Raw genomic sequence first — 144,179 nt, 5'->3', positions numbered from 1 at the left:
CTCTCCTTTCCTGAAGTCCCGGAAAACCATCCCCAATCCTCCTGAGGTTTCAGCCTCTGGTAATAAGGTTTCTATGACAGGAATGGTGTGGATTTGAGACTGGGATTTTCCTGGCTATCCAAAGCAAAATGGCATTCAGGGGCTCACATAGGAAAGGCAAATGAATTTAACAATACCATTTTGTATCTTTGAGCATTTCCCATTCTTACAAACATACTTTTATTAAACTTTTGCTTTAACATACTCTCTCCCGCTCTCTTCTTCTTTCTCTCCCCTTTTCCACGATTTTACTTTTTTTCTGAATCATTCAGGAGTATGTGGCAAATATCATGTTCCTTCAGTGTATATTTTCTAAGACCAAGGATATTCTTTTATGTAACCACAAAATGGTAAATTTCAGAAATTTAATATTGATCTATTATTTTTATCTAACCTACAGTCTATATTTCAGTTTCACTTGTCCGAACAGTAATACTTTTCTCCCACCAACATAGGATTGAATCATGCCTCTTTCACTTCCTTTAATCTGGAATAATTCCTCAGCCTGTTTTTGTCTTTTATGGCAATGACATTTTTGAAGAATATAGGCCGATCATTTCATGTTCTTGAAGGGTTTATCTGCTGTGCATCCCCAGCTGGATTTTTTCATAGGTGATTTTGTGCCCTTCTCAGAATATCATTTCTGGAGACGTGTGATATCTGTCTCTATTGAGTGGTGTTAATTTTAATTATCTATTTGCTGCCTATTTTTTCCACTGTGTATTTACTACTTGTTCCTTTGCAATCAATAAACAATTTGTGGAAAGACAATGAGACCATGTAAATACTCTGCCCCGCATCAAACATTTCCCCCTAGATTTAGCATCCATTCTTGGTTCAAACCAATGTTTACCATGATGGTTGTAAAATGGTAAATTTCCAGTTATATCACCACTGCCTCTACATTGATCAAATGACATTCTGTTATAAGGAAGTCTTTACTGCCATTTGTTTACAGTTTTATTAATATATTTCACACACCATACAACTCCCCCTTTCAAAATGTGCAACTCAGTGGTTTTTAGTATAGTCAGAGTTGTATAGCCATCACCACAATCAACTTTAGGACATTTCAGCACCCCAGAAAGAAACACCATACCTGCTAGCAGTCATCCCCCATTTCCCCCAGCCCTAGGGAAACACTAATCTACTTTCTCTCTACAGATTTGCCTATTCTGAATATGTTATATCAGTGGAATCATACAATGTGTGATCTGGCTTCTTGTACTTGGCATGATGTTTTCGATTTCATCCATTTTGTGGCATGCATCTATACATTGCTCCCTTTTATTGCTAAATTATTCTCTGTATAGACTTATGAATTCCTATTTTTAGTCAGTGAGTTATAATCACTATTGTCCTTGTTTATTTTGATGCTCAACTTTACCGGATTTGGGTCTTTCAAGCTAGTTTTTGTTTCCTTTTGACATGTCCCTATCACTTTTTTGGAACATTTTCTTTTTGTCATTTGTTCCTATAAGACAGCCTGTCTGATGAACATTTTTGTCTCCCTCCTTCCTAGTGAAAACGTTAGTTCCCAACAACATCATTGCATTCATTTGCCCAGTCCTGCAGTACGTATTAAATAATTTCTGAATTGCTAAAGCCATGCCACTTTGGAAAGCTCATCTACTAACCGGAGTAAAAGATTTGTTTGTAGTTGTTTTCTCCATAGAGTGAGGCTAGTCAAGGTCCTGTGTTCACAAATTGGTTGGATTAGTTCTTTTTCCCCATTCATTGTGGTTTTATTACTCATTTGAGAGAACATTGCGTTCACTGGTTCATTTGTTTGTATTGTTATAGTTCTCACTCCATCTTGCCTTAGTTTTATTTTTTAATATGTAGAGCATTAATATCCTTCCAAAAGTGAAAACTAATAAGGTATGTATACTCACAGAAGTATAATTCCCTGACCTATCTCCCCTAACCCATTCCTTTTGCATGCCTTGAAGGTAACCAATTTCAAATTGAAATTGAAATTGAAAAACTGGAAGCGACCGAAATGTACATCAGAGAGTAGATAAATAAATTATGGTATATTAATACAATGGAATGCCACACAGAAACAAAAACTTCTACTATACATAACTGATCTTATAAATCATATATAATATAGAGTAAAAAGAATTGTATAACAATTACATTTTACTCAACTTATACAAAATTCAGAAACAGACAAAACTAATCTATGGTGATGGAAGTGAGAATAGTGGTTACTTGGGGGTGAGATGGTGGGGCTGGGGGTGTTGGTGCTATTGACATTAAAGATAAGAGATCCCTGTTCTGGTGCTGGGAATCTATGTATTGATCTGTGTGGTGATGATATGTGTATATACTTAAGAATTCACTGAACTGTATGCTTATTTATCTTTTGCAGTGTACGTGTTATACCTCATTTACAAATTAAATTGATATAATGCTGCAATATGTACTTTCATCCACAAAGTTTTTTTTTCTCTTCTTTCTGGGTAACTTCTTTTTATATTATTATACTTTAAGTTCTAGGGTACATGTGCACAATGTGCAGGTTTGTTACATAGGTCTACACGTGCCATGTTGGTTTGCCGCATCCATCAACTCGTCATTTACATTACATATTTCTCCTAAAGCTATCCCTCCCCCAGGCCCCCACTCCCCAACAAGCCCTGGTGTGTGATGTTCCCCTGCCTGTGTCCATGTGTTCTCATTGTTCAACTCCCACTTATGAGTGAGAACATGCGGTGTTTGGTTTTCTGTCCTTGTGATAGTTTGCTGAGAATGATGGTTTCCAGCTTCATCCATGTCCATGCAGAGGACATGAACTCATCTTTTTTTATGGCTGCATAGTATTCCATGGTGTATATGTGCCATATTTTCTTTATCCAGTCTATTATTGATGGACATTTGGGTTGGTTCCAAGTCTTTGCTATTGTGAATAGTGCCACAATAAACATATGTGTTCATGTGTCTTTAAAGTAGCATGACTTATAATCCTTTGGGTATATACCTAGTAATGGGATTGCTGGGTCAAATGGTATTTCTAGTTCTAGATCCTTGAGGAATTGCCACACTGTCTTCCACAATGGTTGAATTAATTTACACTCCCACCAACAGTGTAAAAGTGTTCCTATTTCTCTACATCCTCTCCAGGGTCTTGTTTCCTGACTTTTTAATGATTGCCATTCTAACTGGCGTGAGATGGCATCTCACTGTGGTTTTGATTTGCATTTCTCTGAGGACCAGTGATGATCATTTTTTCATATGTTTGTTGGCTGCATAAATGTCTTCTTTTGAGAAGTGTCTGTTCATATCTTTTGCCCACTTTTTGATGGGGTTGTTTGTTTTTTTCTTGTAAATTTGTTTAAGTTCTTTGTAGATTCTGGATATTAGCCCTTTGTCAGATGGATAGATTGCCAAAATTTTCTCTCATTCTGTAGGTTGCCTGTTTACTCTGATGATAGTTTCTTTTGCTGTGCAGAAGCTCTTTAGTTTAATTAGATCCCATTTGTCTATTTTGGCTTTTGTTGCCATTGCTTTTGGTGTTTTAGTCGTTAAGTCTTTGCCCATGCCTATGTCCTGAATGGTATTGCCTAGGTTTTCCTCTAGGGTTTTTATGGTTTTAGGTCTTACATTTAAGTCTTTAATCCATCTTGAGTTAATTTTTGTATAAGGTGTAAGGAAGTGATCCAGTTTCAGCTTTCTACATATGGCTAGCTAGTTTTCCCAGTGCCATTTATTAAATAAGGAATCCTTTCCCCATTGCTTGTTTTTGTCAGGTTTGTCAAAGATCAGACAGTTGTAGATGTGTGGTATTATTTCTGAGGCCTCTTTTCTGTTCCATTGGTCTGTATCTCTGTTTTGGTACCAGTACCATGCTGTTTTGGTTAAAGGTAACCAATTTCTTTATTTTCTGATATGTCCTTCCTATTTTTCTTTTTGTGCAAAATAATGAATCTACGTATGTTTTCTTTCTTCCTTATTTCCTATAAAAAGGTGGTATATACTATAGATATTCTTTTGCTTTTTGCCTTTTTTCTCTTAATAATATATCCTGGAAGTCACACTAAATTAGTTCAGAGACATTCCCACCCCCAATTTTTACACAGCAATATAGTACTCTATTGTGTGTATGTACCACATTTAATTTTTTTCTTTCTTTTTTTTTTTTAAATTATACTTTAAGTTCTAGGGTACATGTACACAACGTGCAGGTTTGTTACATAGGTATCCATGTGCCATGTTGGTTTGCTGCACCCATCAACTTGTCATTTACATTAGGTATTTCTCCTAATGCTATCCCTCCCCTAGCCCCCCACCCCCCAACAGGCCCCAGTGTGTGTAGCACATTTTATTAAACTAATCTCCTATACTGCAATGAATAACCTTGTGCATATGTATTTTCAGATGTTTGGAGGTATATCTTTACTAGATTTCTAGGAGTAAAATTGCTGGTTGATGGTTAAGCAGCCATCAGGTAGTTTTGCTAGGTACAGCAAATTCCCTTCATATGGGTTGGGTTTCTCCACAGCCTTGCTAACAGAATGCACCATTTTGTCAAACTGATGGGCAAGAAATAGTATCTTAGGGTAGTTTAATTTGTAATTTGCTTATTATGAATGAAATTGGTCTTTTAAAGACCATTTTTGTGAGCTTTATTGAAGTATAGTTGAAATCCTATAAACTGTATAAAATTTAATCAGTATACAATCAGTATAAAACATTTCTATCACTCTAAAATTTTTCCTGTGTCTCTTTTAAATAAATTCCTCCCTCCACCCCTGTGCCCAAGGAAACACTGATTTGCTTTTTGTTATTTTGGATTAGTTTGCAGTTTCTAAATTTGTATATAAAAATCGAACCATGTGTACTCTTTTATCTGGTTTCTTTCAGCATAGTGATTCTGAGATTCACCCACATTGTTATGTGTATCAGACCCTGTTTGTTTTTATCACTGAATAGTTTTCTATTGTGTGGATATACTACATTATGTTTACCTCTTTACCTGATAATTGACATTTAGGCTGTTTCTAGTTTGGAACTATTGCGAATAAAGTTACCATGAAAATTTGTGTACAAGTCGTTGTGTGGACATATGTTTTTGTTTCCCTTGGGTAAGTATCTGACAGAATGGCTTATTATGGGTGAAACTGAGCATTTTAAATGCTCATTAAATGTCATTTTTAATGTCATTTTAAATGTCATTTTTCTATCTGTTGTGATTATCCATTCATGTGTTTTGCCCGTTTTCCTTTTTTTTTTTGGAAACACTTTTTTTTCAACTTTTAGATTCAGGGGATACATGCACAGATTTGTTACCTGGGTATACTGCATGATACTGAGGTGTGGGGTATAGTTGATCCTGTCATCCAGGTACTGAGCATAGTATACAAATAGTTACTTTTTCAACTCTTGTCCTCCTCCCTCCCTGCCCCCAGTAGTTCCCAGTTTCTACTGCTGTCATCTCTATGTCCATGAGTACCCAATCTTTGGCTCCCACTTATAAGTGAGAACATGCTGTATTTGGTTTTCTGTTCCTGCATTTATTTACTTAGGATAATGGCCTCCAGCTGCATCCATGTTGCTGCAAAGGACATGATTTTGTTTTCTTTTTATGGCTGTGTGGTATTCCATGGTGTATACGTACCACATTTTCTTTATCCAGCTCACTTGTTGGGCACCTAGGTTAAGTCTGTATCTTTGCTATTGTGAATAGTGCCATGATGAACATGTGAGTGCATGTGTCTTTTTGGTAGGAAGATTTTTCATTTGGATATATATACCTGATAAGGGGATTTCTGGGTTGAATGGTAGTTCTGAGTTCTTTGATAAATCTCCAAAGTGCTTTCCACAGTGGCTGAACTAATTTGCATTCCCACCAACAGTGTATAAGGGTTCCCTTTTCTCTGCAGCCTTGCCAGCATCTGTTGTTCTTTGACTTTTTTATAGCCATTCGGACTGGTATGAAATGGTATCCCATACAAAATCTTGTGATTTTGACTTGCATTTCTCTGATTAGTGATGTGGAGCATTTTTTCATGTGTTTGTTATTTGCCCATTTTTCTGTAAGATTTTTTGTCTTCTCTTTTTTAAAATTTATTTTTTTAGTTGAGATGGGGTCTTGCTATGTTGCCCAGACTACTCTTAAACTCCTGGCCTCAAGTGATCCTCCCACCTTGGCCCTGGTGTTCTCTATTTTTAAAGCTCTTTCTATATTAGGAACATTCGATCTTTATCTTAAAATGTTACAGATATTTTCCCCCAATTTCTCATTTGTATGTTAATTTTACTTAAAGTGTTTTTATGCACAATTTTAAATTCTTATGATGGCAAATGTATTGTTCTTAATAGTATCTGAATTCTGAATCATAGGAATCCTTCTGCCCGCATTATGGAGAAATTTGCCTGTTTTCTTCTATTAGTATAATTTTACTTTTTACATTTAGATTTCTGATCATTTGAAGTTTACTTTGTGTGTTGTGAAGAAAGGATCTAATTTATCCTTTCTAACTGGCTAACCAGTTGTACTGAGATCTCAAACGTTTATTTTTGTCCTAGTGATTGAAGAAATCACCTCTATGATTTACATATATATATATATATATATATATATATACCGGAGACAGAGTCTCATTCTGTTGCCCATGTTGGAGTACAGTGGCACCATTATGGCTCATTGCAACCTCGAACTCCTGGGCTCAAGTGATTCTCCAGCCTCAGCTTCCCAAGTAGCTGGGATTACAGGCTCAGGCCACCATGACTGGTTAATGTTATACTTTGTAGAGACAGGGCTCAAGCTGTCCTCCCACCTTGGCCTCCTGAAGTGCTTGGATTACAGGTATGAGCCACCAGGCCTGGCCATATGCCATATTTCTATATGTTCTTTTTCTATTCTATTTCATTTGTTGGTCTACTTCATGTTTTAGTACAACCTTGTTTTAAGTATAGAGGCTTTGTTGTATATTTTAATTATGTGGTAGGAATAGTCTCTCTCCCCTTCCCCTCAACTAATCTTCCTTTTCACATTTTCTAGCTATTCTTGTATGTTTGTTTCTCTACATTAACTTTATCAACCTGTCTAGCTCCAGAAAAAACAGCTTGTTAGTATTTTTATTGAGATCATGTTAAATTTATAAGTTAACTTAGGGAGAACTGACATTTTGATGATTAGGTATTCTAACCAAGAACAAGGGATATCTTTCCATTTGTTAAAGTCTTCTTTTGTTAAATATAGTTCAGGTAAATATATTCAAAAACTGAACCAGAAATTACTTCCATGAGAGAGGTAAAAAACAAGGAGTTTATTTTGCTTGCTTTCCAATAAAGGAAAGCAACAACTTAAAAACAATAATAACATACTGCTTAATTATCTTTAATTGTGCTGAGGAATTACAGACATGTTGGTCTGCAGCATTCAAGTTTGCTAGATAGCACTTCCTTAAGTGTGCTCTAGATAAATATGAAGGGTAGTTGCTTCTAGGTATAAAAAGCCTAGTCACAATAAGGCTTTTTTTGAAGTGGTCTTGGATCCTGTTGAGAACCTGAAAGCTATGTTTTGAAGTGGTCTTGGATCCTGTTGAGAACCTGAAAGCTGTGGACTCTTTCCCTCAAAATACATAAGCTTACAACATTTTTCATAGGGGAGGAGAGGGGGGCAGAGACCCCCCTGAAACCAATACTTAGATACTAGTTTTGAACTCCTACACTGTGGGTTATATATTACAGTCTTACAAACTTAGAGAGGGGTAGGCAATATGTGGGTTTAGGAACTTTACACATGGACAATAATACATATTATTCATGCCTCCCTATTTCTTTTGAGGGGTTTATAATCTAAATTTGTTGACAAGCAAATTTTAATTTGGTATGTAAAGTCTCACCAAGAAGATCATAGAGTTGTTCCTGTAAAGAAAAAAAAAGTAGTAGAAAAGAGAATAAGCATCTACCTTCTTCCTCCACTGATGGTCAATCTTTTCAGTTAATTTCATGTTAACAATCTAAATTTTAGATTTGAAAAATGTATACATTGAAAATAAAGTAGTTGATGGCATACCCATACATATTCTGAGCATTAGGGAAAAAGAAGCTGTGTTTTAGGATGCCCCATGTCTAGTGATTAATCTTCAGGTTTGGAAATCTCACTTTAGAGCTGAAAATTCTAAGAGATAAAGGCAAGAAGGCAGAAGACTGAATTGCTGCTGATGCCACTAGTATCCTTCAGATTTCCTCAAACACTAAATCTGAATGCTACAGTAAGGCATGGTGATCCTCTGCAGGCTAACCTGGGCACACTCCCACTTGATATCACATTCTAAGTACTTGCACAGGATGCCTGCTGGGGAGATAAGGCTGGAGGGGGCAATACTGTGGACAGATTATAAAAGGCCCTGTTTACCACCACAGAGGAGTTTAGATTCTCTGAGACAAAAGGAACCACTCAAGTGGAATGGCATGATAAGATCTGGTTTTTTTGAATGAGTTACTCTGTTGGAGAGTGAAACGGGAGGGTGAAGAGGCCTTCTGAGGCAATAAGACTTACTCAGGAGGCTGTACAACAACAACAATAAAGGCCTTAAAAATCTCCAAATCCTTTTAATCCTATCTTGTGGACCAGGAGGAGGACCCATCAAGGATGACCATATATACTTAACAAGGATGTGGGAATGTTGGAATTTGGAGCCCTTTCTTTCTAGCCAAATATTCTCCCTCAAAGACATTTTTCCATCTCCTGCCTGACTGCAACAGGAATAAAATGTTCTGCAGTTCCAACTGCCACCACTGTGAAGGCACAGACAAGAAAGCGGAGAGGAAGTAGAAAGACAGTAAACAAAACAGGTACTGATGGTTAGGAGGCTAACCTTGTCATGGTGCTCAGTGATTTCTGGGCCATTAGTGGCTTAACCTAGGTTTTTACTGGTCCGATGCTGGGGCAAGCTTATGCTAGTACTGTACATTTATGCAGTGTTTTTATTTCCAGTATCTGTACTTCTATTTTCTTTCTCCATTTTATTTTCCAATAATAACTTTCTTTTTTTTCACTGAGTCAACTGGCAGTATGTTCTGGACTATACTAAAACCATTTTCCAAAGTTTTGCCATGGCTCGAGTTTCCAAAATCACCACCACTTCAGCAGATTTGGCCAAGTTTGTTTATTCGTTTAGTGAGTAACAACATACAAATACTAAAATGAAGACAGTACAGTAATCTTAAGTGTGTAGCTTGGATTTTTACTTATGTATACATCTGTATAACCACCCTCTAGATAAAATCATACAACATTTTCTGTACTGCATGCAATCTCTTGTGTACTTTTCAGTCTGTTCCTTGAAAGGTTAATCACTATTCTGACTTCTATAAACATCTTTTAGTTGTGCTTGTTCTTAAACTTTGTATAAATGAGTCACATACTAGAATTTGTTTGTGTCTGACTTCTTTCAGTCAACATAGTATCTCTATGTGATTTCTCCAACTTGTTGGAGCTGATTATTTATTTTTTAATGTGCAATGTTCCATTATGTAAATCTATTACAATTTATTTGAGCATTTGGATTGTTTCATCTTTTGGATATTATGAACAAAGCTGCTATGAATATAATGTACAAATGAGAGAACATAGCACTAATTTCTTTTGAGTATAAAGCACTAATTTCTTTTGAGTATAATTTCTTTTGAGTATAAAGAATGGAATTGCTGGATCATAAAGCAGATGCAGGTTACCTCTAGTAGAAACTCACTGGTTTTTCAAAACAATCGTATCATTGTGCATGTTCCCCCAGCCACAAATAAGAATTCTACATCCTTGGAACAGGCGCGGTGGCTCATGCCTGTAATTCCAGCACTTTGGGAGGCCGAGGTGGGCAGATCACGAGGTCAGGAGATCGAGACCATCCTGGCTCACACGGTGAAACCCCATTTCTACTAAAAATAGAAAAGAAAATTAGCCAGGCGTGGTGGCATGCGCCTATAGTCCCAGCTCCTCGGGAGGCTGAGGCAGGAGAATCACTTGAATCCGGGAGGCGGAGGTTGCAGTAAGCTGAGACCGTGCCACTGCACTCCAGCCTGGGTGACACAGTGAGACTCTGTCTCACAAAAAAAAAAAAAAAAAAAAAATCTACGTCCCTGAAAATACTTAGGATTGTCAGTCTTTTAAATTGGAGCCTTTCTGGGGTGGTAGTAGTGGTTTCTTGTGATTTTTAATTTGTGTTCCCCTGACAAGTCATATAAAGCCCCCGTGAGCTTTATTTCATAATTTTGACCACTTGGATATCTATTTTTCAAGTTTCTGTTCAAGTCTTTGCCCAATTTTTTATTGGGCTGGTTGTCTTTTTCTTAATAACTTGTAGAAATCTTTTTTTTTTTAATGGTAGTTCCAAATTGTTTGTTAGATATATGTATTGCAAGTATCTTCTAGTCTGGTTTGCAAACATTTATTTATGAGCAAATGTAACATTATGTTCTTAACCTAAAGGTTATAAGAAAACTGGGGAAAAAATTCTAAGGTGAATTTTGTCATATTTTTACGCATTAAAGAAGTGAGTCATGTTTCAGATAAATTATTTTTTAAAGTATTTAGTTCATTTCAACTAGCCATTTATGAAGCATCTGTTCACATCTTCTAAGGATTCCAAGATATGTAAGATAGGTTCTCCCATGAGGTGTTACTGTGGAGAAACAGAGGCAAGTGGGCAACCAAGACTGCTGTAAGATGTGAAAAGCGGTTTGTAACATGCTGCAGGAGCAAGGATGAGGGAGAAACTCATTTGGCCTGAGAAGGCAGTATTGGAAGAAGGGAAGTCTTTGAAGATGGAGCAAGAGTTTCCATGGTTGTGCAGGCTTTGCAGGAAAAGGGAACATGAGAAACAAATGCCCAGAGGAATGAAAGGGCCATGTGCTGAGGAGCAGCAGGGGTCTGTGGTGGTCAGAACACAGGATAGGAGAAAGAAGGAATGACCTGTAATAAAGCAGAAAAAGTTAGCCAAGTGAAGATGGGAGAACCTTGTTAGCATTGTTAGAACTTCACACTTTTATCCTGTATGCTAGCCAGACACCTCAGGATTTTCAAATTATGGAAGTAATAAGATCAGGTCTGAATAGATTAAATATGATTAGAACATGGGTTTTTAATCTTTTCTGGCCTTGAACCCCTTTGGCTATCTGATAAAGCCCATGAATCCCCCAGAATATAATTTATATTAGGTTAAATATTATACATTTAATCTTTATATAAATTAAAATACATAGGCATTAAAGGGAATCCAATAATGTTGAAATACAAAATAGTTCTTCATTGTGATATTTGCTCCATTATTAGCACATTTAAAAAAATCTAGTGGTCTAATATCATAATTTCAAAGTGGTAATGCATGTAAATGATACCTTGAGACGTGTCAACTTTAATTATGCTATGAAAATATCTAATTTCTGTTGGTGACAGTCACTAGTACTGCAGCTTGTTGCTTATGTTTATAAGCATAAAGGAAATGCTAAATTTCAGTTAGATGTAAATGAAAATCAAAGCAAACTTTTCCAGAATTCACTAGGTCACAGACCCAGTGAATTCTACGCATATATCCCAAGCTAGGACCCTCTGTAATGAGAAGGGTACCCCAGCTGATAGGATAGACTGGAAGAAGGGGTAAGTGAAAGGCAGGGAGGGCAGTTAGGAGGTTGTTTCAATGATCCAGATAAGCCTGAATGGAGGCTGTTGTGGTTGGGTAGAGGGCAGTGGCTGGTATTTGGAAATAGAATCCAGGTGTGTATATTGCAGGGTGTGTAGGGGAATGGGTGGGGAAGTGGGAGGGAGGAATGGCTAGAGGAGTTCACTGAGGTTTCTAGCTTGGGTAAGACAGAGGATGGCAGACCAAGCCACACTAGCTCTTACCTGGGTTGCAGGAATAGCCTACCTACGTTAGTTAGTTTCCATGTGTCTCCCCTTGCCCCACTATCATCTAATTTCAACAGAGCAGTCAGAGTGAACGTTTTAAACATAAATAAGACCACATAATGTCTCTGTTCAAAGCCCTGCAATGACCAGTCCTTATGATAGTCCCTAAAACCCCATGTAATCTAGGCCTCCATCCCCTCTCCAACCTCATTTTCTACTGTCTCCCGACCCACATTCATTGAGTTCCAGCTGCAACTGCTCTTCACAAGCGTATAAGGGAATTCTCCTGCCTTGAGCCTTTGTGCAGACTGTCCCTTGGCCTGGAACAGTCTTCCTCTAGATAGCCACATGCTAACTCCCTTAACTCCTTCATGTCTTTGCTCAAACCTCTTCAAGTCTTTTCTCCCTTAACCTCCTTCCAATGATGCCTACTCTGACAACCTTATCTGGAAATGCCTCTCCCCAAATCCCACTTACTCTGCTCAATTTTTTCCTGCCTCTTATATCTCATACCATTTATTCATTTATTGTCCCTGTCAGTCCACATGGCAAATATGAGTCCCTGCACACTCATAGGTGCATGAGGACAAGATTCTTTTTGTTCACTGTTCCAAACATCGACAACAGTGACTGGTGCAAAGTAGATGCTCGATCGATATTGTAAGAATGAATAGGGAAGATCTTAATCACAAAGGAAGAAAAGGCGGGAGAGAAGTAGAAGCTGTCAAGGAAGAAAGAGAATGTTGGTTGTTGATTTAATATTGATTTGGAAGGATCTGTGAGTCATCCTGTAGATGTAGACAGCTGGGTAGCCTGGAGGGCAGGAAAGGATGGTTTATGCTAGAAATGTAGATTTGGAAGCTGATTGGCACAAGGGAGACAGATAAAGCGCGGACTTGTTCAGAGAGTACTTTAGCCTGAGCAATTTGGTGGTAAAACTAATGCTTAAAAAGTAGTCAGGGCCAGGCATGGTGGCTCACATCTGTAATCCCAGCACTTTAGGAGACCAAGGTGAGCAGATTGCTTGAGACCAGGAGTTCAAGACCAGCCCGGCCAATGCTGTGAAACCCCATCTCTACTAAAAACACAAAAATTAGCCAGGCATGGTGATGCACGCCTGTAATCCCAGCTTCTTGGGAGGCCGAAGCATGATAATTGCCTGAACCCAGGAGGTGGAGGTTGCAGTGAGCCGGGATCACACCACTACACTCCAGCCTGGGCAACAGGGTAAGACCCTGTCTCAAAAAAACAAAACAAAAGAACAGAAAAATAATAATAATAATAATAATAATGGGGGAAAGTATGGCGATTGTCCCTGGGAAATCAGTGAGACAAAACATATTTTAAATTTAAATTTTAAAAGGTGTAATAGATTTTTTTTTTTTAGTACTCTGGCAGCAGTGCTGTTGTAAAACAGTGGGGTTCTATGTATATCACAAACATTGTATTTTGGCATTGTGTGTATTTTGTATTTTCTAGCTTATCTGATAATAGGGCGTGAGGTCAAATTTTCATGAGTTCTTTTTTTTTTTTTTAATTAAAAAAATAGAGGCGGGGTCTTGCTATATTTGGACTCCTGGGCTCAAGCAATTCTCTCACCTCAGCCTCCCAAAGTGCTGGGATTACATTCGTGAGCCACCACACCGAGCACATTTTCGGGAATTCTTGAGTCTCGAAGCAGAAATTATAATTATTTGCTTTAATTATGAGCAATCATATATTAAAATATACTCAGCAGGCCGGGTGCGGTGGCTCATGCCTGTAATCCCAGCACTTTGGGAGGCCGAGGAGGGCGGATCACCTGAGGTCGGGAGTTCGAGACCAGCCTGATCAACATGGAGAAACCCTGTCTCTACTAAAAATGCAGAATTAGCCAGATGTGGTGGTGCATGCCTGTAATCCCAGCTATTTGGGAGGCTGAGGCAGGAGAATCATTTGAACTCAGGAGGAAGAGGTTGCCATGAGCCGAGATCGTGCCATTGCACTCCAGTCTGGGCAACAAGAGCAAAACTTCATCTCAAAAAATATATATATGTATACATATATACACATATACATACATTATATATATATACACATATACATATATTATATATATACATATATACACATATACATATATTATATATACATATATACATACATACATATATTATATATACATATATACATACATACATATATTATATATATACATATATACATACATACATATATTATATATATACATATATACATACATACATATATTATATATACATATATACATACATACATATATTATATATATACATATATACATACATACATATATTATATATATACATACATACATATATTATATATATACATATATAATATATTATATATATACATATATAATATATTATATATATACATATAATATATTATATATAATATATATACATATATACATATATTATATATACATATATACGTATATTATATATATACATATACACATATATATACATATATACATATATACATATACACATATATACATATATACATATATACATATATTATATATATACATATATACATATATACATATATTATATATATACATATATACATATATACATATATTATATATATACATATATACATATATACATATATTATATATACATATATACATATATACATATATTATATATATACATATATACATATATTATATATACATATATACATATATACATATATTATATATATACATATATATACATATATTATATATATACATATATATACATATATTATATATACATATATACATATATACATATATACATATATTATATATACATATATACATATATTATATATAATATATACATATATACATATTATATATATACATATATACATATATTATACGTACATATATACATATATTATATATACATATATAATATATTATATATACATATATAATTATATACATATATAATATATTAATATACATATATACGTGTATATATATACACAACACGCACACACACACACACACTCAGCTGAGGGATTAAGTGGGTCATATAAAGAGATTCACATGAAACGTTACAAAATTCTATGTTGTATATTTGGAGGAAATGTATAAAAATGCAAAGCAGTCATACCATATGGTGCACTCAACCCCTTAATTTAGAGAACTTGAACAAAAGAGGGAGTGAGGTATGAGAGAGAACAATTTAAGTAGTGCAGACACGCATATCTGCCATTCCACTCAACTATTGTCTTCTACATAAGTATGAGAGGCAAGGCTAGAAGAGGTTTTTCTATTAAGTTGATATTCGTTTTTATGTGTCTCTCTTACAGTAAGCATTCCACTGTGCCAAGTGTAATTCTAGTATTCCACATAAACTTTTGGAATTAATTTGTTAAACTCCATTAGAAAATATTTCGGAAATCTTGACCGAGATTTCATTGACTTTACGGATTGAGGAAGGACCGACAATATCTGTCTTCCAATTTATTTAGATCTTCTTTTATGTCATTTTTCACAGGTCTTTAATGTTTTTTAGTTAGATTTATTTCTAAGTGATAGTATGGTTTTGTTTTTGTGAATGGACACCATCCCTTAACATTTTCTACCCAGTGTTGATATACTAGAAGCTATTAATTTTTAAAATGTTAATCATATATCCAACCACAGTACTAAATTCTATTAGTTCTGCTAATTTAACTATATTCTCCAAAATAGTTTTTTTGAGATGGAGTCTCGCTCTCTCACCCGGGCTGGAGTGAAGGAGCGCGATCTTGGCTCACTGCAATCTCTGCCTCCTGGGTTCAACCGATTCTCCTACCTCAGCCTCCCAAGTAGCTGAGATTATAGGTATGCACCACCACACCTAGCTAATTTTTGTACTTTTAGTAGAGACAGGGTTTATCCATGTTGGCCAGGCTGGTCTCAAACTCCTGACCTCAAGTGATCCACCTGCCTTGGCCTCCCAAAATGCTGAGATTACAGCATGAGCCACCACACCTGGCCCGAAATAGTTTTGTTTCAATCTTTCCATTTGTATGTCTCTTTTCCTGTTTTAGCATATTTACTAAAACTTAAAGTGGTGAAAGATATTCTTGTTCTTGACTTTCAAGGAATGCTTGCTTTGAAGGTTTCACTGTTAGGTGTGATGCTTACTATAAGGTTTGGTAAATGCTCTATAAGAAAGTTTTGTGCCAGGCATGGTGGCCCATGTTTGTAATCCCAAGGTTTTGGGAGGCCAAGGCATAAGGATCACTTGAGGCCAGGAGTTCGAGGACAGCCTGGTCAACAGAGTAAGACTCCATCTCAAAAAAAAAAAGGCCCTGTACTGTAGCTCACGCCTGTAGTCCCACCTACTCAGGAGGCAGAGACAGGAGGATTGCTTGAGTCCAGGGCTTCCAGACTGCACTGAGCCTGATTAAGCCACTGCACTCCAGCCTCGTCAACAGAGTGAGACCCCATCTCTAAGAAGAAAAAGAGGAAGTTTTCAGGCTGGGTGCAGTGGCTCATGCCTGTAATCCCAGCACTTTGGTAGGCCAAAGCAGGATGATGGCTTGAGCTCAGGAGTTTGAGATCAGCCTGGGCAATATGGTGAAACCCTGTCTCTACAAAAAATACAAAAATTAGCTGGGTGTGGTTTTGCATACCTAAAATCTCAGTTACTCAGGAGGCTGAGGTGGGAGGGTTGCCTGAGCCTAGGAAGCAGAGGTTGCAGTAAGCAGGGATCACGCTACTGCACTCCAGCCTGGGTGATGGAACAAAACCCTGTGTCAAAAGTTTTCCTTTTTTCTTAGCTCTCAAAGACATTTTAATAGGAATGAATATTAAATTTTGTCAAGTGTAGACTTTGGCATAAAACAATCATTTGCTTTCTATTTTCTTTATTCAGATAGTATGGCAATTTGTGTTAATACATTTTATAATGTTGAAGCAGTCCTATATTCCTAGGATAAAGTCTTGGTCATGATGTAATATTCCTTTAACACACTTCTGGATTCTGTGCTAATATTTGGAATTTTTGTTTCTCTGTTTGTAGTTGAGATTTATTTCTTATGTTTTTGGGGGGATGGAGGACTAATTTTCATTTCGGTTTATTAGGATTATGTTGCTCTAAAATGAAATGGGAAACTTTGTATCCTTTCCTTTGCTCTGGTCAGCTTATTTTAAAAAAAAAAGGCATGATCTGTTCTTTGATGGTTTAGTAGAACTTTCTCAAACTCTTCTGGGCCTGGTATCTCTTTTTGGAGTGGATCTTTGACTCACTTTTCAATTTTTTTCTTTTTCTTATTTATTTATTTATTTTTGACACAGGTCTTTCTCTATCTCCCAGGCTGGAGTACAGTGGTGTGATTAAGTCTCACTGCAGCCTTGACCACCCAGGCTCAAGTGATCCTCCCACCTCAGCCTCCTGAGTAGCTGGGACTACAGGTATGCACCACCGTGCCTGGCTAATTTTTTAACTTTTTGTAGAGACGGAGTCTCACTATGTTGTCCAGGCTGGTCTTGAAACCCTGGGCGCAAGCTACTCTCCCACCTCAGCCTCCCAAATCTTTTCGGTTTCTTAGATGATGATCAATCTATTTGGGTTCTCTACCTATTCTTGATTCCATTTAATAGTTTATAGTTTCCTTAAGGCCATCTATTCATTCTAGTTTTCAAATTTGAATGTATAAAATTACATATAAACCTGATAATTAAAAGTAACCTGCTGTAGCCACAGTTATATTATCTTTCCAATTTCTAATGTTGTTTGTGTTCCCAGAGAGTTGCAGATATTTAAACTGCAGCCTATTTAATTGAAGACAAGAAGAGAATTTCCACAGCAGTACTATAGCAACCAATGAGACTAAGTCTTGTAAAGCAATTAGAAGTTCAGCTGTTTAGGGTTTTGGGTATCTTGGAAAGAAAGCCTGTAAAAGTTTGAATGATAAAATATAAGAGCATTTTTAGTCTCTTAATGCTCCACTAAGATAATAACTAAAGAGTCCTAGATGGATAAGCAGAGATTGACTAGGAAAAAAAAAGCCCTAGAAACTCTGAAGCACTTAACAGCGTTCCCTCAACTCTCCACTCCCCCGGGCCATCTTATCTCTACTGGGAAAGACATTCATTCTTAATTTTAGTTGGTCTAAGAAGTATAACATTAAAATCCTTTGCTCGACTATTGAGTTACCAGCAGGATCATCATAGAATGCATCAATGTCAATTCCTTGACATTTCAATTTCACCAAGCATCAGATTCTATCTTCTCCATTTTTCTTCATCTAGTTTAATGAATCACCTGTATCTTTATTTTCAGTCTGTTATCTTGAGCAATCCATGCCATTAATTTTCAGTGTGTCTTTTACTTAAGATGAGGAAAAATGGCCAGCCTTTTTATTTCCAGGATTCACTTCATTTACAGGTGGCACATTATCACTGTTGCAAAATGCTAGCATATAAATGTCATCATTTTATTCTCTTCTTCTGTTGGATTCTGCAAGTGTCATCTTGTTACAGTACTATACTTCTGGCTCTACTTAGGGGCCACGTTCTACTTAACAGTTTATGGTTTTGTTAACCTTCTTTCTGTTGTTCACTTTGTTTCAGATGTGCTAAATTTTAGAAAGCTCTGAACTAAGCTGTACTTTGATATAAATATCCTTAGATTAAAATGTTAACACATGGGTTTTAATGTTACATCCTTATTCATGTAATATATTCGGAAACCATGAATATTTAAAACGAAAGCAAACAAATGTAGATCACATGCTTCTGACATACATTCAGGTTTCTCCGTATGTGTTAAGACCCAAGGAGTCTAAATATTCCAGGCTAGACCATAGCACAATCTAGGCAGGAGTCATGTCAATCTTGTTCACTACTAAATTCCTAATGCTAGTACATGTCTGGCACATAGTAGGTTATCAGTACATATTATTGATTGAATAAGTAACTGACATATGTATAGGGAATCTAATTCAATAACACATTAACTTCTTCACTCATGATTTGAAAGTGATGTAAAATTGTATTAGATATTTTCAAGTTTCAAGTATCAGAGATGTTCAGGTTGCCTTTGTTACAAACTTGTTTATTGGAAAGATTCATTCATGGAGCCTTTAAAAAGAACACAAAAAAATCTCAACAGGTATACAGTCAAGTTTCACAGAAAAGTGGACCATCATCACCATCATTTAGGACTGGCAGTACCTCCAGCAGCCTAACTATAGCTTTTGATTTAGGAGTCCTTGGTATTCTTTCAGAACTGTCTGTTGTTCCTTTCTCCATTGCCCATTGTTAGGGAGGCTTCTGTGTCTGCTCCAGCTGCTACTAACTCTGCATGTCTGATGCACATCACTACCCTCCCATCAGCACCATCACAAAGAATATGATTGGCCAATCACTAACCATTAGAGTGTACTTCTGTTGGGCTCAGTTCTCTAGCACTGAGCAACTTTGTAGGCCACTTGCCAGCCTATAGAGGGTTGCCTTCAGGTCAGGTATTGATTGCTGGTTCAGCCACTTGTGACCAGGGGAGTTAGGGTCACATGGCCAAAAGGGAGCCAGAAATGAGGCAGTTACACTGAGGCACCTTTCATGGCCTAGTGCTACCTTACTATTAAAGGCAATAACCAGGGACTGTCTTGTGTCAATAGCTAATCATCCAAATAGCTATACTGATTTTATTTCATATTCATGTTTCCATGTCTTCATAACATCTTTGCTATGTGGATTTCATTGGCTAGACAAGACATCAATACCCAGTCATGTTTCCAAGAATCATGGTACATCCTGATGAAGAGACAGAAATGAGCCATAATTTACTGAGAGGAAAATGTCATGTATATAGCACACTGCAAAGAAATTCAATACATGTATATTTATGAATAAAAGCTAGGAACATTTTTTAGTTTTTCATATGTGACTGACTATAAATCAAACATTTCTGAAGTATATTACTCTCAGAAAAACAATTTCTGCAAAATCTCTGCATGTTGGATTTTGCTGGCACACACTGAGATCATGGATAATGTTTTTTGGGGGGATATAGTACAAACGATGTTGAACTCCCAAAATATGTGCCTGGGATAAAGCTACTAACTATTCTCAGAATTATACCATACTGACCTTGTATGAAGTAAGGATTTGATTCAAAGCAATGGCACTGTGAATTTCCCAACTGTGGGTTATTTTCTGAATACACAGTGAGTTCAACTGGGCCCAGGCTACCTTCCTCCCATCTGTAAAAAGAGTTTCAAAATTGTTCCTTCTCTTTTGGGTGACATGATTGCCAGATCAAAAAGATATTTCTCAGTCCGTGTCTTATTCGACTTTTCCACAACAGCCAACATAGCTAAACACCCTTTCCTTCCTGATAGCCCATGACACCAATATCTTCATCTACTCCCATGGAGCAGCCACCATTTACAGGCTGATGGCTTCTGAGTACTATACCTTCAGATAAAACCTCATCCTGAAGTCCCAGAGCAGAATCTTTTTCTGTCTTCAGAATGTCTGTCTAGATGCTATGGTTTTTCAAATATAATACGTCTGAAACTAAGTATTTTTTCTCCTTTTCTCCCCCACCCCCATCCCTCAGTGGCCAATCTGATCTTTCTCTTGTATTTCCTATCTTAAAGTACACGGTGACCTGCCAACTATTCTGAGGAGGATGGATGATTGACCCCTTTCCCTACAGCCAGTCACCACCAGAGTTCTATCACTTCTACCTCCTAAAACTCTCTCCAGTCCATCTTCTCTGCTCCATCCTGATGCCATTGCTTTAGTTCACATTTGCATGATCTTGAGGTTGGATCATTGGAATAGCTTCTTTGCTACCACATCCCCCACCATTCTCTTCCCATCTCCATCTTCTGTTGTTGAAGCAATCTTTCTGACAATTTATTTATTATAACCTTTTGTCATTTTCTGTCATCTACAAGAAATTCCAAATTCACTACTATAGCTACTTTGGTTTGCCATTGCTAGAACAATGATGCATAACAAACTACTCCAGAAATTAGCAGCTTTAAACAATAACTTAATCTTACGAATCTATGGGTCAGCTGTGATGGTTCTGCTAATCAAAATTGGGTTGCTGTGTGAATCAGCTCCAGTCCCTTCCACATGTCTCTCATCCTCCTGGGAACAGCAGGTTAGCCCAGGCATCTGCTTTTCATGGTAATGGCAGAGACAACAACAGAGGAAATAGGCAAGATTTCTTAAGATTTAGCTCAGAGCTAGTATACTGTCCCTTCAGCCTCATTCTCTTCATTAGGGCAATTCATGTAGCTAAACCAAAAGCTGGCTGGTATACTCTGACCTATTAGTAGACCTATAATAGGTATACTCTGACCTATTAGTGGGAGGGACTGCAGTTACCTGCCAAAGGCATGGATGTGGGGAGGAATGAAGACTGGGGCTAATGGCAAAAAAAAAAAAAAAAACAAAAAACAACCTCTCTCTAATGCTGTACCTATTGCTTATATTTAACCTCCTTGAAACTGACCTTCCAAAATGGCATCTTGATATGTTCTAACATGCCTCACTGACATGCTGTTTCATCTGTGAAGAATAGCTTCCACCATCCTACCCCACTTTGCCTGTCTAACCTCACTCTTTATTCTCCAAAATATAGCTAATATGTTCTTTTCTTTCCTTAGCAGCCCCCTCTCCTAGAGAGAATTAACTTTTCCTTCTTTGTGCCACGTTTTCCTTATGCACGAATATTTTTGCTGTTATCAAACCAAATTGCAATTTATTTATTTATTTTATTTATTTATTTATTTATTTTATTTTTTTTTTTGAGACAGAGTCTCGCTCTGTCGCCCAGGCTGGAGTGCAGTGGCTGGATCTCGGCTCGCTGTATGCTCCGCCTCCCGGGCTCACGCCATTTTCCTGCCTCAGCCTCCGGAGTAGCTGGGGCTACACGCGCCCGCCAGCACGACGGGTGAATTTTTTGTATCTTTAGTGGAGATGGGGTTTCACCGTGTTAGCCAGGATGGTCTCGATCTCCTGACCTCGTGATCCACCCGCCTCAGCCTCCCAAAGTGCTGGGATTACAGGCGTGAGCCACTGCGCCCGGCCGCAATTATTTATTAATATGACTGTCTCCCTTCTAGATTGATAGAGCTTTTTGGGGTAAACATTTGCTTTTCTAGTCTCTGTATCTCTAGGGCCCAGCAAAGTATTTGGCATACAAAGTTCAATGAATGCAGAATTGAATTAAACTTATATTATACAGAAATGACATTTTGGAAATAAAGACCAATTATTTTGAGTTTCAGGTAAAGAATTTGCCTGTGTAATTTGAAATAAGAAGGCTAATGTTCTCTTTTCTCTGAAGCATGGCAGCATGAAATTATTCAGAGCCAGGCACAGTAGAGCATGCCTTTAACCATGGCTACTAGGGAGGCTGAGGTAGGAGGACCGCTTGAGCTCCCAGGAGTTAGAGACCAGTCTGGGAAACATTGCAAGACCCCATCTGAAAATGCAAAAGGAAAACTGAGATATATACAGTCAGCAAATAAAGGAATAGCTCCTAGAATTCTCTATGCCTAATTGAGCTTTGGGGTTCTGATAGAAGCAGCAGAAACTGGATTTATGAAAAAGGTACTACAAGTTGTTTTATCATGCTCTATCTACTACATGTGAAGAATTTAGTCTCAATTATGAGTTTTCCCATTTGTGAAAAGGGGTTAGGGAATTTCTGTAGTTTTTATGCATTCTTACAAACCTTTTTCTTTCTTAAATTGAGACAGTAACCTTAGAAAAGATTTCTCTTACAAATCTTTTTGAAGGGTAGAACTCTGTTCAAAAATGCTTTTCTGAAATACCTGATCAGTTTATATTGCACATTTTGAAATGGAGATCACTGCTGCTGTTTGTATCTACTTTTCAAGTCCAATGTATGAAATCTTTTTAACCATGAAAGTACTATTGTGGAATTCTCATTAGGATGCAATGAACTGATATATTCTGATGAAAAGATGTAAAGGATCAGTAACTTCATTTATAATAAACAATATCTCTACCAGCTCATGAAGAGTGAAGCTGCTTAGAGTGAAGTCTACCCATCATTGTTTCTAAAAATAGCTCACACTCTTTGGGTAGCCAGTTCTGTATGTGACCCTCTAATAAGTATGAAGAGAAAATTAATTTCTATGAAAACTCTACTGAACCTAAAGTGGGTGCTGTGGCTCATTTGTGTAATCCCAGGGGGAGGCTGAGGTGGGAAGATCACTTGAGTGAATCCAGGAGTTTGAGACCAGCCTGGACAACACAGCGAGAACTCCTCTGCCCTACCCTGGCAAATAAGTTAAAAAATTAGCGGGGCATAGTGGTGATGGTGGTGGGCGGCTGTAGGCCTACCTACTCCAGAGGCTGAGGCAGAAGGATAATTTGCCCACAGGAGTCCAAGGTTACAATGAGCTAAGATACTCCACTGCACTCCAGCCTGGGTGAGAGAGTGAGACCCTGTCTCTAAAAAATAAATGCCTGTAATCCCAGCACTTTGCGAGGCCGAGGCCAGGCAGATCACCTGAGCCCAGCAGTTCAAGACCAGCCTGGGCAACATGGCAAAACTCCTTCTCAACAAAATACATAAAAATTAGCTGGGTGTGGTGGCATGTACCTTTAGTCCCAGCTACTCAGGAGGCTGAAGCAGGAGGATCATTTAAGCCTGGAAGGCAGAGGTTGCAGCAAGCCAAGATGACACCACTGCACTCCAGCCTAGGCAACAGAGCAAGACCCTGTTTTAGAAAAACCAAAAAAAAAAAAAAAAAAAACAAAACCAAAAAACTCTACTGAATCTAGCCTGTTTTCAGAGGGGTTGTTCACCATTGTTCCTACTATATCTGGGCTGTGCCCTTAGCACTTTGTGATGCATTCAAGTCTCATTAGGGTGCACTGAACCCTTGATAAGATTAGAGCAATTAAATGCCACATGACACATTTTAAAACAAAAAAAGAAAAGATTAGGGCAAGCAGCAAGTTTCCTCAGCACAGAATTTGCACTGCTAAAAGGCATCACTTGGTTGAGGAACATGGCTGATTTTCAAATGTCTTCTGAGGTGCTGGGTAAGCCACTGAATCCTACAGCAAATAGAAATATTATGTAAGCTACATATATAACTTTAAATTTTCTATTAGCCACATTTTGAAAAATTAAAAATAAACCCAACATATCTAAAGTACTACCATTTCAACATGTGATCAATATTTTTAAAGTATCAATAGAGATATTGTACATTTTTTCCCACTGTCTTTGAAATCTGCTATATATTTTATACTTACATTTCAATTTGTAGGTTCAATTCTCATTAGAAATACCTGATGTGGAGCTAGGCATGGTGGCTCATGCCTGTAATCCCAACACTTTGGGGGGCCAAGGCAGGAGGGTTGCTTGAGTTAGGATCACACCACTGTACTCCAGCCTGAGAAACAGAGCAAGACTCTGTCTCTTTAAAGAACTTAAAAATTTTGAAAAAAAAAAAAAAAAAAGAAAGAAAGAAAACCTGATCTGTATTTAGATTTCCTAAAATCTGCAGTTAAAAAATTAGATTCACTTCTTGGCCTTTTGGCTAAGATCACGTGTAAAAAAAATTAGATTCATATACTCAGTTGTTCCAAACATACTTAGTTTTAAAAATGAGTTCAATTATCAAAAATTTATTTGTTTGTTTGTTTTTAGTAACAGGATCTTGCAATGTTGCCTAGATTGGAGTACAGTGGCACAATCATAGCTCACTGCATTCTTGAACTCCTGGGCTCAAGTGATCCTCCTGCTTCAGCCTCCTAAGTAACTAGGACTACAGGTTCATGCCATCGTGCCTGGCTAACTTTTTAACTTTTTTATAGAGACAGTGGTCTCCCTGTGTTGCCCGGGATGGTCTCGAATTCCTGACCTCAAGCAAGCCTCCCACCTGGGCCTCCTAAAGTGCCAGAATTACAGCCATGAGCTACCATGCCCAGCTGAAAAATTTATATTTAAATTGATTAAAATTAACAAGTCAGTTTCTCAGTTTCACTAGTCACATTTCAAGCACTCAATAACCACAGATGACTATAGCTACTGTATTGGCCAGAGCAGTTCTAGAGAATAGTGACAGCCTTGGATCTTCAATAATCACTTGAATCTTTGTGCCTAGGATAGTGCTATTCAACAAGGAAAGACAAAAGAATTGGAAGTCAGTCCATCTGCCCTTAAAAGATAAAAGGAATATGTGGTTTTAAGATCATAAATATGTGTTCAGAAAAAAGACAGATGGTGTGTATGAGTGTATGGGTTCTAAAAGACATTTTGAGGTGAAACTTTGGGCCCTGAAAGTCCAGAAGGGTTTCCATAGTAGCTGGGGAGGGATCTCATGTAGGGCAGAAGCCCAGTGTCAGGAAGGTACAGGGTTTGGGTGGAAAATGAAACTAAGAGACCAGTAACAGATAGTGGGTAAGAACGTATGCTCTCAAGTCATGCTCACTAGGTGTGAATCCTGACTCTGCTACTGCCTAACTGTTTAAACTTGGGCAAATTATTTAACTTCCCCTTTTCTGTTTATTTGGTAGGGATAACACTATTTCATAGGGATGTTGTATTAAATGGACTAATAAATATGTAAATCATTCAGAATAGTGCTTATGACTTAAGTGTTGAAGAAATTTCAGCTGCTATTATCTGAGCATGACCATTTGCTCTTTGGGGTAATGCATATAACAAACCAACCAGAGCTATTTGATTTAGAACTTATATCTTAAAGCACTAAGCCTAAGTGTATATCAACCAATTTAAATTCTAAATGCAGAACCACTTCTCAACTTTTCTGAGCCATAGTTTCCCCACTTGAAAATTTTGAAATTATTTAACTTATTTCAGAATATTGCAGTGGAAATTAAATGAGTCCATTCAGGAAGCAGCTGCCTTCTACTTATTAAGTATAGCTTTGGGAAAGTTACTTATTTCTCTGAGCCTCAATTTCCTAATCTGAGAAATAGTTATCACCCTCTTTGGATCAAATATATAATATATGTAAAATGCTGAGCACAGTTACTGTCACAAAAAATGGCCATTATTATTCTTTAAAAAGACATTAAGTCTTGGTGGGTTGGAGACCTCCAGCAGCTCAGCAAAATTGTCAGATTAATTAAAGGTTTATCCACCTTGAAGTTTAGAGGCCCTTGTATTTCTAAGCCCTAAGACACTTACGCAGGCTGGGACCAGAAAGAATACATTTTTACTTCCTTATACCTGTGGTTTTAGAGGGTAGACAAACAGGAACCTCAAAAAAGAATAAACCAGACAACCAACTTATGTGAAGGCAGAAGGTTGTTTACAGAAGCCAGTGCCTTAGCAATGACTCCATGATCTCTCTCTCTTAGAAATTAACTGTACTGAATTTAAGTGGATAATCAGAAACAATTTAGATATGGAAAAGATAGCTTGCATTTCATCTTGTTTCAACAAGTACTAAAAGTACACTTTTCTTTTTAACTTTGCAAGAACAGATTTATTTATACATTTTAAATCTACTCATCTTTATTTCTACAATATTTCATGGCGAATAAGATGTACTGATTACCATCTTTAAAATAATGTATCTTCATTTGACTCTCAACCACTTATTCATGATTATCCTCTAGCTATGGGTCATACAGTTGTTCTTTTAAGATACTAGAGAGATCTTAACATTTTTCACTCATTTACTGTAACTTTTACAAAATTGAAGATCTTCATGTTTGAGTAACCATTCAGAACCTCCATTCTCTTTCTTAGTCACATGGCCATCTTCCCTGTGTGTCTTCTACCTTCAAACCTCTCCTTATCAGGACACTAGTCACTGGATTTGGAATCTACCCTAATAATCCACCTCATCTTAACTTCATTACTGTACATATCTAAGTTCACATGCACAGATAGGGGATGGGAGTAGGACTGCAACACTTTTTTTTTTTTTGAGGGGAGAACACATTTCAACCCACAATGGGTTTCTACTATTATGAGACAACATATAATATATACATTGCCCCAAAGTATAATGAAAATGTGTCATTTACAAATGAAATTCGTGCTACCCACCAATTTCTCAACTCTAGCTTTATCCCACTAGGGAGAAAATGCCAGCCAGTATTAGACATGCAGACTACAGTCATGCACAAGAAAAGCGTATTAGAGAATACATAGGTTAACATTTATTGAGCTCCTACTTTATATCCAGTTCTTTGCTAAGTGCTAGGGATACAAGAAAGAAGAAGGTACCAATCCCTGCTCTGGTGGAGCTCATCCTGGTAGCCTGGACTGATTCCATGACTTTGGTCATAGTAACAGCCTTGTATTCATAAAGTGAGCAAACCAGTTATCCTCATCACCTTAATAAGTAAAAGAACTTAGAGACAGTCATTACAGATTGATCATACACCACCACCCATTTCAACAAAATCTGTAAAAGTTGAGGGGATGAAGATGAGTTGCTGAAGATGAGTTAACTTTCTTTGAAGTTAATTACTCATATATGGCTTTGAAACCCTAGGGGAAAGCAAAATGGAAAGCAAATCAGATGAAAAGAGGGTAAGGTTCCTGCCAGCTATCTTGATTCCCTTGCTTACCCTTACCCTTCACCAACTAGGAACTAGAAACATTTGTTCTGTTTACGTGCTCTGAGGTGTGAACAGAGCACCTTAGAGTGAATTGCCATTTCAAGTCATTATTTCCAAATGCTCTGAATATGTGTTATATAATCATAGGATAAAAGAAAGCGATAACTATTGTCAGAGTCTAAACACCTCACTTTTATAGGTGAAACAAAGGTGTTAGAATGTGACTTGATTAGGGCCATGTAACTGTAATAGTACTATAAGCTCCTTGAAAGTAGTGACCCTATCTGGTTTTGGTGACCTTTACATTCTCAGAGACTTGTATGCACCTAGCAGGTAGTATTCAGTAAATGCGTATTATGGAATGAAACAATTTGAATATTGAGTCAGAAATACACCTTTTAAATACTTTTTCTACTGCCATAATGATTTCAAATTTTTGAACAGGTTTAAGATTCTAAATTTAAAAAAACTTCAGGTTAGTCTAACAAATGTTGACATCATCATTTACCCATGTGCTGTTAAAAATTATTTAAAAGAGAATAGTTTGTGCTACACACTAATAGTCTTGGCTTCTGCTCTCAACATTTCCTGGCCTTTTTACCTCTTTTGCATTAGATAGAGGAAGAAAGAAGCTAAACCAGATTTTGCTGCGTGTTCACCCAGTAAGCCTTTTACAATAGCTGTTATTTGGTCCCAACTGTTGTGCTAAATTTAGGTTTTTGGCTTATCTGTAACTGTTCTGTCTCCCATTACCAAGGTTAATTGCAAAGTGATTGTAGAACAAGTAAAACTTCAGTTCGTTTTTTAAAAACTACGTAATACAGTATTCAGTAATATCAAAGACAAATCCACTGGGATTTAACATTTGTAGCATTTTATAGATTAAAGAACTGTTTACATTTCTCAGTTTCATCTTCATGATGCCAGAACATTTCAGAGAAAATGAAATGTTACCCTCCTGAATGTTCTCTCTGCTCTGATTAGATACGATCGTGGAGTTAAGGTTAACAATTTCAGTTGTACATGTTATTTTACTGTACATATCTAAGCACTAGAAAATGTTACTTTTTAAATATTTCATGCTTTTTTCATAAGAACTTTATCTGAGGCCAAAAAAATAGAACTGCCAATCTTGCAGTTTATAAAATTCTTCTGATGTGAAAATAATAGACTCATTGTAAAAAAATTTTAAAACAGGGCACAAAAAAAAAAAATCACCTTAGACTTGTCCTAGTACTTTCCTGTGATCCTTTTATGCAAAATTATATCCAAAAAAACCTTTTTCTAATGATACCAAAGAGCCTTGCAAATTTTTACTTGTCTCCATTTGGGCTCATGCCCCATATGTACTTTGTCTATAGACTGAGTAGCTAATAGCTGCAGCGCTTGTTAGGATTGGGTTTTGTTTTTTTTTTAAGTACAGCAGATTCTTGTCATCTGTTTGTGTTTAAATGACGACAACATCACAACATGAAATGCCATAATGTCACATTGCTATAGCACAATAACAAAATTACAGCTCCCCAACAATAACATGCTGTCAAAGTGTCCTCCTGCCCATGAGTCAGTATTTTAGAAGTTATGAAGATTATTTTTAGCACAGCGAGTGTCTTGGAAGCTTGGGTTCTGAATCCTACTAAAATCCTTAGTGATTTGGGGAAATCTAGGGTGGGGGTGGGCTTCCTGTTCTTAAATTCTCCTACTCCCTGACCCGCATAGCTGCCCACCCTCCTGTCCCGGTCACATTAAACCCGGGTTCCATTATGCGCTGCAATCCACTTGGGGCCCGATCACAACTCTGCGCCAGCATCCCGTGTGGAGGAGGAGGAGGAGGAGGAGGAGGAGGAGGAGGAGGAGACTATAATTATCCTCCATGTCTGGGGCAGGCCCTTGGATGACATCTCCCCAGTTACCCTGCGCTCTAATAGCGCAGCTCCGATTCCTGGTCTCAGAATCCAGGCGCGCCTCTGCCGGCTGGGAGCGCAACCGAAGTGCCTGGGACCTCTCGGGCTTCCGGGACTCTGCTGGTGTCTCCCAGCCGCCATCTCCAGCGCCCTCGCACCCGCCGGGCACCTGCACCGAAAACCCGGCCCCAAACTAGCGCCCCGGGGCGAGCGGCGGCATATTGCCATAGTAACCGGGCGCCAGGGCCGCGGAGGCCGCCGGGGAGGAAGTGACGAGCGGGGTGGGTTGGCTGTTGTTGGGACACGTGACCTAGGCAGTGTTTTGACAGGGCAAACAGCAGAGAAAGAACTGGCCGAGCGAGGGGGACGGGGAGCCGGGGCGCCAGAGCTAGAGACAGCGGGCGGGCAAGGAGCTGGCAGAGGCGCTGGGCAAGAGGGCCGGCCGGGGCTACGGGCGGGGGAAGCCCGGGGGCCGCGGGGCTCGGGTGCCAGTCAGGCAGGGCGAGGGGCTGAGCGCAGGGAGCGGAGCGAGGCGGTGGCTGAGGCGCGGGTGGATGGCCACAGGGGCGCCGGGGAGCCGCTTCGGGCTGGTCGTCTCGGGTCCCCACGGTCACCTGAGGCAGCCCCGGGGGCCGCTGCGCTCCACACTCCGCTGCCGCTGGCCCTGCGCCTCTCGGAGCCTGGGGTCTGAGGTGGGAGTGTGATGTGAGCTGCTGGGCGAGCGGTGGAGAGAAGTGCCAAGAGGAGGCGGGATTGGGACGGGAGAGGAGAGCGAGTTAGTCAGCAGAGGTCGGCCGAGGGAGCCGAGGAGCCGGCCAGCCCGAGAGCGCCATGAAAACAACTCTCCGGCGGGGAGAGGGGCAGACGCGGCGCTCGGTGCGGCGGGGCTGAAGGAAATCCGGGGCCGCGGCGGGACGGAAGGGGCTGTGCAGAGCAGGGGGCGAGCATCGGCTGTAAACACCTCCCCCAGAGCCGGCCGCGGAGGACTGGTTGGGAGTTGGTAGGGTCGCCCCGGGACAGCCCGGAAGAGTTCGTTTGGGGCTGGGGGCTGGGCGGGAGGAGGTGACTCGGGTTTCTGTGTAAACTTGACCGCGGTTGCCGCAGGAAGGCTAGCCAGAGGGTAATTACACAGGTGAGGCCCGGCGGGGCGGGCGGAGCGCTCGGGAGGCGCAGGGAACTGGAAGAGTTCGCTGCGCCCAGGCACCAGGTGGAAGAATTTCCATACCAGCCCTGCGGAGGTGCCTCTGTTCCCAGAGGCGTTTTTGTACGAAGGGGTTAGTTTGTGTTGCTCAAATCTTTTTCTTCTTCTTGCCTGTACCTCCAGGTTATAAATAGATCCTGCTTTGGTTCAGAGACTGTCAGAAGGACACGTTGGCCTGGAGAGCACAGAGGCAGGGAAGAGGGTGCTCGATCCGGAGGAGATGGGGGAGGCGGTGCAGAGAGTTTTGCTTTTTTCAGACCAGCCGAGGGTGCTGTCACCGCAGTTGGTGCCAGGAAGAGGCCTAACTTAACAGTAGTTTACTTGCAAGGTCCGGGTATTAGAATAGGGCCAGATTAATTTTATTTTTATCTCTTTCAGCATTTTGAAAGCGAAGCAGAAGCCGTAGAATCAGCGGCGAGCCTGTTGAAAGAACCCACAGGTGCATTTCACAGCACTCTGGGTGAAAATTGGATGTGAAAATGAAGCCAGACCGAGGTAAATGATTTGTTTAAGTAGGGCTTGTTCCCCCACCCCCTTCTTTTCTATGCCTCAATTTAGAAGTGTTAACCTAATTCTGCAGTAGGATCAACTATTTCTGTATCATATGTGATTATCTGTTTTTGTGACAGATTCCAGCTGGTGAGGTAGAGAAAGGCATATGGAAGAGAAGGTTAAGCGTTTTTACAAAAGTGCTTCTGAAGCAGTAGCTTCAAGAGAGATTCTAGTGTATCTCAAAATGAAAGTAAAGAATGGTATTTGTATCTGTTGCCACAATACAGGTCTCATTTTAGAGTTGTACTTGCTCGTTTTTAGGTCGTCAATCTAACTTCAACTTTCAAGAAGTTCATAAGCTTTTTGAACTTGAATGTGAACTTGATAAAATGAAGAGAAAACTTAAGATTGTGTTGACAACTATTATTTTATTACTACTTTGATTAGTTGATTTTTGTGCTTTAAGCAAACTCCAAAAGTTTGCAGAGTACTCCAGTATTCAGTATACCAGCATATGGACAGTTTGGGCCACTGAAATCCCTGGTGATAAGTAAATATCACTTTTCAAAATCTGTATTTTCAGGATTTATAAGAATAATATATACACTGCTTTTCAAGGACTTCAAGGTAATTGTTTATCAGTCTTCTGATTAATGGCAAGAACCAATTTTAGAAGATGTTAATATAGTAGTGCTTAGTAGTGAGAGCTTTTCAGTCAGATATGAGTTTGATTCCAAGGAACATTGTGAAGTGGGGATTGTTTTATTTGGTAGGGGGCTGGACTAGATGACAGATTTCCTTCCAAATCCAAGTCTTTAGGATTGGAAATATTAATTTATCCTAGGAATTAGATGCTTATTTTAAAATTTATATATATTAAACTGGTTGTTTTTCCATATATTTTTTCAAAGTGATTAAACAGATTTTCTGGGTAAAATAGGTCTATTGAAATGCACCAGAAGGAATTGGAGAAAACCATACTTAATTTAGTGATTTAAATTAGTTTTAGGTGTTGGCTATTACGTGCACTCAGGCAGCAGCTATGTATGTATCAAGTATTAGTAAGTGTATTGCTCCTGAGCAGGTTCCTTGTGTAGAATGCCAAGTTTAGATTTTTAGATTACACCAATCACTTTGGAAAAATGGCACCAAGGTTAGTAATTGATTCTCAGAATAAACAAGCAAATAAAATCAAAGTCACTTTATTTTGAATTGTTGTGAAGTTGCTTTACAGTCATAAGCAGTTTTAAAAATAGTATTTGCAGCCAAAACTAGTGTTAAACTCAATAAAATGTTTAGTTATGTACTGATATAGATTTTTAGGGGAAACAAATTTATTCATCAAGATTTCCAAAGAAGTTTTCACCTTAAAAATTGTAGCTTTCTTTGGCATTCTCAGGTAAAGATGATGGGATTGTGAGTTTAGTATTGTGATTATATTCCATAATAATAACTTAAACCTTTAGACCCATGGCTTTTTTTTTCTTTCACTAAAACCAGTGTAAGTAATCTTTTACTTAGCAAACTAGTACAGAAATACTGAAATAAGCTTTTCACAAACGTACTTACCCTTACTGTGCGCAATGTAGTGTTGTATTTTCTATTTCACATTTTGAAAAATTGCTGTCACCACCCATTGAATTGATTTCTTCACCAATTAATGGGTCATGATGACCTGCAATTTGAAAGGCAGAGTTATGGACAACTCTTAACAAGAAAACAGTTACACTTCTTTTTTTTTTTTTTTTTAACTACATTGGTGTCCAAAGAACTATCCTATATAAATGAATTTTCTGGATAATTGAAACTTTTTAAACGTCAAAATATTTTTAGTTGTAATCATGATATATGGAGACATTTAAAAAATGTTCATGCTTCTGGTTTGAGATTTTTTTGTCTCTAGTTTAAACCATCTCAGCCTATCTTTTTTTATTCTGATTTTTATGTTCCCTGGCTGCCAACAGTTTTTGTTGTTAATATATTTATCCTTGCCACCTTTTAATTTTCCTGCTTTTAGTCTCTGAGCTAGAGAATTAGATAACCGTACTTAACACTAAGTTTTCTTTTTTTTTCTTTTTTTTTGAGACGGAGTCTTGCTCTGTGGCCCAGGCTGGAGTGCGGTGGCGCAATCTCCGCTCACTGCAAGCTCCGCCTCCCGGGTTCACGCCATTCTCCTGCCTCAGCCTCCCGTAGCTGGGATTACAGGCGCCCGCTTACACGACTGGCTAATTTTTTGTATTTTTAGTAGAGACGGGGTTTCACCATGTTAGCCAGGATGGTCTCCATCTCCTGACCTCGTGATCCGCCCGCCTCGGCCTCCCAAAGTGCTGGGATTACAGGCGTGAGCCACCGCGCCCGGCCTAACACTAAATTTTCTATAAGATGAAAGTAAATAGGAGAACTTCTCAGATGCTCATTCAGAATGTGAGTAAAGTGTGGATTTTAATGTAGAGACTCAGATTATAGTTTTGTGAGAGACAGCTGTGCTTCAAAGAGTTAAAGTTTCTAAATAAATACAATAGCCTCTTACCCTACATGACTGGGTGTGGTAGTTGGTCGGCTAACTGTAAAAGTTGAAGGTGGGGGTCAGGAAAAATGCCTTAATTCTTTTTCTATTGGCTTTCTGTTTCTATGGAAGGTATGGGGAGCATTGGTCAATTCTGCTCCCTACAACCTCCATAAAAACAAACTGATAGCCAATGGAAAAAAATTATCTGAAGGTCAGGAGTTTCTACTATACTTTCAAGTAAGATGTTATGGTATAGCATGATAGATTTCACAATAGTCGATAGTATTTTACTGTACGTCAAGGTAAAAAAATAATAATTTTAAGCAATAATATAACATTACTTGGGTAACACTGCCAAAGAGGAGTCTTAGATGTTGTCATTAGCATGAGCTTTAGAAACAGACCTGTGTTTTTATACTTGTTCCTTTACTTGCTTGCTCTCTAATCTTCATCACATAATCTCTGAGAGTCTCAGTTTCCTTATCTGTGAAATATGATTAATTCCAACTTCTCACAGAATGAAATATGACGGTGCTTGGCACATAGCAGATATTAAATAAATGATATCATTTATTATGTTAAATAAACATTACAAATGCTTATATGTTGGTCAGTTACAAGATACACTCAACAAAGGTAAAGAAATAATCAAATGTTTAATAACCTAATGCTATTTTGTTTTGTTTTGCATTGATAGTGTTCAACCTATCTGCTAAGGCTCGAGCAGATTAATAATTTTTTAATATATAGTTATCTGAGAAAATATAAAAGCTACAGAAGGATACTTGCAGTATATGTATAATGTATTTCTTTATATTGTCATTTGCTATTACAATTATGGCTTCTATATGTAGAGGATGACATGGGTGGACTAAGCTTTCTGGAATAATTAGATTTTTAAGTGATGTTAACAGCTAACTAGAGCTGGGCAGCTGGAAAATTTAATGTTATTCCACCTTTGACTCAAGGATGTACAAGTTTGGACCTGGTTCTAGATCTGTGTGTATATTGAATACCTGGTGTTTCAAGAGAAGTCTAAAGTGTGGTCCACGGCCTGTTGTGGTGGCTCATGTCTGTAATTGCAGCACTTTGGGAGGCCGAGGCGGGTTGATTGCTTGAGCTTAGAAGTTCGAGACCACTCTGGGCAACATAACAAGACCCTATCTCTATTTAAAAATAAATAAAATGTGGTCTTAGTGTAGAGGTAATTAAAAACATATTAGGTTATGTTCTAAATGTATTTCTAATTTTGTATTTTTAATATCTGAGCTTATCAAAACTGCTATGAAAGATTAAGACCTATAAAATAAATCATTACTAAATTAGTAATTTAAATCTACTGTTTTAATTCATATTTAAAAACATTGTAGGCTATTGATCTTTAAAACTGGTAGTGCAAAATCTGTTCCACAAACAAAACACCACACTATTTTGGGGTTTTTGTTTTTGAGGTTAAAATAGAGAAGTGCTTAGTTTTTTCCTCCATTTTGGCTATGTTACAAATTTAGACATTAGCCTTAGAATTCCAGTGGCTTATGAACTTAACTATAGCATAATGCAACCCTGTTAACCTCAAACAATTCACTCCTGGGCAGGTGAAATAGGAGGAAAGAAGTGTTAAGGACTAGAAAAATGTAGCAAAGCAATTAGGTGCATTGCTTGCTAAGAATAGTTCATTGTTAGTTGATGTAAATCAAACAAAAGAAATGGCAGATGTTGGAGAAGAAATACTGACTAGATTAAATAAAGCGGTCTTTTGCTAAATTCCCAGGTAGAGGTGGTGGTGATAGTATGAATAGCAACAGCTAATACTTGTTCATACTATGTGCCAGGCACTGTCTTAAGTACTTCACATATGTAATTCATTTAATCCTCACAGATACTCAAGGAAATAGATGCTATTGTCATCTCTGTTTTATGGATAAATGAAACTGAGTCACAGAGAAGTTTGGTAACTTACCCAAGGTTACACAGCTAATAAAAGGGCAAGCTCAAATGTGAAGTGAACTTGAGCATATGCTCTTAAGCTCCCTGACTGGTAGCAGTAAGTAATGTTAAAATACCATAAGATTTTGGGACCAAAGTGGTTTAAAAATACTTGAGGAAAACTCCAAACAGGTATTTAGTAAGTATTGTGATCTTGGAAAGCTGCTTATCCTCTCTGCGTCAGCTTTATCTTTACAATAGGGAAAGTAATAGTACCTCAGCTCATGGTTATTTTGAGGATTAAATAAATTAAGTATGTAATATGCTTAAAACAGTGGCTGGCACTTAGCATTCAAATGTAAACTGCTATTATTTTTGGACATTTTCTAAAGAAGAAATCAATCAGTTAGTGAAAGCTGAGGAAAACAAAAGGGGGCTAATTCAGCTGCATGTTTTGTATATTCAGTGTGATCTCAAGTTAAAAGCTGGCTACTGTTGTTCTTTCATCCATTTATGTTGATGAGTCTTGACATTAGTAGCTGTCAAATAATCAATGGCTTGATACAACTTCTGAGATTCAGATACTAAAGGGGTTGACGTAGAGATACCCCGTCTATGTTTTTGTCTGTCATCCAGTAAGAAGGAAATGATTCAGTGGACTAAACCCTGTCATTTTTTTGAAGAATGAGAAAAAAAAGATAATTGGAAGGCAGAACTGAGAGGCAAATGTGTGTATAAGGAGAGTGACTTAAAGATTGATTTTCTCTTCAAGAACTGAAGAAACCCATGGGGTCTGAGCCTTCTGCATTGTGAACAAATATAGAAAAAAAATAGTTGTTAAAGAATATTTATATTCTTTTGCCTTTCTCACCTTTGGATCTAATTATGAAAATGTTTTCACCCTTTTTGAGGCTGGGGATTTTAAAAACTGGAAATATTAAACTCAGACTAACAATACTGGTTTTTTTTTTTTGGATAATGAAAAGGCAAAATTGTAGTACTTGGAAACAGTACTTCTTAGTAGGTAAACCAAAGTCAATTTGTTAATAGTTAATTCTATCTTTGCTCAAATAGGTGAAAAATCAGAAGAGTTCCTCATGCTAAGTCTTTTTCTTCTTCTTTTTCATGAGATGGGGTCTTACTGTGTCACTCAGACTGGAGTACAGTGGTGCAATCATAATTCACTGTAGCCTCCAACTCCTGGGATCAAGAGATCATCCTGCTTAAGCCTCCAGAGTAGCTGGGACTACAGGTGCACGCCACTATGCCTGGCTAATTGTCTTTTTTTTTTTTTTTTTGAGAAATGGGGTCTCACTATGTTGCCCAGGCTTTTCTCACTCTCCTGGGCTCAAGCAGTCCTCCTGCCTCGGCCTTTCAAAGTGCTGGGATTACAGGTGTGAGGAATTGCACCTGGCCCAGACTCTTATTAAAGTAAAACAGGATGGAACAGGTAAAAAATACCAGTAGATAATCAAAATATTAGACCAAGAGCCCATGTGTAATACCACAATTCCTAGCAATAATTTGAGTTGAGCTTTCTCATATTTTCCTTTCCATGTAAAAGATACTCATCTCTTTCCCTTGTTTACCATATCCAGCCCCACTAGCTGCCTTTTAAGTTTTTGATTACCACTCAGGATCTGGTATGCGAAATTCCTTCTGTCTAAAAAGCCTTTCTCCCCAGTCATCACATTGGTGTCTCCTTGTTCTTTTGTTATAGAACTTAACCGTCATTTTTTCAGAGAGGTTTTCTCTCACTACCCTATCCAAAGTGCTCAGTGAATGTTAATTGCTGTCATTTATTAAATGAGATGTCCCTTGTTATTCTGTGTCTGAGCAGCCTGTATTTCCTTCATAGCATTGACCACATTTTGTAATTTCTTTTGTTTATTGTCTGTCTCTACAGCTAGATTTTAAGTTTTGTGAGTCCAGAAACTTTGTCTCTCATTCACACCTGTATTCCCATCATTTAGTAGGCAGTCTTGTACATGGTAGGTGCATAGGTGTTTAATACATATTTGTTAAATGAAAGAATGACTTGTATGTCTCAGTATTTGTGGAGCAGATAGGAATGGGAGCAGCTGGGTAGCAATCTTTGATTGTTTTACTGATACCAGCTGAAATTCTGCCAATTTAGGGATTGGTTTGAATTAATGACTGTTAGGCTGTTATCACAATTTTATACTCAATTTTTTGGAAATACATTTAAGGATACTATCCATAACTGAAATAAAGGTTATATTTCTTAATTATATCTTATTGAATTAAAACACTATAAAATATCTTAAAAGTAGGCAAAAGCCATTTGGTGACAATGGTTTCCAGTTTATATACGTCTGACTAACAAATGATTCATACACAGACATTTGCTAGAAGCTCTCTGATGTCCACTCCCTGTGCTGAATTTGCTCCTATTGCTGTTTCTGAGAGAGAGGGAGAATGTCTGTATGTTCAAATTGGTAAACCTCAGGTTTATGAATATAAGAAAGTACAAGTCGGATAAAGTAATGGGAAAAAAACTCAAAGGATTTAGAGTTTAGATTTGGGACCCATTCTTGGATTAAGTCCCAAACCTGTTTACTTATCTGTAAGATGTAGCTGGCTAAGGGTGTTGCTTCTGAGCTTCAATTAAGATAATGTGTTAAAGAACATAGTAAGCCATGAGATGCTATATAAATGTGGACTAATTTACTCTGTGGGCAGGATTATTTGTATAGATGAGCAAAGGGCCAGGTCTTTCCAAATACAGCCAGCTGCATCTTAGTTGGTGCTATTCACACAGTATGAGGATTTTATTACTTTTAGTTTCCTCTTGCTATCCTGACAGAAATTATACCAACTAGAGATTCACTTGGATTAATAAATGTATACTTAGTTATACATTTTTCAAGGACTGTTGAAATGATGGTCATATTTTAGTTTAAATGGTTTCCTTTTAGCAGCATACTATAATGCAAGAAAAGTTAAGACACTAAGCTTTTAGGATCAAATTTAGATTGAAATTCTAACTTCGGCGCTTACCAGCCAAATGATTTTGAAAAAATTACATAGCCTTTCTGAACAACGGTTTTGTTTTTTGCTCTAATACCATCAACCTTAACCCTTGTGGGAAAGGTAAACTGAGAACATATGGTTTGGCACTTAACATATGCCTAGCACTGGGTAGGGATTGCTAAATGGTTTCCTCTGCTAACAAGAATACACAGCTTGGAACAGCTGCACTGAGGAAATGAGTGTTTCAGAACTCCATTTTGAAAACTGGTTGGAACAAGCATAAAAGATCAATGGACACTTATTATGTCACTGTCAACCTTGTCTTCTGAAATATACAACAACGTAGAAAAAAATCAAAACCAGCATTGAACTACCCAATCTTTAATGCAAATGCAATGGGAGAGGGAAAGTAGGTAATTTGGAACACAGCCCACTATTTCTGGGTGATAGTAGACCCTAATGAACAGTTTAGAGCAGCATCAGGGCAGAGAGTGAGGCAGAGGTGGGAACTAGAAAGAGGCTGATGGAAAATAGAGTGGTGAGATGTTGCCCAAAACTGCTTTTTTCTTTATTTCAGAGTATTGCCTAGGATTGATTCAATGCTTGGAGCATGGCCCTTCTGCTTCCGTGACCCAGAATTTAGATTTGTTCCATGATGCTGCAAGATGGCCATTATAGGTTAAGAAACCTTTGGTAGACTCTTCTGGGAATCTATCTAATCATAACTCATATTGCTTGTCAGTAATATTTAAGCCTAAATAATGGTCAGACTTAAACATATCCCCTTTGGGAACATGACCAATCTGTATTTGGGAATAAACAATATTTAAAGTTTTCATATTTTGGTTTCTCACTTAACCAAATGTAAATTCCTGAATGGAATTAATTTAGCATCAGTATCTGAAATTAGGCTATTTATAAAACTTTATCTTAACATCTAGAAAGTGCATTTACATTTTTCATCAAATTAGCAATTTTCTTTTGTGAAGAGAGATCATGGTTTGTGAGAAAGATCATTATCTAGTTGGCCATTTCTACTTAAATTTATAACAGTAAGAGAATGTATAATTTTAGCCCTTGATATTGGCAAACTTCTTTTTGTTTGTTTTGGTCTTAAAATAACTTTAAAGGTCTATATCATATTTGGTATGTTTGACAGAAGGATGCTGATATACAAAAAATTATTATTCATTTTATAAAAGAACTAACCATAGGATTTCTCTAAGTTACCCTACTTTGCTTGCTCTACAATTATTATAATTAAAAATTTCAGGCCAGGCGCAGTGGCTCACGCCTGTAATCCCAGCACTTTGGAAGGCTGAGGCAGGCGGATCACAAGGTCAGGAGATCGAGACCATCCTGGCTAACAACCGTGAAACCCCATCTCTACTAAAAAAATACAAAAAAATTAGCCAGGTGTGGTGGCGGGCGGGTGTGGTGGCGGGCGCCTGTAGTCCCAGCTATTCTGGGACTGAGGCAGGAGAATGAGGCAGGAGAACGGTGTGAACCCGGGAGGCAGAGCTTGCAGTGAGCTGAGATTGCGCCACTGCACTCCAGCCTGGGCGACAGAGCGAGTCTCTGTCTCAAAAAAAAAAAAAAAAAAAAATTTTCAAACCCACAGAAAAGTTGAAATACTACAATTAACATCCATTTACCTTTTCATAGATTAATTGTGACCATTTTACAACTTTTGTTTTATCTCCATATAAGTAGGTGGGATGGGTGGGTGGGATGGATAGACATGGAGTTTTGTTGTCTGTTTTTTCTATTTTTAATGCAAAGCCTTTTTGTTTATTTCAAACTGGTACTTTTTTCAGTCGACACATTGCAATTGTATATATTTATGAGGTCCAATATGATGTTCCAATACATATATATGTTGTGTAATAATTAAATCAGGGTATTTAGCATATCTTTCACCTCATGCATTTATCATTTCCTTGTGGTGGGAACATTCAAAAGCCTCTTCTAGCTATTTTATTATATATAATACTTTAGGGTTATCCTTAGTCATCCTACTGTGCAGTAGAACACCAGAATTTATTCCTCCTATCTAACTGTAATTTTGTATCTGTTGATCAACCTCTCCCTATTCTCTCCTTCCCCTTCCCCAGTGTCTGGAAGCCACTGTTCTACTCGCTACTTCTATGATAACAGCTTTTTTTAAAGATTCCACATAAGTGAGATCATGCAATATTTGTCTTTCTGTGTCTGGCTGATTTCACTGAACACGATGTCCTCCAGGTTCATTTATGTTGTTGCAAATGACAGTATTTTATTCCTTTTGTGGCTCTATAGTATTCCATTATGTGTGTGCGCATGTGTGTGTACCACATTTTCTTTATGGACACAGATTGATTCCATATCTTGGCTATTGTGAATAATACTGCAATAAATATGGGAGTACAGATATCTCTTCAACATGCTGATTTCATTTCCTTTGGATATATATGCCCAGTAGCGGAATTGCTGGATGATACGGTAGTTCTGTCTCTGATATTTTGAGGAATGTCTATACTGTTTTCTGTAATGGCTGTAATAACTTACAGTCTCAACCATGTGTAAGTGTTCCCTTTTCTCCACATCCTTGCCAACACTTGTTTTCTTTTGTCTTTCTTTTGTCTCCAGCCATTCTAACCAGAGTAAGGTTGTATCTCATTGTGGTTTTGATTTGCATTTCTCTGGTTATTAGTAATATTGAACATGTTTTCATATACCTGTTGGCCACTTGTGTAAGTTGCAGATATCTTGACACTTCAGCCCCAGGTACTACAACATGTATCCAGCAGTATGCTAGAGCTGGCAGGTACTGGCTTGCAAAAGCCAATTGTGTATATTTCATTTCAACTCTACACCTAGTTGGTTACTTGAAATCAGCCGTGGTAATGGTATTTATACCATGGAAATTGGCAGTGCTACAAACCAAGGCCTTTTTTCTCTCTGAGCCAGCTGTTAAAATTTACAGCCATACCACTGCATGTGTCTTCTAAAAATTAAAGTATTCTTCTGTATACCTGCAATAGTTACTACATTCAAGAAATCTAATACTTACATAGTACTAATATCTAATATACAGTTTATACTCATATTTTCCTAGTTGTTCCAATAACATCTTTAGTCACATTACCTTTTAAAGTTGTACATTGCTTCCTTTTACAGAAATTGAGTTAGACCCTGATGTTAGACAACATTTAAAAAAGTTTTGGAGTATGCCATAAGAATATGATAAAAAATTAGATCATGTAAATAGAACAGCTAATTAATATTTTAGTAGATTTTTCCTCTAGCTTTTAAATATTATTTGGACAAAATGGATTAAAGAGAAAAGTGAATATTGTTGAAATTCCAGATTTTATTCCATCTATAACACATTAAACAATTATATTTTTAAACCTAAAGTCTCAGGCTGACTGACCTCATTTCCTAGTGATTTCTAAGGTTCCCTGCAGTCTAGCCATATTGGTCCTGTTATTCTTTAGTCACTACAAGCACATTTGACACCTTGGGGCCTTTTTATATTTGATATCTTCTCTCAGAATGTAAGTCTCATGGCTCTTTTTTTTTTTTTTCTAACTTGGCTTTCTGCCATCAAAGAAGCCTTCTTGGACCATCCTTCAAAGAGTACAGCTAATTTATTCTCCCTTTACTCTGCGTTACTCTCCTCATAGTCCTTACATTGTTTAACCTGATGTTCTGTGTTTCTTTCTTTTCCCCTCTCCCCTACAGGAATATAAGCTTCATGAGGGCAGGGAAGGGATTTAGTGGCACTTGTTCACTGCTGCATTTCCCCATACACAGACAGGTACCTGGCATTTAGTGGCTCTTCAATAAATGTTTAGTGTTGAATGAACACTTGGCATGCATTTTAATATCTTTGTGGTGTAGCATAAAACTTATTACTTGACAACGTTATGCATTCTCTTTTCTGAGATTTGTTAGTTTAGTAACCCTAAGATCTAATTCTCCAGTGTCAGTTTTTTGCTTCTAAATAGAAATGTTTATGCCCACTTCACAAGGTTATTGGGGGATCAAATGAGATGTTATACATGAACTCCCTGTATACAAGATAGAGTGCTATGTAAATATAAGTAGCTGTTCATTCTCTAAGCATTTATGTTTACGTATCAGCTATTGTGCGAGGTTCTGGAAACATACAGATGAATAAGTCATCAGGGTACTGTGTGTGAGTCTGGGGGGCAACTAGAAAAATTCTTGACTCCTTTGGAAATGTCTCTTGCTAATGTAGTGTTTGTGGTTTGAGGAATCATGGCCTCAGATATATTGGTTCCCTAAACTAAGACATTAACATCCTTCAAAAGTCTTATGAAATAGTAGGGAATTTTTCTTCTATCCTCTTAAAAATTACACTAGTAATATGAGTCTGTCAAAGAAGTACAAAATTTAGATAAGCTAAAAGAAAAGGAGAAAATACTCAATAGTAATGCTCCTATTCTGTGATTAGACAGTTCACGTTTTGGCGGGGGGTGTGTGTTTCCTTCTAGTCTGTAAATGTACGTGCATATTAATATTATATTTTTTAATTAAACCATATATACTATTTAGCAAACTTTTTTTTACCTGATATAATTTGTGTATTTTCATGTCATTAAATATTCTTCCCTTATGGTATATTTAATGGTCGTATAGCTAACTTTTGTATGCCTGTGTCATTTGGCCAATTTATACTTCTTAATGTTTTAATTTTTAACTGTGGTAAAATGTGGATAACATAAAATTTATCTTCCTAACCATTTTAATGTGTACAAGCTTTTTGTTGGATACTTAAGCTTCAAGTTTTGGCTAGTATAAACAGCACTGTAATGAACATTCCTTTAACTTAAATCCTGGTGTATTTCCTTATCTTTTCCAGACGAAGTTCTAAAAGTAGAATTACTTGATCAAAGTATGTACAAACATTTTTTGATTATTGTAAAAATCACATTTTTTTATTATGGTAAAAAAAAAAAAGTGCCAATTTTTGGTCACCAACAGTATATGAGAATAAAAATAGTTTTTCCCCTACCTGACACTCTTGTTAGCTTTAATGTATGAGCAAAACTCACACAAATGATTCCAAATTTGATTTCGCATTCTTATAGATACTCTTGAAAGAAAATGACTAATTACTATCTGATTTGTATCTTGTTTTCCTTCACGTACAAATAGTAGACATCTTTTCATTCTCCAACATTATATGCCCAAGCTAAATTCTAACTAAAATCTTCAGTCTCCCCTCACCCCCATAATTTCAACTTTTATTTTAGATTCAGGGAGTACACATGCAGATTCATTACATCAGTGTATTTTATGATGCTTGGGTTTTGGCATACAGATGATCCCATCACCCAGGTGGTGAGCATAGTATCCACAGGTATTTTTTCAGTCTGCACCTGCCTCCCTCCATTCCCCTTGTAGTCCCCAGTGTCTATTGTTCCCACTTTTATGTCCATGTATACTCAGTGTTTACTCCCACTTATAAGTGAGAACATGCAGTATTTGGTTTTCTGTTACAATAGTTTTTTTCTTTTGGTCAATTTCTAGCTGGTATTCCTTCCCCTGCACCCCCCCTCCCCCACCCAGAGATAGGGTTTCCTCTGTTGCCCAAGCTGGAGTGCAGTGGCATGATCATAGGTCACTACACCCTTGAACTCCTGGGCTCAAGTAATCCTTCCACCTCAGCCTCCCAAGCAACTAAAACTATAGGTGCACACCACCCTGCCCAGGTAACTTAAATTTTTTGTAGAGACAGGTCTTGTTATGTTGCCGAGGTCTGGAACTCCTGTCCTTGAGCAGTCCTCCTGCCTCAGCTTTCCCAAGTGCTAAGATTACAGGCCTAAGCCACCATGCCCATACTCTAGATGGTATTCTTGATTTGACTTTCAGGAATTGTTGTGTGGCAGTTAGGGCGGTGGAAAGAACATGGGTTTGGAGCTGGACAACTCATTGTTCAGACATCAACATCATTACTAGCTGGGTGAGTTTAGGGAAGTTAAACTCTCTATGTCTTAATTGCCCAGAAATCTGTAAAAATGGGAATAGCAATTCTTTTCTCAAGGTTTCTGTGAGGATTGAAAGAAATAGTACATGTTAGCATCCAGCTCAATGCCTGGGCACAAAGTGGGCACCAGCTTTCTATGAAAACAAGTTGTCATGCTGAGGATACAGGGCCAGTATTCCCTAAATCTGCTTTTTCCAACTAGGATTCTAGAACTGTAACTATAATAAAGTTTACTAACAGTAGTACTTACATCTAGAAAATCTATGGGGTATAATGTCTAAAGTCTTTAGTGCTGTGTAATTATATGAGAATTTGCTGTCATGACAGTTGTGCTCAACTGCAGATGCTGTCAGTCCATGGTTTCCTACTTTAGTAAGGACCGAGCACAAGGCAGAGTGGCCTTCTGTGAAGTTAAACTCTGGCATCGATTTCCTTTGTTGATTGAACAGTGTTTCAGCTTACGCTAATTTTGGATAAAAAGAGAAACTTATGCCTGCTCTGGATGGATAGAATTCAAATTTGCTCTGCAATGAATTTGAATTTTTGTGGCATTCATTTTATGTAGATACGTATATCTATTTCAACTATAATATTTCCCAACTTTTTTGATATCTCACTAAGGAAAGTTTTGATTACCGAGGTGGGAAGATTGCTTGAGCCCAGGAGTTCAAGACGAGCCTGGATGACATAGGGAGACCCCATCTCTACAAAAAATCTTAAAAAAAAAAATTAGCTGGGCTTGTTGAGGCACGCCTATAGTCCCAGCTCTTGGGATGCTGAGATGGGAGGATCACTTGAGCTGAGGATTTAAGGCTGTAGTGAGCTATGATAAAGCCATTGCACTCTAGCCTGGGCAACAGAGTGTAACCTTGTCTCAAAAAAAAGTTTTGGTTAAATAGTTAAATTAATGTAATATGTGTCATCTTAATATGTACAACTCTTATTTTTAGTTTATCTTGCAACAATTAGGTAATCTGAAAAAAGTGGTGGTTTTGTGCACATGATCATTGGGCTACATTTTTTTCTTTTCATTCAGTAGTATTTATTGATGAACTATTCTGTGGTATGACCTCTGAGATATGTATTGTATTCTCTGCCCTATAGAAAATATAATCCAAGAAAGAAGATAAGTATAATGCAGGACATTTGAGAACTGAATGAATGGTAAAAGTAATGTTTACTATCAAAGGTCATAGGGAATGATTAATTCCAGCTGGAGAAGTTAATTCAGGGCTGGGACTGTCTTAGCAGAGACGGCAGCTGAGTTGATCCTTCAAAAACTGTTATGATTTGGATAGATAAAAATTTAGAGATTGGGGCAGGGAGGGAATGGAAGGAAGGACATTCTGATCAGAGGGAATGAGTTAAGGTGTGAAGATAGGATTCCATTGTTTAACGGATGGCAGATAGACTAATGTGAATGGGAAGAGTTGCTTTGGAATAGGGAGAGATTAGAGTTTTGAATGTTAAGCTATAAGGAGTTTGAGCCTCATTTATTTGCTAGTATCAGACAGTCTTAAAATCAGTTTTTAGCTCTCAAAATTACATTATCACCTGCTGTTATAAAAATAACCTAACATGCATCTACTGTTAGCTAATTCTTTTTCTTCTCCATTTATTTTTCCCTTTGCCACCATTCTTTGTTTATAATATATGAAAGATTTGTGTTTTATTTTACAAAAATTCTTGGGAGTATTAACATGGTACACAATACTAATAATACTATGTCTATTTTTTTTTTTTTTTTTTTGAGACGGAGTCTTGCTCTGTCGCCCAGGCTGGAGTGCAGTGGCTCGATCTCAGCTCACTGCAAGCTCCGCCTCCCAGGTTCACGCCATTCTCCTGCCTCAGCCTCCCGAGCAGCTGGGACTACAGGCGCCTGCCACCATGCCCGGCTAATTTTTTGTATTTTTAGTAGGGACGGGGTTTCACCGTGTTAGCCAGGATGGTCTCGATCTCCTGACCTCGTGATCTGCCCTCCTTGGCCTCCCAAAGTGCTGGGATTACAGGCTTGAGCCACCGCGCCTGGCCCTATGTCTGTTGTTTTATAATACTCTTTTTGTCAGAGTAGTAAGCTGCACTATTTATTTTGAAATAGCTGTGTGTTATAACAAATAGAAGAAAAATACAGAGTAAAACTGGAGATTCCGTTTCTCATTCCAGATAATTGCTGGCAGAAGTTTGAATTCTATGGGATTAGAGGCTTTCATACCCTTCAGCTTCATGGAGGGTCTGAGAATGAAGGGAGTCCCCATGATACTAATAAGCTTTCCTAGCTGTGTTAAGAGTAGCGATGTATCTTCTTCTCTCCCCAACCAGATAAACACTTTCACCCTAAAGCTTTAAAAAAAAATGGTGGTCGTAAGAATGAAGTTTGTTCAGTATATTATGGTAGAGCACTAAGAAGCAATCTCAGTTTCCTAGTCTTGGTTTGCCACTATCTGTGTGAATAATCACCAACCTCTTTGACCACCAGTTGCCTCGTCTGATAGGAGATTAGGTTCGATAATTTTGGAGGTTCCTTCTAGGTCTAAGATTTGATCATTCATTACTCTTTTGTTTTTTGTTTTTTTTTTTTTTTTGGCCTGGCTTGTAAGATTTCTGCTGGCATAACTCCTTTCTTAAATATTGTTTCTCTGAACATGTGTGTCCTTCTTAAGTTGGCATACTAACTATTCAGAAATTGAGGTAAAGAACATACCTATGCCTTTGAGTAATTATTGTGTTGATTGAAGGCTGGTTCTGCAGGCACACTTCTGTGGTCCAGGAGGTTGTAGTCTAACCCTGGCCTGTACCTTTTGTTGTAGCTTATGGTGCAGAATTTAGGTATTTACCACGGTACTCTAAGTTGCTAACAACAACAAAAACAACAACATTCAGGTTACATAGTGGTACATAATAAATGCACTTTAAAAAGCTCAGGATGTGAAAATAATTTTGTTATTCTGAAATTACAAAATCACTCTGTCACTAGAAACCACAGCTGGAAAGATCCTTAGAGTGTGTGAGTTTCTTTCATTTTTACAGTTGAGAAAACGTAAGACCCAGAGAAAAGCAGCCTGTCCAACTAAAAAAGTAAAACTCAAATTCCCTGCTAGTTGCTTGAATATTTTCTGTATTTTGTATTACTTCATGCCTCTAGCAGAGCACAATTGCCTCTAGGTTCTGGCACCAGAAATGAAATAATGATCATCTGGCTTTTATCAGGAAACTGGAAAGAAACAGGCTAGGTGATTATATTTTGACAGTGTTCTCAAAGTAATACATACATACCCTTAGAAGTAAGTCGAATGGTAATAAGTAGACTCAAAGTAAATAAGACATTTCATCCTTGAAACTAGGAAGCTGAGAAAGAGATGGATATAAAGAAATAAGAAATTAGAGATAATTGTCAAATTTAAAAATCAGGAAATGGTATAAACTAATTATTTAGAAATATAGAGGACAATATTTTTTCTTTAGTTTCAATGTGTAAAAAATGAGGCTAGTGATAATACCTACTTAAAGGGCTATTGTAATGAGGAAATGAGATAATCCATATAAGGTGCTTAGAAAATAGTATTTAGGCCAGGCACGGTGGCTTACGCCTGTAATCTCAGCACTTTGGGAGGCCAAGGTGGGCGGATCACCTGAGGTCGGGAGTTCGAGACCAGCCTTACCAACAAGGAGAAACCCCATCTCTACTAAAAATATAAAAAAATTAGCCGGGATTGGTGGCCCATGCTTGTAAGCCCAGCTACTCAGGAGGCTGAGGCAGGAGAATTGCTTGAACCTGGGAGGCGGATGTTGCAGTGAGCCGAGATCGAGCCATTGCACTCCAGCCTAGGCAACAAAAACGAAACTGTCTCAAAAAAAAAAAGAAAATAGTATTTGATTCTGAATAAATACTCAATAAATTTGCCTATTGTTATTGTTAATAAATTAGCATTTCTTCAATACGTAAGATAAACACATTCCAAGTGCGCTGAAGGAAATATGCAAAGGCTAAGAGAGTGACTAAGCGAGAGCAAGGAGAAGTCCTCTTTGGTTAGGTAAGGCCCCTGAGAAAATGAGCAGAGGTTGAGAAGGCACCAGCTGTGTAACGGGGAAGAACATCCCAGGCCAAAGGTATATATGCAAAGGTCCTGAATTTAGAAAGAGTCTGGCATGCTTTAGGAACTGAAAGAATGCCAGGTACTATAAGATAGTTTGTGCTTCCCTCATTTCTTCATTTTATACTGTCTCCTTCACTAGAATAATTGTTCTTCAAGGGTGGTGATGACATCTGACTTCTTCCCAGCTGTTTTCCTCACATCTGTCACAGGCTGGCACAGAATTAGTATTTATTAGATGCTTGATAAAAAATTAAGCACCTATTGCTTGCTTAGCAACTACTATATAAGTTCTAAGATATCATAATTTTATATTTGGGCTTATATCAGTGAGTTTCATGAAATACAAAATTCACGCTTAAAAAATTTAACATATTTAACCATTTTATATCTCTAACTGTACCATTAAGTTCAAACTACTTTGATGGGCTGGGTTAAATGCTACATAGGATGATCCTGGTTTATGCCTGTTGTCCCTGTGTCCAATCCTATTTCATAATGGTCTCCTTTCACTCTAAATGTGTTACCACTGTTTGGATCATGAATTTTACTTTTTTATTTTTTTAATATATATTTTTTTCTTTTTAGAGGCAAGGTCTTGCTATGTTGGCCAGGATGGTCTTGAACTCCTGGCCTCAAGCAAACCTCCCACCTCAGTGGACAATGAATTTTATGATAACCCTAATAGTCATTTTACTGTTCTGCTAGTGCACTCAAGTCTTGTGTTTCATTAACTGGTATTTCATTCTGTACTTAGATAGCTTAAATATAGATTAAAATAGCTCATTTGCCCCAGCTGTGTTTTGTAGGATATTGCATCTAATATTTTGTAATTTACATGGGTCCTTGTATGAAATCAAGGGATTGACAACATGGGATGCTTGTTTTGATTTAGTACAGAACACTTGGATTTTGTTTTAGAAATGTTCTATTTCTAAAATGTTTCTACCAAACACCTATATTTTGACAAAATGTTCTTTTTCAAAGTGATACGACTTCTTATGAATATTTCCTTCTGCAATAAATAGTTGTGATTATATAGTCATATTGGTTAAATATGACAACATTTTAGAATTTAACTGTTAGAAATAGTAAAACCTTAGACATTTGGACCATTCTCCCTCTCTTGTTCACTGAAACAAGTATTCACCAAGCACTTTCAATGTGCCTGGCACATATGTGCTAGAAGTACTGTGATGAGCAAGAACTAACATGGCCTCTGCCCTCAGAAACTTGTGGTTTGAAAAAAACAAGAAACAAAAAACAAAGTCCTTTCTTCTGGGGCAATAGGTGAATCAGAAGCTGAGGTTACCCTATGATGTTTTAGAAGAGCTGGGGATTGGGGGTAGGGGAGCTGGCCCAGAGGAATAAGAGAGTATCAGATGCCCCGTACAAACTTACAGAAATTGTACACTCTACTATCCCTTTCTTTTTTTGTTTTTTGAGACAGGTTCTTGCTCTGTTGCCCAGGCTGGAGTACAGTGGCTTAATCGTGGCTCGCTGCAACCTCCAGTTCCTGGGCTCAAGCAATCCTTCTGCCTCAGTCCCTGAGAAGCTGGTACTACAGGTGTGCATCACCATGCCCAGCTGATTTTTAACTTTCTTTTTTCTTGGAGAAACGAGGTCTCACTCTGTTGCCCAGCCGGGTCTTAAATGCCTATCCTCAAGCAATCTTCCTGTATCAGCCTCCTAAAGTCTGGAATTACAAGCATGAGCCACCATGCCTGGCCTCCACTGTCCCTTTCTATTTGTGGTGGTCTCCAATATTTTGAGTTTGAATGGGAGGGAGCATGTATGTTTGATGATCTGTTTTGTTTTTGTGAATGAAGAATGAAAATTTATTCCCATTAAGTGCAAGTTTCAATTGAGGCGCTCAGTTTATGAGGTCTTACTGATGTTTCCTCTCTTAGGTCCTGCAGTTAAAATCTTCGTGGTCTAAAATGGTAAAAACTATTGAGGTATTCAAATGATAAGTAATTTATAAGCTGAAATTGCATTGAAAATGGAGAGCTCTGACAGAAAGGTTGACTCTAGCATTTATATAAGGAAAAAGACAACTATTGTCTCCCTCTACACAGAAAGCTATATTCAGTAGTTATAGGATTTGTACATTGTGAATCCTTAGGGATCTCTAAACATCCATGTCTTTAGAAGTAGTGTCACCTCTAGTAAAAGAGGACCAGTAGAATTGAGTGGTGGCAGCCTGTGATGTATGTGAATTTTGGCTGTAAGTCTATAGCGACTATTTTCTCCAACTCTAGTAAAATTCTACCTAATTTCAGCTATTGTGCTTCCAAAGTCCATGTTTGTTGAATATGATGTGGTAAAAACCAATATCTATTTGGAGACAGTAGAGGGGATGGTAGTAATTGAGAGACAGTGTCAGATGGAGCAGTGACTTTAAAATTTTTTTGACTGCAATCCACAATTAGACATTTCACATTGCTCCCCCATGACAACATCCCTATTGACCCCTGCCCCAAAACAAGTTATTTACCAATCTTGCTATAAGTAATGATGACTGATTTTTTTTTCTACTTTATTTAAAAAGAAAATTATAGTCTCAACCCCTTATATTAATTTTACAGCACATTAATTCTACAGATTGTTTTAGCACTTAGAACTAAAAGTGTTCAAGATTTGATTTTGTTACCTTCTCTGTGTAAGCTTAAGTTGCCGACTTTTCTGAGTTTCCATTTTATTGATTAAAACTGGGAGAGTAATAGTATTTTACACCATTTTATAACTTTATTAGAATGACATAACCTGAGTGAAGTGGTTGTGCCAGGCACTTACTAAACACACAGTCAATGAGTATGTTCTCTCCGAAGTTTGTTAGCTTAGGGAATTGGGAGGATGCCACTGATAATAATGGTGACTCTTATTCAGAGGAAAACTAATTCAGTTTTAGACATGCTAGAGTTTGAGGTAGCCAAAAGAGCTTAGTCATATCACTTGGAAGCAAACCAATGTAAAATAGTTTCAAATAAGCAAATTTTAAAAAATGTTAAATGCAAAGCAAACAGTATTAAAGCTTTGGGGACTTAATGATTGAGTCTCCTTAAACCTACACAAGATTGACTAAATACACATACAACTGTGTCACTCTACAGATTTCTGTTAACATTCTCCAGAATTTAAACTACAGAATCAGTCATTTGTATGACTGTTTGTCTCTATTAGCAGAGATAATGACGTGTGTCAGTGATAGGTAATTGTGGAAAAAAAACGGCACTTGGAATTAAACCTAGAGTGGGTGATTCTTACAAGGTAACCCACCGGCTACCTTAATTTCTATGATTCAGTTTCTTCATCTACAAAATATTATTTCACAGAGTTGCAATTGTCAAAGGGACAAGTAAATATGGGATCCATTATCTTCATGGAAAAACTTTTCATAAAATGTTATTTTATTATAATAAAAAATGTGTGATTGGTTTTCAATTTCAGATTGAATCAAACATAGCATTCTTTGTAATAGGAGATTAACAACATCCCAGAATATATCTTTAAAAGAAGTATGGATAAAGAAAAACCCATATGCACCTCTGCACACGTTTTATGTAATAGTGGTAATACTAATTTACAAAGACAAAGTATATAGGATATTAAAAGTGAATTCTTAATACCTGATCTTGATTCTTATTAAATCTGACTTATGTGTATACAAGATATTATTAGATGAAGTGTTTGTCCAGTAGCTTAGCTTATAAATAACCCCCATTCTAGCTCATTTTAAACAATGTAGTATGAATGATGCCAAAAAACAGGCTAGAACATTTTCTTCTTTCCAAGATCTTAGATTTTGTAAACAAGCTACTGCTCCTGGAACTAATCTAGGTCATCATAACCCAAAATCTTTTGAAATATGAGAGTCCCAATTAAGTCTCTTAGGTACTTTTTAGCATTTTAATTTTAAGAATGTGTTTAACTCTTAAAACAGTATATTTGGGTTGCTGTTTGGCCATTTGGTTTATTTGTACCTTGTTACAATGAATGCAAGTCAGTGGGTAATCGTTGCAGCAAATATGATTGCTAGGAATCTCATGTAAGTGAAAGTCAATATAATGTATGGCTTAATTTATCCCTGAACTGACCTAACATCACATTTTGTTTTTTAATAAAAACTGGTTTAATGATATGATAAATTTCTCTATTTTCCACAACTGTTAATAATGTTATATTTTAACTATTGCTTAGTCTTCATTACAAATTATTCAGCTGTTAAATGTGTTGTTCGATGTGACATTATTTAAAAACTTTAAAAAAAAATCAGCGTCACAGAAATCTTTCTTTGATCAAGAGTTGTCTCATTCCCATTGTTATTAATACAGTATACAACTAATGTATGCTAATGTATTGCTGTTATTTGTGTGTGTGCGTGTGTATGTATGCAGACATATGATCACATCATGTAGACCTGATGTCTGCAAAGGGAAAGAGGAAACTTCAAATTAAGAGCCAAGTACTGACCTAGGTGGTTTGTAGCACTTAGAGAAATGATTATTCCCACTTTTCAAATAAAGAAATAGATTCAGACAGGTTAAATAATTTGGTAAAAAGAGATTGAATTTGTGGCTTTCCTCCATTATGTCTTGCTGCTTTAAGGGGTCTTTCCAATCATGAGGTTGGATTTTGTGCAAACGTGTTTACACTGCCACATCTGAACATTATCCCCTATCCCTCAAAGACTATTAGGAATAGAAATATCCTATATGTGTAGCACATTGCTACTTTGAAAATAATTTTATCCTGTCCTATTTGATCCTTACAACATACCAACATTGCAGACAAAGAATGAGGAATTTCAAAGAAGTGCTTAAGATCAAAAAGCTGATCAGAGGTAGGATTTGGGCCAGAACCCACATCGGTGGTCCCTAGTTCAGTGTCCTTTTCGACCTCCTTTCACTTTCTCTGGATTAGGTGATCTGTGATCATGAAGTAGTGAAGTTTTACAGATTGAACCTTTAATCGTTGTCTTTGTGATCACACTACAGCTACAAAACAGCTATCTGTTTGCAGTCAAATCCTATTTTTCCATGTTACAAGCAGTGTATTAATGGTAATTTTGAGGTATAATGAGGCTGTAGTTGTGGTTATTGAATGACTAATACATGGAAAATGCTTACATGAGATTTCTGTATTTAAACTTTATTTTTGTGTAATGCCATATTTGCCTTATGGCAAATATGTAAGTAACATATGTAAGAAATTGTTAGGGAAAGGATACTAGTGGTTAAGAGCACACATATTAGATTTAGGAAGACATTAAGTTTGAATCCTTGCTTTACCCACTTGGTTCTAGTTACTTGGGCAAGTAACAAGCCAGTTTTAATCTGTGGGGATAACAACTACCTGAGGATCAGAGAAGAGTAGGTAAAGAGATTAGATTAGCATCATGCCTGGCCCATGGCCCAGTAGGTAGTGGCTATTTAATATATATATATAAAAAATACATATAGTTAGTAATTATTTAATATGTGTATATGTGTAGTAGCCATTTAAACATTACCTTTGAAGGGTTCTTTTTTCTATCTGCAATAATTTTTTTGTTTAGAAAGTCTCAAAGGTAGCATGTTATCTCTTAAAGTATCTTACTATCGGTAGATCTCAATTATTTCTGCTAACAGAAAACATAGATGATCTGAAATAGTTATTTGAAATTTTCCCATTTTATATTTGGAAAATATAGTTTTGTTTTTAAAACTTTTGTAAAAGATCTACTATCCTCTTTGTTTCCCTACAGGAGCATGGTATGTTTCCTGAACTGTCCATTTAGAGAACATACTTAACGACCATGCTAGGTGGGTTCCAGAGGAGCAGGGGAAGGAGGGTTGTTGTGGTTGGGGATTGAGAATTGAGAATCTGGGACTAACACTTGTGCAGAATTTCATGTTATTCAGATTCTTAGTTTGTAGTCTTGAGATTTACAAAGTAGATAATGTGCCATCATTTTATAGCATACTCATTATTTAGTTTTGTGTACCAAGATGAGCAAACTGGGGAAAAGCAAACTTTTTTCAAAAATGTATGAAGTGCTGTTCTGAAATTTATTGGAAAACTAGCAGCATAGAGGGGAGCATTTCACTAAAATTCTGTCTCAGTTGGATTTAAGTTTTTAAGGTGGCACATCTATTTGGAGTGTCTTTTATCATTTATAATTACATGTTGTGACTAAATACATTTAATGTTTTTTCTGTAAATTCTCTTTTTATATGATATCAATAGATTTATATTATAGATATCTGATATCACTACCTTTTAATTTTAAAGTTTAAGGATTATAACTGAAAAGAATTATTCCAAAACAACCCTGGGATTATATATTATAGGAGATAGGAAAAGATTAATTTTGAAATATAAATTTATTAATCCAAAAAATTTTTAAATTTGATTTCCTTTGACTTCTAGTTGTGACTTGTAAATTTTAGATCTAACTTCCTTATTTAAACAATGAAGATGGTCAAATAAGATGTTCTACTTGCACTAGTCACCTCCCATGATTGTGAAATCAAATCAAATATTGTATAAAATATAAATGGGGCATGGTGCTAGGTAAACAATTAAGTAGACATAGTACCTACCTTTAAAGCATTTACAGTGTGATGGAGGAGACTGTCATTAAACCAGTCATTTTGTAAACAGTCTTTCTACATTCTGCGCAGTAAGTGTTAAGGAAAAAGTACAGTGGGCCTGTGACTAGTCGTGGATTAGGAAGTTGTACAGGTGAGGAAACTGAAGCTCATAATGGTATAATAATCTTATATGTGGTCTCACTGTTAGTAAATGGCAGATTCATGTTTTGAACACAGGTTGGCCTACCTCCAAAATCCTTGCTGTCTCTACCGTGCCATTCTTTCTCTGAGTCACCTACCTCAGGCTTATTGTGTTTCCAAACACGTCTTGTTATTTCTCGGGGGGCTTAGCAGCTTTCCCTCTGGCTAAATGTGGAGCCAGTGATCAGATTCTTTAATGAGATTTCTTTAAAGCAATAAACCTCTTCCGGGTTGTATTTCTTCTGTACTATAGAATCCAGGAATCCTAGAAGCTTCTTCAGGGGTAGAAATCTTGTGGATTCTGGGTCTGATATGAAATTGCATGCTATTTGTGGCTTCTCACTTAAAAATAGCCTCATAGTGCTCATGGGGCACTTAAGTAACTCCAACATTTCCATCAGACTCCACTCCCTAACCACCAAGACACTCAAGATAAACAAAGATCTGAGTAATAAATGGCATGCTTCTGCTGCAGCCTCAGCCTACTCCCACAAACCTTTCCTGTATGGAAATCTTAGAGCCACCACTGATAATGCATTTTATAGGAAGAATGCAAATTCCATTGCTTTAAACGTTTGAAAACCACCATCCTAGTTGATGTGACGTTCAGGGGAAATATTTCTAAAATGAGAAATTTTTATAATTCATCACATCTGTTCATCCCCTACTACCTTCATTGATTCTCCCAAACAACTTTGTAAGCTGGGGAGGGATTTTTGCTGTTAAAGTTTGTGGAGACAGTATGAACTGGTAAACTGAAGCCCAGTACTTGAAACCTGAAAAAAAGTCTATACTTTTATATCTCTGGGTAATTTTATGATAACAAAAAGTAAATGAATTTAAGCTAAATGTCATTGTTCTATGTATCCTGAGACATTTTACCATAAATACCTAGTTAAATCTTGTATTGTCAGAGATTACTAAGTAACTGATAATTTTTCCTTTCTGAATCTTTTTCTAGTCAGTCTGGTAACCTGTTTCTTTAGCCCTCTTAAAAGGTACTGCATGCATTTGAGGAGAGACCATTTCAGGACCTATCCCATTTTAAATATGTAACAGGTTGTGCTTTTCTAGGAATTTGTGAAGTTTGTTGTAAAATACTTTATCTAAAGTTCCAGGTATATGAAGGTCGATGCTTTATTCTGATTGTTGTAAATTTTTGTATTTACACATTTTCAGAGGGTTTCACTTGGTAGAACCTGATTTAATTTAGATGTGAAGTAATTGATTCCCTCCACAACCCTTCTTTGTCTTCAGTTTTATGTGAATCACTAACTGAAATAAATTTTTGTCTTACGAATTTCTCTGTTTTAAAAGCAACTAAAGAAACACATTTTAGGGGCTAACGCTAGAATACTTTGCCATTATCAGTCTACTGTTCTTTCAAGTTGCCTAAACACAGCTGAGTTTGTAAGACGAGCAAAGAAAACATGACAGTGCTGCCAAGTAGACAGGAAGCTGTAGTGGACCTAGCGAGCAGGGGAGGTTGAGCACACCCTCTGTCCAATCAGCTGTGAGTACTGTTGCTATGTGCGCTCTTACTCTGCTGCCTTTGTGAAAAACCTTACACGGAGGGAAGCGGAATCAGCACCCAACGCTGAACATTTGTTTTAACCGCTGCAGACATCTGGATCCCTCAGTTACTGATAGTATAGCTATTGATTAGCCAGAAGGCAACTTCTTTTATACAAGGATTCCAGTATGGTTTTCAGTGGAAACAAAGGGCTTCACAGAGAAGGTGTGTAGTGAAGTGTTTTTAACGGCTTTATTTTTAAGCTTCCAATTTTCTGTAGCTGTTTACCAGTTGGTTGTGGGGCTTGCTTTGCATGGATTTTTAATAAATAGGTCTAGGAAAATTATCTCACTTTGAAAACCATTGAACTTAGAGAATTTTCTTTAGCTTCATATAGCCTATTTTCTTTGAACAGCAGTACTGAAGAGATTATTAAAATGCTGAACTGAACAATGAGTAGGAAGAAAAGAAACCAAATACAATGTGCTCACTTTAATGGGGAAAAAATGTGATAGAAATGAGAATACAGGGAAGAGAATGTGCATTAGCCAGAAGCATTAACTGTATGTGGGGGCAGGAGGTATTTTTTAAATTAAAGCTGTTAAGACAAATGTATTTTAAATAAGCTGCATATTTTTAATTGAATTCATGTTTCTGAATTTGACAAAGATTGTCAGAATTTAACTAAGTGAGATTTTTGGCATAGTTTAAGGAATTGGTGTGCCAAAATCTTTTTATAAAGCGTTTCTGAAAATCCTACCTCAAATTGTGCAATCTCTTAATTATTTAATGCATTGACTAGTTCTGTGCAGTTCAGATAAAGCGTTATAATTCAACTGCAAAGTCAGTGTAGTGTTCTATTAAACATCCATATAGAAAACTGAAGAATAAAGGATTTTGAAGACAACATACAAGTTTAAACTAGAATTTTAAAATTGAAGTAGGCCCACTAAATGTAATAATTGCATATCTGACTTAGTTAATACTTCAAATATAGTCAAATCTTATTGAACTATACTAATATATGTGATAATTGAACAGAGTATGGGTTACCATTTGTTTATATAGGATCTGGAAAAATTGGTCTGTTCGACAGATTATAGGAAAGTTTTGAAGTGTTTTAATAAACAAAAGGTCTTTTTGTATCTTTCTCAAATACTGTGAAATTAAAGTTTACATATGTGATTTACCTAATGATTCTTTTAATTAAAGCAGAGCAGACTGATTAGCATATTGCCCATTTTACGAACAATCCGTATTGAGCTAATAACCAGTTTTTCCTTTGCTTTTTCGTTTTACATGGCTAAGTGGCCTTTAGTTCACTCAGTGATGTATGTCTAATGAGTAAAGTTAGTATAAGCTCAGAGTTAATATTAGGGCTTTGTTATCTCTACAAACTATATAGTTTGGAATAGGATGGGTTTTGTTGTTGTTCTTTTCAAAAAATACCTGTCATTAGGAAGTCTTAACAATCAGTGTTAGCATTTCTGGTAAGGAGAGATATTTCTTTTCTTTAAAGAGAACTCAAAATATTATCCCATGCATTTGTGCCCTTTGCTGATCTTTGTAACAATACTATGTATATAATATTTGTATTAAAAAGATTTCTAATAATTGGTGAAAATTTACAAAATAGTCCTTAAAGATTAAAAAAATGTTTTACATAGACCTGCATGTGGCTGAAGTTTAAAATGCTGGCATTTCTTAGACTTTCAAGTTTGTAAGGTGCAGCCAAAAACTTGAATTTGATAGAAGTTATAAAAATTATAGCAAAATAAAGTTATATTATTTGGACTTGGTGGCCTCCACAATATAAAGCATTCACTTCAAGAAGAGCAGCTGTGTGTAGAAGGGGTAGGGGTATGAGAGGGAGTTTGGAGTGAGAGGCAGACACAGGCAGAGAGGACTCAAGTTTGTTAAATATGACTAACCACATGAAAGTCAATCTAGCAATTTTCATTTTTTGAGCTGTAACTCTTATCAATTACTAATTTTATTTTCTAATTATAGAACCATAAAAACCAAAATTTTGTTTAAATTGATTTGCTACCCATTTTATGTTGGTTTATTTCATAAAAATTAATAGAGCCTCCAAGAGAAATTTCTCATTCATATGCTGCAAAAGATGGGGGAACATGAAATTGTAAGAAAGTTGAGTGTACTGCTGTGTCACACACAGGCTTTGCCATTGTGTTCAGGAGGAATATTATTGGCAGAATTCCAGACATTATTCCTGGGCTTAGCACCTAAAAATGGTTTATATACTGGAGCATCTGAAAGTTCCTATTCAGTAGCAGAACTTCAGAGTAATTGAGGTTTATAATCTGGTCAGTTATAATAACATTGCTAGCATATTTCAATTTTTTGGATTTGTCTATTATTTGACAATATAATTTTTATTGTCTTTGTCTATGTCAGATCTTTAAATTGGCTATTGTTTTGTGCTTATGGAAAAATACTTTAATTCTCAAAAACAGTGATTTCTTTTTTGTTTTTGCCTCTTTATAAGGAATAGCAAATAGAAGTGCTAGTATTTACTAGGTGCAGTGATTGCTACAGTTGGTTTTAAGTAAAACAGATTGTTTTTGATTATTTTGAAATCAGGTAATAATATACAATGCTGTTTTGTTTACAGTTCTTTAAAAAAATATGTAACTTAAAAACTCAGATTGGGAAGGGGTAACAATCTGAGTTTTTCTTTTTCTCTGAGTATTCTGTGAAAATCTTTTTTTAAATCGTTCCTACTTCAGGTATTATCACAAATGTTTGATTTCTGTATGTATGCCTTAAGCGATATATGACACATGTTTTCCTTGACTCTTCCTTGCAGAAATTTCATTACTTGTTCATAATTTGAATCCAAGAAATATTTGCTTTTCATAGTCAGCAGGGCCAAAAATTTGGTCTTGACAACTTTTTGTCAGGCATTTTCACATATCGACAGTGTTTTTGCCTAACTATATTGCTTTTGCAAGTATATAGTAAATTTTTTTTTAATCTTCAGATGTTATAGTATCAAAAAATCAAAGACCTAAGTTTTAAAAATATAATTGTTTGCGGTATTACTTGAATCTATTATATAATCCTTTGTGATGAGGCTCAGTTATAAAAGTGACAGCATGAGGACTATTGAGAAACTGGAAATATCTTTCTGTTCTTTTCTTCACTGGATTCCTCAGTTTTACTCACTGAAAGACTTCTGGACATCATAGGACTTGAAGAGAAGGTTTATAATAAGCCCAGGGACAGTAAAATTATAAATTTGAGGAAGTAGTCAAGATAGAGTATAAAAAGTAATCACCTCCTAAGGCTCATACACGGTTGGGCCTCAGATTTTGCTATAAGCTTCCTGTCATCTGTCATATGAGAGGGATGCTGTGTGAATCAGTTACGTATATTCCTGTTCTTTAACATTGCTAAATTTTTACCATTAAAATTTATGTTGGTTTCTGTTTTCTTAATATTTTGAAGGTGTTTTGTTTTTTGAGGTTCAAATTTTGGGTGGTGGGTACAAACATACAGTTAGAAGAAATTGTTGTGTCATTCAATAATATGATAGGAAATTATAGTTAATAATTATTGTATATTTCAAAATACCTAGAAGAGAAGAATTGTAATGTTCCCAGCACAAAGAAAATATAAATGTTTGAGGTGATGGATATTCCAATTACCCTGATTTGATCATTACACATCATATACATGTGTTAAAATATCACATGTACCCCCAAAAATACATACAACTGTGGTATATCAATAAATAAAAAGGAGAAACAATTTTGGGTGGATTGCCTGTATAATTTATTATTTAGCTGTGTAATATTGGGCATAGTTTCACCTTCTGGGCCTTAGTATCCCCCCTCGGTGTCATGAGATTTTAGGATGATTGTGGGATTTAAATGAAAGAATATGCGAAACTACTTAGATTCATTACTACTTATTAATTAGTTATTATAATAAAATGTGAGATTGTATTATAACTTTCCTTTTCTTTAAAGTTATTCTACATTAAAAACGTGAATATGTTGAGTTTTCTCAGTATTTTGAGAATTTTAAGCATAGTTTTTTAGAGCTTTCCCTAAGATACACTTCTAGGTTTCTCAATTTCCTAAGGTACTTCATTAACTGGAAAGCCATGGAGATATGGGGATTGGGGCAGAAAAAGAAGGCAGGGTTCATGGGTAAGTGCATGGCTAAATATATGAAGAAAGATAATAGTCAGTAGTGGTAAGGAAAGAATGAGTAAAATGAGAAGAGACATAGAAGGCAAAAGAAACATTTGTTCTGTTTGTAGTGTTTTGATAACATATTCATACAGTTTGATTATTGTAGTCTTATTTTGTTTCTGTTGTGTGTGTATGTACACTCATGTGTGTGCTAACACCCCCAGATTTCCCCCACCCCTCTGACCCCTGCAGATGCTGAGCTGATTGACTAGACTTGCTAAATCCCTTGGTGATTTATTTACTGGGAGGTAACTTGTTTCTGACTTTTCTTTTGAATTCCTCAGCTAGAACTGAGCTAAAGGTGACATTGTAATTGCCTTCCATATTAATGACAAGGGACAAGCCAGCTGCCTGGAAGGCAGAAATTAAATATCATCACAGATACGAGTGTAACTGTCTTGAAATATTAAAATTTAAGACTAAAAATCTAATTGTGTTGTGAAAACTCAAACTTCAAAGCCAAAATGCTCTTTTGTCATTTTCATAAGTACACAAAATTTCAGCTTCTTTCAACTGACCACAGTATTTTCATTGCTTTGAGCTGACATACGTTATTTTGGGAGAGAGGTTTAATCTGGTTTCCATTCTATTTTTCACATTTTCATCAAGGGTAAAATTTTTGTGATTTTTTTTTTTTACATAAACTAATTTAGCCCTCCAATTTGCTGGAAGGTGCAGGTTAGCTTAATGAAAGAGAATACACAAATGTAAAACAAAACAAAAAGTATTTTCCAAGTATACTCCATTTTATCACTGTCATTGAGTCCAGTAATATTAGCCAATTAGCTTCTGCATTGGGCCCAGAGACTACTTGCAGTTGACAAAAGGGGAGGAGAACCCTTTTAAAAATAGGTATCCTAATTTTAACTGACTACATTGCATTGGTGTATATGTTTTTGGGTAATGCATACTTACCTTAAATCGCTTCTCTCAAAAATATCCAGTAGAAAAAGAATGATTGCTGTATGTCAGCATCTTCTACTGACCCTTTTGAGAATGTGCTGAATGCCATCAACCCCCTTGCTAGGGGGAAAAACACATCTATGTTTATGTACACATAATTTTGTGGAAAATACCAAAGAGGATCATAAATTGCCTTAGGTTAAGAACTTTTTTTAACATAATTTGTTTATAGTCAGAGTATAAAAGCATTAATATTTAAAAATTGAGGCTTAAAACGGACTGGATGCGACTTTCAGAATATGTATGCAAGCAAAGTTTCACATGGTTTTTTTTTTTCCGCTTCAAGGGATATGGTAAAATGTTCCCATGTGTGCTCCATACATTAGTACCCTTGTAGATGGGTTTGCCCTGGACAGTACCCAGTATTCCTTTGCAGACTCCTACGTTCTAGATGGACTTCTAATAGAAAACCTAGCACAAAAGGACCAGCCTGGAATGAGGTGTTCAGGTCTTCAGAACCTACATGCCACATCTCTGAGTTGTAGACTGAGATTAGAGAAGACCTAATGACACCTCCTTTGGCCTTAGACTGCCACCAGGAATCTCTTCCAGAAATCATTCTGCACAAGAAATGACAGGTCCACTGCTATGAATGTCACCCAGTTCTTCTTTGTTCAAGAGAATCAAGCAGAACTGATCTGTGTGTGCCCAAGTTTCTCACCTCTTAATTAAAAAGACCTCTGTCTTCCGTCCACTTTTTATTTCTCCAGGAGTTTTAGATTTCACACATAGACACATTCAGTGGGAAATAGGATGTTGAGAGTACAACCATTCATATGGTTGGGAGAAGGAGGTTGAAAGGACAATGTATTTTGGGGGACCAACCTATGTTGTAACCATTTTCCCATGAGGTAAAAATGTAAGACTAAACTAGGTTAAGTTTAAGGATAATTTTGGAAAGTCATGTGCCATTTATCTAGGATTAATGAAGCTGGGGAAAAAAAACCAGCACTGGGACAGTGGATTGTTGCCTTTTTAACACAGAATATTCTTATGAGAGTATAGCTAAACCTAGAATTTGGTTTTGAGAGACAGGAGTTTGTTTCCTTTTGTTACAATGTTTTCTCAGATCTTTGTCTCAGAGTTCTCTCTGTATGAGGTGTGGAGTGATAACACCATATAATCAGGAATATTCCCATAAAGAATAGTGAAAAGGACAATATTTTCTACTTGAGTCTTCAGGCCCTGAAACTATGATGAATTGTGTCTGATGGTTTACACAGAGCACAGAGAAATGAAATTGAATAGGATTAGTGCAGGTAAGACAGAAATGAATTGAGGAAACCAGTTAAGTTTTCTCGATAACACTGACTAGTTCTAAGTCATACATTTTAAATATCATACCCACTGGGAGCTTTCTCTTATGTCCAAGATTGAGTTCCCTCCTAAATATTCCCATAGCACCTTGATCTACTCCTATTTTGTTTATCTTTTTAAAAATTATTTATTTATTTATTTATTTATTTATTTATTTGAGATGGAGTCTTGCTTTGTCGCCCAGGCTGGAGTGCAGTGGCATAGCGTGATCTTGGCTCACTTCAGCCTCCGCCTCCCAGGTTCAGGCAATCCTACCGCCTCAGCCTCCCAAGTAGCTGGGATTACAAGCATGTGCCTCCATGCCCAGCTAATTTTTGTATTTTTGGTAGAGACAGGGTTTCACCATGTTCGCCAGGCTGGCCTTGAACTCCTGACATCAAGTGATGCGCCCGCCTCGGCCTCCTAGAGTGCTGGGATTACAGGCATGAGCCACTGTGCCTGACCTCATTTATCACATCACCATGAATTAGGCTTATCTGTGTTCTCTCCATACAACTGCCCCGTACTAGAAGTTAGCAACAATAGCTTATTCTCCCATTGCCTCTGGAGAAGAGCTGAATCTCAGACAGTTTTTAACACATAAATATCAAATACTTCTTTTTTCTACTCTTCTAGCCTTTCAAATTACTTAGAATTTAGTTTTCTTTGTATAGCTTGAGTTGGCCTCAACTGCTCACATAAGCATTCAATAGGTTGCTGTGATCAATCTATAATCCTTTAAATGGCTCTTGAGGCCTAGAAATTCTAATAATCAATACAGAAATTAGAACTCAAAGTGTTCTCTCCTTTTATTTTTTATTTTTGACAGTTTTTGCCCTTGATGTAGAGATTTAGTGATTGCCTAATCATTTTAAACAAATGTTTCCTTATCTCATTTAAGAGAATTACATTGATAAGATAGAAAAACAATTGGCAATTAAAATATGAAATCCAAGAGAAGAATAAAGTAATAGTTACCTGGGAAGGGTAACAATTAGCTTTCATCACTTTAACCAGAAATAAGCTGAAACTGAGAAGAAAACAAAATACAGTGAAACATTAAACATCCATTTGAGTGCCTACCTGTTCATGTCAAGCACTGTGCTAAGCAATAGTAGTTGGTCTTAATTCTCATAAAGCTCAAATAATGACTTAATTTTATTTGTGCTAAATTCTAAGAAGGAAAAGTATAAGGTGTCATAGGCTCTTCTAACAATGATAAAAAGCCATGAAAGAGGGTAATAGGATCAGATGAGATGGATGTAATGAAGAATTATGTATGTAAGCTGAAACAGAGATCATCTGATTGTTTCTTACCCTAATTTTTTAATCTGAAGAATCTGATGAAGAGGTAAAGTTAAATTTTTCCTCCATAAGAATAGAAATTAAGTTAGAAAATGTAGTCCAGGCGCAGTGACTCATGACTGAAATCCCAGCACTTTGGGAGGCCGAGGTTGGAGGATTGCTTGAGGCCAGGAGTTCAAAACCAGCCTGGCAACATAGAAAGACCATCTCTCCAAAAATTTAAAAAAAAAAAAAAATTGCCTTTCACAAAAGCAACAAACATCTAATTTTTGAATAAACTTAACAGATATATTTTCAGGAACTTTATAAAGATTTTAAAACTCTACCAAATAATATTTTTAAAGACTTTCATATATGGCGAGATTTAAACCTTTAAAATACAGGGGGTTTTTTGTTTGTTTGTTTTGAGACTGAATCTCCCTCTGTTGCCCAGGCTGGAGTGCAGTGGCGTGATCTCAGCTCACTGCAACCTCTGCCTCCCGGGTTCAAGTGATTCTCCTGCCTCAGCCTCCTGAGAAGCTGGGATTACAGGCGCACGCCACCACACCCAGCTAATTTTTGTATTTTCAGTAGAGACGGGGTTTCACCATGTTGGTCAAGCTGGTCTCAGACTCCTGACCTTGTGATCTGGCTGCCTCGGCCTCTCAAAGTGTTGGGATTACTGGCGTGATCCACTGCGCCCGGCTAAAATACAGTTTTTAAAAAGTTAGTTTCAAAAAAGAAAAAAGAGTTCAAGGCCGGGTACTGTGGCTCACACCTGTAAGTCCAGCACTTTGTGAGGCAGGAGGATCGCTTGAGCCCAGGAGTTCAAGACCAGTCTGGGCAACATAGTGAGATGCTGTCTCTACAAAAAAAAAAAAAAAAAAAAAAGTCAGGCATGGTGGTGCATGCCTGTAGTCCCAGCTACTCAGGAGGCTGAGGCGGGAGGATCCCTTGAGTACAGGAGTTCAAGGCTGCAGTGAGGTATGATTGTGCCACTGTACTCCAGCCTGGGCTACAGAGCAAGATGCTGGGTCAATTTTTTTTAAAAGTTCAAGTGTTTTTTGAGTCACTAGCTATAATTTTTGGGAACCACCGTTAAATCTGAAGATTGGAAAAGCAGAAAGCATGTTAAGAGACCTGGAATATTCTCCTAATGCATGAAGTATGAATCACTTTCTGACCATAAAGTTTTTTCATGGTATGTCTTTATAAGGCCTGCTATGAGGGGAGTTCTGGAAACAGGAGGAATTCTAGTGATTTAGTGGAATACAGAGGGTGGGGCATCTTGTGGTGGCCCTCGGAGAGAATGAGTTTGGCAGGTGTGATGGGAGCATAAAAGGGAGTGATGGAAAGTGAGGTTAAAAAAGGTAGATAGGGACTGTGTGTGGAGGCTCACACCAGTAATCCCAGCAGTTTGGGAGGCCAAGGCGGGAAGATGGTTTGAGCCCAGTAGTTTGAAGTTACGGTGAGCTATGATCAAACTAAACTGTAGCCTGGGTGACAGAGTGAGACCTTGTCTCTAAAAAATAAATAGGATCTTTTTTTCACCCGTCTCTCATTACTCCCCTTTATGCATCCAGTGTTCTGGCCTGTCTTGGAATGGTGAGGAGTCAGATATGGGAGGTTGCTGAAATAGCAGTCAGACTTTAACATTGATGGCTTATTGGGAATAAGTGAGAGAGAGGAGGCGTAAGTGATTCTAAGATTTCAAGTCACAAAAAGCAAAACAGCTACAGTTGGAACAAGTTTTGTACTCTGGCCAACACCCTCATGATTATTTTTAGTTTGTGGCAGGCTAGATGTAAGAGATAGTCTGTGCTTGTGGCCAAACTGATACTAACAATAAATGGAATTGTAGTATTTTGTAATTTCAAAATTTGGCTTAAGTAGAATTAGATAATTGGAATTGGAACGGGCCATCTAGTTTCACATACCTTCATTTTACATGTGAGTTTGCTGAGGCTCACAGAGTTTGACTTTTCCCAGGGTCTCAGGGCTAGTTTATTACAAAGATGAAATTAGAATCCAGGTCTTCTGGCTTCTAGTGCAGCAATTTTCATACTTTTTGCAAGTTGCTTAGCCTTATTTTCATTTGATTTTTGTCTTATTGAGAGATCTGTGAATTTCAGGATATATTACAATTATAAATGCTGATCTTTAAGATCTGCTATTTAGCTATCAAAATCTAGGGGAAAGATCCAAGTTAAATACAGAATTTAAACAGATTGGCAAATTTATCTTCTAAATAGAGGATTTCGGAATAACACAAAATAAATAATTGCTTGATCATAATAGCTGTGCTTAGTTGACTACAGTTCTCATTGTGTGAGAATCGGCTGAACTAAAACTAGTTTAGTTTAGAATATTTAGAAATATTCTATATTTGGCTGCCTGAAGTTAATGATAATGACCACAGTCATCCAATAAAACATTAACTAAAATGTTACTTTATTGTTAAATCCCACTACTTGATTGTTATCTTTATCAAAGGATACTGCCTTTGGCAGAGTTACTATTTCAAAGAGGAAACAGAGCAATATGAAACTTACTTTGTGGGGAAAAAAATCAGAAGATGTGTCGTTTCTGTTCTTACCAACGTTGTAGCAAGGTGATATATTTATAACTGCCATTTACAATTATAATTTTCCATCTCAAATCATTGATCTTCCTATATTTGCACAGAGAGTAGTGAATGAATCTGCTCATACAGTTACAAGGGTGGCATTGCCTGCCTCCTTCAACTAGCTGAATGACTGAAGGAACTGGTGGGTATTCTTTCTTGATGTGATTACATCATCTCATTTTCTTTTTGGCAAGCTATCATTCTCATACACTTCTGGTCCATCACCCCCTTTTTTAGAGTTGACAGTTTTCTCCTTTCGTGGAACATGGTCTACCCTCCGCATCATTGCTCCTTCAGATGATAAGCTTCTCTTGGGCTGATCAAGATGGGAGCAGTGGAAAGGAAGAGAAAGACCCCATAGCACTGTAGGGGGGCTCTTGGTTACTATTCACACAGAGAGTGAAGTCAAACAACTTTCAGCTCAGTGCCTTTTGGCAGCCTTTCTCGTAAAATATCCAGTGTTAATTCATCCCATTTTTTACAATACAGGTTTACTTTAACCAATCTTTATTAAACATATATTTTGATGGAAGTATTTTTACTTTGATTAATGTACAAACCGTTTGACTAGAAATATGTAAGCATAAGTTATGAATGCAGTTCTTATGAACGCCTGTACCTGTAGCTGTTTTATTTTTTCTTCAAATAAGCGGTTTGTGATAAATGGTTTCATTCTCCAAGACTGCATGTCTTTTCAAAAGAAGCTTAAAAGAACTGCAGTAAACATGGGAGTACAGGTATCTCTTTGACATACTGATTTCATTTCCTTTGAATATATATTAAATAATGGGATGCTGGATCATATGGTAGTCCTTTTTTTAATTTTTTGATGAAACTTCATAGTGTTTTCCATAATGGCTATACTATTTGATCATTATATAATGTATAAATACATTGAAACATCACACTGTTACCCCCATAAATATGTATAATTATGTCAGTTATAAATAAAAATTTAAAAGAAACTGAAAATCATTCAAATAGTTTGCTCACTTTGTTTTCAGATCTAGTAGTATATATTGCATTTAAATCAAAATCTGATGAAACTGATAATTTTAGGATAATCATATTTAGTTTATTTTAAAATGTACATAGTCTACATTTTAAATCTCTGATATAAGATTGCTGCTTTTTTTTTTTTTTTTTTTTTTTTTATGAGACTGAGTCTTGCTCTGTTGCTCAGGCTGGAGTTCAGTGGCAGGATCTCGACTCACTGCAACCTCCGCCTCCCAGGTTCAACCAATTGTCATGCTTCAGCCTCCCAAGTAGCTGGGGTTACATTACAGGTGCCCACCACCACACCCAGCTAATTTTTGTATTTTTAGTAGAGACTGGTTTTCACCATGTTGGCCAGGCTGTTCTTGAACTCCTAACCTCAACCTACCAAAGTGCTGGGATTACAGGTGTGAGCCACCTCACCTGGCCCACACTATAGTTTAATTGGAAGCTTTTTTGTTAGTAAAAGATAAAAGAGTAATATGTCTTAAAATTGACACTTTAGATTTGATTAGTTAACAATAGTAATTGTACATGAATGACTATTACATATACAGTGGGCCTATTCTTGGAAGTACAGTGTGATGGTTAATATGTGGACTTTGGGCGAGTATCTTAACTTTTACTGTATTCTTAGTATTTTATGAAGATTAAATAAGAAAAAATATTCATCGGCCAGGCGCGGTGGCTCACACCTGTAATCCTAGCACTTTGGGAAGCTGAGGCCGGCAGATCATGAGATCAGGAGTTCAGGACCAGCCTGGCCAACATGGTGAAACCCTGTCTCTACTAAAAATACCAAAAAAAAAAAAAATTAGCTGGGTATGGTGGTGGGTGCCTGTAATCCTAGCTACTTGGGAGGCTGAGGCAGGAGAACCGCTTAAACCCAGAAGGTGGAGGTTGCAGTGAGCCGAGATTGTGCCATTGCACTCCAGCCTGGGCCACAAGACCAAGACTTTGTCTAAAAAAAAATAAATAAATATTCATCACAGAATCTGGCATATAGTAAGAGCCTAAGAAGTATTAGCCATTATTATAACATTGTAACAGTGTTAAAACTGCATGATTGATCCACAGGCACAAACCAGAAAGCAATTGCCAGCAGTCTTGAATGTAAATGAAATAATTCACTGTCTTTTCAGCTATTTTCTATAGCTAAGACCTTTTATAAACAGAAACCTGACTGGCACTAAATTGCTGTTTCCCAGACTGTTGTATTTATAGAATGCTAAAAGCCGTCATTATACAATATATTTTACTACTCATTAGATACTCTTATTCTGGCATATCTCTAAAATATAGAAACCTGATATAAATATTCAGTAGTCTAGTCCAGGGAAATTTTATTCAAGAAACTCAGCACCAGAGGTTATATGAGAAACAAGGTTATTGTCAGTAGACTTTGAGATTGTCAGTTACTATGAGAACTGTGCTTCCCTTAACCACTTAACAGTTTTTTTGCATGTAATACAAGTTCAGGAACAGATGATATTATAGAATTAGCACTTATCCCTTCTAGTAACTAATCTAGCCTGATTTTCAGGCCTGAAGACTTGTAAGTATATTCATACTTATCAGATAGTAAAATACTTAATATAAAAGATAAACTTTTAAGCCTATTCGGGTGGACTTCTTTTTTTTTTTTTTTTTTTTTTCTCTTGGGACAGTAAAGACTCATCTGAGCTTTGATACTTTCTTTTTTTGCTTGAAGTCACTTTCAAGTCACTTTCTCCAGTAATTTTTGTTTTTTCTTCATAATCTATGCTTCCCAAGGGAGGCTTCTTAAATATGATTTTAGAGTAAGTGAATAAATTATTTTCATTTTTTATTTTTTAAAACTGCACAAAATAAGTATATGTTTTTTCTGGCCTTTATAGGAAGTAATTTTTTAAAATTAGCAATAAGGTTTTTTTTTAGAGCAGTTTTATGTTCACAGCAAAACCCTGCAGAACTTTCCCGTATATCCGCTGTTTCCACATGCACACAACCTTCCTGTTAGTGATACCACCCACCCCAGTGGTACTTTTTTTTTTTTTTTTTTTTTTTTTTTAGGCAGAGTCTAAATAAGGCGACTGTGTCGCCCAGGCTGGAGTGCAGTGGTGCGATCTTGGCTCACTGCAACCTCCGCCTCCTGGTTCAAGTGATTCTCCTTCCTCTGCCTCCCAAGTAGCTGGGATTACAGGTGCTCACCACCATGCCCCATGCCCAGCTAATTTTTGTATTTTTAGTAGAGACGGGGTTTCACCCTGTTGGCCAAGCTGGTCTCAAACTCTTGACCTGAGGTATCTGCCCGCCTCAGCCTCCCAAAGTGCTGGGAGCCACTGTGCCCAGCCCACAGTAGTACTCTTTTTTACACCATCACCCAAAGTCCATAGTTTATGTTAGGGTTCACTCTTGGTGAATAGGATATGTATTTTTTCTGGCATGTTATAGAAGGTAAGCATTTTTAAATATATAGATGTTTCCTAAATAAATAATTTGAAAAGTGGCATATTCTTCAATTCTTGTCTACAAGTTTGTTGCTTTAAAATTTCTTCAGCACTCATGATTCATTCTAAATTAAGGAAAAAATAAAATTTCCTTGAGAGATTTCTTTCACATGCTATTCATCAAATCAAGATAACATTATAAACCTTCGCAACCTGTTAAAGAACATCTATGAAAATCTACACCTAATATACTTAGTGGTGAAATATTGAATATTTTCTTACTGAGATCAGAAAGAAGACACTCAAGCTGCTTTTATACCACATTGTATAGCTAGGCATTACAATAAGGCAAGAAAAAGAAGTAGAAACATAAAGACTGGAAAGAAGTAACATTATATTACAGTGATATGATTGTTTATTTAGAAAATCCTAATATTCAGGATATAGGAGTGAATGGGAGAGCTTCCGTCTTATAGGAAGTCACTGGTTATTAGCTTTAATAGCAATACCATAATAATAAATGTCTGCCTGAGAGAGTAAGAGAGGCTTCACCTCTGTTTCTACTAAGTGACTTTTAAACTGCTTTAAAAAGTGTAAGAGTTTGGGCTCTTATTAGTATATAGTGGGGTCCATTATGGAGATTTAATCCAATATAATCATATTTACATTTTATAGAATTCTAACAAGAGAGGTAAAGATGGATGGGAACAGTAAGAGATGAGATGCAGAGAGACCAGTGAAAGAGATGATGGCCTTAGTAGTATTGGCAGTGAGGACTAAACTTGGTTAGAGCTATTAGGAGGTACAGTTTATAAGACTCAATTACTAAGTTTTTGGCTTGGGTGATTGAGCATGGATAATGGTAAATAGGAAACTTAAGAGGACGAGCAAATTTGGGGTTGGGAGAGCAGGGGTAGGAGTACAAAATGATGTTGGACTTCATGAATGCTACATGTATGTATCATTTTTCTTTTCCTTTTATTCCTCATTCTTTTGTCTTAATTTTCTCCCTTTTTCTCCTGCCCCCCAACTTGACTTCACTGTGCCATAGAACAGAAGATTTCTTTTTTCTCTTTTGGGGTAAGACTGATAATTCAGTCTTTGATATACTTCACTTCTAATCATCATAACAATTAAAGCCCATAGGACTTTGATGTTTAACAGCAAACAAAAATGATAAATACATGTAGCATTCACGAAGTCCAACATTTCCTACTCCTACCCCTGCTCTCCCAATCCCAAATTTATTCTTCCTCTTAAGTTTCCCTTAGTAAGGTGGTTGGATAGTTACTGTAATTGCTAGGAATTCAAGGTACCATTTCTCCAACTGAGTGCCAACCAGAAGTACATACACACAATAATTGGTAGTGGAATACAGTACCACACTATTAATCTGAGCATGCATCCCAAATTCCCCAAGTGTAAAACTTCTGGAAACCCCAGTTTATTCCTGGTACTTTAACTCCCTCTTTATTAACTGAGAACACCTAGCTCTACATGCAGGCCCCACCATGCCTTACCCAGGAATCTAGAGCTAAGGGCAAGACCACTTCCCCTGAGTTTCAGGAAAGAATAGGAAATATGGACTCAAATTCCTGGTTTTTATTTAGCCTTGGTATATTAATCAGCTCAGGCTGCCATAACAAAATACGATAGACTGGGTGACTTAAACAACAGAAATCTATTTTATCATAGTTCTGGAGTTCGGGAAGCCCAAGATCAAGATGCCAGCTGATTTTATTTCTAATGAGGCACTCTTCCTGGCTTGCTTGCATGGCCTGTATGTGAGCCTTCATCTTTTAAGAGAATATAAAGAATATAACATTAGAATATAAAGAATATAACATTTCTTTATATTCTCAGTTGTGCGGGATTAGGACCCTGTTGGTATAACCCCATTTAATCTTAATTACCTCCTAAAAGCCCTGTCTCCAAGTACAGTCCCCTTTGAGGGTTAGGGCTTCAACATGAGTTTTAGAAGGGACACAATTTAGCCCATAGCACTTGGTAACCTCATTTCAGAGTAAAGGGTGGTGCAATGACTTAAAATCACCAGTCATTTAGTTTCCAAATATTTTGAGGTTTTCCAGATATCTCTTACTGATTTCTTTTTTTTTCTTAACAAATTTTTATTTTTTTATTATTTTTTTAATTTTAAATGTACCATATTTTATTACATATAAGCACAATTATAATGATATACTACTAATTTTATTTTTAATTTTAACTAAAATTTAAAAAATTTTTTTGATATATATATATTTTTTAATTCTTCTTCTTATTATTATTCTTATACTTTAGGTTTTATGGTACATGTGCGCAATGTGCAGGTAAGTTACATATGTATACATGTGCCATGCTGGTGCACTGCACCCACCAACTCGTCATCTAGCATTAGGTATATCTCCCAATGCTATCCCTCCCCCTCGCCCCACCCCGCAACTGTCCCTGAAGTGTGATGTTCCCCTTCCTGTGTCCATGTGTTCTCATTGTTCAATTCCCACCTATGAGTGAGAATATGCGGTGTTTGGTTTTTTGTTCTTGCGATAGTTTACTGAGAATGATGATTTCCAATTTCATCCATGTCCCTACAAAGGACATGAACTCATCATTTTTTATGGCTGCATAGTATTGCATGGTGTATGGTACTGGTACCAAAACAGAGATATAGATCAATGGAACAGAACAGAGCCGTCAGAAATAATGCCACATATCTACAACTATCTGATCTTTGACAAACCTGACAAAAACAAGAAATGGGGAAAGGATTCCCTATTTAATAAATGGTGCTGGGAAAACTGGCTAGCCATATGGAGAAAGCTGAAACTGGATCCCTTCCTTACACCTTATACAAAAATCAATTCAAGATGGATTAAAGACTTAAACGTTAGACCTAAAACCATAAAAACCCTAGAAGAAAACCTAGGCATTACCATTCAGGACATAGGCATGGGCAAGGACTTCATGTCTAAAACACCAAAACCAATGGCAACAAAAGCCAAAATTGACAAATGGGATCTCATTAAACTAAAGAGCTTCTGCACAGCAAAAGAAACTACCATCAGAGTGAACAGGCAACCTACAAATTGGGAGAAAATTTTCGCAACCTACTCATCTGACAAAGGGCTAATATCCAGAATCTACAATGAACTCCAACAAATTTACAAGAAAAAAACAAACAACCCCCTCAAAAAGTGGGCGAAGGACATGAGCAGACACTTCTCAAAAGAAGACATTTATGCAGCCAAAAAACACATGAAAAAATGCTCACCATCACTGGCCATCAGAGAAATGCAAATCAAAACCACAATGAGATACCATCTCACACCAGTTAGAATGGCAATCATTCAAAAGTCAGGAAACAACAGGTGCTGGAGAGAATGTGGAGAAATAGGAACACTTTTACACTGTTGGTGGGACTGTAAACTAGTTCAACCCTTGTGGAAGTCAGTGTGGCGATTCCTCAGGGATCTAGAACTAGAAATGCCATGTGACCCAGCCATCCCATTACTGGGTATATACCCAAAGGACTATAAATCATGCTGCTATAAAGACACATGCACACGTATGTTTATTGCGGCATTATTCACAATAGCAAAGACTTGGAACCAAGCCAAATGTCCAACAATGATAGACTGGATTAAGAAAATGTGGCACTGATTTCTAATTTAATTCCATTGTGGTTGGAAAACATACTTTATGATTTAAATCCTTATTTTTATTTTATTATTTATTGATTTATTTATTTTTGAGATAGATTCTCACTCTGTCACTGAGGCTGGGGTGCAATGGTGCGATCTTGGCTCACTGCAACCTCCAATGCCCCCGGGGTTCAAGCGATTCTCCTGCCTCAGCCTCCCAAGTAGCTGGGATTACAGACACCTGCCACCGCACCCAGCTAATTTTTGTATTTTTAGTAGAGATGGGGTTTCACCGTGTTGGCCAGGCTGATCTTGAATTCCTGACCTCGTGATCCACCCGCCTTGGCCTGCCAAAGTACTGGGATTACAGGCGTGAGCCACTGTGCCTGGCTGATTTTGATATATTTTTTTTGAGATAGGATCTCAATGTGTTGCCCAGGCTGAAGTGCAGAGGCACAATCTTAGCTCACTGCAGCCTCAAACTCTCAGGCTCAAGCTATCCTCCCACCTCAGCCTCCCAAGTAGCTAGGACTGCAGGCTCACATCACTGAGCCTGGCTAATTTTGTGTGTGTGTGTGTATGTAGATAGTGTGTGTAGAGACAGGGATCTTATTTTGTTGTCCAGGTTGTTCTTGAACTCCTGAGCTCAAGTGATCCTCCCACTTCAGCCTCCCAAAGTGCTGGCATTACAGGTGTGAGCCACTGCACCTCGTCTAAATTCTTTTGAATTTATTGAGACTTGTTTCATGGCTCAGAATATGATCTATCGTGGTAAATGTTTTGTGTGCATCTGGTAAGGATCTACATTCTGCTTTCGATGGTGGAGTGTTTTATAAATGTCAAGTCAAGTTTTCTATATTTTTAGTGATACTTTGTTAATTGTTCTATTGATTATTATTGAAAAAGGGTATGTTGAAACCTCCAAATAAAATTGTGGGTGTTTCTATTTCTCCTTGAAGTTCTGTTGATGTTTGCTTCATACATTTTGAAGCTATGTTGTTAGGTGCGTAAATGTTTAGGGCTGTTATACACTCTTGGTGATTGGCTTTTTTATCATTATGAAGTAGACCTCATCACTAGCAATATCACTTTTTTCTGAAATCTATTTAATCTGATATTAATATAACCACTCCAGCTTTCTTTTGATTAGTGTTAGCATGGTATATCTTTTTTTAACCTTTAACTTTTAAGCTATTATTTCTTTATATTCAAAATTGACATCTGGCCAGGTACCGTGGCTCACACCTATAATCCCAGCACTTTGGGAGGCCAAGACGAGCAGATCACCTGATGTCAGGAGTTCGAGAGCAGCCTGACCAACATGGTGAAACCCCGTCTCTACCAAAAATACAAAAATTAGCTGGGCGTGGTGGCATGTGCCTGTAATCCCAGGTACTCGGGAGGCTGAGGCAGGAGAATTGCTTGAACCCGGAAGGCAGAAGTTGCAGTGAGCCGACATCGCGCCACTGCACTCCAGCCTGGGGGACAGAGCAAGACTCTGTCTCAAAAAAAAAAAAAAGAAAAAAGAAAAATTAACATCTTGTAAGTAATATATAGTTGTGTCTTGCTTTTTTTTAAAAAAAAATCTAATCTCACAACGTCTGCCTTTTAATAAGATGCTTATACCATTCACATTTAAGGTTATTGTTGATATAGACGGGCTTAAATCCACTGTCTTACAATTTTATTTGTCCCATTCTTTCTTTGTGCCTTTTTCACTCTTTTTCTTTTTTCCTCACTTTGTCGCCCAGGCTGGAGTGCAGTGGTGCAATTTTGGCAAGCAAGTGTCCTGCCTCAGCCTCCGAAGTAGCTAGGATTACAGGCTCACGCCACCATGCCTGACTAATTTTTGTATTTTTAGTAGAGACAATTTCTACATGTTGGCCAGGCTGGTCTCAAACTCCTGACCTCAGGTGATCCGCCCAGCCTGGCCTCCCAAAGTGCTGGGATTACAGGCGTGAGCCACCATGCCTGGCCCCTTTTTCACGCTTTTTCTGACCTCTTTGGATTTTTTTGTAATTCTATTTTATCTCATTTGTTAACTTCTTAGTTATACCTCTTGGGTTTTGTTTTGTTTTTTACTACTAGTTACTTTAGGGTGCACATTATTTTTAACTTGTTATAGGCTACCTCCAAGCAATATTATGCCACTTTGTGTATAGTATAAGAACCTTCCATTTCACCTTCTTTGGGCCTTTATGCTATTGTTATGCATTTTATATCCAGACTGTTATAAATCCCACAATGCATTGTGATTATTTTTCCTTTAATTATATTTAAAAGTGATTTTAAAACTGAGAAAAAATTATATTTACCTATATGATTTTGTGATTTCCAGTGTTTTTGTGTAGATATAGATTCTCAAATGTTATTTTCCTTCTGTCAGAAGAACTAACATTTTTGGTAGGGCAGGTATGCTAATAGTGATTTTTTTTTTCAGTGTTTTGATGTCTAAAAAAGCATTCTGCTTTGGTTTTTTAAATCTAATTGATGGGATTTTTTTTCTTTCACTGCTCTTCATTTCTCTGGAGCTTGCTTTCTGTGTGCTACTGTCTCCTCTTTGGTGCTTTAACTGCTTAGAACCTTCCCTTCTCATTCTTTTGCCACCAATTTAGGGAGACTGCTGGCCTCTGTGTGGCTTTCCCAGTGCTTCAGCCTGGAAACTTGCTCCAGACAGTAAGGTGGGGCAGTTGTTGGGCTCACCTGTTCATTTCCCCATCTGGGATAACAGTCCTGTCCTGTCTGCTGGCCAGTGTCTGAAAACAGTTCTTTTATATATTTTGAGTGGTTTAAAGTATAAGAATAAATTAGATCTGTTACTCTGTCCTGGCTGAAAACAGCCTAGTGATTTTCAAAGTCAATTAGCCACCCCACCAGCCTTGTGGAAAAATTCATAAAAGGAGTGAATATAGAAATCAGGTTTTCCCTCCAGCCTATCACCTAGTAGGAAGATAAGGCTTATGGTAAAGTCCTGTCCTCTCTATGTATACGGGCCCAACCTGAGTAAAGAGAAAACGTTCCCTTCTCCCCTAATACATATCATTCCCATTTCATAAATGAAGAAATGAGCTAACATGCCTGAACTTGCTCTGATTGGACTTACTAGATCTTACTCCCTTCTTTGTAAAATTGAATTCTACAGTGAATGTTTTACTTACTGCAGTTACAAAACAGTTATTAAAGGACAATTTTATTTTCAAATCTTTGCATGAATTTTAGTTATCACTTTTCCTTGGCCATCATTTATGTTATATATAATCCCATTTCATTTCTTAAGGGGGGAAGATTTTATGCTTCATGGCATTCCTTGAATAAAATACATTATGAATGAAATACTTAATGAAATCAATAATTTTGTAATTTATATTCTGCTCCTTTGTATAAAATCTTTGCTAAGAATGTCTTCTGACCATATGGAGAAGTGTGTTTATAGTCAGTTTTAAAATAAATACTTGTCAACTACACTGGGCTTGCTATTTAAAGGTCAAATATTAACCAAAAACTAATTAATAATTCCTGTCATAGCAAAGTATGCCAAAAATCAAAGGGCAGAGTCCTTTTTCCTCATAAATTTCTCAGGGGTAAGAATTACTATTTCACCTTTCCCAGAGTTACTCAGTATTTGGATTTATGCCTACTTGATCAAAAAGCCTATTCTTTTCTCCTAGTTATGCTACACTGTTTCACCATCACAGTTCCATAGGAAAGTATCAGATTTCAGTATTTCAGGTTTAAAATTAGTTATAATTTTGGAATCTTATTTAACCCTTAATAATATTAACCTTTATGGTATTATTTATTTAAACCAACAGAAGAAATTATTATAAGCAACATGGTTCTCAAGCAATAGATCATTTCTTACTAGAGAAATAAGGATTAAGAGAACTACTCGCTTAAGTTGTAGTCAATATTTTATGCTCTCTAAATTGACGAACTGTAACTTTTGAACAGTATCATGAACTAAAATTCAGATGAAATTAGTCTTTTCCACTTTAAGATGTTTTTAGTTAATGGGTATACAGCTACCTTCCTATAATGAAGGAAAAGTTATTGAAGAAATACCGTCTGGTCAGGTGCAATGTAATCCCAGCACTGTCAGCCTACACCTGTAATCCCAGCACTTTGGGAGGCTGAAGCTGGAGGATCACTTGAGGCCAGGAGTTTGAGACCAACCTGGCTAACATAGCAAGGCTCCTGTCTTTACAGAAAAGTTTTAAAAAATAGCTGAGCATGATGGCGCATTCCTGTAGTCCTAGCTACTTGGGAGCCTGAGGTAGGAGGGTCGCTTGAGTCCAGGAGTTTGAGGTTACAATGGGACTGCCTATTCAATTTCAAAACACATTTTGGACCATGTAATTTCTTGGGTCAGCATTGTGTTTTAGACCACTTTAGTTATTTGTCCAGCCAACAAGGAAATCTAACTTTTCGTCAGTAGCTTTCAGTTTGGGTGTTAAATTCGAGATATGTTGCTTGCTTTAAAACTTGTTTCTTACATTAAAAAATGTAAAATGCATTCTAGAAATTATATATATATGGCAAATTAATTTGCCATAACACATAGGCGTGGGTGTTTGTCTTATTACTTGGATTTATCAGCTCTGTGAACTTCGGAAAGTTGAACAATATTGTAAGTTGAATATTGTCTTTTTCCCTTTATACCATAATTCTTCACCTTAATATTTTCATCAACTCATAAAATCTTAAAGTTGGAAGACTTTTTTTAAGAAGTGGTGTACTTTGATAGTTAAAGTAACCTAGAACAAAAGAGATTAATATGGGAGAATGTGGACCTCATGAAATCCAGCATGGTGCTTATTTTTCACCAACTAGTACCGCCTTACAAACAGTGAGACCTAGGCAAGAGTGAGATGTTGCGCAGAATTCCCAGACTTCAGTTTTCCACATACATGCTGAAATTTTAAAAACAGATTTATTTTGTCATACATGAGACAATGTGAATTTTTTAAAATTATGAAGTATATCATACCTACAAAGAGCATATACATTAAAGATGGTTTAGAGAACAGCAAAATGATCTCCCATGCAGTTGCTACTCAGCTTAAGAAGCAGAACCTTGTGTGCTGACTCCTGTGTTCCTCTCCTCAGTTACATCCCCAAAATATCCACTGTTCTGAATTCTGTGTTGTCTCTTTTAAAATATTTTATCACATATATAACCATAAACTATGTTGTTTAGCTTGTTTTTTTAAACTTTTATGCAAATAGAATCATCCTATAGTGTTCTACAACCTGTGCGTAGCTGTAGGTTATTATTCTTGTACTTATGTTCACTCTTGTATCCCATTATATGAATGTATCACAGCATTAATTCTATGGATCATAAACAGTTGTTTTTTCCAAAATTTTGTTGTTATAGACAGTGCTTCTTTGAACATTCTTGTATTAGTCTCCTAGCATACATGTACAAGATTTTCTCTAGGTTATTTACCTAGGAGAGTAATTGAGTTGTAGAGTATGCACTTCTTAACTAGGTAATGCCAGATTATTTTTGAAAGTGTTTGCACCAGTGTGTACCTTTACTAGCAGTGTATGACCACTTCTGTTGCTCTATACCTTTAGCAATATTTAGTCAATTTTCCTGCAAAATCCTTTGAATGTGAAATCATATGTAATTGTAGTTTTAATTTGTATTTTGCAGTGATTAAGGAGTTCTACATCTTATATTCATTAACCTTTCAGGATTCTTAGGTGAAATATTCTAGATATTTGTCTTTTGTCAGCATTTGCATTGCAAATATTTTCTTTGTTTTTGGCATGTCTTCTCAGTCTCTGTGGTGCCTTTGGTGTAGCACTTCATCTCCCTTAGTCCATAGGAACCTCGTAATGCCTATGGTTTAATAAAGACAAGTAACTCTGAACTTTCAACAACCAACTTAGGAAACAAAGTTGTAGAACAATAGTTTTTAGAAATTTGGGGCTATTTTTAAGCTATATTTATAGGAGTGCTAGTAGAACATGTGTGAGGAATACAGGGAGGCCTACTTTGAGATGTTTGAAAGATGAGAGTCTGGGAAAAGAGCTTGTTCGGAACACATAGGAAGCAAAAGTACAGTAATGACTTTCCCTAGGTACCCCGCCACCACCAACATCCAGCCCTAACCTGTTGAACTTCCTCTAGCTCTAATTTTACTCTATTGTGTACAAATATTTTTTGTTTTTCATCTTATTTTCCTGCTGTATATTGTTTATACTTCATTTGTTTTGTTTCTCCCTGCCGCTTCCCCAATTCTGTCTTCATTTTGATTTCAATTCTTATTACTTATCCTTCTAGTCTTTTCTGTTTTTTTATTTTTTTATTTTTTTTAGACGGAGTCTTGCTCTGTTGCCCAGGCTGGAGTGCAGTGGCGCAATCTCAGCTCACTGCAACCTTTGCCTCCCGGGTTCAAGCGATTCTGCTGGCTCAGCCTGTCGAGTAGCAGAGATTACAGGCGCCCGCCACCAGGCCCAGGTAATTTTTGTATTTTTAGTAGAGACAGGATTTCATCATGTTGGCTAGGCTAGTCTCGAACTCCTGAGCTCATGATCCGCCTTCCTCAGCCTCCCAAAGTGCTGGGATTACAGGCATGAGCCACGATGCCTGGCTTTTTTTTTTTTTTTTTTAACTACCCTTACTTCCACTGAGGATTTTTAGGGCATGAAAGGATACTGTATGATAGTATCATGGTGGATACATGTCATTAACATTTTTCCAAACCCAGAAAATGTATGACATCCTGAGTGAACCCCAACATAAACTATGGACTTTGAGTGATTATGATGTGTCAGTGTAGGTTCATCAAGTGTAGCAAATATACCACTCTTTTGAGGTTGTTCATAATGGAGGAGGCCACACAGGTGTTGGGGAGGGGGTATAATCTCTGTACTTGCCACTCAGTTTTGCTGTAAACTTAAAACTGCTCTTAAAACGTCTTTATATGACCTCTAACGTGATATTGAATTTTTTAAAAAACCTTTAGTTAAAAGCAAACCAAAAAAACCCTTAACTCCACAAAAAATGACTATGTTTGAATTGTTAAACAGCCAGGAAGGGAATATGGACACTTATAGATTGAAGGCTTTCTATAATTAAGAATTTGAATTGGCGAGGGCAAGATGTTTGTTATGGCAGCCAATTTTAGTCTTCTGGGAAGAGAATGGCCCTTCAGGATTGTATAAAGGAGAAGATTTACCTTCCTTAGCTTCAGATTTTTGTGGTCTAGAAAATATATTTGTTAACAATTGAGTGAAAAATTAAGTAGTTGCATAAAATAGATTGAAATTTATTTAATGAAGTCATCAATTGTACTATTATTAAAATAGAGTTTTTGTTTTGTATTATACTTTCATGGCACTTCAGTTAAAATTATTTTAATGGAAGATACATAAAAACTAATCACATGACATTCATTTCTTTGTCATGTAAGCTTTTAATCTATTCATAATATCATTTGAGGAGTTTAAATAACATTAAAAATATGCCTTTTTAAAAGTTTTGCTGTATCTAGGACAGTGTTTTTAAAAAACTATATCACATTGTAGTTTTTACATTACTGTAGTAAATAGTTATGGTAACAAATTCAGATTGACAGGTAATTAATGTTTTACATTTTGCAGTATTTTCAAAAGTGAGAAAGGTATTAGTACCCATTTTATTACTTAGCTGTAATTAACTTAGAGAACGACACAGAAAATCAGTGTGGCCTGAGTTCTGAGTACACAGCCCTGGTATGGCTCATATCAGAGGAGCATCTTCTGTGTTTCCAGAATTCTCTTAGGTTCTTCTTAAGTCTTTTATCTAGAAATACTTGGATTTTACATTACTTAGATTCATTGTTCCAAGAAGCTCAAAGAGCTTTATAAAATACTATTAGTCTTAAAATATTTAAAATCATTGAGTGAATATTTTATATTGATTTTGTTCATAATCATCTTAAGAGTGTGTGTGGGCCTGATAGAATGTCTGCAGACACGAAGAACAGCATTAGATATATCTAAGAGACATTTTAGAGCACTGGAGAGAATTAAATTCCAAATTCCCACGTCTTGTCAGTCACTAAGCCTGCCTTTCTTTCCTTCATTTCCTTTGGTGATTCTAGTTGTCCTAATCATTCACAATCGAGAATTAGCAATTAGAGAATTAGCCAAAGCTTTTCCTTTGGCTTCTGTGAGATTTAGTGTGATGAAATCTGCCTCTCAAAATTACATTAGGTTGAGAGGGACCTACTTTTAGCATTTTGTTGAACACACTATCAGATGGCAGAATTGGCTATTAAGTGGAATTATAAATTCTCTTGAGATACTGATGGCTGAGGCCCAGGAACATACATGAATGTAATCATTTCAGTCTTGTGTGTGTTAACAACTCTTTATTAAAATCAGTGTGAATAAGTTAAATTCTGTTTTTAAAAAATCATAGTAAAATAAAAGCAAAAGCAAAAAAAAATGCATAAGCATTGCCTGATGTTCTGACCACCTTCAGTCTGACATTTTTTCTCCCTTAATGTAGGGCTAATAATCTGAGTTTGCCTGTTTTATAATATATGAATTATTCAGTTGGTCATACTTCAACATAGATCAAAGTTGATCTACAAGTGCTAGTGCCTTTCAATAAGCTAAATCACTACACTTTTATGTCTGCTTTCATTTTGCTTATATATTTATTGAGTACTTCCTATGTGTCAAGCAGTGTCCTAGGCACTGGTAATAAATGATGAAAATTTAGACCTGGCCCCTGTACTCATAGAGTTTATAGTCGAGTTAGAGGCAAACAGGCCATTACAATAAGGTATTAATTGAAATTTAACTGAAATCAACTATCAGAAGTTGGCAGATTTTCAGTTTCTTCATTGAAAAATGTGCAGTTTGTGACAGGGTACTCTTTAGTTAAGTTGTCTACCTATCTCCTTCCCTTCCCTCTTAGGTATTTTCTAACTCATTCACAGCCCTTCTTTTGCAACTTTGAAAGTATCAGGTTTAGAATTTGGGTGGCTCTGGCAGAGAGGAGTCTATCAAATATGGTTGACATTGAGGAAACACAACTAATGTTATGTCTCATTGACAAAAATAGGGGTCAGAGGGATTGCATGGGCAGAGAAACAAAGAGCATTCTGGCCGGAAAGCAGAAAAGTGAACTGGAAAACCTAGTTAGAATTCATAGGAAAACTGGGATTGGGAATTAGATACCAAATGTTTTACAGTAAGGACATGAATCAAACCGCAAGAGGCTGAATAACTGCTATAGAATAGGCAACAAGAATGACCTTGACAGTAAACCGACAAATATCTAAGGCTTCATGTTCTCTCTGAACTCTGTCCATAATTCTTCCCTGAGCCACAATTGGAATTGAACTAATAACGGGTAGAGTTTGGCACACTGGATGAGATTTGGAAATAAATCCCCAAATTTCTGACATTTTCCCTACACAAGAGACGTAGGTTTAAGGCCCCCCTTTACCATTATGTTGCTGTGTATGCCTGAGCAAGTCACTTTACCTCTCTGAAGTCCGATTTCTTCACCTGTAAATTAGTGAAAATATATCCTGAATTCTACAAAAAAACCAACTCTTGGCATTTCTCTCTTTTTTTTTTTTTCAGCTTTCCCTCATCTTTTCTCCCACAGAAGCTGCTTATTTCCCTTTGATGATAAAGGGATCAAGTTTAGTTTTAATTAACTCTAGGTGTTTTTTAATGCACAAAGCAGAACATTGAAACACTTTATTTATAACCAGATGTAATTGTACAGTTTTGCCATGCATTATAAGGATAATGTTTCCAAGTTGGATATCCTCTTGTTGTTTCTGGAACCACATGATCTAGACTTTTCCCGTAGTACTTAAATTGAGAGCTTTAAAAAGGAGAGACATACAGAACAAAAGGAGGAACTGTCCGAATTCATGTAATACCATGGGCTTCAAGATGATCCTCCACTTACTGATAAAGTGTGTGGCCTTGGGCAAATGATTTTACAAATTTAGGATTCTCTTCTGTAAAATGGGGAAAGATGTATATCATAGCATTTAGTTTTATTTTAAATTCAACAAACACTTATATGGCATACACTATGAGCCATGCATCATTCTAAAAGTTACATAGATAATAACTCAATCCTTGTAACTGCCCTCTCAAAGTTGATATATTATCCCCATTTAATTAGGTGAAATACTGAGGGAAGAGATGTTGTGTAACTTGTACAAATCCAAACAACTAGCAAGTAGCGGAGCTGGTTGACAGACTTCGGAGTTGAGCCCTTTACTACTGCTCTATGCTGCTTCATGAGGACTAACTTGATAAAACAATTCACAACTCAGGTTGATGGGGATCATCTTTGTTTAATTGAATGTTTGGGTTTACATGACAATGAATTTAATAGCCAATTTTCAAAGAGCTAGATTACTATAAAAACATATAACTTGTTTTTTTAGATGGCACCTTATGATATTACAGTGTTTTAGTCATAATTTTGAACTTTGGTGGTTATTGTGTAGATGTAGAGCAGAGATACTTGGTTGAATTTAAACAAACCACACTCAAGTTCAGAAGATTGCTTTTAAAAGTCAGTCTGTGATAAATTTGTTACTTATCATAGTTGATAAGTTGATCACTTGTCTTTTTTCATAATAGAGTGTTGAGGATTAAAATAAATAGTTTAAGTTTTGTTGTGGATTAACAAGACCAAGAATAAAGAGTATTTTCATATTAGAAAATACTGTTCTGTAGATGAGAATATTTATGTATAACTAATAATAAAATAATAGTGTACACATAAAATTGCTCTTTCACTTATAGCCGTGGTCACTATTTTTCACACTTGTCACTAATGTCAACTTTGACTCTTATTCTCTGCTTGAAGACTTTTCATGGTATATAAAATGACTTGTACTAGGTATCAAGAAACTTGAATTCCAGTTTGCTATTGCCTGGTTTCTAGTATATTATTTAAGCAAGGAAGTTGATGTCTTTGTACCTTATTTTCCTCATCTGGAAGTAGGTTAGGTTAGGATGATTTCTAAGATCCTTTACAATTCTCACTTAAAACAGGTACACATGGCCAGGTGCAGTGGCTCATACCTGTAATCCCAGCACTTTGGGAGGCCAAGACGGGTGGATCACTTGAAGTTAGGAGTTTGAGACCAGCCTGACCAACATGGTAAAACCCCATCTGTACTAAAAATACAAAAAATTAGCTGGACATGGTGGCAGGTGCCTGTAATCCCAGCTACTCTGGAGGCTGAGGCAGGAAAAACACTTGAACCCAGGAGGCAGAGGTTGCAGTGAGCCGGGATCGCACCACGGCACTCCAGCCTGGGTGACAGAACAAGACTCTGTCTCAAAAAAAAAAAAAAAAAGCAGGTACACATAACATATTCCTTTGAGACTGGAACACATAAATGAGAAGCCAAAAATATTTCAGTGATTGTGGAATTTAACCCATTAGTAGATATACATCCATAACATGTTAAGAATATTCTAAAGAAATGAATAGGTTGATATAACTATAGAGCTGTCAAATTGTGCTGAATTTTTCCTGAAGTGGTTCATTTGCATTGATCTGTCCTTTCCTTTTTCATGGTCACATTTGTGATTAGTGCCCTAAGTTTTGGAGAAGTTTGGCTGAAGTTAACACTACAGTCTGTCCATGGAACAGAGTGAAATTTACCCATGAGGAGGTGAAATTCATGACCTTTGGTTGGTACACCAACACCCTACAGTAACCATTTATAGCCTAGATGGCTTCTGTAAACTCTGGGGAAGAGTACGAAGTAAGTCAAAGATCAGTGTGGAAAGGAGTTAGGAATGGGCTTTCTCATGGAAAAGATTGGTAGTCCAGAAAGCTTTGGGTTGGTGGAAAGGAAAAGAGGAAGTCATGCTTGATAGGTTAAAAACAAAAACAAAAACAAAATCAAAAACGTTTAAGCTTGAGAGGATTGTAATGGAATGGCTTTTTGGGAAGATTAATCTGTATTAGGATTCAAGATGGATAAGGAGATGCCTAGAGTCCTAGACAATAGCTAGGAAACTTGTAGTAATTCAGGTATAAAATAATAAGAACCTAACTAGGTAACTGTTTTGGGGATAAAAAGCAAGAGTTTAATTCCAAGAAAAATTTAAAACAAATTAAAATTTAGTATAATTTCAGGATTATACAGGAGAATCTCCTACCACTTGTGCCATAGACTTAGAAGAGAAGCAGTTAAAACTTCTTTTAGTCTCATTTTGAGATTTGGAAATAATTCTCTATGAGTGATGATATTGCATATTTAATACTTTTCTAGAAAGGGCTGTTATATTACATGAATGCCCATTGTGTTAAGAGAATATTAAGAAGGTAGACTTTTGCATTTATTGTTTATACTCTTCAGAAATTGACAGTGTATGTCACTTTTGTCTAATCTTCCATCATCACCATCTACTGAGCTCACTATTTTCAAGGTCACCAATGACTTCCTTATTGTTAAATTCAATGGTCACTTCTTTATTTATATTTTATTAAACCTTACCAGTGTTTGAGACCATTGACCATGCACTTCTGGAAACTTTTCTTCTCTCGAGGCTTCCATTATACCAGCCTGTAATCCAGCTCCTTTTGCTGTTCATCGTCTTCTCTAATTGTTGGAGTGCCCCAGGGCTCTGTTGTGAGTTCCCTGCTCTCCTCTATCTACATATTCCTCTAGGTAACTCTTGATTCTAAATACTATCCAAATGCCTGCGATCCCCAAAACTATACCTACAACCCCGGACAACTATAATAACCTCCTAATTAGCATAGCTACTTTCATTCTTTCCCCCTATTCTTTTATCCACATAGCAGCCAGGGTGATCATTTTAAAATGTAAATCAGATCATGCATTTCTCTAGTTAAAACCCTCTAATGGCTCCCCATTCCATTTAGAATAAAATCTAAACTGTCTACCCTATTTTCAAAATCCTATATGATCTGGTCCCTGACCACCTTTCTAAACTTTTTTTTTTTTTTTTGACATGGAGTCTCACTTTGTTGCCCAGGTGGGAGTACAGTCGTGCAATCATAGTTCACTGCAGCCTTGAACTCCTGGGCTCAAGCAGTCCTCCTGCCTCAGCCTCCCAAGTAGCTGGAACCACAGGCACAGGTTACCACACCTGGCTTTATTTATTTATTTATTTATTTATTTATAATAGAGACAGAGTCTCACTGTGTTGCCCAGGCTGGTCTCGAACTCCTGGGCTTAAGCAATCCACCCATCTTGGCTTCCCAAAGTGTTGGGATTACGGGTGTGAGCCACCATGCCTGCTAAACGTCCATCTCTTGCTGCTTTCCCTCTCTCCCCACTGCAATTTCAGCGTCATACACCTTCTAGTTCCTGGGATTTGACCCATTTGTTCCCACCTTTGACACTGCTCAGAATGCTCTTTCCCCTAATTTTTGAATGGCTAGCTCCTTGTCATTCAGATCTCAGCTGAAATGTTACCTGCTTCAAAAAGCCCTCCTTAACCACCTGATACAAAGCATTGCCATAACCATTCTCATATCACATCATCCTTTTTATAATTATGGCATAGTACTTAGCATCTGATAGTTTATTGATTTGTTTTTGTTTTTCTGTGCCATCACAACAATATAAGCTCCAAGCCCCAGTGTCTACAAAAGTGCCTGGAACCTGGTAGTTTTATGGTATTTGTTGAATAAATGAAGTCTTAGTACCTACATAGTGGTTATGTTAACTGAGAGTCCCATTCTTTGAGCATAACCTCTTCCACTAGTTCTTAATATCCATTCTCAGATGGCTCAACTCATTTCCATGTGTTTCTCATATGGAATCTCACTGAGATTCCAGTTCTTACCTAATTTTTTAAACATTTGTTTTTAAAAAGAAAAAGTGTTTCAGATACTAAGTTCCAATTTCTCAATACCAGAACCAGTATACTGTTACCTGTGTGTGTCTTCACAAATGCCAGTATAAAATAATCAAACTATGACCTACTTTAAGAAATAGTAGGCCAGGCGCAGTGGCTCATGCCTGTAATCCAGCGCTTTGGGAGGCCGAGGTTGGTAAATCACTTGAGGTCAGGAGTTCGAGACCACCCTGGCCAATATAGTGAAACCCCATCTCTACTAAAAATACAAAAATTAGCCGGACATGGTGGAGCGCACCTGTGATCCCTACTCAGGAGGCTGAAGCAAGAGAATTGCTTGAACCCCGTAGGTAGAGGTTTCAGTGAGTCGAGATCATGTCATTGCACTGCAACCTGGGCGATAGAACGAGACTGTGTCTCAAAAAAAAAAAAAGAAAGAAAAGAAATAGTAAGTGTATTAGTGTATTCTCATGCTGCTTATAAAGACATACCCAAGACTGGGTAATTTATAAAGAAAAAGAGGTTTAATGGACTCACAGTTCCACATGGCTAGAGAGGCCGCACAATCATGGCAGAAGGTGAAAGGCACATCTTAAGTGGCAGCAGGCAAGAGACAGTGTATGCAGGGGAACTCCGCTTTATAAAACCATCAGATCTCATGAGACTTATGAGACTTACTCACTATCACAAGAACAGAATGGAAAAACCCACCCCCATGATGCAGTTACCTCCCACTGGGACCCTCCTATGACACGTGGGGATTATTACAATTCAAGATGAGATTTGGGTGGGGACACAGAGCCAAACCGTATCAGTAGGGGTTACAAAAAGTAATAACTCTGATTAATTAAAAATATATGACACTGGGACTGATTTTATTACATATTATTTTTCAGTTAATAGGAGTTACTTATCTAATGCTAGTCAGAGAATAGTGATTTATTTACAATTTAGTATATGGGATTACGTATTTGTTTTATGGGACTGATAATGTTTTGTATGTATGTCTGTCTGTCTGCTTGTATATGCTTGTGATTCTACAGATACATAATCATAACATTCTTTTATTTATTTATTTATTTTTTTGAGACGGAGTTTCGCTCTTTTGCCCAGGCCGGAGTGCAGTGGCGCGATCTCGGCTCACTACAAGCTCCACCTCCCGGGTTCACGCTATTCTCCTGCCTCAGACTCCCGAATAGCTGGGACTACAGGCGCCCGCCACCACGCCCGGCTAATTTTTTGTATTTTTAGTAGAGATGGGGTTTCACTGTGTTAGCCAGGATGGTCTTGATCTCCTGACCTCGTGATCCACCCGCCTCGGCCTCCCAAAGTGCTGGGATTACAGGCGTGAGCCACCACGCCCGGCCCCACATTGTTCTTAAACATTAGGTTTTTACTTATGTTGTAGATATGTTTCCTTGTCAAAAGTAGGTATGTCATTATTTTAGATCTAACTGGACCACAGTATATTTAACCAGTCTCATATTGTTGAATATTTAGGTTGATGCCAGTTTTTTAAATTGGTATAAATGTTTTCATAAACATCCTTGAACATTTGGCTTGGTGTACTTGTTCTGTTATTTCCTGGGGATAAATTCATAGAAGGAGAATTTTTATTCACAGTACTCGGTTGTGCATCATGAAGTAAAAAGGACACTTTTTATTTTTATTTAATTTTTTTGAGACAAAGTCTCTCTCTGTTGCCCAGGTTGGAGTGCAGTGGCATATTCCCAGCTCACTGCAGCCTCAACCTCCAGGATCAAGTGATCCTCCTTCCTCTGCCTTCCGAGTAGCTGGGACTGCAGGCACATGCCACCACACCGGCTAATTTTTGTAGAGATGGGATTTCACCATGTTGCCCAGGCTGGTTTTGAATTCCAGAGCTCAAGCAATCAGCCTGCCTCAGCCTCCCAATGTGCTGGGATTACAGGCATAAGCCACTGCACCTGGCTGGACATTATTTTTAGATAAACTTTCTTAGTAGCAATTCCCCAGGTTGTTCCCAGGCCTCTTCCATGTTAATCCATGGCATAAGAGGCCTAGACTCCTTCTCCTTCCCTGGCAGATTTTAGAAATAAACAGCATATATAACAGCCTAGCAATGGGAAAGACACTCTTCTTTCACTCCCATTGAAGTAGCTTTGAGCCATCCTGCTTCGTTTGTTTTTTTCCTAAATCAAGAAATGTGGCCGGGCGCGGTGGCTCACGCCTGTAATCCCAGCACTTTGGGAGGCCGAGGCGGGCGGATCACAAGGTCAGGAGATCGAGACCATCCTGGCTAACACGGTGAAACCCCATCTCTACTAAAAATACAAAAAATTAGCTGGGCCTGGTGGCAGGTGCCTGTAGTCCCAGCTACTCGGGAGGCTGAGGCAGGAGAATGGCGTAAACCCGGGAGGCGGAGCTGGCAGTGAGCCGAGATGGTGCCACTGCACTCCAGCCTGGGCAACAGAGCAAGACTCCGTCTCAAAAAAAAAAGAAATGTGTGTGTATAATGAGTAGTGCTTCAGCTGGGCTCTTGGTTAGATTATCTCAATGAGTTAGTGGTTCTGGTCTCTCTCCTGTGGTTTTTCTGAAGAACAAAGAATCATAAATTCTCAGAGTTGGAAAAAACCTGAGAACAAGCCTAATTGAACCACTCGCTTACATAAATCTCTTCAGCCACACCCTAGCAAGTGTTTATCAAACTTTGCTTGAACACCTCTAGCAATGAAGAATTTACTTCTTAGTCTATTTCGTCTATGAATCACTTCAGTTGTTCAAAGTTTTCCCAGTGGCTAAGTTGTTCACTTTTCTCGATGGACAGAACAGGTGGGGAATTTTAAGAAGCTGCTACACTCCAGAACCAGAAGAGCATGCAAAAGCAGTCAGTCTGATCATCGCTCCCAGACAACCTGGTACAAGCACAATCCTCATTGAGGTCTTAGGTAGAGGGACCCCCAGAACTGTGTTTTCATTGGTTAATCACCGGTGTCCAGTGATCTGTCCTTCATAGCCTGTGAAAATTTATAACATCCTTTCTGTTCTCTTCAATATTATATTTTATGTCAAATAATTTATTTTTCTTTTCTTTTCTTTTTTTTTTTTTTAAGACAGTCTCTCTCTGTCGCCCAGGCTGGAGTGCAGTGGTGCAATCTCAGTTCACTGCAACCTCCACCTCCTGGGTTCAAGTGATCCTCCCATCTCAGCCTCCCAAGTAGCTGGGATTACAAGCATGCACCACCATGCCTGGCTAATTTTTGTATTTTTAGTGGAGACAGGGTTTCACCATGTTGGTCAGGCTGGTCTCGAACCCCTGACCTCAAGTGATCCACCTACAGGAGTGAGCTACAGGAGTGAGCCACCACACCTGGCCAAATAATTTATTTCTTCTAACATGTGTAACTGGTTAGAAGGCCTAGCAGTTCATATTTGTCTAGATTTGAAACATTTTTTGTTTTTTTTGTAAATAGACTTTTTCAGATGCTCTAAAATCAAACTTTATTTCTAGTGTGAGCTATGTCCTCAAAATATCAAGATCTATTGAATTCTCTTTAGCCTGACATATTTCCCAATAATTAGTCATATTCTTCAGTAAACTCTGCTGTTGTGTTTAGAGGTTGACATTATAAAAATTTTAATGATGTAACTTTTCTTTAAAAAAATTTTTTACTGCCAATTTTCAAGGACAATCTATAACAATGTAACTGTTCTGAGGACTACTATGATTTAGTATTCTCGTTTATTAAAATTAGACATTCTTGACAAATTTCTAAAAGTTGTCATCACATATCACTTGTACTTAGGTAATATTTTATGTTTCAAAATACCATTGTATAATCCATTTCAGTACTTATGTAATAGTTACATTGGTAATTAGCAGATAACTAGTATCATCTCTAATCTTTGTTTCAAATTTTTCATTTAAACATTTAACACCCTAAGTTCAGTAAGTCATCTGAGGGATTGCAAACTCCAGTCATGGTTTTGAAGTTTGTTTAGTTTACCCCCCACAGAGACAATGACCAAAGCAACCAAATTTTAGTCCAATGTTACATTATTTAAAAGTGGCTTGGGGCAGTGGCTCACACCTGTAATCCCAGCACTCTGGGAGGCCAAGGTAGGAGAATTGCTTGAGGCCAGGAGTTTGAGGTTAAAGTGAGCTATGATCACGCCACTGCACTCCAACCTGGGCAACAAAGCAAGAACTTGTCTCTTAAAAAAAAAAAAGAAGAAGAAAATACTTTTTTTTAACAGTTCAGTTTTTATCACTTTAAACTTGATAATTCCTACTGCAAGAGTTAGCCACTCCCTGCTAGGAGCTTTGGAGATGTATTACAGTTTTGCAGGCATAAGGATAACAAGTCATAGAGTCCTGGTAATATCTCTTTCTTTCACTCTCTCATTGCACTTTCCCCACCCTCTTCCCCACTTTGTATGTCCTTTCCTAATCTAACCTGTTAGTTTTGCATAATTTCGTCATCTGCAGAAATGATCAGGTGCTCTTTAGGATATGTACAGTGGTAGTGGTAGTGTTTAAAAAGTAGTTTTAAGAGACATCCTTGTTAAGAGTGAAGAAAAATTGGGCCAGGCGCAGTGGAACACACCTGTAATCCCAGCACTTTGGGAGGCCGAGGCAGGTGGCTCACGAAGTCAGGAGATCGAGACCATGCTGGCTAACACGGTGAAACCCCGTCTCTACTAAAAATACAAAAAAATTAGCCAGACATGGTGGTGGGTGTCTGTAGCCCCAGCTACTCGGGAGGCTGAGGCAGGAGAATGGCGTGAACCTGGGAGGCAGAGCTTGCAGTGAGCTGAGATTGTGCCACTGCACTCCAGCCTGGGCGACAGAGTGAGACTCCATCTCAAAAAAAAAAAAAAAAAAAGAAAAGAAAAATTGATGAAGGGAATGATGAGTTTTTAGTCAGGCTTTGGTACACAGTATTTGGGGAGATCATATACATTAATGCTCTGCTTAGAGGCCCGCAGATGGGTCATGGTTGATTCTAAGGTGATAATGCAGAGGTAGTCAGTCAATTATGTGTTACAATTATGTGGATTTGGGGGGGAGGAGCCAAGATGGCTGAATAGGAACAGCTCCGGTCTACAGCTCCCAGCGCGAGCGACGCAGAAGACGGGTGATTTCTGCATTTCCATCTGAGGTACCGTGTTCATCTCACTAGCGAGTGCCAGACAGTGGGCGCAGGTCAGTGGGTGAGTGCACCGTGCGCCAGCCGAAGCAGGGGCGAGGCATTGCCTCACTCGGGAAGCGCAAGGGGTCAGGGAGTTCCCTTCCAGGGGTGACAGACGGCACCTGGAAAATCGGGCCACTCCCACCCGAATACTGTGCTTTTCCGACGGGCTTAGGAAACCGTGCCCCAGGAGAGTATAGCCCGCACCTGGCTCAGAGGGTCCTACGCCCACGGAGTGTCGCTGATTGCTAGCACAGCAGTCTGAGATCAAACAGCAAGTCGGCAGCGAGGCTGGGGGAGGGGCGCCCGCCATTGCCCAGGCTCGCTTAGGTAAACAAAGCAGCCTGGAAGCTTGAACTGGGTGGAGCCCACCACAGCTCAAGGAGGCCTGCCTGCCTCTGTAGGCTCCACCTCTGGGGGCAGGACACAGACAAACAAAAAGACAGCAGTAACCTCTGCAGACTTAAATGTCCCTGTCTGACAGCTGTGAGGAGAGCAGTGGTTCTCCCAGCACGCAGCTGGAGATCTGAGAACGGGCTGACTGCCTCCTCAAGTGGGTCCCTGACCCCTGACCCCCGAGCAGCCTAACTGGGAGGCACCCCCCAGCAGGGGCAGACTGACACCTCACACGGCCGGCCAGGTACTCCAACAGACCTGCAGCTGAGGGTTCTGTCTGTTAGAAGGAAAACTAACAGAAAGGACATCCACACCAAAAACCCATCTGTACATCACCATCATCAAAGACCAAAAGTAGATAAAACCACAAAGATGGGGAAAAAACAGAGCAGAAAAACTGGAAACTCTAAAAACCAGAGTACCTCTCCTCCTCCAAAGGAACGCAGTTCCTCACCAGCAACGGAACAACGCTGGACGGAGAATGACTTTGACGAGCTGAGAGAAGAAGGCTTCAGACGATCAAATTACTCCGAGCTACGGGAGGATATTCAAACCAAAGGCAAAGAAGTTGAAAACTTTGAAAAAAATTTAGAAGAATGTATAACTAGAATAACCAATACAGAGAAGTGCTTAAAGGAGCTGATGGAGCTGAAAACCAAGGCTCGAGAACTACGTGAAGAATGCAGAAGCCTCAGGAGCCGATGAGATCAAATGGAAGAAAGGGTATCAGCGATGGAAGATGAAATGAATGAAATGAAGTGAGAAGGGAAGTTTAGAGAAAAAAGAATAAAAAGCAACGAGCAAAGCCTCCAAGAAATGTGGGACTATGTGAAAAGACCAAATCTACGTCTGATTGGTGTACCTGAAAGTGACGGGGAGAATGGAAACAAGTTGGAAAACACTCTGCAGGATATTATCCAGGAGAACTTCCCCAATCTAGCAAGGCAGGCCAACATTCAGATTCAGGAAATACAGAGAACGCCACAAAGATACTCCTCGAGAAGAGCAACTCCAAGACACATAATTGTCAGATTCACCAAAGTTGAAATGAAGGAAAAAATGTTAAGGGCAGCCAGAGAGAAAGGTCGGGTTACCATCAAAGGGAAGCCCATCAGACTAACAGCGGATCTCTCGGCAGAAACCCTACAAGCCAGAAGAGAGTGGGGGCCAATATTCAACATTCTTAAAGAAAAGAATTTTCAACCCAGAATTTCATATCCTGCCAAACTAAGCTTCATAAGTGAAGGAGAAATAAAATACTTTACAGACAAGCAAATGCTGAGAGATTTTGTCACCACCAGGCCTGCCCTAAAAGAGCTCCTGAAGGAAGCGCTAAACATGGAAAGGCACAACCGGTACCAGCCACTGCAAAATCATACCGAAATGTAAAGACCATCGAGACTAGGAAGAGACTGCATCAACTAACGAGCAAAATATCCAGCTAACATCATAATGACAGGATCACATTCACACATAACAATATTAACTTTAAATGTAAATGGACTAAATGCTCCAATTAAAAGACACAGACTGGCAAACTGGATAAAGACTCAAGACCCATCAGTGTGCTGTATTCAGGAAACCCATCTCACGTGCAGAGACACACATAGGCTCAAAATAAAAGGATGGAGGAAGATCTACCAAGCAAATGGAAAACAAAAAAAGGCAGGGGTTGCAATCCTAGTCTCTGATAAAACAGACTTTAAACCAACAAAGATCAAAAGAGACAAAGAAGGCCATTACAGAATGGTAAAGGGATTAATTCAACAAGAAGAGCTAACCATCCTAAATATATATGCACCCAATACAGGAGCACCCAGATTCATAAAGCAAGTCCTGAGTGACCTACAAAGAGACTTAGACTCCCACACATTAATAATGGGAGACTTTAACACCCCACTATCAACATTAGACAGATCAACGAGACAGAAAGTCAACAAGGATACCCAGGAATTGAACTCAGCTCTGCACCAAGCGGACCTAATAGACATCTACAGAACTCTCCACCCCAAATCAACAGAATATACATTTTTTTCAGCACCACACCACACCTATTCCAAAATTGACCATATACTTGGAAGTAAAGCTCTCCTCAATAAATGTAAAAGAACAGAAATTGTAACAAACTGTCTCTCAGATCACAGTGCAATCAAGCTAGAACTCAGGATTAAGAATCTCACTCAAAACCGCTCAACTACATGGAAACTGAACAACCTGCTCCTGAATGACTACTGGGTACATAACGAAATGAAGGCAGAAATAAAGATGTTCTTTGAAACCAACGAGAACCAAGACACAACATACCAGAATCTCTGGGATGCATTCAAAGCAGTGTGTAGAGGGAAATTTATGGCACTAAATGCCCACAAGAGAAAGCAGGAAAGATCCAAAATGGACACCCTAACATCACAATTAAAAGAACTAGAAAAGCAAGAGCAAACACATTCAAAAGCTAGCAGAAGGCAAGAAATAACTAAAATCAGAGCAGAACTGAAGGAAATAGAGACACAAAAAACCCTTCAAAAAATAAATGAATCCAGGAGCTGGTTTTTTGAAAGGATCAACAAAATTGATAGACCGCTAGCAAGATTAATAAAGAAAAAAAGAGAGAAGAATCAAATAGATGCAATAAAAAATGATAAAGGGGATATCACCACCGATCCCACAGAAATACAAACTACCATCAGAGAATATTACAAACACCTCTATGCAAATAAACTAGAAAATCTAGAAGAAATGGATAAATTCCTCAACACATACACCCTCCCAAGACTAAACCAGGAAGAAGTTGAATCTCTGAATAGACCAATAACAGGAGCTGAAATTGTGGCAATAATCAATAGCTTACCAACCAAAAAAAGTCCAGGTCCAGATGGATTCACAGCCGAATTCTACCAGAGGTACAAGGAGGAGCTGGTACCATTCCTTCTGAAACTATTCCAATCAATAGAAAAAGAGGGAATCCTCCCTAACTCATTTTATGAGGCCAGCATCATCCTGATACCAAAGCCTGGCAGAGACACAACAAAAAAAGAGAATTTTAGACCAATATCCTTGATGAACATTGATGCAAAAATCCTCAATAAAATACTGGCAAACAGAATCCAGCAGCACATCAAAAAGCTTATCCACCATGATCAAGTGGGCTTCATCCCTGGGATGCAAGGCTGGTTCAATATACGCAAATCAATAAATGTAATCCAGCATATAAACAGAACCAAAGACAAAAACCACATGATTATCTCAATAGATGCAGAAAAGGCCTTTGACAAAATTCAACAACCCTTCATGCTAAAAACTCTCAATAAATTAGGAATTGATGGGACGTATCTCAAAATAATAAGAGCTATTTATGACAAACCCACAGCCAATATCATACTGAATGTGCAAAAACTGGAAGCATTCCCTTTGAAAACTGGCACAAGACAGGGATGCCCTCTCTCACCACTTCTATTCAACATAGTGTTGGAAGTTCTGGCCAGGGCAATTAGGCAGGAGAAGGAAATCAAGGGTATTCAATTAGGAAAAGAGGAAGTCAAATTGTCCCTGTTTGCAGATGACATGATAGTATATCTAGAAAACCCCATTGTCTCAGCCCAAAATCTCCTTAAGCTGATAAGCAACTTCAGCAAAGTCTCAGGATACAAAATCAATGTGCAAAAATCACAAGCATTCTTATACATCAATAACAGACAAACAGAGAGCCAAATCATGAGTGAACTCCCATTCACAATTGCTTCAAAGAGAATAAAATACCTAGGAATCCAACTTACAAGGGATGTGAAAGACCTCTTCAAGGAGAACTACAAACCACTGCTCAAGGAAATAAAAGAGGATACAAACAAATGGAAGAACATTCCATGCTCATGGGTAGGAAGAATCAATATCATGAAAATGGCCATCCTTCCCAAGGTAATTTACAGATTCAATGCCATCCCCATCAAGCTACCAATGACTTTCTTCACAGAATTGGAAAAAACTACTCTAAAGTTCATATGGAACCAAAAAAGAGCCCGCATCGCCAAGTCAATCCTAAGCCAAAAGAACAAAGCTGGAGGCATCACACTACCTGACTTCAAACTATACTACAAGGCTACAGTAACCAAAACAGCATGGTACTGGTACCAAAACAGAGATATAGATCAATGGAACAGAACAGAGCCGTCAGAAATAATGCCACATATCTACAAGTATCTGATCTTTGACAAACCTGACAAAAACAAGAAATGGGGAAAGGATTCCCTATTTAATAAATGGTGCTGGGAAAACTGGCTAGCCATATGTAGAAAGCTGAAACTGGATCCCTTCCTTACACCTTATACAAAAATCAATTCAAGATGGATTAAAGACTTAAATGTAAGACCTAAAACCATAAAAACCCTAGAAGAAAACCTAGGCATTACCATTCAGGACATAGGCATGGGCAAGGACTTCATGTCTAAAACACCAAAACCAATGGCAACAAAAGCCAAAATTGACAAATGGGATCTAATTAAACTCAAGAGCTTCTGCACAGCAAAAGAAACTACCATCAGAGTGAACAGGCAACCTACAAAATGGGAGAAAATTTTTGCAGCCTACTCATCTGACAAAGGGCTAATATCCAGAATCTACAATGAACTCCAACAAATTTACAAGAAAAAAACAAACAACCCCATCAAAAAGTGGGCGAAGGACATGAACAGACACTTCTCAAAAGAAGACATTTATGCAGCCAAAAAACACATGAAAAAATGCTCACCATCACTGGCCGTCAGAGAAATGCAAATCAAAACCACAATGAGATACCATCTCACACCAGTTAGAATGGCAATCATTCAAAAGTCAGGAAACAACAGGTGCTGGAGAGGATGTGGAGAAATAGGAACACTTTTACACTGTTGGTGGGACTGTAAACTAGTTCAACCCTTGTGGAAGTCAGTGTGGCGATTCCTCAGGGATCTAGAACTAGAAATTCCATTCGACCCAGCCATCCCATTACTGGGTATATACCCAAAGGGCTATAAATCATGCTGCTATAAAGACACTTGCACACATATGTTTATTGCGGCATTATTCACAATAGCAAAGACTTGGAACCAACCCAAATGTCCAACAATGATAGACTGGATTAAGAAAATGTGGCACATATACACCATGGAATACTATGCAGCCATAAAAAATGATGAGTTCACGTCCTTTGTAGGGACATGGATGAAATTGGAAATCATCATTCTCAGTAAACTATCGCAAGAACAAAAAACCAAACACCGCATATTCTCACTCATAGGTGGGAATTGAACAATGAGAACACATGGACACAGGAAGGGGAATATCACACTCTGGGGACTGTTGTGGGGTGGGGGGAGGGGGGAGGGATAGCACTGGGAGATATACCTAATGCTAGATGACGAGTTGGTGGGTGCAGCGCACCAGCATGGCACATGTATACATATGTAACTTACCTGCACATTGCGCACATGTACCATAAAACCTAAAGTATAATAATAATAATAATAATAATAATAAAAGAAAAAGAAAAAACTAAAAAAAAAAAAAAAAAAAAAACAATTATGTGGATTTGGATTTAAAAGAATTATGGACTCTCTTACAAGTCAATTTTACATCTTTTATTTATTATTAAATTATATATAAATTATTAATAAATTATTATATATAAATAATTATATATTATACATAAATATATAACTTATTTACATATAATAAATTTATCAAATATTTACATAAAATTTATTCAAAAGTAGACTATATAATGTGAAAAATAAGATTAAAAGCTACATTGTATGAAGCTGTTTGTTTTAAAAGTTATATAGATGCTTAAAATAAGGCTATAAAATTAACAATAGATATCTCTGAAAAATGAGTTATTTTTATCTTACTCTCTGAATTTTATAAATTTCTCAGTAAATGTGTTACTTTTTAATTTGAAAATCATTATTTAAATTTTGAAATAGTCACATATTTGGAAAGTTTTATTTTCCCCGATGTTTTAGTGTGCTCAGGCTGCCATAAAATACCATAGATTTAGGTGGCTTAAACAATGGAAATTTATTTTCTCACTGTTCCGAAGGCTGGAAGTCCAAGATCAAGGTGCCAGCATGTTCAGGTCCTGGTGAGAGTTCTCTTCCTGGCTCACAGACAGCTGCCTTCTCCCTGTGTGCTCATGTGGCCTTTCCTTGAAGAGAAAGAAAGCAAGAGCGAGACACATGTGGCCTGTGGGAGGTGGGGGAAAGCAGGGAGAGAGGAGGTCACGTTCTCTTCTTTTAAAGCTATATGCGTTACCACCCTTATGACCTCATTTAACTATAATTACCTCCTAAAAGCCTTATTTCCAAATAGAGTCACAGTGCCGGTTAAGGCTTCAACATATGAATTTCAATTCATCCCATCACTCAATAATTCTCATTTATAGACTAGCAATTTTTTTTATTTTTGATGATTGTCTTCTCTAATTTCATAACAATATATTTTAGTTACTAGTCAAGGTGCTTTTGATTACAAATAATTCACTCAACAAGCTTAAAGGAATTGATTGCTAGGGATACAGAGTTCTGTCTCAGTAAGTTTATGAGGGACTGGAACATTGTCAGGAATCAGGCAACTACTTTTTCTGGCTTTCTATGTCTACAAAGTCTCTTGTTTCTCTCATTCACTATATAGCTTATTTCATTCTCTTCTTTGCTGTTCCATGCCCATGGCAGTCTATGGTCATTGCATAGCTCCTGGGTGTACATTACCTCAGTTTAAGTCATAGCAGACAGGGACAAACCAACATCTCTGAATCCTAACTCCAGTGTCTTGGGAAATAGACTGACCCAGGATGGGTCAGGTGCCCACTTTGAATCAATTGGCTTTGTTGGGATTGGGGAACAGGGTCACACTTTTTTATATATATATAAATAAAGACAGGGTCTCCCTATGTTGCCCAGGCTGGTCTCGAACTCCTGGGCTCAATGGATTCTCTTGCCTCAGCCTCCCAAAATGCCAGGATTACAGGCATAAACCACCACTTCCAACCAGGGGTCACACAACTTAAAGAAGGCTGCCGGTGTTCACTCTTGACAATGGCCACTGTTAAAATCTTGCTCTATGTGATCTTCCTAAAGTTCTTTCAGACAACTGGGTAGATGTTACTTTCATTTAACAGAAGAAAACATTCAGTAACTTGTCTCAAGCAACACGTCACTACTGTAGAACCCTTCCTCATCACTGTCTTCACCACATACCCCTTAGACCCTTTCCTCACCACTGTCTTCCACCACATACCCCTACTCAACTACTAGCCACCAGTCTGTGCTCTTATAACATAGACTGCTAACGTCTGTATGAGTGGTTATCACAGTACGTTATAATATGTATTTGGTTGTTGTGTCTACTACTCTGAGAATGTTTAAAGTGTATGATCCATGGGGATGTATGATAAACTGGATGAATTGACTGGGAATAGAACTAGAGTCCAGGTTCTGGAGCTGAACTGTCCAGCTTCAAAATTCAACTTTGCTACTTCCTAGCTGGGTGATCTTGGGCAAATTACTTAACCTCTCCATGCTTCATTTATCTGAAAAATAGAAGTAATAGTCCTCACCTTCTAGAGCTGCTCTGAGGATTAAATGAGTTGATGTGTAGACAGTACTTAGAACTGACAGTGATAAGTTACCAAATGTTGGCTGTCATTTTATATGTTCCAAATGGTCACTTTAGAGAAACTTTTCTGAATGGTCTTAAAATACCAGTTCAATAAAGTTTACTCCCAAGGCTTCTTCCTTTCCTGATAAGCCTTCCTGAAGCTAGAAAAGAGCATTCTTCATCATACCCTTCAAAGCTATTCATAATGTGGCTCCAGTCCTTCTTTTTGCATACTTTTCTCTACGTGAGATCTCTGCTCAAATTGCACCTTCTCTCTTCCCATTCCATGCTGCATGGTTCTGTTTGTTTTAAAATTCTTTGAATTGTAAAGGTTTCAAAACTAGGAACTATGTGCATACGACTCTGTGTCCCCCTATTACCTGAGGTATAATAGGCACTTGAAATATTTGTTGCTTGATTGGCAGAGATAAGAGCAACTTTTTGTACAACAAATTGTACAACAAATTGAATAATGTGTGCACTTTTGTGTATGAATGTTCAACTTGTATAGCAAGTTAACAGTTTTTAAAATTAACTGTTAACAAAACTAAGAGCACTCATGAGAAATATTTAAATTACCATAACTACATGAAAAAAATCTACAGATTAGATTGTTTGAAACTATAATAACCAAAATACCACACTCCACATATTACAAATCAGGCTTTGTGCCACTGCTGGATAATAGCATTTCTTCCTTAGAAATTGTTATTACTGTATAGTAAAAGCACAGAGGACCCCATGACTATGAATTTTCATGTCACAGAATTAGTGCGGTGAGACTAAGGAACTAGTAAAGGGAGGGGGAGAGAAAGAGAAACATGCAGTTGGATCTGTATCTTTTTCTAATATATAAATAATAGCGATAGAACATCTTAGCTAAAAATAACATAAGACATTTTAACCTTTTAGCTATTAGTGATGATTTGTGTGCAAAAACTATTGTACCTGACATCCAAAAACATTAATTTTTTTTTTTTTTTTTGAGACAAAGTCTTGCTCTGTCACCCAGGCTGGAGTGCAATGGGGTGATCTTGGCTCACTGCAGCCTCCACCTCCTGTGTTCGAGAGATTCTCCTGCCTCAGCCTCCCGAGTAGCTCAGATTACAGACATGCACCACTGCACCCAGCTGATTTTTGTATTTTTAGTAGAGACTGGGTTTCACCATGTTGGTAAGGCTAGTCTCAAATTCCCAACCTCAGGTGATCTGCCCACCTCGGCCTCCCAAAGTGCTGGGATTACAGGCATGAGCCACCACGCCCAGCCCAAAAATATAATTATTCTAGGCTATAAAGTTAACAATAGATATCTCTGAATAATGAGTTGTTTTTGTCTTACTCTGAATTTTATAAATTTCTCAGAAAATGTGTTACTTTTTAATTAGAAAAGTAAGCTACCACACCTGACCCAAAAATATAATTATTATACGCCAGGCTCAGTGGCTCATGCCTGTAATCCCAGCACTTTGGGAGGCCAAGGCGGGTGGATCACCGGAGGTCGGGAGTTCGAGACCAGCCTGACCAACATGGCGAAACCCCTTCTCTACTAAAAATACAAAAATTAGCCATGCGTGGTGGCACATGCCTGTAATCCCAGCTACTTGGGAGGCTGAGGCAGGAGAATCGCTTGAACCCAGGAGGCGGAGGTTGCAGTGAGCCGAGATTGCGCCATTGCACTCCAGCCTGGACAAAAAGAATGAAACTCTGTCTCAAAAATAATAATAATTATTATTATTATTAATTATATTATAATTATAATTAATATACCAGTTCAACTAGAATTTGGAATTACCCATCATCTCCTCACTTCTATAGTTTGTGAATCAAAAGTTTAGTATATTTTGATTGTCTCATTTTTATTATTTTCACTCTTTGTTAAATGAATATACTTAAATGTGTAATGTGACATTAGTTATTTTAGGCAGACCAGATGAGTTCTTATTAAGAGTACATTAAATTGAGGACCCTTTGCCCCTTTTTTATATCAGATACTCTGGATGAATATTTTGAATATGATGCAGAGGAGTTCTTGGTCTCTTTGGCCTTGCTGATAACAGAAGGACGAACACCTGAATGTTCTGTAAAAGGTCGAACAGAAAGCTTTCATTGCCCTCCAGCACAGTCTTGTTACCCAGTAACTACCAAACATGAATGTAGTGACAAGCTGGCCCAGGTGAGAATTTTGTGTTGAATGCTTTATATCTTTTATATAAACTAGTTTATGTTCATCATCACCTTTATTTTATTACAGTTATAATTATCATATTTCAATGTAAAATTGATCATAATCATAAAGGGAAAAAATCCAAATCCTGGACCATAGCTAATAACTTTGGCTCTCAAATAAGGCTCTTGAAGGCACTGCAGGTAGCTTTGCTGATCAGTGGGGAGGTGGGCACCCAATTTCATACCTGCTGTCTCATAAGCTAGATTTAAGACTATCTCTGCTGTTGGATTTTACTTTATTTATTTATTTATTTGAGACGGAGTCTTGCTCTGTTGCCCAGGCTGGAGTGCAGTGGCGTGATCTTGGCTCACTGCAACCTCCACCTCCCGGGTTCAAGCAATTTTTTCAGCCTCCTGAGTAGCTGGGACTACAGGTGCATGCCACCACACCAGGCTAATTTTTGTATTTTTAGTAGAGACGGTGTTTCGTCATATTGGCCAGACTGGTCTCGAACTCCTGACCTCATGATCCACCCTCCTCAGCCTCCCAAAGTGCTGGGATTACAGGCATGAGCCAGGATGCCCAGTCTGCTTTATTTTTAGAATCTCAGCCCTGGCTCATCCACTTTGTGTTGTTATTCATTTGGTAAATTGATGTTGTTATGATTATTTTCCCCGCATTAACCAATTTCCCTTTTGTATTCCTTTTTTTTTTTTAATGGGAAGATATTTTTTGTTAATGTTTTTGTGTAACATTGTTCAAAATATTTTGGTGTAGTAGCATATAATTTGCTTTAAGAATTTTTCTCCCACTTATTAGTTTCTCAAATGTGATCCAAAATTTTAGACTCTAAAAATCATGTCTATTTTGAGGCTGGGCGCAGTGGTTCACGCCTGTAATCCCAGCACTTTGGGAGGCTGAGGAGGGCACATCACAAGGTCAGGAGTTCGAGACCAGCCTGGCCAACACAGTGAAACCTCATCTCTATTAAAAATACAAAACTTAGCTGGGTGTGGTGGTGGGTGCCTGTAATCTCAGCTACTCGGGAGGCTGAGGCAGGAGATTCACTTGAACCCAGTAGGCAGAGGTTGCAGTGAACCAAGATGGTGCCATTACACTCCAGCCTGGGAGACAAGAGTGAGACTCCATCTCAAAAAAAAAAAAAAAAAAAAAAGATCTTGTTTATTGTGAGTGTTTAATGAAAATGAGTTTTTAATATTTTGGTGTTCAGATTTAAGAAGTAATCTTTCCTGTGAAATGATGAAATTAATAAAGTAGGCAAGGCTGGGCCAACTCAGAGGCCTGTCAGACATTGGATATAGCAGTTCCTTTTCCACAAGGTAGAGCAAAGATACACTCCTCAAGAAAATTTGCATTATAAATGTTCAATACAGCCCGGGCACAGTGGCTCATTCCTGTAATCCCAGCACTTTGGGACGCCAAGATGGGCAGATCACTTGAGGTTAGGAGTTTGAGATCAGCCTGGCCAACATGGAGAAGCCCTGTCTCTACTAAAAGTATAAAAATTAGTCTGGCGTGCTGGCAGGCACCTGTAATCCCAGCTACTTGAGAGGCTGAGGCAGGAGAATCGCTTGAACCCAGGAGGCGGAGGTTGCAGTGAGTCGAGATCGCACCACTGCACTCCAGCCTGGGTGACAGAGCAAGTCTCAGTCGCAAAAAAAATAAAATAAAATAAATGTTCATTACTAATCCTTGCACTCTAGAGCTTACTAGCATAGATCTGTTATTAAATGGGGAAACCTAGATAGCCAATTCTGAGCAAAGCTCTGTATTAGCTGACTCATTTCTCATACAGATGTCTACTTTACAATTATAATTTTCTATTTTAAATACAAAATTAGGTGGGTTTTTGAGACATTTTGCTTATATTCATTTTCTCTAAGTGCCGCCAAGCCAGACGAACTAGGTCTGAGGTCACATTGTTGTGGAAGAATAACCTTCCAATCATGGTGGAAATGATGCTACTACCAGACTGCTGCTACAGCGATGATGGGCCCACCGCAGAGGGAATTGATCTAAATGATCCTGCAATTAAGCAAGATGCATTATTATTAGAAAGATGGATCTTGGAGCCAGTTCCTCGACAGTAAGTTGTTGAACGTAGTTCAGAGTTGTTCTTGGTAAATCAAGTTTTCCATTACTTCCTATAAATTATTTTAATGTATCATGTCTTTGAATTCCTCTGTGTAATAAAATTGAGATAGTATTTATATTTGGCACTAAATGTGAGTAAATATAGTACTTAAATTTAGTAATTGTGACTTGAAGTGACATTGTAAGTGCATTCCTATGCTCTTCAAAGCACAAATCCTGAGTGATAAGTTTATGGATGTCGGCTTCTGCCATTCTAAAATTCAGTCATTTTGTACTTGCCTACATTTAAATTATGCTTTGTTACTTCCTTTAGGAATGGTGACCGATTTATTGAAGAGAAGACGCTTCTGTTGGCTGTCCGCTCATTTGTGTTTTTTTCTCAGTTAAGTGCATGGCTGAGTGTTTCTCATGGTGCTATTCCACGAAATATTCTCTACAGGTATGTCTAGGGCCAAAAAAAAAAGGACAGTGCATATTCAGCCACCTGGGTTAGCAACCGAATGGCATTTTACCTTTTAAATAGATTATTTCCTGCAGTTCTAAATATAAGTGGATAAAATTTACTGAGGTTTTTCAAAACAAGTTAGAGAGATTTAGATTGACTCAATATGAATTTTGTTGTATTAAATTTGGTATAGAATAATATCAAGAGAACTTTTAAGCTTACTTTAGAGAACCAATGGACTTAATGCTGCCATTATAAAGTAGAAAAGTTTTCTGAGCTGCTGAATTTCTGTTTGACTTAATTTTTGGCATCTTGGATAATGTAAATATATAGGCTGCTAAACAGCTAACTGGCTTTTTAGGCAGATGGCCATAAGATAGGGTGTCTCTTAATCACCTTGCACAATAGAATTAGCTGAATCCATTTATGTGCTAGCAATTACAAAGTCCTTTTTTCTGCTTTAACAAATTTTTTTTTTATTATACTTTAGGTATATCTCCCAATGCTATCCCTCCCCCCTCCCCCCATCCCACAACAGTCCCCAGAGTGTGATGTTCCCCTTCCTGTGTCCATCTGTTCTCATTGTCCACTTCCCACCTATGAGTGAGAATATGCGGTGTTTGGTTTTTTGTTCTTGCAATAGTTTACTGAGAATGATTTCCAATTTCGTCCATGTCCCTACAAAGGACATGAACTCATCATTTTTTATGGCTGCATAGTATTCCATGGTGTATATGTGCCACATTTTCTTAATCCAGTCTATCATTGTTGGACATTTGGCTTGGTTCCAAGTCTTTGCTATTGTGAATAATGCCGCAATAAACATACATGTGCATGTGTCTTTATAGCAGCATGATTTACAGTCCTTTGGGTATATACCCAGTAATGGGATGGCTGGGTCAAATGGTATTTCTAGTTCTAGATCCCTGAGGAATCGCCACAATGGTTGAACTAGTTTACAGTCCCACCAACAGTGTAAAAGTGTTCCTATTTCTCCACATCCTCTCCAGCACCTGTTGTTTCCTGATTTTTTAATGATTGCCATTCTAACTGGTGTGAGATGGTATCTCATTGTGGTTTTGATTTGCATTTCTCTGATGGTCAGTGATGGTGAGCATTTTTTCATGTGTTTTTTGGCTGTATAAATGTCTTCTTTTGAGAAGTGTCTGTTCATGTCCTTCGCCCACTTTTTGATGGGGTTGTTTTTTTCTTGTAAATTTGTTGGAGTTCATTGTAGATTCTGGATATTAGCCCTTTGTCAGATGAGTAGGTTGCGAAAATTTTCTCCCAATTTGTAGGTTGCCTGTTCACTCTGATGGTAGTTTCTTTTGCTGTGTAGAAGCTCTTGAGTTTAATGAGATCCCATTTGTCAATTTTGGCTTTTGTTGCCATTGGTTTTGGTGTTTTAGACATGAAGTCCTTGCCCATGCCTATGTCCTGAATGGTAATGCCTAGGTTTTCTTCTAGGGTTTTTATGGTTTTAGGTCTAACGTTTAAGTCTTTAATCCATCTTGAATTGATTTTTGTATAAGGTGTAAGGAAGGGATCCAGTTTCAGCTTTCTCCATATGGCTAGCCAGTTTTCCCAGCACCATTTATTAAATAGGGAATCCTTTCCCCATTGCTTGTTTTTCTCAGGTTTGTCAAAGATCAGATAGTTGTAGATATGCAGCGTTATTTCTGAGGGCTCTGTTCTGTTCCATTGATCTATATCTCTGTTTTGGTACCAGTACCATGCTGTTTTGGTTACTGTAGCCTTGTAGTATAGTTTGAAGTCAGGTAGTGTGATGCCTCCAGCTTTGTTCTTTTGGCTTAGGATTGACTTGGCAATGCGGGCTCTTTTTTGGTTCCATATGAACTTTAAAGTAGTTTTTTCCAATTCTGTGAAGAAAGTCATTGGTAGCTTGATGGGGATGGCATTGAATCTATAAATTACCTTGGGCAGTATGGCCATTTTCACGATATTGATTCTTCCTACCCATGAGCATGGAATGTTCTTCCATTTGTTTGTATCCTCTTTTATTTCCTTGAGCAGTGCTTTGTAGTTCTCCTTGAAGAGGTCCTTCACTTCCCTTTTAAGTTGGATTCCTAGGTATTTTATTCTCTTTGAAGCAATTGTGAATGGGAGTTCACTAACGATTTGGCTCTCTGTTTGTCTGTTGTTGGTGTATAAGAATGTTTGTGATTTTTGTACATTGATTTTGTATCCTGAGACTTTGCTGAAGTTGCTTATCAGCTTAAGGAGATTTTGGGCTGAGACAATGGGGTTTTCTAGATATACCATCATGTCGTCTGCAAACAGGGTCAATTTGACTTCCTCTTTTCCTAATTGAATACCCATTATTTCCTTCTCCTGCCTAATTGCCCTGGCCAGAACTTCCAACACTATGTTGAATAGGAGTGGTGAGAGAGGGCATCCCTGTCTTGTGCCAGTTTTCAAAGGGAATGCTTCCAATTTTTGTCCATTCAGTATGATATTGGCTGTGGGTTTGTCATAGATAGCTCTTATTATTTTGAGATATGTCCCATCAATACCTAATTTATTGAGAGTTTTTAGCATGAAGGGCTGTTGAATTTTGTCAAAGGCCTTTTCTGCATCTGTTGAGATAATCATGTGGTTTTTGTCTTTGGTTCTGTTTATATGCTGGATTACATTTATTGATTTGCATATATTGAACCAGCCTTGCATCCCAGGGATGAAGCCCACTTGATCATGGTGGATAAGCTTTTTGATATGCTGCTGGATTCTGTTTGCCAGTATTTTATTGAGGATTTTTGCATCAATGTTCATCAAGGATATTGGTCTAAAATTCTCTTTTTTGGTTGTGTCTCTGCCAGGCTTTGGTATCAGGATGATGCTGGCCTCATAAAATGAGTTAGGGAGGATTCCCTCTTTTTCTATTGATTGGAATAGTTTCAGAAGGAATGGTACCAGTTCCTCCTTGTACCTCTGGTAGAATTCGGCTGTGAATCCATCTGGTCCTGGACTCTTTTTGGTTGGTAAGCTATTGATTATTGCCACAATTTCAACTCCTGTTATTGGTCTATTCAGAGATTCAACTTCTTCCTGGTTTAGTCTTGGGAGAGTGTATGTGTCGAGGAATTTATCCATTTCTTCTAGATTTTCTAGTTTATTTGCATAGAGGTGTTTGTAATATTCTCTGATGGTAGTTTGTATTTCTGTGGGATCGGTGGTGATATCCCCTTTATCATTTTTTATTGCATCTATTTCATTTTTCTCTCTTTTTTTCTTTGTCTTGCTAGCAGTCTATCAATTTTGTTGATCCTTTCAAAAAACCAGCTCCTGGATTCATTAATTTTTTGAAGGGTTTTTGTGTCTCTATCTCCTTCAGTTCTGCTCTGATTTTAGTTATTTCTTGCCTTCTGCTAGTTTTTGAATGTGTTTGCTCTTGCTTTTCTAGTTCTTTTAATTGTGATGTTAGGGTGTCCATTTTGGATCTTTCCTGCTTTCTCTTGTGGGCATTTAGTGCTATAAATTTCCCTCTACACACTGCTTTGAATGCATCCCAGAGATTCTGGTATGTTGTGTCTTGGTTCTCGTTGGTTTCAAAGAACATCTTTATTTCTGCCTTCATTTCGTTATGTACCCAGTAGTCATTCAGGAGCAGGTTGTTCAGTTTCCATGTAGTTGAGCGGTTTTGAGTGAGATTCTTAATCCTGACTTCTAGCTTGATTGCACTGTGATCTGAGAGATAGTTTGTTATAATTTCTGTTCTTTTACATTTGCTGAGGAGAGCTTTACTTCCAAGTATGTGGTCAATTTTGGAATAGGTGTGGTGTGGTGCTGAAAAAAATGTATATTCTGTTGATTTGGGGTGGAGAGTTCTGTAGATGTCTATTAGGTCCGCTTGGTGCAGAGCTGAGTTCAATTCCTGGGTATCCTTGTTGACTTTCTGTCTCGTTGATCTGTCTAATGTTGACAGTAGGGTGTTAAAGTCTCCCATTATTATTGTGTGGGAGTCTAAGTCTCTGTGTAGGTCACTCAGGACTTGCTTTATGAATCTGGGTGCTCCTGTATTGGGTGCATATATATTTAGGATAGTTAGCTCTTCTTGTTGAATTGATCTCTTTACCATTATGTAATGGCCTTCTTTGTCTCTTTTGATCTTTGTTGGTTTAAAGTCTATTTTATCAGAGACTAGGATTGCAACCCCTGCCTTTTTTTGTTTTCCATTTGCTTGGTGGATCTTCCTCCATCCTTTTATTTTGAGCCTATGTGTGTCTCTGCACGTGAGATGGGTTTCCTGAATACAGCACACTGATGGGTCTTGACTCTTTATCCAATTTACCAGTCTGTGTCTTTTAATTGGAGCATTTACTCCATTTACATTTTAAGTTAATATTGTTATGTGTGAATTTGATCCTGTCATTATGATGTTAGCTGGTTGTTTTGCTCGTTAGTTGATGCAGTCTCTTCCTAGTCTCGATGGTCTTTACATTTTGGCATGATTTTGCAGTGGCTGGTACCGGTTGTGCCTTTCCATGTTTAGTGCTTCCTTCAGGAGCTCTTTTAGGGCAGGCCTGGTGGTGACAAAATCTCTCAGCATTTGCTTGTCTGTAAAGTATTTTATTTCTCCTTCACTTATGAAACTTAGTTTGGCTGGATATGAAATTCTGGGTTGAAAATTCTTTTCTTTAAGAATGTTGAATATTGGCCCCCACTCTCTTCTGGCTTGTAGAGTTTCTGCTGAGAGGTCTGCTGTTAGTCTGATGGGCTTCCCTTTGAGGGTAACCCGACCTTTCTCTCTGGCTGCCCTTAACATTTTTTCTTTCATTTCAACTTTGGTGAATCTGACAATTATGTGTCTTGGAGTTGCTCTTCTTGAGAAGTATCTTTGTGGTGTTCTCTGTATTTCCTGAATCCGAATGTTGGCCTGCCTTGCTAGATTGGGGAAGTTCTCCTGGATAATATCCTGCAGAGTGTTTTCCAACTTGGTTCCATTTTCCCCGTCACTTTCAGGTACACCAATCAGACGTAGATTTGGTCTTTTCACATAGTCCCATATTTCTTGGAGGCTTTGCTCGTTTCTTTTTATTCTTTTTTCTCTAAACTTCCCTTCTCACTTCATTTCATTCATTTCATCTTCCAGGGCTGATACCCTTTCTTCCATTTGATCGCATCGGCTTCTGAGGCTTCTGCATTCTTCACGTAGTTCTCGAGCCTTGGTTTTCAGCTCCATCAGCTCCTTTAAGCACTTCTCTGTATTGGTTATTCTAGTTATACATTCTAAATTTTTTTCAAAGTTTTCAACTTCTTTGCCTTTGGTTTGAATATCCTCCCATAGCTCGGAGTAATTTGATCGTCTGAAGCCTTCTTCTCTCAGCTCGTCAAAGTCATTCTTCATCCAGCTTTGTTCCGTTGCTGGTGAGGAACTGCGTTCCTTTGGAGGAGAAGAGGCGTTCTGCTTTTTAGAGTTTCCAGTTTTTCTGCTCTGTTTTTTCCCCATCTTTGTGGTTTTATCTACTTTTGGTCTTTGATGATGGTGATGTACAGATGGGTTTTTGGTGTGGATGTCCTTTCTGTTTGTTAGTTTTCCTTTTAACAGACAGGACCCTCAGCTGCAGGTGTGTTGGAGTACCCGGCCGGCCGTGTGAGATGTCAGTCTGCCCCTGCTGGGGGGTGCCTCCCAGTTAGGCTGCTCGGGGGTCAGAGGTCAGGGACCCACTTGAGGAGGCAGTCTGCCCGTTCTCAGATCTCCAGCTGCGTGCTGGGAGAACCACTGCTCTCTTCAAAGCTGTCAGACAGGGACATATAAGTCTGCAGAGGTTACTGCTGTCTTTTTGTTTGTCTGTGCCCTGCCCCCAGAGGTGGATCCTACAGAGGCAGGCAGGCCTCCTTGAGCTGTGGTGGGCTCCATCCAGTTCGAGCTTCCGGGCTGCTTTGTTTACCTAAGCGAGCCTGGGCAATGGCGGGCGCCCCTCCCCCAGCCTCACTGCCGCCTTGTAGTTTGATCTCAGACTGCTATGCTAGCAATCAGCGAGACTCCGTGGGCGTAGGACCCTCTGAGCCAGGTGCGGGATATAATCTCCTGGTGCGCCGTTTTTTAAGCCCGTCGGAAAAGCGCAGTATTCGGGTGGGAGTGACCCGATTTTCCAGGTGCCGTCTGTCACCCCTTTCTTTGACCAGGAAAGGGAACTCCCTGACCCCTTGCGCTTCCCGAGTGAGGCAATGCCTCGCCCTTCTTCGGCTCACGCATGGTGCGCACACCCACTGACCTGCGCCCACTGTCTGGCACTCCCTAGTGAGATGAACCCGGTACCTCAGATGGAAATGCAGAAATCACCCGTCTTCTGTGTCGTGCACGCTGGGAGCTGTAGACCGGAGCTCTTCCTATTTGGCCATCTTGGCTCCTCCCCCTTTAACAAATATTTTTAAGTTATAATATTCTTGAGCTTTAATGCTTAAGTGATCTGGTGTTCTTAAAAAGATCATCTCTTCCAAGCATAAGCTATTATATCACTTACATTGGTTTTATCAAAATTATATGCATGGTAAAGTGGCTAAAAGTAAACCTCAGTGGTAATTAATGCGAACAAAAATAAGTGTATGACTGCTTTACATTTAAAATAATATACAATAATAAGGATATAACCTTTATAATCCATTAATACAGTATTTTTCTGTGTGATTCTAGAATCAGTGCTGCTGACGTAGACCTTCAGTGGAATTTTTCACAGACTCCAATTGAGCATGTGTTTCCTGTTCCCAATGTTTCTCACAATGTTGCCTTGAAAGTCAGTGTTCAGTCCTTGCCCAGACAATCTAATTATCCAGTTTTGACCTGCAGTATTCACACTAATATTGGCCTTTATGAGAAAAGAATTCAACAACATAAACTTAAAACTCATCAGCACCATAATCCAAATGAAGCAGAACAATGTGGTACAAACAGTTCACAGCGTCTGTGTAGCAAACAAACTTGGACCATGACACCTGAAAGTGTATTACATGCAAAAAGTGGCCCAAGTCCAGAATATACTGCAGCTGTCAAAAATGTCAAACTATATCCAGGCAGTGGCAGTAAATCTGACCATGGGACATCTCAAGCCAATATTCTAGGCTTTAGTGGTATAGGCGATATAAAATCACATGAAACATCAGTGAGAACTTTAAAATCATTTTCAATGGTTGATTCCAGTATCTCTAACCGCCAGAGTTTCTGGCAGTCAGCTGGTGAGACTAACCCTTTAATAGGCTCTTTAATTCAGGAGCGGCAAGAAATCATTGCAAGAATTGCCCAGCATTTGATTCATTGTGATCCAAGCACTTCACATGTTTCTGGATATCCGTTTAATACTCAAGAGTCTAGTTCACTCCATTCAAAACTTTTCCGGGTTTCACAAGAAAATGAGAATGTGAGAAAAGGTAAAGAAACTTTCTCCATGACTTTTGGTAGTCCAGAGTTTACTTCCCCAGAAGACACCAATGAGGGCAAAATTCGACTAAAACCAGAAACTCCTCGAAGTGAAACTTGTATTCCTAATGACTTTCATTCTCATATGCCTGTTGGAGAGACTAATCCTTTGATAGGCTCTTTACTCCAGGAGCGGCAAGATGTTATTGCAAGGATTGCTCAACACTTGGAGCACATTGATCCAACAGCATCACATATCCCCCGGCAGTCATTGAACATGCGTGACTCCAGTTCGGTTGCATCTAAAGTGTTTAGGAGTTCATATGAAGACAAAAATTTGTTGAAGAAAAATAAGAATGAGTCCTCAGTTTCCATTTCTCACACAAAATTTTCCTTGTTGGGAGACATCAGTGATGGGAAAAACTTAATACCTAATAAATGTTTTACTTCTTTTAAAAATAATAGTAAAGAAAAGTGTTCTTTGAAACGTCAAACAAGAAATCAGTGTCAGAACAATCCTAGTGAAATCATCCAAAGTACATATCAGGAGACACAGAACAAAAGTTCTGGTTTATCGACTTCCTCAATTTTGTCTCAGCACAAAGAAAATAACTTAGATTTGACAAGCAGATTCAAGGAACAAGAAATGAGCAATGGAATTGATAAACAGTATTCAAACTGCACCAGTATTGACAAACAGATTTGTACAAATAAGTATAAGGAAAAAATAATAAATGAGAACTATAATCCAAAATTCTTTGGCAATCTTCAATCTGACGATTCAAAAAAAAATGACTCAAAAATAAAAGTTACTGTGTTGGAAATGTCTGAATATTTGAACAAATATGAAAGCATGTCCTCAAATAAAGACTCAAAAAGGCCTAAGACATGTGAACAAAATACTCAACTTAATAGCATAGAGAATTATCTCAATAAAGATAATGAAGGTTTCAAATGTAAAAAGTCAAACCAATTAAAAAATGAACAGGATAAGAAAGAAGATCCAACTAATGAAAAATCCCAAAACTATTCTCAGAGAAGAAGTATAAAAGACTGTTTGTCTACGTGTGAGCAACCAAAAAATACAGAGGTATTGGTAAGTAACATCTAATATGTCAAATGTAAGTCTCAAATGTTTGTTATGGTTTAAATTTTGTTCACAGGAGATCTAGTTATAAAGGCCCAAGGTTCCATTATCTATAGGACACACAATCTGATACAATAATAAACCTACAGAACTAGTGTTAACATCCTTGCAAATAACCCACTCTCCTAAGAACAAATGCTAAGTAAATGGAGGAAATAAAGATCATGCTGTTTAAAAAATAGGAAGTGGTACCTTTTTAAAAAACTGTTAATAGGACAGTAATTGTTTTCATGACATGTTAGGTCTATTATTTAGGTCTTTTAGCTCTGTTATCCCCCTGCTCCCCTATCTTAAAGGCCTCTTTTTCTTCTAGTCAGAAGCACCCAGGCCAGGCACAGTGGCTCACAGCCTATAATCCCAACACTTTGGGAGGCCAAGGCAGAAGGATCACTTGAGCTCAGGAGTTGGAGACCAGCCTGGGCAAGATAGTAAGACCCTATCTCTACAAAAAAAAATAAATAAATAAAAATTGGCCAGGCATGGTGGTACATGCCTGTAGGCCTAGCTATTTGGGAGGCTGAGGTGGGGGAATCACTTGAGCCCAGGAGTTGAAGGTTGCAGTGAGCTATGATTGTGCCACTGCATTCCAGCCTGGGCGTTAGAGTGAGACCCTGTTTCAAAAAAACAAAAACAGAAAAAAACCAACCAACCAAAACAGAAGCACTCAGCTTTTTAATATTTGATTTGTAATTTCAAGAGAATGAATACTATATAATATTTATAAAGTACTACTTGGATTTTGTATGTTGCTTGTATATAACTTTCTGTTATATTACATATTAGGTTTCTGCAAAAGTAGTTGAAGTTTTTGCCATTGAAGGTAATGGCAAACCTCAATTACTTTTGCACCAACCTAATAGGATACTTGGTTCTTTTTGGTACTTCACCATATGGGACAGGTAGGACAGTTATGAGGAAACTGGGACTCAAAGACAATGACATACCAGTAGCTGTACAAAGTCCTTAGTGATTCAACTGGCACCCCCACCCCAGTCTCTTGACTCCTAATCCAGGCTCCTTTCTACTACCTCACAATAATCAAGGACAAATTTGTGGACTGTACAAGTTCTTGGTTCATTCCTCTTGTTTAGAAAATGAATTAATTCCTCCTGTTGCCCTTTTTTGTTTATTTCAGTACTTATAAACAATTCTTAGAGCAAAAACAGGAGTCAGAAATAAAATTTGTATTAGCTTAATGTATTATTTGTTAGTAGGTCGGACCCAATATTAGCAGTGTGCCCACTGTGCTATGCCGTTGGTCAGTTAATGACTTTCAAAGTGTCTGTAGGGAAACCACCAAGCTACTGGTCAAAACACCTGAGTTCTAGTCCTGGCTTCACAGTTTAGGCCTTAAGTGACCGTAAATAAGTCGTATTACTTCTAAAAACCTGTTTTCTCAATTTTACAAGACTCATGATTAATCTGTTTTGCCTGTCTTAGAGTGGTGATAATCAAACAATTTATAAATATTTTGTAGACCTTAATGTACTATATACGTAAAAGATATTTTAAGTTATTTTCATTTTATTTGATTTCCTACCAAACCACCTTTTAATTTCTAAAGATCATTAGGCTTCACTTTCCTTTACTTTTCTAAGCAGTATCTCAATTATATAGAAAATTTCTTCTTAAGTACCTTGATCCAAGTCTAAATGACCTTGGTTTGTCTTCTTTATCACTCAAATTAGCTTTTCTGGACAGAGTTTTAAAATTTTGCCATGTTTCCAGTTTATATTTTTCTTCAGAAAATCTCGCTGTAACATGGGGTTTAATCAAATGGTAGTTTCCAATTTTCTAAAAGTATAATTGTCACAAAAAACTACACTGGCCTTAAGAATGTTCGGTTCTTATGATCCTTTCTTTTTTCTAATAGGGAGGCTTAAATCTGGCCATGATATTTTTCCAGCCCACTAAGATTCATTTTTTTCATGTACCTGTTTTAAATATAGTAAACAATTTACTGTGTGCCCCTTCTGAATATTTTACACATGTTGGCTTACTTAATCCCTCTCACTTTGATAGGAGGGTAGGTGCTTTTACTAACTCCGGTTTACAAATGAGGACCTTGAGCTAGGGAAATTACATAACTTGCCAGGGTCACAAAGCTAATAAATGGTAGAGCCAAGACCCAGAATAGTCTTTTATAATTTTTATTCATGTAATTTTTATGAATTTCTGATCTTTGGGTATGAACTTGTCCAATCCTTAAGAATTAGCCTATTTCTTGTATCACATCAAAAACATAGTGCTGTGACTGCATTATATACAATTGTTAATTTACAGTGTTTCTTATATTTCTGTATCATGTTCCACCAAATTATATCATCTGAAAATGGCTCTTAATATTGACATAGTTTTATATTTTACAATATTACACGAATGTTTGCTGTGAGTACAGTAGTCGCCCCTTATCCACGGTTTCCTTTTCATGGTTTCAGTTACTCATGGTCAACCAGGTGAGAAAATAGGTGAGTACAGTACAATAAGATACTTTGAAAGAGAGAAAGACTACATTCACTTAACTTTTATTATGGCATATTTTTATAATTATATTTTATTATTATCATTAATCTCTTATTGTACCTGATTTATAAATTAAACTTTAGGATAGGTATGTATAGGAAAATATATATATATTGTTTTATACTACACGTGATTTCAGGCATCCACTGGGGTTCATGGACTATATCCCCTGAGAATAAGAGGGGACTACCATAGTAGTTTTTTCACAAATTGAAATAATCAGATATTAGTTTGCTAGATGATAAATTCTGAACAAATATGACCATATAAAGCATTTACATTTGGACATATTTTCTTTAGAACTTAATTTATTCAGCATATTACAGTAACCATTTTAGACATTGTTTTCCAATTGGAATATATATATTGTGTGTAAACATAAGATGTAGATATACAGTTTGAGCATCCCAAATTTGAAGTGTTCGAAAATCCCAAACTTTTTGATTGCCGACAAGGTGCTCAAAGGAAATTTTCATTGGAATGTTTCAGATTTGGGATTTTTGCATTTGGGGTGATTAACCAGTAAAGTATATATGATGCGAATACTCCAAAATCAGAAAAAAAATCCAAACTTCTAAACACTTCTAGTCCCCAAGTATTTTGGATAAGGGATATCCCACCTGTATATCACCAACTTCACCAGCAATACCTCAGAATGTATTAGGAATGAGTCTAAAAACAAAAACACTGTCCAAGTTCTTTAAATGGTATTTAAATATTACAATTAACATCTAATTATTTTCCTAACAGAGGACTACACTGAAACATTCAAATGTGTGGCGAAAACATGATTTTCATTCCTTGGATGGAACTTCAACCAGAGCCTTTCATCCTCAAACTGGATTGCCTCTTCTTTCAAGCCCTGTAAGCATTTTTTTTCTTATCTCATGCTTAGAACTTGCATACATCTGAAAGGTTTACAAATAATTTCATTCAAATTTTAATTGAAAAAAATTTAGATATCTTTAAATTTCCAGTTAGGAAACATTTTATTTTTTGATAACACATTTAACAGCTATGTGATAATACAGGAAAAGACAAAAATGTGAATAAAAATGAAATTTATTAGTTATAAAATTTCTCTGAAATTCTTTTGCCTCAAATTTTAACTGTTACTAGATGTGAAAAAAACAAAAACCATCGAGTGGATTTGTATCTTACTGATACCACTAACTGGGTCATCTGCAAGTTAAATCTATTGCTGTTTTTGATTTGGAATCCCTTCACTTAATCATCTTGAGACATATAAATCTCTCCACTCCTCAATTACTAATAGATTTAGAGATCTGAGTGCAGTGGTTAAAAGCATCACTTTGGAGTCACACTGAATTCCCCCTAGTTATGCAACACAATCTCTTGGAGTCTCAGTTTCCTCATATGTAAATCAGGATGATAATGTCTGCCTTAGTGTTGTGAGGATGGTTAGTATCATCCCTCTTGCATGTAAGCAGTCAGTAGTTAGTTGGTATGGCTACCATTTCAGTTAAACTTGAGGTAAGCAGTAAATTGTATAGCAGAACTAAAAATCCGTGTAATTTGCCACAAATGTATTTTTAGTTGTGTTTTTTAGTAACTAAAAGAATACAGTATCTCGCATATGTTCAAAAAATAATTATTGAACAATAGATGTAGAATTTAAATGTACAACTTGGACCTCAGGCTTCTATTTTAGAAAAGTTGAAGTCCAAACAACTTTAAAAAATTCCAAATGGATTTTGTTGTTTTTTGTATGTTTAGTAGAGACGGGGTTTCACCGTGTTAGCCAGGATGTTCTCGATCTCCTGAGCTTGTGATCTGCCCACCTCTGCCTCCCAAAGTGCTGGGATTACAGGCGTGAGCCGCGGCGCCCGGCCATGTTTTTTCAAATTCTTATGGGTACATAATAGTTGTGTATATTTACAGGGTACGTGTGATGTTTTGATACAGGCATACAATGTGTAATGATCAAATCGGAGTAGATGGATTATCTATCACTTCAAGCCTTTATCATTTCTTTGTGTTAGGAACCTTCCTATTTCACTCTTATTTTTAAATATACAATAAATTATTGTTAACTTTAGTCACCCTCTTATGCTACCAAATACTAGATCTTATTCATTGTATCCAACAGTGTTTTTGAACCCATTAACCATTCCCACTTTATCCCTCCCTCCTCACAACTCTTACAAGCCTCTGGCAACCATCCTTATACCCTTTATCTTCATTAGTTCAATTGTTTTTGTTAAGCTCCCCCATATGAGTGAGAACATGGAATATTTGTCTTTCTTGCCTGGCCTATTTCACTTAGCATAATGTCCTTCAGTTTCATTCATATTGTTGCAAATGACAGGATTTCATTCCTCTTATGGCTGAATAATATTCCATTGTGTATATACTACATTTTCTTTATTCATTCATCTATTGATGGACACTTAGGTTGCTTCCATATCTTGGGTGTTGCAAATGGTGCTGCACTAAACATTGGAGTGCAGCTATCTCTTTAATATAGTAATTTCCCTCTTCTTTCCTTAAGATATATGCCCAGCAGTGGGATTGCTGGGTCATATGGTAGTTCTATTTTTAGTTTTTTGAGGAACTTCCATAGTCTTCTCCACAGTGGCTGTACTAATTTACATTCCCACTAACAGTGTATGAGGGTTTCCCTTTTGTTCTATCCTTGCCAGCATCCGTTATTGCCTGTCTTTTGGATAGAAGTCATTGTAACCAGAGTGAGACAACATCTCATTATGGTTTTAATTTGCATTTCTCTGATTAGTGGTGTTGAGCATTTTTTCATATACCTGTTGGCCATTTGCATATTGTCTTTTGAGAAATGTCTGTTCAGATTTTTTTTGTCCATTTTAAAATAAAAACTCCAAATGTTAGACCTACCTAAGAGGTGATTTAAAATGCCCAAGTGATCAGGGAAGAAATTTTCAGCGTCTTGCTGGTATAAAAAAAAAACCACAGACTTTTGGTCAATATGGTAGACTGAGTCAATACAGGAAGACATTTGCCCCTTCCCCCACACAGAGATTCTGGAAGAAGTATAACTTCCAAATGCATAATGTTATGTAAGAGCAAGAAAGAAAAATTCCCAAGGAGTAACCTGGGGCAAATTTTGGTCTGCTAGGATATTTGAACCTAAAATAGCACTAGGGTTCAGTGCCCCTGCTGAGAACAGGAATCAAGGCTGCAAGTCTGTAACAGTCTTAGCTGAGACCAGATTCTTCATAAAGCCAGGCACAGGGAAGACTGGCCTTCTATAAATGAGAGAGGGGGAAAATATATCCATCTATTTACTCAGCGGTGGAGTACATGGGAGAAAAAGAAGCACCTGAAATAAATTGTACCTAAATCTAAGCCACACATGGTAGGGGTACTGAATTTATACTATCTATGACATTCAGAGATGTCTAGCTAAGAAACAGCCATAAAAACTAAATTGGAACCCATGAAATCCATTTAGTATTGGTAGGGGAAACATGAAACTATCCCACATCTATAACCCAGGGCAGCAAGGACTTATTTTTATAGAAAATACCTCTTACTGAAGATGACCTTAGAGGAAAAAAAAAATTACAAAGCACCTTAAAAGAATCAGCAGGAGCAAGAAATGGGAGGATGCACATATAGGAACTCTGTTATCACAGCAACTTGAGAGTTAAAAATAACTGTTTAAAGTGTTCTGGGAGATAGACGAAGGCAAAGATAGGGAATTTAGATGAAAGAATGTGGATTTGAACTAAATAGAAATTCTAGATATGAAAAATGCATGAAGTGTATACACACACATGCATACACATACAGATGAATTAAACAGCAAACTAGGATCAGCTCAATAGAGATTTTGTGAGTGAGTAGACAAATATTTAGGAAGCACCTAGAATGAGGCACAAAAAGGAAGAGAAATAGTAAAATACGAAAAAGCCATAAAGAGAATGAGATGTTCAATGTAAGTCAGAAGTTTAAAAAGAAGGACTAAATGGAATAAGAAAATGCAATATTAGAAATGAACGTAGAGAACTTTCCAGAATTGAAGACATGAGGGTTTAGATTGAAAATTTCACAATAAGTTCTTACTACAGTAAATAACATGGTGCACTTGTACAACTCTCCAAAATGTTGAGGTGGTTTAAATTTTCAGTGTCATCTGTTTCTTCAGTCACTAATTAGACCAGAGAGTCAGGTACACATATTTAATATTCTAGAAACAAAACTGGCTAACTTGTATGTTGTATATGATTTTACCTTTAATTAACATTTAGGTCTTTGATTTTAGGATATTTTGAGCTAGGTGGTGTTTTGCTTTAAATGTAATCTGGTATACAGTGATGGTTGAAAGCCTAGGAGCGTAGTACTTTTCAAATCTATTCTCTGTAAAGCATTAGGATTCTTGGAAATGTTGCAGTAGGTGGAATGGGCAAAGTGTGGGCAGTGCTGGTGGGACCTCAGGCTCCTGTCTCTATTTCGGTTTTCTTTTTTTTTTTTTCCTTTTTATTTTAAAGTTGGAAGTGTTTCCCAGCACCCAAAAAAATAGAGACGTATACAAAAAAGCAAAATCTTCCTTATATTATATATTGGAATTCCATGCAGGATTTGGTTTTGGAAAAAACTGTTTCTGCTTCTTAAAAAATCAAAACCTAGTAAAACTGCTTTTATTAATCATCTGTTTTTTCAACACTAATAACATAAGAACAATATGTAATGAACAGCATGATTTTAAATAAGCTATTATAGGAGAAGTTGTAATATTTCAAAGATATGCTTAAATTTCATTTAAAAAGTGTTTTATCAATTCAAGAAAAAAATTACAGTTTTTTTTTTAATATCACAAATGATCGTTTTGACCTTAGGTTCCTCAAAGAAAAACACAATCAGGTTGCTTTGATCTGGATTCTTCATTACTACATCTGAAAAGCTTCTCATCTAGAAGGTATTTATCTCAAAATTCATTTGTGTGTTTCAAACAGAATTTCACAAAATTCTGGTCTTTAACAATAAATAATGTTGATTCTAAAAATCAGAATTGTAACAGGAATCTTATTTAGAGTATGATACCATGTACACACGCAGTTATTAAGGATGAGTGTGGAAGAAATTAAGGCAATGAGTAGCAACTATATAGTGGTCATCATAATAAACTCTTACATTGGTTTTAAGTGGTTTTACATATTTCTAGTTATTAACCTCTACTACCTTTTACTCTTTCAGGGAAAAAAAAAAAAAACAACCTTGGCCATTTTTTTCCATGTTGGCAAATAATACTCTGATTATAATCTTTAGTCACACAATTTTGCCCTTGTATTCTCATTCTTAACTGAAAATAGGATTGATATAGAAGTCTGCATTATTATTTATTTCCAGTAGATGCCACTATGTGATATGTTCTAAATTCCACCTCGAAACCTTTTAGGATGTGTGTATGTGTGTTTATAAAATATAAAGAAAGATAAAATCTGGGAATTTTACACTTGAAATTTTATATTTTAAAATTTGATAACATTAATTTATTATGGTAGTTTGAGTAGAGTTCAGATTTTCTTAATTTTGTACAAAAGTAAATAATATTGTGCCTTGGCTTGGTGACTCACACCTGTAATCTCCAGCACTTTGGGAGGCTGAGGCAGGAGGATTGCCTGAAGCCAGGAGTTTGAGCTGTATGAGCTATGATGGTGCCACTGTACTCCAGCCTGGGTGACAGAGTGAGACCCTGTCTCAAGATTTAAAAAATAAAGTATTGTGGCTAATGTGTTCTTTTGCTGATTTGTTTTTCTAATAGTCCTCGACCATGTTTAAACATTGAAGATGATCCAGATATTCATGAAAAACCATTTTTGAGTTCTAGTGCTCCACCTATAACAAGTCTTAGTCTCCTAGGAAATTTTGAGGTAATGTGCTTTGAAACTGTTCTTTAAATGAAAATTTTATACCCTAGGTTCTAGGGTGTCATTTTATGTCTTTAACTTTGGTTGTGAAAAGGAAAGAAATAATTGTCTATTTTCAAGCCTTGAAATTACCTTTTTATTTTATTTTTGCAAGAAGGGAAGTCAGAATTGTTGGCAGTGATGTCTTAGAATTGGATAGCTGGTAGTGGAGAAGAGAAGACCTGATGAAATCAGGTTGGATGGAGGAATCTGTTACTTAAGCCGGGAGTATAGATTTGACCACATCTTCTTACTTGGTAAAATTGGGTCTAGGACCCAGAGAAAATAATGGTGGGCTATTAGCAGCCCCCTCATAATCAGGGAAGTTGATTTGCAAAACCAAAAGATTCTCTGTACTTTATTTGCAACTTCTTTGTAAATCTGCAGCTATTCTAAAGTAACAAGGTTATTTTTTTAAAATTCAAATAAAGATTTCTGATATGTTTACTCACAATATTTCTACTTGGGGTCAAGTAGAAATCATGGGTTTCAATTGTCTGTAATTAGAAATCAGCTTAACCTTAAACATGAACTTGTAAATGACATTTTTAAAGTGATTTTAACTGGTGAGTTTTTTAGGTGAAAATAATTAAAATTTTATATTTTTAAGATAAATAGTTTTACAGTTGTGTTTTGATATATTAACCATTTGCTTTATAACTATTTTACTAGTGAAGCTATCTTTCAAAGTCTTAGTGGAAATGAAAAGATATTTCCTGGTAAGTCTTTTCCATGTCACTTCCAAGGTATCAGTTCAGAGACATCAAGCTCTCTATTCCTCTTTGTCATCAAATTAAAATTGCATAGGCCATTGTGAGGGTCGGGTGGCTCAGCAACCTTTGTACTACAAGAAATTATTTTTCTTGCTCCTTTTGAGGCATGTACTACAAAAAATGTGTAAGTGAAAAAGAGCAGTCTGATCTGTGAAAACTTTGGAAAAGGGAATGTATTAGACTGTTTTTGCATTGCTATAAAGAAAGGCCAGAGGCTGGATAATTTATAAAGAAAAGAGGTTTAATTGGCTCACAGTTCTGCAGGCTTTACATGAAGCATGGTGCTGGCATCTGCTTCTGATGAGGCCTCGGGGAGCTTTTACTTATGGTGGTAGGCAAAGTGGGAGCAGGCACATCATATGGTGAAAGCAGGAGCAAGAGAGCAAGGAGGGAGGTGCCATATGCTTTTAAACAACCAGATCTCGTAAGAACCTACTATTGCAAGGACAGAACCAAGCCATTTGTGAAAGATCCACCTCCATGACCGAAATACCTCCTACCGGGCCCCACCTTCAACATTGGGGATTACATTTCAACATGAGATTTGAAGGGGACAATATGCAAACCATGTCAGGGAAGATAGTTAAAGATCAGTACACAGTTTTTTTCAGAGGATTCTATTTGTGCAGATATACGTACATTTTTCAAGTGACTTAAGGAAGAAATAGAGATGTTCTGAGACTATCCAACCCATAGGTCTTATTTATAATGAATTTGATGTTTTCTTAAGTAAATTACAGAAGATACTTCCTCTGCTTAGTGAATTTGACATTCTGTGCAATAAAAGATGGGGTTAGAGTTGAATCACTAAAATGACACATTAGACTTATTTAATGAAAACAGGGCAAAGTCTTATCCCTGTAATGTTGTTGGGGGAAATCATGATCCTTAGACATTATTTGTGGGGCATTAGGTGGAGTCTGGAAACACATGGACACAGAATAACACCCAAATAGTCTAATAGCTAATAGTCACCTTTTCTTGCCACCATTTAGAGCAAGCTTGTCCAGCCTGCAGCCCAGGACAGCTTTGAATGCAGCTCAACACAAATTCATAAACTTTCTTAAAATGTTGTTAGATTTTTTTTGTGTGATTTTTTAAAGCTCATCAGCTATTGTTAATGGGTGTGTATATGTATGTATCTATGTATCTACATATATATATATATTTTTTGTTTTTTTTGTTTTTTTTTTTTTTTTTCTGAGACAGAGTCTCACTCTGTTCCCCAGGTCTGAGTGCAATGGTGGAACCTTGGCTCACTGCAACCTCCGCCTCCCAGGTTCAAGCAGTTCTCCTGCCTCAGCCTCCCAAGTAACTGGGATTACAGGAGCACGCCACCATGCCCAGCTAATTTTTGTATTTTCAGTAGAGACGAGTTTCACCATGCTGGTCAGGCTGGTCTCAAACTCTTGACCTCAGGTGATCCACCTGCCTTGGCCTCCCAATGTGCTGGGATTACAGGCATAAGCCACCACGCCTAGCCAATATTAGTATATTTTACATGTGGCCCAAGACAATTCATATTTTACATATGCCCCAAGACAGTTCTTCCAGTGTGGCCCAGGGAAGCCAAAAGATTGGACACCCCTGATTTAGAGTTTTCTACTGCAAAACCTTGTCATCATCCATTCAATTCATCTGTCCTGTGATTTTCTTCCGTCAGTTCAGTCCAGCATAATACAACCATTGGAAATGAGTTACTTTTCCTATATGAGGGAATCTGAGTGCTTTCTGTCACTATAAAATAGCTTGTATATTCTATAATTTTATATAAATGTAGTCACACAGTATTTACTCTTAGGGGGTGGCTTGGGGATTTATTTAACTCAGTGTCATTGTTTTTAAGATAATCCATGTTGTCCTGCGTATCAAGAGTTCATTCGTTTTTATTGCTGTTGTATGGATAGACCACAGTTTGTTTATTCATTTACCTGATTTTAGACATTTGGATTGTCACCACTTTGGGGTTATTAATTTTTATGTGGACATAAATTTTCATTTCACTTGGGTAACTAGAATAGAATAGAATAGAATAGAAGAGAGTTTAACTGTTAAGAAACTGCCAAGCTATTTTCCAAAGTGATTATACCATTTTAATTTGCATCAGCATCGTATGAGAGTTCTAGTTCTTCCACATCCTTGCCATTGTTTGCAATGATCAGTCATTTCCATCTTAATTATTGTGGTTTTAATTTGTATTTCCCTGATGACTATTGATATTGATCCTCTTTTCCTGCACTTACTTGCCAAATAAGCGTATATGTTTTCCAAATATTTTTTCCAAGTCTGAAGTTTGGCTGTACATTTTTGTGATAGTGTCTTTACAAGAGTAAAAGATTTTAAGTTTTTTGATGTCGAATTTATTAACATTTTCTTTATGAATCTTACTTTTGATGTTGAATCTAAAAAAACATTGCCTAGCCCAAGGCTTCTTTACACTAGTACTGTTGATATTTGAGTTAGATAATTCTTCTGAAGGGCTGTTTGTGCATTGTGGGATGTTGAGCAGAATCTGTGGCCTCTACCCACTTGATTCCAATAGTACCCCCCTGCCTAGTTCTAGCAACCAAAAATGTCTTCATATATTACCATATATCCCCTGGGTGAGAACCACTGGCCCAACCCAAGGTCACAAAGCTTTTTTTCTGTTTTCTTCTGAAAGTTTGTGTTAGCTCATACGTTTAGATCTGTGATCTATTTTGAGTTAATTTTTACATGATAGGAGGTGTGCAGTCAAGGTTCCCTTTTACGCATATGGATGTTCAATTTTCTAGTCTTGAAATCAGGTAATGTGAGTCCTAACTTTATTGTTCTCTCTCAGAATTGCTTAAACTATTCTAGCTCCTTTATTTTTTCATATAAATTTTAGAATCATCTTGTCTATTTCCACAAAATAGCCTGCTGAGATTTTGTTTGGCTTACATTAATACAGATCAATTGGAGGAAAATTGACATCTTAAAAATATAAAGTCTTTCAATCCATGAAATCCATTTATTTATATATTCTTCTATTTCTTTCATCAGTGTTTTATAGTTTTTAGCATGCATATCTCGGACATCTTTTTTATTTTTAATAGGGATAGGGACTTTTCTCTGTCACCCAGGCTGGAGTGTAGCTGCATGATCATACCTCATTGCAGCCTCGATCTCCTGGGTTGAAGCATTCATCCCACCTCAGCCTCTCCAGTAGCTAGGACTCCACGCTTGTACCACCACACCCAGCTAATTTTTAAAAAAAAATTTGTAGAAATAGGGCCCTGCTGTGTTTGCATAGGCTTTTCGTAAACTCCTGGCCTCAAGCAATCTGCTCACCTCAGTCTCCCAAACTGCTGGGATTACAAGTGTGAGCCACCACGCCTAGCCCAGATTTTTGATATCTTTTTGTAGATGTATACCTAAGTATTTTCATGTTTTCTGGGATATTGTAACTTAAAACTTAATTGTCAATTGTTCATTGCTAGTATTTTTAAATGTATGTGTGTGTGTGTTATCTATAAAAAATCACCAGTGATCTTGCTCAACTCACTAATTTCAGTAGATTTTAAAAAATCATCTTTGGGATTTTTTACATAGTCTTGTCATCTATAAATAGGGATAGTTTTGGCTTTTTATTTTCATGCATTTTTTTTTCTTGTCATACTGCACTGAGTGGGGCCTAGCATATATGCTTGTATATTAAATTTACGAAAATCTAAATTATCTCAGATAAAGTCAGCAACTAATATTGGTCATTTGCCTTAATCCATAAACATTTTTGTATGTGCCTCTCCTATGAAAATTTTTGCATCTTCAGAATAGACTTCTTATTTAGGAAACATTTGTTGAGTACTTACTATGTGCTAGGAATACAAAGTTTAAATGATAAAGTTCCTGCCTGAGAGACGTTTATTGTCTACTGGAAAAGGTGGGCATATAATTTACCCAGGTGGGTAAATAATTTATAAACTCAAGTAATTAGCATTGTAATAGAAGTTGCCTAGTACTTGTATATCTACCATCTCTGCTAAAAGGATTGAGGAAAGCTTTACTGAGGAGCTGTCATTTGAACTTGGTCACAAAAGATGAGAAGGAATTTGCCAGGTAAATTTGTGCAGGAATCAGATTCTAGACAAAGGGAACTGCATGTGCAAACGTAAAAGAGCATGGCTATGTTGGAAAGGATCAACTGGAGCTAGAGCATGGGACTCTGTACATGTTGGGAGAGATGAAACGAGAGGCATGGTGGAGCTTAAGTGCTGTGCTATGAATGTTGACCTCATCCTATAGACAGCAGGAAACAAAGTTTTTAAGTGGTAGGTGATACTATAAGGCTTTTTTTCGAAAAAAGAAAAAGAACTCTGGCAGTAGTACAGAGGATACACGACAGATGGAAAGACTAATTAGAAGATGTAGCATTTATTCAGAGGAGAGGTTATGAGGATCACCTAGGTCACTAGGATAGTGGCGGTAGTGGGGATGGAAATGAGGCCCTGAGACTGAGAGGTAAAATCAACAGGATATGGATTGGATTGATTAGAGGGCAAAATGGAGATATAGAAGGTTGATTGTGACCCAAGTCTTTTGGCTTTATCTTTTTGATCAGGAGATTAGAATTGCTGATATGTCACTGTTTCACATTTAGACTACACAAACTTTTAGAATCATGAGGCTTTGTAGCATTTCTTTTCAAAGAATTAATCAAAGGAATGCTACTCACCTTTCATGATGTATGCATATATGTGTTGATATATTTATATAAAATAAAGCTTGTGAAAATTCTTAAATGTTTCTCATAAGTGGGAAGATAACTACTAAATTGTTAAAAGTAGTTATCTCAGTGACTGACCTTGGGGGAGGGATGGATAAGGAGCTTCTGTACTATTTCTGTACTTTTAAACTTTTTATAAATGCACGTTTTTATGTTTTATTAAACTAAATAAAACGTGTCATATACTACAGTATTTATAAGAGAAGCAATTATTTCTCGGTTAGAATTATAAGTGCTTGACTTCATCTTTTGATGGAACTTACATATATAACCTGTTAGGTTTTCAGGTGTTTCTCTGTGCCTAGCACCATGAATAGGCACTGCAAGGGATAAATACCTGCTCTGATAGAGCATATTTTTAAATTTACAGATATAAACAACATAGTAAACAATTAGGCCTAACTAATGCTGAAGTTGCCAGGAGAGTTCAGTGTGAGTTGGAATAGTGAGAGAAGACCAAACTGTTGTAGGATGGTAGAAGACTCATGGGAGATGGAGTTGACTTCAAGTCAGATGAAAAGCAGAAATAAGGACATGGCAATGGTAACAACCACTGTTCCAGTGCTAGAAAGCATAATACTATATTTCTTTTAATCACTTCTCTGCCTTTAGGCTAAGTGTATATTTCTTTAAATAGAAAAAAATGAATGTGTTAGCTTTTTAAATTGAGTTTTAAAAATTATTTTGTCTTCCAGGAATCTGTCTTGAACTATCGTTTCGATCCTCTCGGCATTGTTGATGGTTTTACTGCCGAGGTAGGGGCAAGTGGTGCTTTCTGCCCCACACATTTGACTCTTCCAGTTGAAGTGTCATTCTACAGTGTTTCAGATGACAATGCTCCCTCTCCTTATATGGCAAGTATTTTTTATATTGTATGTTTTCCTGCCAAATCAACCAACTTAATGACAAATTTCTTTAAGTGCTTTGGTGCAGTACTTGAAAGTATAAATCATTTCCTAACAGCTGAATACAAACTAATATGCCAAAATATTACCTCACAACTTCCTTCTAAGCTAGTTCAAACAACAGATAACCTCTTTTGCATTTAAGGATGGTACTAAAAATGTACTTATTTCTCTTTGTCTTGAAAAAATGATAAAAATTGATTAGTGACACTGTAATTCCATCTTGCTGAGTTCACACACATTCTCAAATGCTTAGTGTGCACTGTGTCCTCTAGTCCTACAAGGCTTTGGTGACATAAGGCTTCTGTATGGCCCTTTTACTCCCTTTTCAGTTTGGTTTGTCTTTGGGCCTGTTCTTTTCTAATCCTGGGGTTTTTGTGTTTTTTGTTTTTTGTTTTTTTGACAGGATCTCATTCTGTTGCCTAGGCTGGAATGCAGTGGTGCGGTCATAGCCCACTGCAGCCTCAAACTTCTGGCCTCAAACCATCCTCCTGCCTTGGAGCTCCTAAATAGCTGGGTCTACAGATATGCGCCACCATGCCTAGCTAATTTTTATGTTTCGTAGAGGCAGGGCCTCCCTATATTGCCCAGGCTGGTCTTGAACTCCTGGCCTCAAGCAGACCTCCCACTTTGGCCTTCCAAGTGTTGGGATTACAGGCATGAACCACCACAACTGGCCTAATCCTAGAGTTCTTTAGGATATTAACTACTTCAGACTCATGCTAATGTCTTAATGGAGAGTGAAATAACTAAGAGGAGTTAGAGCAAGCTTGTCCGGCCTACAGCCCACATGCAACCCAGGAAGGCTTTGAATGTAACCCAACACAAATTTGTAAACATTCTTAAAACATTATGAGATTTTTTTGTGTGATTTTTGTTTTTTAGCTCATCAGCTATTGTTAGTGTTAGTATATTTTATGTGTGGCCCAAGACAATTCTTCTTCTGCCAGTGTGGCCCAGGGAAGCCAAAAGATTGGACACCTCTAAGTTATAGTGTTGAGCCTTAAGATCAATCTTATGATTTCACCTTTCCAATTTTTTTATTCCAATGGCTTGTGGATAATATAAGCATTCATTTGCAAAAACAATACTGAGTACTAGTATATGATTAGTATCAGCCCTCTTCCAAAAGACAAAGAGAGATAAGTAGCTAGCCATGCAGGTCTGTAAAAAGTTGACAGTGATGGTCTCAAATATGGAGTCAAATCTGAGTTTTCATTTTAGGTGTTACTTTTGAGAAATGCAGATTACTGTAGGCATTGAACATTATAGCCTAGTCTTGCTGCTTGAATTTCCAAACTTACTATCTGGCCCAACGGCTTCCTCTCCTAACACACCTCTCCACAACCTTCTAGGTTTTCAAGGACATTAGTAACAATGACTTTTGTTATTAATAAAAGCTGTAAAAAGGGACATCTATATAATTGAGAAACAACAGAGAGGAAAGGAAGCTACTTTTAGGAACCTATATGTGGCCTACTCATTCATTATTGGCCCAGTTTCCTCAAGGAAAGCTTACTCCATTCTAAGGGTGAAGATTTTAGTCAAGAGCTTGATTAGCGTTTCACACTTTGATAGAAAAAGCAGAGTGGTGACTGCTTATTTATTCAAAGTTTTCTTTTCCCAACAACATTCACATCTGTGGGTCATAAGCATGAAGATGCCCAGCATAGGTTATTATCGAAAGAAGAGGCCCCCTTCAGAAATCTGCCCAGTTATTACATATGCTACCTGTTCATTTACCATAGAAAGATGTACTCACTTTTCCAGAATTATTTTGAAAAAATAACTGCTAATTTTGGACAATTAATAAAATGGAAAGTACCACTGAGATAAGTTTAATACCAGAATAAATGCATATCATACTCGAATGCTTACAATATGAGAATATAGCAACAGCCTGTTTTGCCTTACCAGGACATCAAGAATCTCATCAGTTTCACACCTTTTACTGGCATATAGTAATAGAGGATGGAAAGATAAGGTCTCAAATACTGTGATCTGGCCAGGCACAGTGGCTCACGTCTGAATCCCAGCACTTTGGGAGGCTGAGGCGGACAGATCACCTGAAGCTGGCAGATCTCCTGAGGCCAAGAGTTCAAGACCAGCCTGGCCAACATGGTGAAACCCTGTCTCTACTAATAATACAAAAAATTAGCTGAGCATGGTGGCACACGCCTGTAATCCCAGCTACTCAGGAGGCTAAGGCAGGAGAATCACATGAACCCGGGAGGCAGAGGTTGCAGTGAGCTGAGATCGCGTCATTGCACTCCAGCCTGGGCGACAGAGCAAAACTCCATCTCAAAATAAATAAATAAAATAAAATACTGTGATCTATCATTAGTGAACAGAAGCCCTGTTGGCCATTGGGATGGCTTGGAAACAAGATAAAAGGGTAAACTGGCTGAAAATCAGCTCAAATAATATCTTTGATGGAAATTAATGAGCAAGAGGTAATTTGAACTATGCTTTTAAAAAGGAAAACAGCATTAATCTTTCACCTTAGTTGATATCTCAAAAATGAAGGATTGGGAGATAAAAGATTTTGTCATTCCAGAAAGTACTAGAGATGTACACACAGATGATTGCAGATTGTTGAATAGGTATTGGCAAGGGTATAAATCAGGTTACTGAATTTAATCTATCCTTTTGAGAAACTCTGACTTTCTGTTCTCTGATAACATTCTTCAATCAACTATCCCATTTATATTTTTCCTACAAAAAAATTAGAACATTTTCAAAAAATAGTCTGTATTTTTCTATTAAAAGTTTACTTACTAGGAATGCATTCTTTTTGCAAGTGACCCAGTCCCAGTCTTTCCTGCTATGAATTAATTTTGTTCCTCAGGGAATATTCTCTTTATTTTTGTAGTTGAATCTGTTTTCAAAGAATTGATTATGTTTTGGTGAGACTATACATATTACAGATCAGCAGAGCGAAGACATAAAACGCTTATTTGTTACTCTTACAATAACCTTGTTACTCTAATAATAATTTTGGGACCTCTTATCACAGATTATACAAATGACTCACAAGGGTAAAATTTTAGCACAGAAAATCCTATCTTTGTTGTATAGAGGTGGTATAGGACTTCTCATTAAATAATTCCCTTAAAGATTAACTCAAAGCTATATAATATTATTCTCCGGTTGGGAGTCAGTGGTAAAAATGTTCTCCAAGTGTTATATGCCAACACTTAGCTGTTTAGAAACGGTTGCAGTGTGAAACCAGGCAGAAATATCTAAGGCAGGTGTGCCAGTGGCAAATTTCTAATATGACTTTTATTATAATATTATCAGGGCCACGTATTATTTCCTTTCTTTGTAATTAACCAGATCAAGATATATTTCTTTCAGTTTTCCACTTATTTGTGCATATTCCCTATTCCATAATAATTTGAGCAATTTTTGTATAAGATTTTGACCATATTTATTTTAACCCTACTATTCCATTTTAAAATCCCAGAAGAAGGGCCGGGCATGGTGGCTTACACCTGTAATCCCAGCACTTTGGGAGGCTGGGGCAGGCGGATAACTTGAGGTCAGGAGTTCAAGACCAGCCTGGCCAACATGGTAAAACCCCGTCTCTACTAAAAGCACAAAAATTAGCTGGGTGTGATGGTGGGCGCCTATAATCCCAGCTACTCTGGAGGCTGAGGCACGAGAATGGCTTGAACCCAGGAGGCACAGTTTGCACTGAGCCAAGATCGTGCCACTGCACTCCAGTCTGGATGACAGAACAAGGCTCCATCTCAAAAAAAAGAAAAAAAAATGCCAGAAGAAAATGTGTTTTTCTCTTTTGTGTTAAATATGGTAACTTTTTCTAGGTATAAATATTAATATGCTAATCAATTAAAATGATGAAATTATTACAATAATGATGAATAATAATAAAATTCCAAATAATTTCCCAGTCCCTTTCTAAAATTCCTAACTTGCCAGTGCTACTAGTCTTAACATTGCTTACAAATTGTTTTAAATTGTTGCCTTCAACTTTATGGTTTTTTTCAAAAAGCTATTTTTTTAAATAAATTGATTTAGTTACTGTTACTGTGTTCTAAAAACTATTGCAATTGAATGTATTAAAGGAAACAAGTATAAACTTGGTAGTAGTTGCCTTACCAGTTTTACTGCATGTATTTGGTGGGGAGGCAGATGGCTGGCAAGGAAGAACGGTAATATATTACATGTAGTTATGTGATTTTGAAGATAGCTATTATTTAGGTATATTTTACTTTTTCTTTCTGAAACTAGGAAGAAAACGTGTATAATATACCATACCTTTTTCATGTAGAGTAAATAGCCACACTCTGCTCATTAAAAAAAAGTGGTATACAGAGTACCTCATTAGGCATGTAGGGCAGATTGTAAGAGATAAATTGTTAAAGTTTCATTGCTGCTTTGGTTAGGGTTGCAGTTTGTTGATGTGCTTTTTTCATGCTTTAAATAACCACGTGACAAATCTGATCTGTCAAGAACCACGTATGTGTTAACATTAATGTGTTAATTTAATAATCTGATGTCAAGTGTTGTTCACTTGGAGTGAATTCATATGTCAGGATGTGGCTTTCCCTTTTACCTTTATCCACTCCTTTTTACTTCCTAACCCTGGTCCAACTTCCGAACCCAACAGAGAGACATCACCTGATAGGACAGTGCTGTTTTATATTTGCTTTTACATAAGTTTGGCATGTACAATGTATAATAATGAAATCATGAAATGTAGAACATACAGTTCTCCTTAACTACTTGAAAGAAAAGTATTAGCCCAGTTAACATAAATGCATCAGCATTCATTTTTTAAAGCTATTTAAGTATCACAGGCTGGGCACGATGGCTCACGCCTGTAATCCCAGCACTTTGGGTGGCAGAGGCGGGTGGATCACCTGAGGTCAAGAGTTCGAGACCAGCCTGGACAACATGGTAGAACCACCGCTCCCGCCCCCAACCATCTCTGATGAAAATACAAAAATTAGCTGGGCATGGTGGTGAGCGCCTGTAGTCCCAGCTACTTGGGAGGCTGATACAGAAGAATCACTTGAACCCGGGAGGCAAGGGTTGCAGTGAGCCAAGATTGTGCCACTGCACTCCAGCCCTGGTGACAGAGTGAGAAAGCATCTCAAAATAATAATAATAATAATAATAATAATAATAATTAAGTATCACAATTACCACCAATAGTCATTTCATTATCCTTGTTATTGATCATCCTGGTTATTGAGAAACTTTTACACATTCAATTTGAACTTACCTTGTTTTAACATACACTTTTTCCCCATTGATTGCATTTTTGCAGTAATGAGAACATCCTGAGAAAAACTACTTCATATACTAGAGCAGGGCTCCCAAACCTTAATGTAAATTGATATAATCTGGAGAATCTTGTTAAAATGTATATTTGACTTTGTGAGGTCTGGGAAGAGGCCAGACATTTCACATTCCTAACGAGTTCACAAGTGATGCTGATGATGCTCATCTGAGGATCATTCTTTGAGTACCAAACTAACTGGAGGACTCCTGATACCCTCTTTTAGACTTCTCTAGTGACATGACCCTAATTTAGCTTTAACCTTGACTCAAATCAGCTCTCAATCCATTGTGTTCTGATTTAGAATCAATTTGGATTCTTAGATTCCTTAATAAGTAAATGACCAAACAAAAGCAAAATACCTTAATAATATCCAGATTAAGACACAACATGATATAAGGTGGTTTCTGAAGAAATATTTAACTTTAGGAAAGTGAGATTTTATAGCTTTGCTATAGAACATTCCACAGCCTGAAAGTTACTGATTTAACTTTCATTTTCCACTTTTTGTCTTAAACATCTCTTATCCCATAAAGTAGTACCAGGCAGGAACTACAGACTTCCAAATTGCTTTTCTATTTTTTTTCTGTCTTTATTCAGAAATCCAGATATGTAACTTAACTCCCCGACTGAAGAACTGACTTTATTTTTGGCCAAGGCTTACTTTCCTACACTTGTGACTTTTTACATGCCAAAGACCAATAAATTACTTGCTGCTTCATTTCCCCTCTCCCTCAAGATACATGGGAAGGGTCCTATTACCTTCCTTTATTTCCTTTTTAGTTAGGAACTTCTTACTTTTATTCCTATATCTTAATAGTAATTTCGAGTGCTGTGGCCATTGATGTTATATATTCTTTATAGCGACATCACCAGAAGAACAGTAAAGTGTTTCCTTAGGGGTAGAAATGTAGAATGTATCTCTATTAATTCAATATGAATGTTTTTCCATAGAAATAGAATTCTGAAATTTTAGTAAATTACATGAGTTATTCTTATTTTAGTCTTTTATGTACATATGCATCAGTTTGTACTCAATTTGTCTTCTTTTATTTCAAGGGTGTGATTACTTTAGAGTCCCTTGGTAAAAGGGGTTATCGAGTACCTCCTTCAGGAACAATACAAGTGGTATGTGTTTTATAGCCTACAATTGCAATAATCATTCTCTCACATACATATAGAACTTAGCCCTTTCTCCTGCTACTGCTGCTGCAACAACTTTGGTAAGTAACAGTGGGGCTGCAGCTTTGTTTGGAGTTTCCCTGCTCTGCCCCAGGAATGACCATTTGGGGACCTCCATAAAAGGAAAGCATTAATAAGCTAATCAAGGTGAATACTTAAGAAAAATAGCATATGACAGTTTGCATAACTTCAATAGGACTCTTCAATATATTTAGAACCTAATATTACTGGTGCCTTCTTTTTAATAAACCAGATTGAGACGAACCTGTTTAAAAGGAGACCCCAAATATTAGAATTGCTTTGGCAGGAAAACTTGGGAAACAAAATTATTTCTAATAGTTTCTAAAATTGATTTAATGAGATGACCACACAAAGCAGAAATATAGTCTGACAGATGTCAGGGCAGAGAAGGCATCATTCCTTTTGGTCTAGGCATTGATCTCCTTTTGGCTCAGGAGAGTCCTCCTGTCTCAGAACAGTCCTTCATCATTCCTGGTCTAGGGTTCTCAGAAGAATAATCTGATATTAAGGCCAGCTTGAAATTGAGTTAACTCTAGATCTGACCCAGCATAATCCTGCAAGCCCTCAAATCTATTACAGAGTTTGCAGACTGAAAGAGAGTCTAGCTTAGGCTTGCTCCTCATACCCAGGATTTGATCTAATCCAACAAGCCTTTTTATGACCTTTGACCTCAGTGTGTTCAGTACTTTGTCAGATCACTTTTACTCATCATCATTGTTCCAATACTACAAGGAATCTGTATATTTGTTTATTTCATATCACACAGGAATGAAACAGAAGTATGTAACATGTGTACGTGTGTGTATATATATATACACACATATATAGTAATACATATTTATATAAGTTTAACTGAGGAGGAATTACCACAAGAATACCCCAAGTAAACCGATTTCTTGAAGTAAAGGAGTGACAGTGTTCTCTTGCCTTTGGCTGTGCAGCTCATGAGAAAGTGTGGGTCAGTGGAAAGCTAGCTGTCAGTTGTGATAATAATGAAGCATAAACTCGGAGGTAACACATTCACCTCTTGTTTGGAGACTGCCAACTTTAGTGGTTAATTATATGTCTTCTATTCCGTATACAGTTTAACTGTGTATAAACATGATTTGAACTCCTGGCTTATGAGGTGTGGTTGTTGAATGTATTAGCCTTAATCTTAAGACTCACTAGATTTCAAAAATTGGATTATGATATTGATATATTTCTTATTTTGATTCAGTGAGTGATGTCCAGTGCCACGGATGAGCTTCTGAAAGCATGGGTACCAAGTTACCTATTGATGTGTTGGTAATTTGGTTAAAGTCAGATCAGCAGCTTGGGGTTCTGTTTAAAAATGAGTACTTTAAAAATAATATTCCTTCAATTATTCATAACCAAGCAACAATTGAATTTAATTCAGTCTTTACCATGGATACATATTTTGGTCTATAATAATATTGAGATTTTTTTTAAAGCCTAGTGTTGCTACAGATTTTGAAATGATTCCATGTATGAGTAAATGAAGTATTAGCCTACTTTAGATCTAATTAATAATAGTGAGCTTTGTTTTCTAAACTTGGGGAAACGTTCAGATAGGAAAAAGTCTCTTCTCTGGGCACCTATTTTAAATTTTATAATAATCATATGTACCTAAGACATCAAACATGCTAATTTTACTGAGCTTGTATTTTTATTTGAAATATTCTATTTGCTATTAAAATGTGAGAAAAATTAAAACTCAATTTTGAGAAGTTTGAACTTGATACTCTTTAGCAAAGCTATTATGTTTGAAATAATTGAACTGGAATATTTTAACCCAATAAGGATGTATTTTGCTTAAGCTAGTGGAACTATTCCTTAAAGTTACTCCTCTGAACAAGGAGTAAAATTTATATATATGGAATTTGTGACTAAAGATTTTGATTTCTTATTGGACCTTATATTATTGTAAAACAAAAAATTGAACCTTTTAAAAAATAACATTATTTCTTAAACTTTTGAAATTGTGTTAATTTTAGTCCCTGAAACTGAATTATATTCAGTGGTATTACTTTGTTGTTGAAAATCTTGTTTGATTATTGGCACAATCATTCTGAATCACATCAACAAATCAGTATTTTTGAAGAATAATTTCTATATTGTTTCTTCAGACCTTATTTAACCCTAATAAGACTGTGGTGAAGATGTTTGTTGTGATATATGATTTACGAGACATGCCAGCCAATCATCAGACATTCCTACGACAAAGAACTTTTTCCGTACCTGTTAAACAAGAAGTGAAGAGAAGTGCTCATAAAGAGAACATCCGACACACAGAAGAACGGTTATTACGCTACCTCATACATCTGAGGTAATGCTTCAAATTAATATGAAAATGTTACTTTAGAACAACTCTAAAATTTTTAGTTTTTTTTTTTTTTTAAACTGTGACTCTAACTAGACCAGTGTCCCTTGGGACTTTGCTTAGCTTGGGAACTCTTGATGATGTGCCAAGATGCCAAAAGTACATGGCATACCTTCCTGTGGTTGTTATTACTTGTTGAACTAGGGAGGTTTTCATTTATAGCTGTTTAATATAAAATATTTTATGCCAAAACACATGCATCTGGGGCAGTGAAACACACTTTCTAAACGAATACTATTTAAAAATGTAATACGAGGGCCAGGTGCAGTGGCTCACACCTGTAATTCCAGCACTTTGGGAGGCCAAGGTGGGCAGATCACCTTCAGGAGTTTGAGACCAGCCTGGCCAACATAGTGAAACCCTGTCTCAACTAAAAATACGAAAATTACCTGGGCATGGTGGTGGGAGCCTGTAATCCCAGCTACTCAGGAGGCTGAGGCAGGAGAATTGCTTGAACCCGGGAGGTGGAGGTTGCAGTGAGCCGAGATCACACCACTGGACTCCAGCCTGGGTGACAAGAATGAGACTCCATCTCAAAAAAAAAAAAGAAAAAAAAAAAGTAATATGAGCCATAGGAATCATTTTATGTTTTTCTCTTTTTTTTTTTTTTTTTTTTTTTTTTTTTTTTTTTTTTTTGTTCTTGAGACGGAGTCTCACTCTGTTCATCAGGAGGAGTCACCTTTCATCTCGGGTCCAGGCAGAAGACTTCTTCAATCTGTTATTGCTGATGGGGTCCACCTGCTATCTTTCTTTATATATGCCTTGCAGTGGTGATCTGGAGTGAATAAGCAGTGAGCTGTACACTCAAGTCCCATACATGAAAGTCCATTAATTATTCTCCCCAAAGCTCTATTTAATTAGCTCTTTCATCTCAGTCTTCTGCCTGTTGTTCTGTATGCAAAAGACATGTTCAGCCAGCACAGTGTATTTAAACCAAATCTGACACTACCTGATGTAAGCCACATGGGAAATGTTACACAGATTGTGGGAATGAAAAATCTATGAAAAACAGACTTGGAAAACTTTTTTTAAAAGACAGGGTATGGCCAGGCACGGTGGCTCACACCTATAATCCCAGCACTCTGGGAGGCCGAGGCGGGTGGATCACCTGAGGTCAGGAGCTCAAGACCAGCCTGGCTAACATGGTGAAACCCATCTCTACTAAAAATATAAAAATTAGCCAGGCGTGGTGGTGGACCCCTGTAATCCCAGCTCCTCGGGAAGCTGAGGCAGGGGAATCACTTGAACCTGGGAGCTGAGATCGTACCACTGCACTCCAGCCTGGGCAAAGGAGCAAGACTCTCACATAAATGATTGAATGAATGAATGACATGGTATGAAATAGCAGACTATAAGAATACCTACCAAACTAGAAAAAGATTCAGCCCTCTCTGGTTAAACTTGCATTTGACAGCATTCCTCTTGAAGTTTAACAACCATAGCTATTTGTAACCAAAACCAATACTGGCCAGAGTAAAAATCAGCCACCTTAGCTTTTATAATCTCCACATAATGACAGTACACTTTAAAGAAACCTTTTTGGGGAAAACTGTACACTTCCCAAAGAATGTTCTCCTTCAGTTTGGGAAGGTGAAAAACCTCAGAGAGGAGGGAAGAGTGAGCCAGTCAGAGCCAGTCTGCTTTAACATACAGAGCTGTAACCACCACATCTTTCAGCTAGTTCAGGAGTAAAATCTACAAACCCAGAGAGTATTTATGCTATACCAAGGGAAAAACAAAGAGAAATTAGCACTACAGGGTATGTTTGTCTGTTTGGTAGGTAAGTTAATGTGAGTGAAGATTCCAAATCCCTGCACTGTATTACAGATACTAGCAGTGGATAGAAACAGTTTCATATACAGTTTTGATAGCCATTTTCATTTTACTGCTAACTTTTCTCTTGACTTTTGATGGTGGCTGGGTTTTACTTAGCCTAGCCACTGTTGATTATAGCAGTTTTTTATCATCTACCCCAAATCATGGGAGGCTAAGCTATGTGAAATGGGTCAGTCTATGGAGCTAGAAGATGCCAGGGCTACAAGAGCCCAAATGTAATGTTATTGAGTAATGTGAGTGAACTGCCACGTGAACCTGCAGATAAGGAAAGGTGCATGTACTGTGGAGTCAGGGAGGAAAAGTAAGATTCTATTTGACACTCAGATTTACAGGAAGAAGCATCTCAGGCATTGAGGGAAGGAAAAGGAGTATGAGGTATTTAGGGAATGGTAAGAGAGCAGCATTTAAATAAAAGCATATGCTTTGGTCTTTAGAAAGACCTTAAACATCATGTTAAAGAGTTAGTGTTGACCTAATATTGTAGCAAGATTAGTTCTTCCTGCTTTCAAATTTTAATTATTCTAGTTTCTTTTAAAGACTCATTCTCTGAAATGTTTTATATTTTGTTTATTTGTTTAGGTTCCAGAGTTCTAAATCTGGAAAGATCTACCTCCATAGAGACGTACGGCTCCTGTTCTCTAGAAAGTCAATGGAGGTTGATAGCGGTGCTGCATATGAACTCAAATCTTACACTGAATCGCCAACAAACCCTCAGTTTTCACCAAGATGTTGATAAGGAGTGATGATTTAAAGTATTTACTCAGTACCCAAGTTTGCAAGTAAAAATTAGCATAGAATGGAGTGTACCAAATTAACAATCAGGAGAGTGGATCCTCTCCTGTTATCCTGGACCAGTTTTTATGAAAGGATTCCTGAAATGAAATCCATATATTCCATGTAGACTGGAAAAACTCATGTCCTAATCCTTTTTGTACTGTTGAAACCACTTCATTGGACATGTTGCAATAGCAAAACCCCCAGTTAGATTAGTGTTTACACATTTTATTTCTCAGTTATTTAATATTTAATGTTTTCCTTAATACTCAAGTGCTGTTTGTCTCTAGTGTTCTAATGTAGCACAAATCCTATGTAAAATCATACTATGTATTTTTGACATTAATGTTGAAATCTGAAATATATGCACAAGTCTTTAATTTTGTGTGATGTGTTAAGTGCTGTTCATTTAAGTTATTGAAAATGAGAATAAAATGTTGAGCTTCTTTAAAATTAACACACTATGCAAGCATGTGTACTTTTTATATCTCTCATGTTTAGTGTTTATAACACCATATCCAGGTTGCTATCTCACATAGTAGCCCTTTAACATATTGTATTAGCACTGCAATGTGGACTAAGCTGCTTCACATTCCCTTTGCAAGTTCAGATCATCATGCCCATTCATAGCCAGGATTCCTTATCCCCAAAACAGTTCTATTTTTCCTTAATCACTACTATAGAGTCTTTACATTAAATTACTGTCCTATGCTAGATAATTTTCTCAAATTGTTAAAAGAATATGTACTTTGGAAACAAATTAGTATTTATATTGTAAATATATGCAAAAAAAACTAAGAAACGTGTACTTGGCTTTTATTTGTAGATGAGACATTTATGTGATTGAGTGAATTAGCCATTAGGCATTTTCATTCTAGCTCTACAGCTGCAAAGAGGGAGGGGGAAGATGTCTTGAGTCTTGTTCCGAATTTATCACTAAGTGCATCAGAAGTCTGTCTTCCGACACCCTTGGAAAGAACAGGGTGGTTTTTAGATGTTTGTGCTCAGACAGTGGGCAACAGCAGATTAAATAACAAGGCAAAAATACTAGGAATGCTGGTAGAAATCTATGACCGCAGGTTAAAAAAAGAGACCACTCAAGTAGGCCAGACCCAGGAGACCTGGGAATCTAGAACCTGGTAAGCAGTCTGGAATTGGGAAAGGGGAAAGTCTACTTTTGGACCCAGGCATTAGACCACTTAAGAGAATCTATCAGTCCAGGTGATGAGCGTGTGGCTGCAGGCCAGCAGGCTGTGGAATGGCAAGCAGATACCTTTTATATATTTCTTTTAAAATATCAGTTAAAGAAAAAAAGGCTATTTCCATAAAACTAAAAAAAAAAAAAATTTCAGTGGTGCAAATTTATGAAGATTGTTTTCAATCTTTAGACTGTGTGGAAAACAGATGGGACAAGGACCCAAAGGTTTGGATTGTAGTCCCAGCTCTATTGGTATCTGATGGAACTGACTCCAGGAATCCCCTAATGTTTCCAGGTCTGTGTGATTGAGAAAATGTGGTGAGAGTATGATTAATGTGCCTTCTCTTCTTAAATTCTGTTATCTAATCCTTGAAATAAGTATTTCAATACATAAATCTAGATATGCATTTGGCAAAAGTCAATATTTTTTAATTTTATATAAAACTTGGAAAACATCAAAAACATTTTTAAATTTCTTTTTTGACCTCTCCAGTAAAGTTTACCCAAAAAATAGTCACATACTTGTGTGCAGGTGTCTTTTTGCATGGATACCACACCGGAATTCTTCCTAGTACACAGTCTTCCAACCTTTCTGAGCACTTTTTAGAAACTTTGAAGTTGAATGGAACACCTGGGTGCATCCTGTGCTTTCTTCCTGGAAAGTTTGTGCAGAGCAAGCACGTGCTGACCTTTTGCTCCTCTACTTCTTAGGGCCTTTTTCACTTGTTTTTCCTCTGTGAGGTATAATTACCCAGCATGTCTGTTCTCACTTGCCCTGGCATTATCTCTATCACACTGGTTCTTTTTCTACCCTTGTGTAGTTACAGGCCAAGGCATTACCGCATCTCTATTATCTGTATTCAAAGATTATGTCACTAGATTATATAACAGTTGAGTGTTGGCATGCACAGAAAGATACCAGCAGATAACCAACATGGTTACCTGTGATAGATATGAGAGATCTTACTGAAGGCCCACCTGGCAGTGTTGCAGATCAATAAAATGAGTCGTAACTGATAACTCCCTTTAAAAAGGAACTATGGTTGGGAGGCCGAGGCGGGTGGATCACAAGGTCAGGAGATCGAGACCATCCTGGCTAACATGGTGAAACCCTGTCTCTACTAAAAAAAAAAATACAAAAAATTAGCCGGGCGTGGTGGCGGGTGCCTGTAGTCCCACCTGCTCGGGAGGCTGACACAGGAGAATGGTGTGAACCCTAGAGGCGGAGCTTGCAGTAAGCCGAGAATGCGCCATTGCACTCCAGCCTGAGTGACAGAGCGAGACTCTGTCTCAAAAAAAAAAAAAGGAACTATGGGATCACAAATAACCTTTGGAGATTTTCTTCGATGAGAATGCTAAAATCTGTCATGAGAATTAAAAAAATCGAAGTGATGAAATGAGGTCTAGCTGGAAAATACCCAACAGAAGTTTCTCCCCTCTTGCCATTTGCCCTCACCAGATCTGTCATTCCCTGAGGACTAAGGAAGGGGAAAATTTCTCCTTCAAAGCCTTCATCTTTGAAATCCTCACTCTTTCCTAATTAACTTTATGAATAAAGTGGTGATTCTTTTCTAACTTAATTTATAAATATAAAATACATGTCTATTATAAATGTTCACACCATATAAATATATAAAGTAAATGTAAAAGTCCCCTCCCTCAAGTTGACCTTTGCAGCTACTGCTGGTGACTGCTGATGACTGCTGAAAATTTGGTATGTGATACACCATATGGTTTGCTAGACCTAGGAAAACAGGATCAATCTAAATGGAAGTAGGCTTTTCATATTGGTGAGCATTAACTCTAAATCCCGAGACTATCCCACACTGGAATCAGCCCATTCTACTCCATCATGGGCTATCTGTGGGAGATATGGCAAAAATGTGGACATGGGGAGAAGGAAGAGAATATCTGAATGCTTGCAATGTGCTAGGCATTGTACAGTCAGTTTATATGTCACTGAGTCCTTAAAAACTATACTTCAGAAAAAGAGTGGAAATTCTAGTTATT

General features: G+C 37.4%; 1 protein-coding gene across 7 annotated transcripts; it reads left to right on the top strand.

The window, feature by feature from the left end:
* Positions 1–26,845: 26,845 nt before the first annotated feature.
* Positions 26,846–141,428, top strand: ATOSA (atos homolog A). 7 transcript variants are annotated; one of them, XM_024232672.2, is made up of 13 exons: positions 26,846–30,383; positions 30,963–31,079; positions 103,353–103,537; positions 105,436–105,638; positions 105,960–106,085; positions 112,747–114,562; positions 117,887–118,000; positions 121,972–122,051; positions 122,898–123,006; positions 129,258–129,416; positions 135,835–135,903; positions 138,108–138,307; positions 140,777–141,428. In XM_024232672.2, the coding sequence occupies exons 2-13, from the start codon at positions 31,064–31,066 to the stop codon at positions 140,928–140,930; spliced, it is 3,231 nt and encodes a 1,076-aa protein (XP_024088440.2). In that variant the 5' UTR covers positions 26,846–30,383; positions 30,963–31,063; the 3' UTR covers positions 140,931–141,428. The 7 variants fall into 7 exon arrangements, with proteins under 7 accessions (XP_024088440.2, XP_024088439.2, XP_024088438.2 ...); XM_024232671.2 differs by having other exon boundaries at positions 26,846–30,515; XM_024232670.2 differs by having other exon boundaries at positions 26,846–30,657.
* Positions 141,429–144,179: the final 2,751 nt, after the last annotated feature.

The sequence above is a fragment of the Pongo abelii genome, chromosome 16, assembly GCF_028885655.2.
Source record: "Pongo abelii isolate AG06213 chromosome 16, NHGRI_mPonAbe1-v2.0_pri, whole genome shotgun sequence".
Taxonomy (NCBI): domain Eukaryota; kingdom Metazoa; phylum Chordata; class Mammalia; order Primates; family Hominidae; genus Pongo; species Pongo abelii.
Note: the sequence above shows the minus strand (reverse complement) of the source record. Positions and strands in the feature narration are given on the sequence as shown.

Bases quoted from the DNA above. Each gene is read 5' to 3' on its own strand.
- ATOSA (XM_024232669.3), top strand. From the start codon at position 57,072: ATGGTTTTCAGTGGAAACAAAGGGCTTCACAGAGAAG. The intron at 103,538-105,435 runs GTGAGAATTTTG...ATTTTCTCTAAG, and splicing joins GTAGTGACAAGCTGGCCCAG to TGCCGCCAAGCCAGACGAAC. The intron at 138,308-140,776 runs GTAATGCTTCAA...TTATTTGTTTAG, and splicing joins CGCTACCTCATACATCTGAG to GTTCCAGAGTTCTAAATCTG.